General features: G+C 34.5%; 7 protein-coding genes and 3 long non-coding RNA genes across 15 annotated transcripts; 6 read left to right on the plus strand and 4 right to left on the minus strand.

Moving 5' to 3' along the window:
* Positions 1-17,342: 17,342 nt before the first annotated feature.
* Positions 17,343-23,332, minus strand: LOC112787954 (uncharacterized). Of its 4 annotated transcripts, XR_011880693.1 has the most exons (3): positions 22,851-23,245; positions 17,798-19,913; positions 17,343-17,581 (listed from the first exon to the last, which is right to left on the minus strand). XR_011880693.1 is itself a non-coding variant. In XM_025830414.3 (2 exons), exon 2 carries the CDS (start codon positions 19,594-19,596, stop codon positions 18,217-18,219), a length of 1,380 nt encoding a protein of 459 aa, XP_025686199.1. In that variant the 5' UTR covers positions 19,597-19,913; positions 22,851-23,332; the 3' UTR covers positions 17,343-18,216. The 4 variants fall into 4 exon arrangements, 3 of the variants coding, with proteins under 3 accessions (XP_025686199.1, XP_025686193.1, XP_072090640.1); XM_025830414.3 differs by having other exon boundaries at positions 17,343-19,913; positions 22,851-23,332; XM_025830408.3 differs by having other exon boundaries at positions 17,343-19,888; positions 22,851-23,260.
* Positions 23,333-27,967: 4,635 nt separating this feature from the next.
* Positions 27,968-34,332, minus strand: LOC112788273 (extra-large guanine nucleotide-binding protein 1). The gene is made up of 8 exons (XM_025830429.3): positions 32,857-34,332; positions 32,618-32,755; positions 32,393-32,497; positions 32,091-32,276; positions 31,603-31,783; positions 30,601-30,836; positions 29,399-29,562; positions 27,968-28,843 (listed from the first exon to the last, which is right to left on the minus strand). Exons 1-8 carry the CDS (start codon positions 33,808-33,810, stop codon positions 28,243-28,245), a joined length of 2,565 nt encoding a protein of 854 aa, XP_025686214.1. The 5' UTR covers positions 33,811-34,332; the 3' UTR covers positions 27,968-28,242.
* Positions 34,333-42,162: 7,830 nt separating this feature from the next.
* Positions 42,163-44,764, plus strand: LOC140184230 (uncharacterized). The gene is made up of 4 exons (XR_011880694.1): positions 42,163-42,356; positions 42,450-42,505; positions 42,584-42,715; positions 44,499-44,764. It is a non-coding gene; the product is annotated as an uncharacterized lncRNA (long non-coding RNA).
* Positions 44,765-50,182: 5,418 nt separating this feature from the next.
* Positions 50,183-54,352, plus strand: LOC112788429 (uncharacterized). The gene is made up of 6 exons (XR_003195893.3): positions 50,183-50,945; positions 51,107-51,228; positions 51,624-51,780; positions 53,112-53,192; positions 53,359-53,449; positions 53,969-54,352. It is a non-coding gene; the product is annotated as an uncharacterized lncRNA (long non-coding RNA).
* A 1,665-nt stretch (positions 54,353-56,017) lies between these two features.
* LOC112788692 (uncharacterized) lies at positions 56,018-83,953 on the plus strand. Its single transcript, XM_029293709.2, is given in 37 exon segments — positions 56,018-56,759; positions 56,896-56,992; positions 57,389-59,580; positions 64,047-64,161; positions 65,270-66,109; positions 66,301-66,574; positions 66,646-67,067; positions 67,215-67,338; positions 67,415-67,539; positions 67,783-68,441; positions 68,601-68,718; positions 68,810-68,926; positions 69,179-69,270; positions 69,698-69,849; positions 70,806-70,861; positions 71,568-71,781; positions 73,859-74,278; positions 74,353-74,630; positions 74,762-74,847; positions 74,924-75,010; positions 75,141-75,399; positions 75,479-75,886; positions 75,986-76,082; positions 77,541-77,836; positions 78,706-78,822; positions 78,982-79,149; positions 79,352-79,474; positions 79,562-79,651; positions 79,754-79,860; positions 79,927-80,075; positions 81,505-81,587; positions 81,674-81,769; positions 81,867-81,989; positions 82,344-82,427; positions 82,628-82,771; positions 83,461-83,659; positions 83,662-83,953. Coding segments are annotated over 37 exon segments (9,333 nt in total). The 5' UTR covers positions 56,018-56,478; the 3' UTR covers positions 83,703-83,953.
* An 18,217-nt stretch (positions 83,954-102,170) lies between these two features.
* Positions 102,171-108,926, plus strand: LOC112788834 (wall-associated receptor kinase-like 14). Of its 2 annotated transcripts, none has more exons than XM_025830479.3 (4): positions 102,171-102,522; positions 102,844-103,644; positions 105,471-105,545; positions 106,554-107,964. In XM_025830479.3, the coding sequence occupies exons 2-4, from the start codon at positions 102,900-102,902 to the stop codon at positions 107,807-107,809; spliced, it is 2,076 nt and encodes a 691-aa protein (XP_025686264.1). In that variant the 5' UTR covers positions 102,171-102,522; positions 102,844-102,899; the 3' UTR covers positions 107,810-107,964. The 2 variants fall into 2 exon arrangements, with proteins under 2 accessions (XP_025686264.1, XP_025686255.1); XM_025830470.3 differs by having other exon boundaries at positions 102,178-102,522; positions 102,841-103,644; positions 106,554-108,926.
* LOC112788847 (thioredoxin-like protein HCF164, chloroplastic) lies at positions 108,403-112,723 on the minus strand. Of its 2 annotated transcripts, none has more exons than XM_025830491.3 (5): positions 111,614-112,723; positions 110,560-110,834; positions 109,790-110,038; positions 109,069-109,172; positions 108,403-108,926 (listed from the first exon to the last, which is right to left on the minus strand). In XM_025830491.3, exons 2-5 carry the CDS (start codon positions 110,728-110,730, stop codon positions 108,644-108,646), a joined length of 807 nt encoding a protein of 268 aa, XP_025686276.1. In that variant the 5' UTR covers positions 110,731-110,834; positions 111,614-112,723; the 3' UTR covers positions 108,403-108,643. The 2 variants fall into 2 exon arrangements, with proteins under 2 accessions (XP_025686276.1, XP_025686285.1); XM_025830500.3 differs by having other exon boundaries at positions 110,560-110,831; positions 111,614-112,152.
* Positions 112,724-114,740: 2,017 nt separating this feature from the next.
* LOC112788859 (uncharacterized) lies at positions 114,741-115,822 on the plus strand. Its single transcript, XM_025830545.3, has one exon. It carries the CDS (start codon positions 114,741-114,743, stop codon positions 115,698-115,700), a length of 960 nt encoding a protein of 319 aa, XP_025686330.1. The 3' UTR covers positions 115,701-115,822.
* An 8,452-nt stretch (positions 115,823-124,274) lies between these two features.
* On the minus strand, positions 124,275-124,794 carry LOC112788910 (uncharacterized). Its single transcript, XR_003196132.3, has 2 exons — positions 124,578-124,794; positions 124,275-124,442 (listed from the first exon to the last, which is right to left on the minus strand). It is a non-coding gene; the product is annotated as an uncharacterized lncRNA (long non-coding RNA).
* LOC112788900 (BTB/POZ domain-containing protein At5g66560) lies at positions 124,366-126,989 on the plus strand. The gene is made up of 4 exons (XM_025830581.3): positions 124,366-124,502; positions 124,590-124,659; positions 124,744-126,036; positions 126,197-126,989. Exons 1-4 carry the CDS (start codon positions 124,462-124,464, stop codon positions 126,803-126,805), a joined length of 2,013 nt encoding a protein of 670 aa, XP_025686366.1. The 5' UTR covers positions 124,366-124,461; the 3' UTR covers positions 126,806-126,989.
* The last annotated feature ends 17,190 nt before the right edge of the window (positions 126,990-144,179 follow it).

Here is a 144,179-nt window from a genome sequence, read left to right on the forward strand (position 1 = left end):
TCCTTTCTGAGTAACAGTTAGTTTATTTATTTTATTATTTTCTTAAAATTATTGGCACTCTGTAAGTTTGTATTTAATTTAATTGGGCACCTTAACGCTCAACCAATGTGAGTAACCGAAGCTTCAAGAATGCATCTTTTGGCTTTTTCTGTAATTGATGCACCTTTTAATCTTTTGCTCTTGGTCATAGTAATTTCATTTTTCTCAAGAAAAAACACTCTAACTACGTTTCTTGTTCCCGCATGATGTGTTTTTTTCTGCTTTTTATGTAGTTTATGTATCATTGTCAAAATAGTTTATATATTTTGTGGAGCTTTTTTTTTTATTTCTTATGAGTGAAAGTTATCATCATGGTTGGGCCTCACCTACTAAGTATTGTTTCATAAAGGCCAATTGTCAACACCAAAAAAGAGAAATACACAGACAGATAAAGGACTATTGTCAAAGATTACATTATGCATTTATGCTGTTTTTCCAACCAGCAATTGACAAATCATTGAGCCTACTCTTCAATTGGAATGAACAAATTGTTGGGTTTGGCATCAACTGCATTTGGCATCGAAGCCAACTCATGAGACGTGACGTGACATGTGTGAAAAAAAATAAAAGGAAGGAACGTGGAGAAAAAGAAAGGCCTTTGGCATCATCACTCGAGTGTTCCACTGTCCAATAATGGTCGTGTTATCAAAATTTCGACATTTGCCGTTACAGTAAATTCAATTTTCACTCGGTAGATGATATATGCGAGACATTAGAAGGTTTGATTATTTGAAAATAATTCGTATTTAACTATAGTTTCCGCTCTATGATTATCATGATATTGGGCATGGTGATGTGTGTTAAGTTAGAAATAATTTTTTATTTATTGTGATGCACATATATTTGGTTAGGTTAATTAAAGTTGGCTCCAATTTGTGTTATAACTAATTGTACAATTAAGAGTTTTAGGATTAGTAATTGGTTTCAATATTGATTTGGTTATGTTCATATCCTGCCCCAACAGTAAAGGCCCAGATCCAAATAAAAGGCCTAAATCCCACGGATTGAGTCTCACCCAATACCAACCTTCATCCTATGAAGTCGGTTCTCACCACGACTTGCTCTAAAGAAGTCGGGTACGAGGGTTAGCTGGCAGATAAACACTCATTCAAATGAGTAACTGCCCCTAGAATCTCTCTAACCACTTCCAAGAGTCATATCCTAACCTCCCTAAGATAATGGGACGGTTAACACCCTAAAAAGGTGGCACTACTCCAACGGTGGTTATTGGTTCACCACTATAAATACACTGACACCCCTCAGGTATCACTAAGTCCAATACTCTCTAGACCTGCTTGCACTCTTGCTAACTTAGGCATCGGAGTGTCTTTGCAGGTACCACCCCCATCTCCTCGCACGAACAAGTCGGACAGAGACCCCCGAGTTGCAGACCCATTCGGAATCCTCCTCCTTCACACATTTGGGCCAATCAACGCCGTTTAGCCCATCAATCTCCAGTTACCCACCGTAACATTGGCGCCGTTGCCGGGGACCCGAGAGATCAACCAGTGATGGCAGACAGATCCCCCGAAGAAGGTCATGTGGAGACAGATTCTGAGCAAGAGAATCTGGACACAGGCAATAATGATGCAGACTTGACCCTCCACCAGGGAACCAATGATCAACACAGGAAAGGTACTTCCGGAGTAAAAAACCCGAAGGTAAACTCTTCAGAAGGGCGCGAATCAGAGAAAGAGGGACCATCCCATGTAACTGAACTCATGGGATTAGTCCACAGTCGCCTGGAACAGTTAGAACAAGAACGGGAGCGACAAAAGGAAACTGAAAAGAACCTAAAAGAGGAGATGGAACGACGAAAAGAGTTGGAAAGAAAACTCTTAAAGTTAGAATCCTCCCTCAAAGGCCACAACTCCCGTGATGAAAGAGAAGAGCCGCCCCTAGGAGGGGAGGATCCTTTCAGCGAGGACATAATGAGGGCAAAAGTTTCGAGGAACTTCAAAAGCCCTGATATGGACCTCTATAACGGAACCACGGATCCAAAGCATCACCTGAGCAACTTCAAAAGTCGGATGTACCTAGCTGATGCTTCCGACGTTATGCGATGCAAAGCTTTCCCGACTACTCCATCAAAAGCAACGATGAAGTGGTTCGACAGCCTCCCCCCGAGGTCAGTAACCAGTTTTGAAGACCTCTCAAGGAAGTTTTTGATGAGGTTCTCTATCCAGAAAGACAAAGTGAAACATGCACCGAGCCTCCTGGGAATAAAACAGGGGGTCGGAGAATCCTTACGAGCCTATATGGAAAGGTTCAATAAAGCATGTTTAGAGATTCAAGACCTGCCCACCGAGGCAGTAATAATGGGGTTAGTCAATGGGCTTAGAGAAGGTCCCTTCTCACAGTCTATATCCAAAAGACACCCCATCTCCTTAAGTGATGTGAAAGAAAGAGCTGAAAAGTACATCAACATGGAGGAAAATGCTAAGCTGAGAGACCTGAGTTGGCGACCTGGACACCCTCCCTCAACAAAAGAGAGGGAGAGGGAAACCAAGAAGAAGGAAGAACTCGGTCTCGATAGACCAAGAAAATACCACTCTTATACTCCTCTGAAAGTTTCTATAGTGGATGTATATAGAGAGATTTGTAATACCGAAAGGCTGCCGCCCCCTAGACCCATTAAAAATAAAAAAGGGGGGGAGCCGCAGCGACTACTGTGAGTACCATAAAATATATGGTCACTCCACAAATGACTGCTATGACCTTAAAAATGTGATAGAAAAGCTGGCTAGAGAAGGTCGGCTTGACAGGTATCTCATAGAAAGGTCGGATAGTCATGGAAAGAGAAAGCGAGATGATATGGATAGAAGAGACCCACCCCCGCAGACTCCGGAGAGACATATCCATATGATCTCAGGAGGGTTCGTGGGAGGATGACTCACCAAATCCTCTCGCAAAAGACATCTCAAAAGAGTCTACCAGGTCGGAGAGGAGTCATCCGACCTCCCTACCATTTCATTCACAAAAGAAGATGGGCAAGGAATAATCCCTGGACACGATGATCCAGTAGTAATAACTATGATCCTGGCAAATGCCCATCTCCACAGAACCCTAGTAGACCAAGGAAGCTCAGCGGACATCCTTTTTAAGCCCGCTTTTGACAAACTACGGTTGGATGAGAAAGAATTAAGAGCCTACCCCGACACCTTATACGGATTAGGGGACACGCCAATAAAACCACTGGGATTTTTGCCCCTCCACACCACTTTTGGAAAGGGGGAAAAATCAAAGACTCTGAGTATAGACTTCATAGTCATCGATGTGGGGTCAGCATATAACGCTTTAATCAGCAGAGCTACTCTAAATCGACTCGGAGCAGTGGTATCGACACCCCACCTTTGCATGAAATTCCCGACTTCAGCGGGGATAGCAACGGTAAGGGGGATCAAAAATTGGCAAGGAAGTGCTACAATGAAAGCCTAAATCTGAGAGGAAAGGGCAGAGAAGTTCACACAATAGAGCTCGGTGGTGCAAGGGCCAGAGAAGAGCTGCGACTACAACCGGGAGGAAAAACGGAGGAGATACAGGTCGGCAAAGAGGAAGGAAAAAATACTCACATAGGAGCCAACCTAGGGGAAACCCTAAAACAAGGGTTGACTAAGCTCCTAAGAGATAACTCCGATCTCTTCGCCTGGAAGGCCTCCGACATGCCTGGGATAGACCCCGAGCTCATGTCCTATAAGCTCTCGGTCTATCCGGGATCCCGACCTATACAATAAAAAAGACGTAAGCTCGGCCCAGAACAAGCCCTAGTAGTGGTGGAGCAAGTACAGGCGCTCCTGGAAGCCGGCTTCATAAGAGAAGTCAAGTACCCAACATGGCTAGCCAATGTAGTGCTGGTCAAAAAACAAAATGGCAAATGGAGAATGTGTGTGGACTATACCGACCTAAACAAGGCATGTCCCAATGACCCTTATCCACTGCCAAGCATCGATACCCTAGTAGACTCCAGCTCGGGGTATCAATACTTGTCGTTCATGGATGCCTACTCGGGGTATAACCAAATCCCGATGTACGAGCCAGACCAGGAGAAGACATCATTCATCACACCCAGAGCTAATTTCTGTTACGTGGTTATGCCATTTGGATTGAAAAATGTAGGGGCCACATACCAGAGGTTGATGAATAAGGTGTTTGCTTCTCACCTTGGGAGCCTAATGGAAGTATACGTCGACGACATGCTGGTAAAGACCAAGAAAGAAGTCGACCTCTTGTCGAACCTCTCACAAGTCTTTGACACCAAAAGGCTGCACAGGATGAGACTAAATCCCGCAAAGTGCGCCTTCGCGGTGGAGGCAGGGGAATTTCTAGGATTCATGCTAACACAAAGAGGGATCGAAGCCAATCCCGATAAGTGTAGAGCCATCCTGGAGATGAAAAGCCCGACTTGTTTAAGAGAGGTCCAGCAGCTGAATGGCCGACTTGCAGCCCTCTCCAGATTTTTGGCAGGATCAGCACTAAAATCCCTTCCACTGTTCTCCTTATTGAGAAAGGGACGTCAGTTTGAATGGACCCTTGAATGCGAGGAGGCGTTCCAGGAGTTCAAAATATTCCTAAGCCAACCTCCTATTCTGACCCGACCCGTAGTTGGAAAAGACCTCGTCCTATACTTATCTGTAGCAGACAAGGCTGTCTCATCAGCCCTGATAAGAGAAGACGAGGTCAGCCAACATCCAGTATATTTCATCAGTAAAGTTCTATAAGGCCCTGAGCTAAGGTACCACAAACTAGAGAAGTTTGCCTACTCTTTAGTAGTAGCCTCACGAAGGCTACGGCCTTACTTTCAAGCTCACACAATAAGAGTTTGTACGAACCAACCCATGAAGCAAATCCTCCAAAAGACGGATGTTGCAGGGAGAATGGTTCAATGGGCAATAGAGCTCTCCGAGTTTGACCTGAAATATGAAACTCGGACGGCGATTAAAGCCCAATGCCTCGCCGACTTCGTTGCGGAATACGCAGGGGATCAGGAGGAAAAACCAACTACATGGGAACTCTATGTAGATGGATCCTCCAACAAAATAGGAAGCGGTGCAGGCATAATATTGGTAGATGAAAGAGGAACCCAGATAGAGGTTTCTCTAAAATTTGAATTCCCAGCTTCAAATAATCAGGCAGAGTATGAAGCCTTGATTGCTGGATTGAAGCTTGCAGAAGAAGTCGGTGCTACAAAGGTGATGATATACAGCGACTCACAAGTGGTGACCTCCCAAATAAGTGGAGAATATCAGGCAAAGGACCCAAATATGAAGAGGTACTTGGAAAAAACTCTGGAACACCTTGGGCGCTTTGCAGAAACCGAGGTCAAGCACATAACTCGGGATCTGAATAACAGAGCAGACGCCCTATCCAAATTAGCAAGTACCAAGCCAGGAGGAAATAACAGAAGTCTGATCCAAGAAACTCTCCAGGAACCCTCAGTGGTAAAAATAGAAGACAAACAAGAAATCTTTGAAGTGGTCGGATTAAACCTCGGATGGATGAACCCCTTGGTCGAATACATGAAATTCGACACCCTCCCCAAGGAGGAGAAAGAGGCTAAGAAGATCCGAAGGGAAGCACAACACTACACCTTGGTGAGAAATATTCTCTACAGAAGGGGGATATCAACACCATTGTTAAAGTGCGTACCGACCTCAAAAACCACCGAGGTGTTAGAGGAAGTCCACAGTGAAATCTGCGGAAATCATCTCGGAGCAAGGTCACTTGCCAGAAAAGTAATCCGAGCAGGATTCTACTGGCCGACCTTGCAGAAAGATGCCACAGAATTTGTGAAAAAGTGCCAACCATGTCAGATGCATGCAAATTTCTACGTGGCTCCCCCAGAGGAGCTCATCAGTATCACTTCTCCATGGCCCTTTGAAAAATGGGGAATGGATTTGTTAGGTCCTTTTCCCCAAGCGTCAAGACAAGTCAAATACCTGATCGTGGGAATAGATTACTTCACAAAGTGGATAGAAGCAGAACCATTGGCCACCATCACCGCACAAAGAAGTCGGAGGTTCCTCTACAAAAATATCATTATAAGAGCATTCACCCCAAGTGACTTGGTCTTGATCAGAAACGACATTGGAGTCATGATACCAATAGAAGTCAATGAACAAAGCCCAAGAGCGATTCTCCATGACGAGATCAAAAATATACAGGGGCACAAAGAGGAGCTCGACTTACTCCCAGAAGTCCGAGAAGAAACCCAGATAAGAGAAGCGGCGTTGAAGCAAAGGATGACTACAAGATACAACAAAAAAGTCATTCGAAGAGCATTCACCCCAAGCGACTTGGTCTTGATCAGAAACGACATTGGAGTCAACAAATCAGGGAAAGGAAAGCTCGCTGCAAATTGGAAGGGACCATACAAAGTCAATGAGGTCTTAGGAAAAGGTTATTACAAAGTGACCGACCTGAACGGCACTGAGTTCTCAAGGTCGTGGCATGCTTGTAATATGAAAAGGTACTACAGTTAAAAAGTGAACTCTACTCCCTGATGTACTCTTTTCGCAACTTCATGATTTTTTCCCAAAATCAAAGGGTTTTTTCTGGAGAAGGATTTTTAACGAGGCACCATAGTAGAGGCTAAGGGAAAAAAAGGCTATTAAAAACCCTTAGTAGCAAGAAGGTACCTCCCCAATCAATAAAGATCTTTTTTCATTTACAATATCTCTTATAAACTCCTTTCTATTTTTCTAAGTCTTTCTACGAAACGCGCCGACTTAAACTCGACAAAACGTGAAAATCCCATGAACCGATCTAGATGGTCGTCAGGATAAAACGACGAGGTACAAGTCGGTGTAATGAGGTTATAAAAGTTGATCGTAAAAAACTCGGAAACATCCCGACTCATAAGTCGAAAGGAAAAAACCGAGTAGAAAAGAAAACGAATCGCAAAAATAACTTAAGTCATAAGAACTCAATAAAACAAAGTTGAGTATAAGGGATAACAAAAAGAGATTGAAGTTCAAAGGCTGTCAAAAAGTCCTTACACAAAAGGGTTCAGAAAAACAGACAAGCCAAAGGGAAAGGTTTTCAGAAAAAGATCAAGGAGACTTCGAAAAATCAAAAAAGCATACACGCATAAGGTAACTTAAACCCTTATCCAAAAAAGGGTATTTATTTTGTTAATTTAAAACCCTTATTAAAAAGGGTACTTTTCAAATATTTTGTTTACAGCCTTAAAAGGCCAAAAGAAATTGTCTAAACACCACCAACAAACAACATATAAAGAGTTTAAAAAAGGGGGACTCACAGGCCGAGCCCCCATATAGCCATAAAAAAGTTATTTCTACAGAAGAGTAGACAGATCACCACCACCAGAGTCAGGAAGAGCGCCACCAGGATCAGGAAGAGAGGCAACCACGGGAGATGAAGAGGAAGTCGGAGGAACAACAGAAGAACTCGAAGCGTCCTTGGAACGAGGAGGGGACTCAATAATCCTCTGCCCCCGAGTCTTTAATTATGACTCGGAAACGATTACGGGGGCAGGAGGATCCACAATAGCACCATCAATGACGACTTTGTCCGGATCTAAAGGAGAAAGGTCCAGGTCAGGGGCAATGACTCCGACCTGCTCCTTGAAAATCCTCCAAGCCTCCTCGGCGCCATCAGCAATAGAGTCCTCCAACTCAGCATATGCACTCCGAGAGTTCAACAAGTCCTTCCTCACAGACACAAGATCTTGAAATAAACTCTGGTAACTCTCTTGTGCTGCCTTCTTCAAACCCGCCTCCATGTTGCATTGGGCCTACAACTTACTCTCCTTCTCCTGAAGGGTATCTCTCTCCTCCTTCAACTTAGCGACCTCCTCCTTCAACTCCCTCTCATGCTCTTGATAAGCAAGAAGCCGTCCTTCCAGCTCCTCAACCTTCGAGGTTAACCCCAAAGAGCTGAGAGGAGTCTTCTCAAAAATATCCAAGAGCTTGCCACAAACACCTGCCGCCCTAAAACTCTCCTCAGCCAGAGTGGTAAGGTGGTTCCGAACAGAAACATCATCCACACTTATATGAGGATAGATGTTCTTTCGAACAAATGCAAGAGCATCCGCCTTAACCCCACCATCAAAAGAAGAGCCAGACTCTAAAGTCTTGCACTTCTTCTTTTCTGGCTCAGAAAAAAGTCGAGCGGAGGGGAGTGGCCGAGACAAAGCTGAAGAAGAAATCACAATGGGCTGGGAAGAAGCCCCCACGTTCTGAGGAGGAGGAGGAGGAGGAGAGACGATCGCCCTGGTTCCACCAGTCCTAGCCCGAGATCTTGCCTTAGCCTTCTGAACTCTTTGGTAAGATTCCTGAGCATTCTTCCTTGCCATATCTGCAAAAGAAACAATTAGCAAAAATTACAAGTCGGCAAACCTCAAGTCGGCAGATACAAGTCGAAAATAAGAAATGTATATACATATATAAAAACTACCTAGTTGCGACCAAACAAAGGTCGGCGACCCCTGGAGGAATTTCCTAGTATCCAAGTATGGGGCCCTCCCCCACACTTCTCAGAAAAACCCCACAATGGCCGCCTCCACCTCATCCAGGTCGTCCAGACCGTACTTCTCACAGGGGGAGGCCTCCAACCAATAGAGGGGAAAGCGAGGGGAAGAATTCTCATCCAAGAAAAAAGGGTGGTGACCCTCTACAGCTTGCACTTTGAAAAAATAATTTTTGAAGTCGTGGAAGAATTCGTCAAAAAAGGTGAAAATTCTCCGACCTTGTATGGCCCGAAAAGACACCCATTACTGCTTGTTATTTAACCCACTGAAGGGCTTAGTCATGTGGAAAAGATAGAAGAAAATCGTCAAAGAAGTCGGAAAGTCCAAAGCGTGACTTATAAATTGATAATTTTTCAAAAAACCCCAAGAGTTGGGGTGAAGTTGGGTAGGGACAACACGACAGTGGCGCAAAATAGACATTTCAAATTCAGAAAACAGAAGAAAAACACCCAAACGGGTAATCATGCTCTCATACATATAGAAAAAATGAGGGACCTCCTCGGAATCCCTCCCAAAACAAACCCGGTCTTCTGGACCCGGGACTACCAACTCGTACTTCGGCTCGTCCTCCTCAGAAGTACAAATTCTGTGGCGAGTACGAAGGTGGGTGATAAATTCAGTATCGACCAAGGGTTCCTCCCCTAGGACCGTGACATCAACCCACTGAGAAAGATCTACGGAAGCCATTTCTTTTTCTTAAAAAGGTAACAAAACCCTACAAAGGAAAAAGAAAAGAAAAATAAAAAACACGGTCTCTAAGGGGAAGGGAATACGGAACTAAAGTCTACAAACCAACCTATCTACAAAATAAAGGCATGCAAATAGAAAAGCATGTTACAGAAAGAGCTAACCTTTATCTGAAAATGAGGGTTGGAGGAAGAAAAAGCCTTCGAAAACACAAGAATGCAGCACGAACGAATGAAGGGAAAATTTGAAAAATCGCAGAAACGAAACAATGAAAGAGAGGGAAAGTATTTATAAGTACGTGGGGGGCACAATGGTAAAAACGGGGCAGTCATTAATGAGAATGCACCGTTACCAAGACCATCAATCCCTACGCACATCCCTAAACGGACACGACGCTTGATTAGATGTAACTGTCAGAACCAAAAGGCTACAAAAAGTCACGTCGGTTTCCGACCATCACGTCGGTCCTCCTACAAGTCGGCTACGACCCCGAGTAGAATACTCGAACCCAAACCTTGAAAAGAAAATTGGGCTCGAGTAGGGGCACTGTTCATACCCTGGCCCAACAGTAAAGGCCCAGGTCAAAATAAAAGGCCTAAATCCCACGGATTGAGTCTCACCCAATACCAACCTTCATCCTATGAAGTCGGTTCTCACCACGACTTGCTCTAAAGAAGTCGGGTACGAGGGTTAGCTGGCAGATAAACACTCATTCAAATGAGTAACTGCCCCTAGAATCTCTCTAACCACTTCCAAGAGCCATATCCTAACCTCCCTAAGATAATGGGACGGTTAACACCCTAAAAAGGTGGCACTACTCCAACGGTGGTTATTGGTTCACCACTATAAATACACTGACACCCCTCAGGTATCTCTAAGTCCAATACTCTCTAGACCTGCTTACACTCTTGCTAACTTAGGCATCGGAGTGTCTTTGCAGGTACCACCCCCATCTCCTCGCACGAACAAGTCGGACGGAGAACCCCGAGTTGCAGACCCATTTGGAATCCTCCTCCTTCACACATTTGGGCCAATCAACGCCGTTTAGCCCATCAATCTCCGATTACCCACCGTAACAGGTTATAATTAGAAAAAATCAATCATCAAGAGCATAATACGAAGAGAATTTGGAAAAGATTGTTGCTGCTAATAAAAAAAAATTATCATGACAATAATGAAGAGTGATTGACAGCAATGGCTAGTAAGAATGATAAGCTACGGTTTTACTATAAGAAGATCAATTATTAAGAAGCGGCAAGGAGAACGTTCAGAATACACAGCCTGCACATTTGAGTGTTATTATATTTTTCATTGTGTTTCAATTTGACATATTTAATTTTATTTTTGGAAGTTTTATGTTAAAAGGAAAAGGATTATATTTCTATGAGAGATTATTTTGAAAAAGCCTATGAAAGTAAAAACATGAGCTAGAAAGAAATGCCAAAATAATTGTAGGGGTTAATAGTCAAATTAGTTTTTGGGAGAGAAGATATTCTTCAAATTCATTCTCAAAAGATTTTTTCAATCAAATTGGTCCTTCAAAGATTGTAAATTAATCATATTTGTTCTCCAGTCTCTCCATTAGCAATTTTCTTCAAAGATTGATGTTGTAAAACGTTAATTGATAACATATATAATACCTGATATGTCTAATTGGATATTGACAAAATATGTTTATGAAAATTTATTAATTTAGTCATTTTTTTCAATTACAAAAATTCTATTCTTAATATGACCTAGTAACAAAATTTATAGATTTTCATAAACATATTTAGTCAACATCTAATTGAACATATTACGTGTCATGTATGCTATCAGTTAACATTTCACATCATCAATCGTTGACGAAAATTGTGAGTGGAGTAACTGAAGGACAAATATGATTAATTCGTAATCTTTGAAAGACCAATTTGATTGAAAAAATCTTTCAGAGACAAATTTGAAGAATGTCTTATTTTTCACGGACTAATTTGACTATTAACTCATAATTTTAGCTTAAGTTTGAATCTTTGTCATTAATTTTGTTTGGTCTTGGCGTTTTGGTTTGTCTTGATTTGTGAAACTCGGAATTATGGCTTCATTAGTCTTGAGGCAAAACATGTTTGGTTCATTTGTTATTGGTCTTGGCCCTTGAATTGGTGCTTGTAATCTTGGTGGTTGATATAGTAAAATTCTATCATTATTATGGTGGAGACTAGACGTAAATCTAATTGCATTTCAAGATTAAATCAGGATACATACTAGTGTCACTTTCTCTATTCTTTCATCTTTGATCTTTTGTTATTTTAAGAGACTAAGCAAAAAATTTCTACTAATTCAATAACACGTTTCAAGTTTGAAAAGAGTACCTTGATTCAAATCATTTTCTCAAGGCCTATAAAATCTATAATTGCCATCAGAGCTCAGGCTATGGGAATCAAGGTTAATAGCTTAGAGAAAAATTCATGATGATCAATTCAGTCTCTTTCAACCTAATCAAAGGACAATCCTATCATCGTCTATCTTATTTTAATGGAACCAACTACTTTTACTAAAAGGAGAGAATGAGAATCTTCATTCAAGCAACAGATTATAATTTCTAGAAGATTATCATGAATGGACTTAATATTCCAACAAAACTAACACCTAAAGGACAAATAGTTTTCAAGGAAGACAGAAAATGGATAGAAGATGAGAAGAAAAAGTCTGATTCAAATGTTAAGGCAGAAAATATAATGCATTGCACCATAAATTTTGAAGAATACAGAAGAGTCTCTCGATGTAAAATGGCAAAGAAAATATGAGAGAAACTTCAATTAACTCGTGAAGGAACAAACAAAATGAGAGAAGCTAGAACCGATATGCTAATGAAACAATATGAATTATTCTGCATAAAAGAGAAAGAATCCATAGACGAGATATTTGTGAGATTCTCAATCATAATCAATAGTCTCGATGCAATGGAAAAATAATTCACTGAAAAAGAGCTAATTAGAAAAATTATGAGAAGTCTCACCAAGACAAAAAGCTACTACGTACAGAAAGAAAATAATCTTAACAAAATTTCTTATGATGAGTTAAAAGGGATATAATAGAATACGAGACTACTCATTTGAAGATAAACAAATAAAAAAAAGGTGTGACTCTAAAGTCAAAGATTGAAGCTGAATCTGATGATGATCTACCCAGTGACGATGAGATCGTATTCTTTGCAAAAAAGTTGAAAGGGATCTCGAGACACATGAAAAAAAAAGATTTTTCATCATCCAAAGAGGACAAGAAAGAAAACGACAAATTCAATTATCACCACTACAAATAACTAGAACACTTCAAATTCGAATGCCCTTTGCTAAATGAAAAGAAGAAACAAAAGGGAAAAAAAGACAATTCTGATGGCCTCTTGGAAAAACTTAAAAAATTACTCATCTGAAGATTAAGAGGAACAACAAAAAGCACATATTGTCTCATGGCTAGGGACAAAGAACCCATTGAAGAGGTTTTTCTAGCATCTAAAAGAAAGAAAGACATGTTGTATATGGACAGCGAATATTCACGGTACATGACAAAAAACTCTGCATTCTTCATCAAATTTAATGAATATAACGGTTGCTTTATTACTTTTGGTGATGATGGTAAGGCTAACATAATTGCTATCGAAAAAGTTGGTAAAAATTTTTCAACTTTGATAGACAATGTTCTTTTAGTTGATGATCTAAAGCACAATTTAATAAGTATTAGTCAATTACGTGATCTTGGCTATTTAGTTCTTTTAATCATTTTGAATGCAATGTTGTAAATGAAAAAACTAAATCTGTTTTATTTACAGTCAAAAAGTGTGATAATGTGTATAATCTCAACCTAGATGATTTGGAAAAACAAAATGTACAATATTTCACTTCTTTTTATTCTAAAAAATAGATTTGACATAAAATATTGGGATATGCCAGCATGTTTCAAATTTCGAAACTAATCAAGAAAAATTTAGTTAGAGGTCTTTTTAACATCAAGTTTGACGAAGACATTATTTGTGATACTTGTCAAATGAGTAAACAAATAAAAATCTCTTTTAAAGTTAAGGAAGATGTATCAAATAAAAACATTTTAGATAGAGACAATCATAATTGTAAAAATCGGATCGGATCAACGGTTCGACTGAAAAATCGGTGAACTAAATTCCGAACTAGTCTGGTCCAATCTCAGGACTGTTTAAGAACGAAAACCGATAAGAACCGGTCAAAGCCAATGAAAACCGGTCAATATTGATAGAAATCGATGAAAAACCGATCTAATCGAATCGCTCGAGAAAAAATTCGAAAATTGATGAAGATATGGTTTAAACCTAGGTCCTCCTTGTTATTCCTTGTTATTCTATATGCTAATTATTAATTATATAGTAAAAATGCAAAATAATTTTTTAGATATTATTTTAGTTTTATACTCACTTTTATTTAAATTAATTATATTTTTATTATTCATAATTATTAATATAAATTTTGTTAAACATGTATAAATAAAAAATATCAAATATTTTTATTAATTATAATATAATTATCTTTTTATGATTATATGATATTTATTAATATTATTTTTTAATAAATACATATTATATATAACAATATAATAAATATAAATTAATTAGTTAGTTGTTAAAATAAAAAATAGTTACTTTAATATAAAAATAAAATTAAAAATTTTTTATTATGATAAAATACTAGAAGTTATATACTTATTTAATAATAATCAGATTATAATTTGTTGATATTTGATTGTTTTTAGAATATTAGTGAAAATATGTATTTTAAATTTTAATTTTAGATTTTTGATTATTTTATATATATTTTTTAGATAGGACTGGTTCTACCGGTTTAACCAATAATTCATCGATTAAATCAATAAACCAGTAAATTAGTAGTCTAACTGGTTCAACCACGATTCGATTTGACAACTATGGAGACAATTATATCTTTAAATTATTTTCTCATTTATTTCTTTCTGATAAACATATTTCCTCTTTAATTACCTTCCATATTCAAATTCTTATTGATAATATACCTTCATCTATAATAAAAAAAATTTGTTGCTGGAGATCTTTAATTCAGTGTGATGGATGCCTCTGTTATTTACCATCTCCTATTCTTTTCTAGTGCCACCAAACTATTTGTAAATGATAGATAGCATTTGAAAGATTCATGAAGAGAGGGTGGGCTTCCATTCCACAATGCTTATGGAAAGACTTCCTTTAAATTCCTACGTGCAAATCCAAGGTTCAATAGCACTTTACCATCATGATGCACAATACTCTTAACAATTACTTTGACTTTGAGAATCTCTAATCTCTCGTTGATGGTGGTGGTGATACCGACGTTGTTGTTAACATAATTCAGTTCAAGTATCTCATTAAGGCCATTCATTTTGACTTATCCCATGTCATTGAGGAAGCTCTCTCTATGTTGTTTAAGACATGTTTATTAGAAGACTTACTGATGGTGGATGCATGAATAGGTTGCAGCAATCTTTTTTTTTTTTGGATTATAGATAAGGGTCACTCTCCGATACAGATCAAAGTTGATATAAATATACAGAGACTCGTTATTTGGTTGACGTGTGTACTGTCTTTGCAAAATGGAGCAGGCTTTTACCAGCAATTGTCTCCCTAATCCACGGCTTGATGGTGAAGCCAAATGTGACTCACCCTCTGTGTGTTGGTCTCTATAAGGCTGCATTTGTTTCTAAGAACAGGACAAGACAAGACACTATGGACAAAGACACAAGATTTTGTGTTCTTATATTTTGTTTGGTGATAAACTAGAACAAATTATGAAAATTCAATTTATTCTCATTTTTTTCATTAAAAAAATGAGATGAAAAATATAACAATAAAAAATATAATTATAAAAAATTAACAAGAATAATAATAATAAAAATTTATGTCCCTTACTAGTGTCTCTGCACGAATTGGTAAGTTGGTGAGTTTGGGTTATGGGTCTCTTTGTTCGTTCGTTTTTGGGCCATGGGGATAGTCTGAAAAAAGGTGTTGGGTTGGGGAGGAGAATAATTGATGAAGTCACTGTCTGTGGATTAAGCAGAACCGCCAGCATCGTCGTCGTTCTCTGCAGGAACTCTTCTTCTCCCTCCTACATGGATACGCACCAGAGCTTTCTGTGTTGGAGGAGACCATACCGACTTGGAGCATCATCGAAAGACTCATCTTTTGTCATGTTCAACTTTGGCATTTCTGGCCTCGCCGCGCAGAAGGTGAGAACATTTAGCAAATGCGGAACAGATTTGGTGGTAATGGAAACTAAATCAGAGCTGCTCCTTCCAATTGTTTTTCCTTTTTTTTATGTCAAACAAATTTTTACATTCCGTGTTCTTCCAATTAGGGCCACGTATATAGGAGCCCAATATTATCTTTTATTGGAATCATACAAAATAGTTGTCTCATTAATTCATGCAGCCCATCTATTATTTTCCTTAAGCAACCCCAATAACAACTAATTATATTTATACATCTTTCATTATACGGAAAATGAGAATCAAAAAAACCAAAAAGACTTGTCAATCCTCAGCGCCATTCCCTCAACACCGCTTCTACACATTTCAATACGCTTGCTGCCCTTATGCTTACACGACTTGTAAGCATACCATGCTGACAAAGGGAATCAGCACCACAGAATTTCCTACAATTTTTACCTTTTGAAGCGTTTGAAGTGGCCTTAATAATTTTATGTGACGTGTTTTCCAACTAATGACAATGTGATTCTTTACAGTTCGTAGTATTTACACAAAAAGGCCGGAGGATAATTCATGAATCAAGTATTTAAAAGGTGGTGACTGCATCTACACATCATGTTACTTTGAGAAAACAGAAATATATTCAATTATTTAGATTGATGCCCAAATTGAGATTATGTGATTTTTGGAGTTCATTTTTAATAAAAATATAAAACCAAAAAGCATGAGAAATTCAAGTACACGGAACTAAATAGGTTTTCCCTCTTTCCTACTAATTTTATAACTAAAATATATCATATGTCATTCTCTCATTTTAAATAAAAATAAATCTTTTCTTCCAAAATTAAAGAGTTCTTCCTTCCTCTCTCTTTTTTTATCTATCCATTTCATTTTTTCAACCACTCTATCTCTTTTATATATAGTTATCAATGACTAATTACAAATTTGACAATCAAAATGTGCAACATAACATTCTTTATTAAAATTAAAATTGGAATATTAAAATTGAAATTGAAATATAACTATATTATATATTATATTATATTATATATTACTATCTAATTTAATAACAAAATATGTCACATGACATTCTTATTAAACTTAGGAGAAAATATTTTCCTCTAAAATTAATAAATTCTCTTTTTAAATTCTCTCATTTACCTCTCTCCCTTTTTTATTTCTCTCTACTCTTCTCACTCTATATATAATTTATTATATATTTATATATTATCGTCTAATTTAATAACCAAATGTGTCACATGACATTTTCTTATTAAAATTAAGAAAAAATATTTTTCTCCAAAATTAATAAACCCCCTTCTTAAATTCTCTCTTCTATCTCTCTCCCTTTTTTTACTTCTCTCTATCCATCCTACTCTATATATAATTTATATTTTATATTTTATATTAGTAATTTAAGAAATCAAAATTTGTCACCCAATATTTTTTTAATTATAATTAAAATAAATTTTTTTCTTTCAAAATTAACAAACTTCCTCTTTGTTCATTTTATTCGAAGCTAGTTCATTTTATTGTCTCTGTTCTTCTTGGTCTTAGCTTGGACAAGTGTTGCTGATACTAAAGTTCGATCTGCCTGAGTGCTCCCACTCCCAGGGGGAGATGCACGTCTTCGGCTGAACTCGAGGGTAGTTCATTTGATTGTCTCTATTCTTCTTGTTCTTAGATAGGACAAGTGTTGCTGATACTACCAAGTTCAAGGGAGATGCACGTCTTCGGGTGGACTCGAAGGTAGTTCATTTTATCGTCTCTGTTCTTCTTGTTCTTAGCTTGGACGAGTGTTGCTGATTTTGTAATCATGTGCGGGATTGTTTAAAGAATATATGAAGTTTTGTCTCTAACGGTAAATACAAAAAATAAGTTGGGACAATTCTGTAAATATTTAAGGCATCAAATGTAACTCTCAAAAATATGCATCAAATACTTTGTCCTCGTAAGTATATAACATTGGTGATAAATGAGGAAGGAAAAGAAAAAGAATAACTACTGACCTCTACTAAGTAGTTAGGTTTATAAAGTTGGTCCATCTCCTCTGGCTCTTTCTTATGCATCATTTCCAACTTCCCTGAACTTCAAAACATGTATTCGATCAACCTGAATCCCTGGCATTCCAAATGCTGGTCCGTTCTTCCATTCCTGAGGAATTGAAGTTGCCGTGAGATCTGACATCCAAATTCCAAATAGCCCATAAATTGTTTTCAATAACAAAAACAATTGGCAATTTCCATGAAGCTTCCATGTTAAGGCATTTTTAGAACTGTCATTATTACAAATTCTAGCTCCGGCAAACACCAATGTCACAAGAGCAGAATCTGCCTATTTCAGCCACTAGCCAACTACCTCTATACTTACAGGAGAATGCTGCACGGCTTCTCCAGTAGTCCAGTATCCACAGGAACACCTTCACTGATGCAAGTAGGCCCATCAATCAAATTACGCTAGTCAAGAAGACAAGACCATCTGCCTTGAGCCACATTGTCCTCTGCAGCACCTTGTGGCCTTTCCAAAGTGCTCACTCTTCATGTTGCATGTTGGGGCACCCTTACTGAGGACAGCTTGTCCTAAGACGTCCAAATGTCTCCCTCTCATGATTCTGAAATTGCCTTTGCTGAGCTGAAGGCCATCAAGCTGACTACATTTTGTTCTGCATTATAATGAGTTCATGCATCTTTGCAATTAAATTATAAGCGTGTCTGCACTCCACAGATAGAGTTTAAACCCATTTTCAACTAAAAATGAAGCTGATCCAACATAGGGGACAAAAACATGCATTAAGATGCTCTTGGATTGGCTCGTATCTTCCTAATTAAGTAATTCTCCAAACCAATGCCAGCATCCACTATTCTAGTATGACTTGTTATTTCAATCTTGAGAACTTGCTCCAAAACATCTCTGCTCCTCACACCATCGTCCACTTCACATATTAAAGGTATTATGGTCACCCAGGTATCCATATGAGGAGCTTCCCCATGCTCAAGCGATTTGGTTAGAACTCCACAAGCTTCCTCAATCTTACCAACATTGCAGAAACCCTTTACTAGGCCATGAATAACAGCAAAATGCGGAGAAAAACCTTTAGACAGCATCTCCTTCATGTAGTTATTTGCCTCATCAAGCATTCCTTTGTCACATAACCCACCAACCAAAGTTCGATATGACACAACATTAGGCAAGCACCCATTGTTCTGCATATCAGCAATAACTTTACAGGCATCATGGGCGCGCCCTTCCCTGCAGAACCCCAATATAACAGTATTATAATGAACTATGTCAGGATTGCACCCTTTGATCTTCATCCTACAAAGAAGCTTGTAAGCTTCTCTAAGCTTCTTCTTCCTACACAAACTGTTCAACAAAGTGGTGTAAGTCAAAGAATCAGGAACAAACCCTTTGTTCAACATATCCTCCAACAAATCCACAGCTCCATTCACTTGACTCTTCCTACACATTGCCTGCATCAGAATCCGGTAACACTCGATATCAGGAACAATATCTCTCTTAAACATTTTGTTGAACAGGTGGTAGGCAATGCTAATATCTCCATTCAAACAGAAAGCCCGCATGAGAATTTTGTAGGACTGAGTATTGGGTGACACACCGTGCCTATGAGAATCCCTGAAGAGATCGAATGCAGGTCGAACAAAGTTGCGGTGGGATACAAGAATCTCAAGAATGCGGTTGAGGTGTTTGGGCAAAGGTTTGAAACCGTATTGAAGCATAGTGTAGAAGGTTTTGAGGGCCTTATCGGGTAAATCAGCTTCACCATAGACTCTGATCAAGTAGGAGAACAGGGTAGGAGTGATTGGGTAGGATTCGGATTTGAGGCGGCGAACAAGGTCATCGACAAGGGAGAATTGCCTTGAGCGGCCCAATTTGAGGATAAGAATGAGGTAGGTAGAGTAAGAATGGCGAAAGTTGGGATGGCGAGAGGCGCATTCAAAAATTTCTTTGGCAAGAAGAGGGTCCGACTGGGAAGCTATGAGCTTCTGGACTTTAGATGGAGACCCAATTGGGCAATTGGAGCGAGAAGAATAAAAAGATGGTTGGTTTGGGTTTTGTGAAAAATTGAAGGAGATGATGCGACGGGAAGACAGGGTGATTAGGATCTTGGTAGAGCGGAGAAATGATCTGTGTAGACTCAGTGAGGTCATGGTGGTGGCTCAAGAAGGTGAGCAGGCGAGGGCAAGTCAATGCTAATTGTGGGTGTATATTCGTGGTTAGTGTCCTTTGTTTCTGTTGAGGAGATATGGACACTGTGGGTGTTCGCAATGCGATTTGCTTTGGTGTTTAGGAAAAAAAAAACATCCGATCCAATTGTAAAAAAAATAATTGGTTTGGTTTGGTTTGGTTTGATTTTTTTCGAGGCCAACCAAACTGAATTGAAATTGATTGATTTGATTCGATTTTTCGGTTTTTCACCATGACCTTCATCAACTCCACCTTCTGTTTCACCAATGCTATCACTTTACTATTATCAAATTGCAGAAATATCACAAAAAAATATAATAAGAACAATAGAACAGAGAACACTAAACTAAAATTAGAACTGCACAAACTAAAATTAGAACAACACTAAAATTAAAACAGCATAATTTGAAATCTCAAACCACGAATTAAAATTAAATAATTGAAAAACAACAACCACAAAAGTTAAGTTAAATGAGAGAACGTTAATAGGGTCGAAATAGTGTTTCTTCGACCTTGTTTAATAGAAGACCTTAACATTCAACAAAGCATGATTTGCTTTAATTAGTGTCACTAACAAATAACAACGTACTAACACAATCACAATTAAAAACATAGTTATCAAAACCAAACCGGTAATCGATCGAGTTAGAGTACTTGGTTAATGGGTTACTGATTCAACCGTTAGATAACTGGTTAACCCGAACATAATTAAATAATTATATATGATTTATTTTTTTCTCATAATAAGTTATTCTTATTTTATTGCTTTTAACATTGAATGCCACTGAACTACTTTAGATGTCTACCTGGTCAACAAAGTATAAACTAAAGAGTGCATATAAATGTTAACAAGATTTTTAAATCAATATTTTAGGGCCATACAAAAAATACAACAGAGATCAGTTCAAGAGATAAAACACAAAACTCCAATGCACATCTTTAAGTATTTATTACTAAAAGGTTGTGAGAATCGAATCGGTCAAGTGACGGATTCAATGATTCAATAGTACAACCGAGATCGAATCATAGTTGAATCAATCTATTCTTAATATATAAAAGTAAATGCATAAGTTTACTTACATTACTTTTAAGATATGTTTCTCCTCTTACTAATGACATGTCAGCAACGTTACTTATTTGGTAAAATTTTAGAATCAACCACTCAATTTTTGCCAAATCATTTATTATTTCCAAATCAGCAAAAAAAAATAAAATATACAAAAAAAAATCATTCATATATTTATTATATCTTACCGTTATAAACAATACAATAAATTTATAATCCCCAATAATTAATTTCTATAAATAACTCATTAAATGTAATAAATATCCATATTACAAATGTCATAATAATATTATTAATCATAATAAATTTTATATTACAAATATTCAAATTCCATATTATTTGTCCTATTTATATAAGTCTCTTATCACTATTCCTTCAAATTTAGCACAAAAAAATTATTTTCGAATTACACAAAATCTCAAATTTACTCAATGGAGCATCATTCTTTGGATGATATTACCAAACAAATAGACAATTGGTTTATCAAAATTTATGTGGTTCATCTATGAAAAACATTAACAACCACAAATGAAAAGAACCTCTGCTTAAAAATGATTATATTAGATGAAAATGAGACGACTACATTTGTGGCACATAAGGTAACTTTATATACTTTTTATAATTTCATATATCAAATTATTAGTTACTAATCTAATACTTATTTCAGATCAAAGTGCCACAACAATTTTTGTACTATTTGATGGCAAAGAAAAAAAAATTGTTGAGCAGTGGTGTTCCAAATCTAATGACACTCCAGAAAAGAATGACATTGAAGTCCTACCCCAATTGAAAATTTTGTGCAATCTTATACTTATATTTAAAGTCAAAGTAAATGATTTTAATCTCAAAAAGGTTGTCAACAATACACTGTTATCAAGACATTTGCTCCAACAAAAAATAATGAACCTCAACACCTACTACAACAAATAAAACAAGTAATACTCCAAAACAAATCACTTATTCAAGACATCATTTTTATTTCTAATTTAAATTATTCATTAATCATAGGAACCAACTTCGCCAACACTAATATCATCAGACGAAGATCACATACCCATCAAGAGATTAAGGAGAAAGAAAATCATACAAATTCAAGACATATCTTCGGAAGAAGAAGATACATCAAAGATGGAACAAACAACATAACAGAAAGTGCATACAACTCAACAATTTATAAAGAATATTGTCTTTCCAAGAACTTACAACAGAAAGAAAAAAGCAACAACTCTAACAACAACCAATAAAAAAAATAAGACGAGCGCCACATAAAAAAACTAAGTCCATCAACTAAAACGAATGCACGAATCAACCCACTAAATAAAAATTTCACTTTGTACAACTCTAATATCTAAATTTTTTGTACTACAAATTATTTTAAATAAAATATCCTTTAAATTTAACTTTAATTTACACATATTTAATTTAATTCTATAAAATATAATAATTTTTAATATTTATTATATACTATTATTAATTTACCGTCCCGTATCTCACGCATGATGCAGGTCTCATCCTAGTTTAATTAAATATACAATCAAATTATTAAAAATTTAATATATAAGTTCAAATATCCAAATTCTATTATTTCTAAACTAATAAAATTTAAAATTTTGTACTTTGACATAATATCTTATACATATTTTATCATTAAAATTTCACAAAATAAAACATTTCTAAATAATTTCTAAGTTCTAAATAAGTAATCAGCAACAATACTTATCAATCAACAACAAAAATTTAGAATAAAAAAATTTCAACAATAAAAAATATAAACTTACACAAAAACTCAAAACATCAGCAACTAAACTCACAAAAAAATTCAACAGACTTCTAATAAGTATTCAACAGAAAAAAAAAACTGAGAATCCAAAAACAGAAAACTCAGCCTCCAAAGCCAGAAAATCAGAAAAATTAAGCAAAAAATCTAAACCAAGCATCCAAACTAAATTCAGAATAACATTAGTAACAACCCCAATTCAGAATACAAAATTAACAACCACCATTCAAATCAACCATCAACCCCAATTCAGAACCTCAACAAGGTTAACTCAGACAAATTAATTCAGCAAAAAAATTCAACAGAGTCATTCAAATCAACCATCAACCATTATTTCTGAAAATCAGTAACAACAAAAATTGAAGCGTGCTTACCGGCGACGAAGGAGGAAGGAAAGTGAGCTCGGACAGAAAGAGGGGGGCTCGAAGACAGAGGCTTGATGACGAGGACAGAGAAGACGAGTTCAGGGCCGACAACGGAGACTGGCTTGACGACGACGATGGAGACTGCGACGCCAACAACTCCGAGCAGACCTTCTGGCGACGTCGAGGAGAGAGGATCCAGGAGGCGAGGGCCGATCAGACCTTCGAGAGGCGACGACGGCAACCGCTGTCTGTCACCGCCGGCGGCGAAAGTGGTGGCGTTCTGATAGGGTTTAGCATGGGCAGGTGAATTGTGAGAGAGGGATAAGGGGGGTTTTCGTTGGTGAATTGTGACTTATGAGAGAGAGAAGGCGTGTTCTGTTTTTTTTTTAGTAATTCAGAAAATCGAAAATCTTTAGTTTGGAATACCTTTGAATAGAATTCTCAAAGAAAATAATTTTTTAGTTTGGAATACGTGTTATTATTTTTGTTGTGATAAAGATGCATACGCTTTGTTTGAATATAGAAAAAAAAGGAGGAAAGAAAATGAGAGAAAATAAAATAGAAGAAAAAATAGAGTTATTTGTATGTTGTTTGGATGAAGAGAAAATGAATGAAAAGAAAATAGAAAAAAAATTGTTTGGATAAAAAAAATAAAAAAATTATAATAATATAAAATTATATTAATATCATTATCTATATTATATGTAAATTATAATTTATTAATGATAAGGGGTAAATATGTAATTTTATTCATGTTTGCTACATTTTTCTCATTTTCATCTCATTTGTGGAGAGAAAATATTTTAGTGGACTCCACACTATTTTTTTTTCTTTCTACTCTATTTTTTCTTTTCATCCAAATAACAAAAAATTTACTTTTTATCTATTTTTTTTCTCCCATTTTTTTTTCCCTTCAAATTCCCTCGATCCAAACATAATGCTCATTAACACTATGTTTGATTGTTGATGAAAATGAGAGAAAAAAATGAATGGAAAAAAAATGAGAAAAAAAATGAGAGAAAAAGTGAATTTCTTTATATGTTGTTTGGATGAAGAGAAAATGAAAAGAAAAAAAATAAGAAAAAAATTCTTTTGTTTGGATATAAAGAAAAATAAGAAAAAAGAAAATTATTATGAAGTAAAATTATTTTATTACCCTTACATATATTAATTTCACATAGAGATTGAGTTAGGAATTTTACTTTTTGTTGTTAGAACTGTAAATATAGAATTTTAACATTCTTTGGCCTTCTTTCTTCAGTTTTCTTAACAATGAAAATGGGCTTTTCCACCCATTTTCTTCTCTTTTATTTTCCTTCCTTTCAAAATCATTTAAATCAAACAATGTGTAATACTTGGACAGTTAATTTTTTCAAGTAAAAAGTTCGGACTATTAAAGAAAACTAAAATTAATTACATTTGAAATTTTAATTTTTGTATCTATAAATAAAGAGTCTGATATGAAGTATAACACACAATAATAAAATAATTTCCTCCCTCTTTTATATTGGCAAAACATATTTTTCTTTCTTTTATATACTTTACTATATATATATATATGATTGTGGTGAATATTACTACTAGAGTTATTTAAATATACTTCTTTATTTTATATTGATTACCTCTTTTTTATTTATTTATCTATTTATTTTACAATACGTTATTGGTACGAAATTCTGATCAAATTTTAGAAATACTCAGGTAATAAATTTTTATTATGTTAAAACTCTCTCATCTTGAATTTAATGCTCTTGATATATCTGGAAACAAATATTTATCATGGATACTAGATGCTGAAATTCATCTTGATTCAATGGATTTTGAAGATACCATTAAGACTGAAAATAATACATCCCAGAAGGATAAAGTCAAAGCCATGATCTTCCTTCGTCGTCATCTTGACAAAGGATTGAAAAATGAATATCTCACATTAAAAGATCTTATAGATCTGTGGAAAGACCTTGAAAAAAGTATAATCATAAAAAGACAGTGATACTTCCTCAAACCCGATATAAATTGGCGCACTTGCGTCTATAGGATTTTAAATCTATAAATGAATATAATTTAACAATGTTTCGAATCACCTCACGAATGAAATTATGTGAGAAAAATATAACTGATAATGACATGCATGTTGGAGAAAACTTTCTCGACCTTCCATGCCTCGAATATGCTCTTGCAGCAGCAGTATCAAAAAAAAGAATTTAAAAAATATTCTGAGTTAATTTCTTGTCTTCTTGTTGCAGAATGCAACAATGAGTTGCTTTTAAAAAATCATAAAATGCGTGCTGCTGGCACCGTTCCATTTTCTGAAGCAAATGCGGCAAATCATTACCTCAGAAGAGGTAAATGGCAAGGTTTTAGTAACAAGAAAAATTATGGAAGAAAGAAGAATTATGTTCACAAGAAATGATCTCACCAAAAGTGCGATAAAGAAAAAAATACTAGGTAACAGAGAATAAATGTTTCCGTTGTGGTGGAAAGGGTCATTGGTCACGTACATGTCGTACCCCAAGGCACCTAGTCGATCTTTATCAAGTATCTTTGAAAAATGACAACAAAGGAAAGGAGACGAATTTCGTTTCAAATGATGCTGAAAATTCCACCACTCATTATGATGTATCTGATTTTTTGGAAGGTCTTGAATGAAATATTAGTCATTTGATCAATGATGGAATAGTTTAATATGTGGGATTGTTAAGTATTCATGTAAATAAATAATGTAAGAAACTTATTGTTAAATTTTATTTTCTATGCATCTGAATTTCAAGTATGATGTATAATAAAATATTTATGAATTTCAAAATTATTGAATGTGCCAAGATAATAATGATAAAATTTTTAGTATATACTATATTTCTTAAAAAAATATTTTCAATCAAGAAATAATTTTACTGCGCAAATATTTCTACTCATTTTATTATTATTTGTCTTTGAAAAAGATGGCAATGATATATAGCGAAGATGTATGCTTGCGAATAGTGCAAGTTCGCACACCATTCTTAAACGTAATATATAGTTTACTCATCTTATGCCAAAAGAAAAATATATTAATACTATTATTAGCTCGGACAATGTGATAGAAAGCTCCGGAAGAGCTATAATTTTATTTTTCAGAGAAATAAAATTCATAATAAATAATGCAACTATTGTCTACCAAGTTTCTAAAAAACTTGTTGAGTTTTAAAGATCTTTGCCAAAATGGATATCATATTGAAACAATGAACGAGAAAAATCATGAGTACTTATGTATCACAACTCATGATTCAAATAAAAAGGTTATATTAAAAAAGTTACACTCACCTTCATCTGGGTTGTATTATAGTAGAATTAGTGCAATTGAATCACATGCCATAGTAAACTCGAAGTTTACAAGCACAAATAAATTCATAACTTGGCATGATCGATTGGGTCATGCGAGAACAACCATGATGTGGAGAATTATTGAAAATTCCTATGAATATTCACTAAAGAACTAGAAGATTCTTAAATCTAGTGAATTTTGTTATGCTGTATGTTCTCAAAGAAAGCTAATTTTAAGGCCATCACCAGTAAAGATTGGATTTGAGTCCCCTAAATTCCTAGAAAAGGATTTAAGGCGATATATGTAGACTTATTCATCCACCATGTGAATTTTTTAGATATTTTATAGTCCTAATAGACGCATTTTCGAGATAGTCACATATGTGCTTATTATCTTTTTGCAACCTGGTGTTTGCGAGATTACTTGCTCAAATTATTCAATTAAAAGCACGATTTTCAAAAAAAATCAAATTAAAGCAATTCATCTTGATAATGCTGGTGAATTTACTTCCCAAGCTTTTAATGCTTATTGTTTGGCTAACGGAATAAGTGTTAAACATCTAGTAGCTCATGTTCACACACAAAATGGGATCGAAATAAGACAATTGTCAATGAAATATTTACATATAATATGACATTAAATATCATGCATGAAAGTAAGGATCTTGAACCAAGAATAGTCGAAAAATGTCGACAAATGAATGATTGGCCAAAATAGAAAGAAACTATGATGGCTGAGCTAGACTCACTTGCAAAACGTGAAGTCTTTGGACCTATAGTCCGTACACCAGAAAATGTAAAACCTGTTGGATATAGATAGGTACTTGTGAGAAAACAGAAATGAGAGAAATAAAGTTGTACGCTATAAAACTTGATTTGTGGCATAAGGTTTTTCACAAAGGCTCGGTATAGATTATGAAGAAACATATTCCCTTATGGTGGAGGCAATAACATTGCGTTATTTGATCAGTTTATCTACATACCATAAACTACATATGCATTTAATGGATGTGGTAATAATCTACTTATATGGATCCTTAGATCGTGATATCTATATGAAAATCTCTGAAGGACTAAAGATATCTAAACCATCCAATGAATATTCACAAGGGTTATACTCAGTCAAATTGCAAATATCTTTATATGGTTTAAAACAATCTGGACGAATGTGGTGTAATTGTCTTACTGAGTATCTGACCAAAAACGGATTTAAGAATAATAATATCTGCCCATGTGTTTTCATAAAGAAATATGCATCTAGATTCATTATAATTGCTGTATATGTTGATGATTTAAATATTATTGGAACTCTTGAAGAGATTCCAAATTTTCAACAATTATAAAAACTCTAAAAAAAAGTTTGAGATGAAAGATCTTGAAAAGACTAAATTTTGTCTCGGCCTGCAGATCGAATATACAAAAAATGGGATATTTATTCATCAAACAACATACACAGAAAAGATCTTGAAAAGATTTTATATGGATAAATCACATCCATTAAGTACCTCAATTATCGTAAGATCTTTGGATGTGAAAAATGATCAATTCCATCCTAAGGAAGAAAATGAAGATATCTTTGATCCTGAAGTACTATATCTTAGTGCCATTGAAGCACTAATGTATCTTGCAAATAATACACGACCCAATATGTCATTTGCAATGAATTTACTAGTAAAGTATAGTTTTTCTCCAACCAGAAAACATTTGAATGAAATTAAATAAATCTTCGATATCTTCATGGAACGGTTGATATGAGATTGTTTTATTCCTATGGATCCAAGTCACACTAATTGACTATGCAAATACAGGATACTTATCTGATCTACATAAAAAGATATCTCAAACAAGATACCTGTTTACATATTTATATATCATATAAAAATGAATTTGAACACTACACCTTGATATGTGGTGGCATGTTTTAACACAACATATACTCTTAACAGATATCTAGTGTATATTACAACAGAGTAGCCTGTAGAAGGAATGTGCTTCCACGTCATTGGCACTGCTCCCTTGTAAACATTTATATGTACAGACAGAATGCAAGTCATACATGAGTTATGTATGGAGTATGGACTAACCACCATGAACTGAACTAACATTCAGTGAAAGAGAATGAACTGTCCTCAGTGCTATACATAGAGTTATCACTTAAACTAAAGTTTAGTCTCTCTTGATTCCATTTTACAATCTCTCTAGCATATTTAAGTGCTGCATCGACACTATCTGGCTCCAAGCCTTTCACCAGAGATACATACAACTTTCTACCTGTAATAGATGAATAAAGCCTCTTGAACTTAACTGCTATGTGATGGGACGCTAGCTGAGCAAGAGAAGAGTTATTATTAATGCTGTTTTTGTTGTTGCCGGAACATTGACGACTAATTACAGGGTGAAAATCAGCGAACCATTCGCACCGAGTCGGTGGAACTTGTTTTATTTTCTCCTCAAACTGATCTAGTTTGTTTAGTATCAGCAGGAAGTCCATTTTCTCAAAAGTTGGATGAGTAACAATGGTTTCAAAAAGCTTCCTGCTTGATAACATCTTGTTAGTGATGCAACCATTTCCTTCGGCAGAAAATTGATCGTAGTCACTCAAGGCAACAGAGAAGACGACCATGCCAACATCCTCTAACATCTCTAGCCACTTGCAATTTTCTCCTATTCCTCTTGCATGCGCTGTAATTAGTTGATACCTGTAAACCAAACAATGAGTGAAAAGCACACTACAGATCAGAAAGCTTTCACATCCGCTCTGCACATGTCATTCTTTCCACTAAAAAACCTTTCATTTATGAGGGCATATTTAAGTTCATAAAAGTAACATTTTTCAGATGTTTAAAGGTAGTTTTCCAAACATTTGAATGCATCATTCTTGGAAACATGGGTCAACTTTTACACAATAAACCTGACTGTTGCATTTTGATAGCATGCCTCTGTGATCTAAGCATCAATGAAGTAAAAGAAAAAACCGTTCACCAGATGTCATTTGACTATAAATACATTCATGTTGGTAGAAAGAACCTCCATTTTGTTTGATAAACATAATAACAGCAATAGCAGAGAACCAGAGCATAACACAATCACTTTCCGATGCATTTATGATGGGGATAAACTTTCCATCAACTTCATAGACACCCTACTCCTACAGTAGGTACGCTGTATTATGCTAAAACATGATAACAGCAATAACAGAACATTTCTCACATATCATAATTGGCAACTAGTTAGGCACAAAACTTTTGGCTTACCTAGCAAAAGAATCATGTAAACCGATGGTATCAACAGTTTCCTCAGGAGCTGATGGGGGAAATGAGAACTCCACACAAGCCAGTCCATTGGATGAAGTAACTCCTTCAGCATAGAGAATATCTAAATCTGATGGCTCATAATCAGCCCTCAATATCTCAACAACCTTAACAAAGATTTTACATGTCATAAACATTGTCCTTGGGCAGCACAAGATTCTCAAGCCACTCATCAAACAATAATTTTCAAAAGAAAAGTAAAGAAATATATGCAATAATTATAAGAATAGATAGAAATATGGTGCAAGAACTTCATAGACACTCCTGATGAAAAAATATTCGCTTAAAAGAAGAATAAGTTTATTGGTTTGGCATCATATAGATTATTTAGCTAGCATAACTAAAAGCATAAAAGAAAAGGGTTGAGGACCAGCCAAATAATTGACCTGAGAAAGTATAAAGCATATGCTAGGCTCATATAAACTCCCTGTATGGAACTTAATGCTTTCTTTAGCACAACCATCACTTCCTTTGATTAAGGTTCTCTATAATAGAATGTTCTGAATGCAGTAACCAAAACCTTTGACTAGAATTAACCTAAGCAACAAGTAAAAATCATTGTCCCTACCCTCCATCAGTTTGCTCATTTTTTATTTGCACAGGGTCCTAATTGATCAAAGATAAATCTGTTTGATATAATAGATAGAATTTCCTAAACTACCAGAATCAGACAACATATTTATATATTCAAATAAATAATAATTACTCTTTGGAACAAAATAAACATTACAAAAAAGATTATGTTGTGAAAAGTCATTGACATTTTGAGATTTCTTATACCCAGAATTTTAACACAATATCATCCATAAGAAATTCTTGCCTAAGCACAAATTTACCAGCCTGGAGTTCTTAAAGAGTGCCTTAATTAGCTGTTCCCTTTCATTCATATCATAGAGTTAAATATTTATTTATCCTACTCAATAGAGGACTCCAGTATCTAGTCACAAAATCCACCTGTCTTTCTTAAAGTTCTCTCACCGCCACCAACTCAAAAGACATCCTGCTCTTAGCATTTTCATCCATAAGCAAGCAATTATATAAATATGTAAATGTCAGCCATACGATCATATGCAATCAAAGTGTCAAGAGCACATGTACACACTAAATATGTTAATTAAAAAAAATACAAAAAAATGAGCTCATACCCGCTCTAAGAAATAACTAGCAACACTTGGTAGCATTTCTATTTCTCTTCTTCTTTTGTAGGTAGCCTTAATGGCTGCACTACTCCACATCTCCTCAATCAATGGTGCATATTCACGAGTAGCCGCAGGAAAGATGGCATCAAGTTTGCCTGAAGCCATAGTTCTCAGCAGCCAATCAGAGAAAGCTTTTAGCCTTGTGCCAATGGAATAGATTGTCTTGTTGTTTGAACTGACTCCTGTTGTTAACCACAATGGAATCATCCAATCTTTAGTACAAATGGACAAGCAAAATTTGATATTTCTCTGGTTGATATACAGTATTTCCTTTTTACAATTTTAAATTTAATTCGAGCAGCATCCCATAGTAATAAAGTCCTATGTGTGTGTGTGTGTGTGTGTGTGTGACAATTTTCAATGTTCAGTCTACAGTTGTCACTTTGGATGGAACAAGGTAAGATATAACTATTTCATTTTAGTACACACTAAAAGTTGTGACCCATAATGGCACTTAAAGACATTTTAGACACTAATAATAAACACCAATTCTGCACATATACAAGCTTGCTGCAAACCATTTTAATAGGGCTGAAGAAGGATTGAGTTGAAGCAAAACAGAAAGAATGTGAAATTGAGATAATTGACAGAATTGAAGATTTTGTATATTAAATTGAATATGGGTTTTCAGCATATGACCTAGTAAATTATGATGAGTTTATATACAATTAGAGGTTACACACTTCACACGCATATAGTCTTGCATAACTGAAGTAACTACCAATTGCTCAAAACAGAATTGATAACAGATTGAAAACAGAATTATGGAATTGGTAAGCCTCAGTTGCTTGTCTGTGAAGGAAGTCTCTAAGCTTCATTACATTTGGATGACCAACTAGATGGTGACCATTTGATGCATATTAAACCATGTCTATGGTGCTTTAGAAGGAAGAAAGCTAGGTCAAGTAGTCAATTTAGTAGAAGAAAAAGGAGAAATTGAACTCATACCTGTAGAAGAATCAAGTACATCAGATTGTCTTTTCTTCATATTCCACAGACTTTCTTCCTCAAAACGCTCACGACCTTCAAGTAGTAAGCCAATATAGGAATATACGTTCGTTTGAATGGTCAACTTTATACTTTCACGTTCTTCTTTCGAGAAAGGGATGTCTTTGTAAAGTATCTTGGCCTGCCATAACCATTTACATTCTCTAACTATATTTATTTCTTAGCTTTTAGCAACAGATATCTTATTCACGAAAGAATCAGTACAAAGTAGGAAACTGTTGCCCAATCAACTACACTACAACATATCACAAAAAGAATTATGACTAACTAAGTTTGTATTTATGTTTAAACTTTAGACTACTACTCCCAAAAGAATTTCACATGTCAGTTTTATAAGTTACATGAATTATCATTTTGTTGAGCACACTTACCACCCACATTTGTCCAACATAATCTTCCCAACTAGTAACTAACAAATGAAAAATCACCTGCTTAAAAATAGTACTTGTTCCAGATCCACCATAGCCAACTAAGAGGAGCTTCTGAACTATTCCATGCTCAAGGTAATCAGGAACTCTTTTGCTAACTGGACTGGAGGTTCGTTCCCCACACAAAATTGAACATTTAGAAGGAACTGGCAGGGACAGTAAAGCACATACAAGCTTCGTTCCAGACTATACAAGCATCAGAATAGTGGGTTATAATGGAAGAAAACAAACAAAATAAGACAAATAGTCCTCACAAAACAAAAAATAAATAAAGAAATAAGAAAAAAAAAAAGGAACATCACCTTTCCCCATATATTCCCTCTTATATTTTTCTGTCCCTCTTCTTGGTATGAACCATCCTCATTAACCCAAAAATGTGGGTTACCAGCGCATTGAACTCCTGCCAACTGCCAAACAACAGCAATTTTGTTTAACAAGGAACAAGTTATTAAGAGTTTAAGGCACATCCTTCTAAATTCCTTCAAAAAATATTTTCCTATCATATAATTATGGAATATAATTTCAACCTGCAACATTCGGAGCTCGACTTTTGTTATTTCCCTGCCATTGATGTAAACCTGCGTGTTCCCATTGCTAGCATCCGGCTTGATTGGACCCCCAACATTCAGATGGGGACTGATAATTCTGCAAGGCTTCTGTCCTTCCTGTGAAATTCACAGAAAACAATCATGATCCACAACAAATCACAAGCAGTTAACCAATAATCAATGATACAAATGCATATAAAAAAACAGAACAAACATACCTCTCCCCAAAGACCAGATACTTTATCATACCAATAACTCCCCGGCTTAAGCTTCTTCGGAGGAGCAGCGCAGTTCTGCAACGTAACCAGTTCCTCAAACGAAAGTGGCCTCCCATTGACACAAATATACTCCGGAGGAAGTTGATTCACCTCACAAAACCTCTCAGCCTTCATTATCTGCCGAACCTCCAACTCATTAAGCAACCTCCTGAAAATCCTAGAGCACTTCCCTAAACTCTCTCTTTTAGACTCATCAATTGGATACCCAATACAATCAACACACTTTCTTCCTTCAGGCATTGAACCCATAGCATCAAGCACGCAATTCCCACAATACTTTGCAGAACAAACCAGACACACCTCTTTCTCCGTGAACCTGCTACCCTTGAAACACCGGTAGCACAAACCTTTGTTTCCTTTAGTCACAGGAGCCGGCTTAACCGGTTCACATTCATCGACCAAAGCTTCATTACGATTACCATCACCATCAACATCATCATTATCTGAATCATTATTAACGGTGAAAGTATGAATAGGTGCACGTTTAACATCACACGCATATTCACGTTCGTCGTTAAAATCTGCGTTCTTTGCAGATGATTGACTAGACGATTCGAAATCCAAACTCAATAAGGAATCGGTGAACGCCCAATTTGAATCGTTGAAATCTGAACTCTCCTTCACGCCATGCAAGTTTCTCAATTCGTGCGAGTGTTCCTCGCTGCTGAACTCGCCCGCGTCGTTGCTTCGACCGGCGCCGTCTTCGAAGGCGATCACAGAGGTCGGAGACACGGTGGTATTGCCGTCGCCGGAACCGGCGTTGCTGCTTCGGTTGAAAGCTCTCATGGAAGCAGGAGAAGACGCTGGTTCTGTGCCGAGCGGTTTGAGCTCCTTGGAGAATCTCGTGCTGCAGTTCGCCGGCGACGGCATCGGATGCGCCATTGGAATAGACATAATGTCGGAGAAACGGAGCCGATGGAGCGCAACCGCCACCGGAATCTTGTCGACGCTTAGCGACACAGCCCGGGGAATATCGAGCCACGATTGATGAACGTAACGGAACCGTCAACATGGAAAATAAAAAATGAAGCTCTTCAAGCACATCTAAGGTTCGAACCAAAACCACACATTAACATTTCAAAATAAAGGGAAAAAGTGTGAGTTTTCTTTCTCTCTTTCTTTCTTTCTTTCTTTATTTCTAAACCAAAAAAAAAAAAGTCGCCTAGGAGTTTGGAATCTGATGTAAACAAAGAAAAATAACACCGACTGTCGAGTAAGAAGAAAGGTGATGAGTGAAAGTGAGAATGAGATTTTCTCGAAAACGCGGAGCAGCAGTGTAAAGTATGTTTGTATATGGCATCATATATATACACGCTGGGTGTGAAGCGGTGAAGGCTAAGGTGACTAGGTGAGGCTCGAGGATTTGGGGTCAGCCATGAACCTGGCTCCTTTTGACTTGCTACTGCAAGTGGTGACAAAGTTTTTAGCACTTGTATATCTACTTTGACCACACAAGAAAATTAAAAATAAGGAAAACACTATTGAATCAAAAGTCAATATTGTTTTAGGATAAATTATCATTTTAAAGGCTCTGATTTGGATGGTCCAAAACATATCAGACTTTTATTGGTCTGGTTACAAAATTTTTTTTTTATTATTTATTATTCATTATTCAAAATTTCAAATTTTCCCTCCATTAGTGTATCAATTTACGCTATTAAAGGTGTTCATAGGTCGGGTAAAATGCAGCAATCCATTGACCAGCGGCAAACCCTTAAATGGAGCTCAGTACCGCGACGGATTAGTCCTTGACCTGTCGGGTTGGGGGATACCGTGGGAAACCAAAAAAAAAAAAAATTGGGTTTGATGTGACTCATATTTGATCCGAAATATATACTAGGCATATTTGTTAGACCCGAATTCGATTCTAAATCCGATAAAATCTACACACTTTCGGGTCACAATTATACCGGATGAAAACTGGGTCGTTAATATTACTTTCTTGTAACCTAGCATGTGAAAATATCCAAATTTTTACGACTCCCACCATTATTTGACATGGTAAAATTCACTTAGAAAAATATAACAAGAACGAACCCTTCTCTAAAATTAAAGTATAACCACAATTAATACTAATATTGTCTAATAACACTAAATATTTAAATCAATACAAATAACACAATATTATGCATTAGCCTAAAGTCTTATGCATTTTAAACATAAAACATTAACTTATATTCTTATAATGACTAATAACACAAAATATTAAGGTTTACAATAGTTAAATTCCACATAAGAATAGTCATCATCTATCACTAATAACACAAAATATTAATTATGTATGATGACCGGGCCATCGGGTTGAGTTCGGGTGACCCGACCTATGGCCTGGACCCAATTCAAAATAATGACCAGATCTATTTTTGAGATTCTTACCCGATCCTAAACCCAATAAAATCACACCAAATTAACCCCTAAAAAATTCAGAATCGGACCGAATCATGAACAGCCTGCTTGCTATATCATTGATTAGTTTAACATGAATTTATGAAAGTCTTTTTTTTTCATTGCATCATTGTAATGGACATGGCCAATTCTATAGTGTCTATTAATTGTTGTCTAATTTTTGCCTAATTTATCTTTTGTGGTAAATTTTAAATTTTTAAAAATAATTTATTTTTATATCTTTTTAAATTAAATATTAATTTTTAACTTTTTTTAGTAAATAAACACTACTTTTTAGTCACCATAGTATTCACCCATTGTAATACCAAATCATTATCTTTGTGATAAAGGTTATTTCAGGATAATAATATAAGAAATATAGGACCAACATTTTTAGTGGATAAAAATGAGAAATCGACTGGTATTGATTCATAAATATATAAATAAAAAAAATAAACTCTATGGTATAGAAATAATCTTTTTTTACACATGAAAAAGTTAATGTGACATGGATTTAAAAGTGATATTTATCTTTTACTATTATTGCTTTGTTAAGATCTGGCAGACAAATGTATAAAAACCTAGATTTTGTCTTTTTTAATTAAACACATTAATCCTAACAAAACATTAATTATAGATATATTTTTGTTGTATTGGGCCAAAAAAAAAATAATTTTTAGATTGTAATAGATTGCTATTAAAAGAACATATTTTATTGTGTTTACATTATCAATAAAATTAATCAATTTTTATTAAATATTCTAAGTATACAATAAATAATGTAAAATATTACAAACAATAAATATTAAAAAAATAAACATTTTAATTCAAAATTTAGTCTCTAAATTATTGTGTATAACACTTAACTTTTCTTACATTTTGCATAAGAAACTAATAGGTATTATTTTTATTTTGTGAGAGTAACTTTAAAAATTTTTGTCATTTGATTTATGAATGGCTGATTTTTTTTTTATATAGAATTATTGTTGTATTATTTTCAATTATAGAGAAGTGGTATGTTTTAATTTAGTATAGAGGTAATCATAAATTAGAGAGTCCCTTTTTGTATTTTAAAAATTTTAAAAAATTAAAATTTACATATCAGAGAGTCAGATTTGTGTAAGTTCAGGAGTAGGAGAATCGGTTTTATGTAAGTTCACAAATTAGAGAATTAGATTTGTATACGTTCACAAATCGGAGGGTCAATTTTGTGTTTTTAAAAATTAAACTTCACAAATGAAAAGGTCAGATGTGTAATCTTCATATGAAAAAAATACACCAAATTTTATACGTTATTAAAAAAATACTACTATGAATTCAATATCAAAATTAAAAATGTTTTACCAATTAGTTAAAAAAATCTTTAGTCCATGAATTATTTATTTTTTAAATTAATTTATAATATTTTGATTTATAGTATGAATGATAATTTATTTATAATTACAAATATAACAACAAAGTTAAATTTAAAAAAATAAGAAAAAAAACTTAAAAAACAAAGCTAAAGTTTGGAACATAACTAAAATTATTTGGTGCATATGAGTATTTTAAAAATGTTCAATATTTAAAATTATTTGGTGCCTATAATATTTATTTATGTTCCAGTTTTGCGTATGAATATTTTTTTCATTTTTTCAAATTTAACTTTGATGTTATATTTACAATTTTAAATAAATTATCATTCTTATTATAAATTAATTTAAAAAAATAAATAATTCATGGACTAAAGAATTTTTTTAACCTATTCATAAAAAATGATAAAAAAATTTTAAGCTACTCTCCCAAAATAAAAACAACACTTATTAATTTTTTATACAAAATATAAAAAAATTGGTATTATACACAATAATTTAGAGACTAAATTTTGAATTGGAATGTTTGTTTTTTAATATTTATAGTTTGTAGTATTTAACATTATTCATCTAATGCTTAGAATATTTAATAGAAACTAATTAATTTTATTGATAAAGTAAATACAATAAAATATATTTTTTAATAGCAATCCATTACAGCTAAAAAATTATTGTTTTTGCTCGGCCTAATACAGCAGAAATATATGTAATTAACGTTTCATTAGAATCAATATTTAATTGAAAAAGACAAAATCTAAACTTTTATGCATTTGTTTTGACAAATCTGAATAAAGCAATAATTGTAAATTCCATAAAATTAGTGAATAATTAATCAATTTATTTTTAATTAAAAAAATTAGGAATACTATTTTTATAAGTTTAATAATATAGAACTAATTAAAAAAAGAATCTTGACACTAATTTTAAAAAATTTGGCCCAAAATTCAATCAAACGAACCAAATCGAACAAACTGAGTCCAAAATAGGCCCAAGGCCCAATTCAACCCAGCCACTTAAGCAAACACAACTGCCCTTTTACCCCGTTCATCCTCATTTACGTTGGAAACATTTTGGAAAAGGGGGAGGAACGTGTGACAACTCCAAACCCTTGTCCTCAATTCAATTTGCTCTATCTTTCAATCTGGAGCTCAAATTGATGAGCTGTTTGTGGTCATGCGTTTGTCTCAAAGTCCTCTTCAATTCTATTCGAACAAAGTGGTAAGTCTTTCTCAAATTCATGTCCAGTTCTCTGTGCCCCTTTTATGTACAAAATTGGTTTGAGTTTTGAGTGAGTTTGATGATTTTGGTGGTTTAGGTGCAATCTAACATTGAATAATTGTTGGATTATACTCCAATCATCAATGGGTAAGATAAGAAAATTCTAAACCCTTGTGATTTGCCAAATTTTGTGTACACTAGTGCTAATTTAGTGAATTGTGTAAATTAGATTGAATTTATGTTAATTTGGAGTTTGAGTTGGTGAATTGGAGCTCTTGGAACAATCCTTGGTGGCTGGATTTTGGAAGTGGAACTTGTGAGCTTGCCTTGTGGGGTTGTCTTGGGTTGTACGAGAAAATTGGTCAAGGTATGGTTTAGGGTTCTCGTATTTAATATGTAAGGTTTCGTGAAAACTTAGGTTAGATGACCATAGGCTAGGTGTGAATGTTTGAATGTGTTAAATGTTTAGTACTTTGATAACACTTGTTGATTTTCGGTTGATTTTTAGCTTGATAACTGATGTTGGTGATGGAATATAATGTTATACGGTGAATTAGTGATAATTGGCAAGATATTAAGAAATGAACATATATATGTGATGAAGGATGATGATTTTGTTGTTTAGTTGAGTAATTTGTATATGGAATTGTGCATATAAGAGTAAAATTGATTAAGCTAGGATGTAGAGGTTTTGGCATTTTAAAGTGGTATGTTGTTGTGCTGGATACATGTATAGGAAGTGGGAATTAAGTTTGGTTTTAATGAAAATTGAGGTTTGAGGTTTTTGTGAAAAACTTATTTTTAGCCGAACTTTGGCGAGCCATAACTTGATTTTCGGACCCCCAAATTAGTTTAAACTTATTTCAAATGAAAATTGGATCCGTGAAGTTTACGTCGTTTGAAGAACGGATGAAAAATATTTTAAAACGAAAACATTATACACGTCGAAAGTTCGGAGGGCAAAATTGAAAATCCTGCATCATTCAGCATTTTGCTAATTCTGCACAGCTTGCGTAGGCGACCACTACACGCGACGCGACCAAACTCTTCGGGTTTGGCTGATTGCGTACGCGAATACTAATTTTAAGGGGTTGCATACGCGACCACCTGCACGTGACGCGACCAACCCTTTCGGGTTGGGATTCTCACGTACGCGAGCAGGGTGCTTGCGCACGCGAGCAAGGATTTTCGCACACCCACACGTACGCGTGGCCCACGCATACGTGTGACCCCTGTTTCAATAAAAATGGAGTTTTGTGTTTTAAAGTTTAATTTCAAATATTTAAACCTCTATTTTCATTCCTTTGATCCTAGATTTTGTTAGTAAGCCTAGTAATGAGTTGAAGCTAGGAATAGGTGGTAACTTGGGGATGAAGAAAGTTTGAGAGGTGATGATTTAGGTATTTAGGACCCCTTCTTTGTTCCTCCTGATATTGTAAAATCGCCCCCAGCGAAATGGTGGGAGGTTAGGATCCCCTCCTTTGTTCCTCCTGGACACATGAGAACGTACTTCCTGGGTAGACGCAAGGGTTGTGGTTTCGCCCTACTTGCTCCAGGTTGGTTAGCATAGAGGCTCCCCGGGTAAACGCAAGGGTTGTGGTTTCGCTCCACTTGCTCCGAGTTATGATAAACTATGTATAAAGATGCAAATATATGATGTATAAAGTGATTTTACAGCCATAATGAATGATTATAAAACGATAATGAATGAATATGAAATGATTATCTGAGATACGAGTTTCCCTGGGTAAAGTACCATGGCTTGCCACCACGTGTACCTGGTTGAGACTCGATACTCTGTTGACCCTACAATGTAAGTGTGACCGGACACTTATAAATTCCCAGGGATGTTGACCCCCATTGAGCAAGTTTATATATTTGAGAAAAAGCTATGCATAGACTCTTGGGGATGCGCGTCGAGGGACAGTCCAGGGTTTAGCAAATCGGGCTTGTCGGGTTGGCTTGATAACCGACAGATGAGTCTCATAAGCCATATGATAGGCATAGATCATGTGCATTTTGTTTGTTTTGTTTGCTATGCATTATTTGGGAGTGCATAACTGAATATATTATGTTAATTGCTATATTTGCTACTTGCACTACTTGTCTCCCACCCGTGCTTGCAATTGTCTATTTGTCTATCTTTGCAAACTCACTGGAAATAGAGAAACGGAGGAAAGGTGGACTGGTTTAGTATTAAGATTAAGTTTAAGCTAGGTTTAGAATTCCCTAGATAACCACCCTTTTATGGTTTCTGTTTAGTACTTTAAGGTTTATAATCTGAGTGTCGGCATTTTAGGATTGCCTCTGGCATTCCCAGGACCTTATATCTTATGTGCGTGGCACCTTTACCATGCTGAGAAACTCCGGTTCTCATTCCATACAATGTTATGTTTTTCAGATGCAGGTCGAGAGGTACCACGGTAGGCGTCTGGAGCTTCTGTAAGTATTCTCCGGCTAGCCTTAGCTTCGCAGGCTGAGTTAGGAGCTTGTTATTTCGTATTCTTAATCCTCTATTCCTATTTTCTGTTTATTTATGCCTTTGAACCTTAGTTTCTTCACACGCAAGTAATCTTGGTTCCGGAGCGTTGCGCTTTTTATTTTACGATTCTATTTTATCCGTTTTTTAAAGCTCCTCGTATACTGTATCTTCTTCAATATTATTATATATTTTTTTTATTTTAGAGGTCGTAATACCACACCACCTCTATTTTACATCCTAGGTGTAAAACTCTGTGTGATAGGGTGTTACAATAATAGCAAGAGATAGGTATCACTCATAAACCCATGCCACGTTAATTTTCTCATGTGTAGGAAAAATTTTATTTCTACACCATAGAATTCACCTAAAAAAATGATTACTTAGAGAAAAGACTTATATATCATTAGTTTTTGTGTTAAATTCGATTCTTACACTTATGAATGAAAAATATATGGCCATCCATATATGGAAGAGAGTATATTATTTTGTTTATTAATGGTCTTTCATTTTGTAAGCTACTTGCCTGCATGTATCACAATAAAATATGTGTCTCATTTTATGGATGTTCTTTTTTTCTTTAGTTTTGTGAGGTATCAGAAACTGAGATGATAAAGAAATGATGAATAAAAAAACAAAGGAAGAGAGAGAAATGAAGAAGAGAAAGAGCTATTGTATTGAGTGGTTTTGAATCTGTATTTTTTAACTAAATTTTAGTTTATAAATTTGTACTATATATAGAATTACTTAACGGATTCTAATTAATTGTGCTGAGTTGGACATACAAGCAGACTTGCTAATTAACTTTTTGGTTGCTGCACATGCTTCTCACTCTCACTACTTCTATCACCAACATCTACCCGACTACTTGGACTTCTAACATTGTTGTTGACACTTCTATTACTAACTTCAGCCCTACTATTGAGACTTCTATCATTAACTCTGTCTGAATTTTCTATGCTCTTTTCACCAGTTTTACTCCTTGGGATCTTCACACTTCTTCCATAATTCTAAACTTTGATATGAAATTGCTTGACAGTGATTTTGTTAGTATGTCTGCAATATGGTCTTGTGAGGAAATGTGTGAAATGTTTACCTTCTTTTGTATTACATAATATCGAACAAAGTACAAATTATCCATGGTCAACAACCACAACACCACGCCAATCACTAGAGCTCAAACAAGCCCACTCAGTCAGAATGCCTTCGTTGCGTTCTCGGCCATAAAACTTCACGATAGCAATTTCAAAGCGTAGAAGAAGCAAGCGTTAGCATGCATCAAAGTTAACAAACTACGGAAATCACCTAGATCCAATAAACATCCCAGTCAAGTTCACCTCAGAAGCATATCAAAGTCATGGAATAGAGACTTCAAAATACACAGAATGGGAGATCCAGACCAATGGCTTGTAGCGTGTGTAAGAACCGCAACGAATCAACCGGTTAATTAAGTGAATTAATTGCCCAAATTAGATTCCGAAAGGTTAGAGAGAGAATTTGAGGATTTAAAGGTGATTTTTGGACTCAGTGGGTCTTTCTGAGTCAGAAAATGTGCTTTCTACGAAAAACCGTGAAAAATTGCGAACCGGCAATTGAACCGGTTGAATCGGTTCAAGTCTGCCTGGTACCGCATGAGAAAAGTGAAAACCATCAAAAACCTTAGAAAAACATTAGAAATGGAAAACCGGGCTTTAATTTTAAAGATTTGGCCCGAAGTTAGGCCAAACGGGCTAAAAATGCTAACGGGTTGGACCGGACCCAAGTTGGGTCCAAGCCCAACATATAAATACACTTAAATGAACCCATTTCAGCCACTTTCACCCTCATAACCTAAACACAACAGCATCTGAAGTGAGGAGAGAGGTGAGAGCTTTCCACCATTGTTACTATTCACTTCAAACTTCCCAAGCTCATATCTTGAGCTACGGAGCTCCGATCGCTGCACCGTTTGCGGCTACGCGTTCCTTGTGAAGAGCTCTACAAAACCCACCCAAGAAACCCTCAAGGTAATCACGAAATCCTTCCAGTTCTGCTCTTCAAAATTTCGGGTTTTATTAGAGTTTTGGGTTAAATGGATTTTTGTGATTTTGGATGTTTAGGTTTGCTCTAATCCTTTCTTAGCTTTGGATTTGTGTTATCAAATCTGTTGGGAAAGGTAAAAGCTCTTAAACCCTTGTGAGATTATGCTTATGTTGAACCTTAGGTTGATTTGTGGTGATTTATATGTATATAGTTTGATTATTGTGGCTTTGGGAGCTTTTGGAACTTATTTGTGCTTGTTGGAGTGGATTTGAAAGCTTGGATTGTGGTTGGAAGCTTGTTGGTACTCATTTTGAGCTTGGGTGCATAAAGGGAATCGGCCAAGGTATGGTTTCGGTTTCCTCTATGTAGTATATAATATTCATGGACACATAGGCTAGTGACCAATAGGATAGGTTGAACTAAAATGATGGTTGGTGTGCTAAATATTGATGAATTGATGAATGTTGAGTTGATTGTGATGAATTATAATGATATGATGATGTTGAATGATTGTATGGATTGGGAGTTGGTTCTTATGATGATTGTAGTGTTATGATTAAGAAATGGTGGGTTTGATGGTGATTTTGATCATATGTGTTATATAGTTAATGTTGGAATTGAGAATAATGAAATGAGGAGGAAAATGTGGTGAGGTTGATGTATTATGCTATAACAGGTACATTTTGATGAAAAATGGAGCTTTGGATGGTTTGGTATGATTTGGTATGGGTATGGTGAGATAGGGTGGTAATTGCGAAGTTGGAAAAATTGATTTTTTGGTGAACTTTGTTCGATCATAACTTTTGCCTCGGTTTTCGAAATTGATTGAAAATTGTTTAGAATTAAAGATCTTTAAAAACTCTTTGAATCAGTATAAAGATTGTGAAAATTGGAATTTTGTAGAGGAAGTTACGATCATTCAAAGTTGGTGTTAAAAATCTAAAATTTTGCAAAGTTGTAGAGTTTCATGATTTCTGAATTGTGCGGGTGCACACGTCTTGTTTCTCAAAAATTTATTTGTTTTCAACTATTTTGCCTTTTTAACAAGGTTGTAAGCTTCTATAACACTATTTTAAGACATTTGGGCCTAGTTTTGAGTATTAGAACATGGGATATAAATTAAGGGCTCTAGTACATGATTTTAAGGTAAATTAGAAAACGGAGGCCTAGGTTTCTGGCGTGCTGATAATGGTTTGACGTTAGGTGAAGGATGATTGGTATATGAGATGAGAAATGATAGACTTTTGGTATTTGGAAACTGAGTTATAAAGGGACAGTGGTTGAGATGAGTCGGAGACTCGGATTTAAGTGATGGATATATGTATGCTGAAAATACTTTTGAAAACCACTGAAATAATATTTTTACATGATATTTTGAGACGCTATGCACCTGGCGGGGACGGTGGTTAATCCCGCCTGTCGAGGTAGCGGCGGCGGCGTAAGGACGGTGGTTAATCCCGCTTACGTTGAGATGTGAGGTCTGAGGCAAGAATATCCCGCTCGCATCCCTTCGGATCTATAGGGCGAGCAGGCGCCGGTACCTGGACAGTGATCCGGGCACTATATCTCGGGGGTTCCCATATAAGAAATCCGAAGGGCGACGTCTCCATGGAGATGTGTCGGGTTGGCAGTTGAACCGACAATGTGATATCACAGCCAGTAGGGCAGGCATTCATCATATGCATTTCCTATTTGCTTGTATGCTTTGTCTACTTGTAATGGTTTGCCTAATTGAATAACATGCTTACTTGCTATCTGAATTATTTGCCATATATGCTACTACTTGTGCTTTACTTGCTTTGAACATTATCTGTGTTTTCTGCTGGGATTGAGGAGGTTCGGAAGGCGGTGGCGATGGAATCGCATAGAGGATCGGTTGGTGAAGGCTGTGGGACAACGGTGTTTGGTTAGAATAGAAATTCCTTAAGATAGATAACCTGGTTTATTTAAGTCAAGTTGGTATATTATGCTTAAATGTTTTATAATGCTTTAAGTTGAATCTTGTGATGGATATGAAGCTTAGGATTGCCTTTGGCGTCCCGGGGTCTTATATCCTATATCACTGAGAACTGTTACCATACTGAGAACCTCCGGTTCTCATACCATATTGTTGTTGTATTTTTCAGATGCAGGTCGCAACCCATCTCGGTGAGTTGCTTTGGTTGGTGACAGGAGCGGAGAATCTTGGGTCATTTTGAGTTCTTTTTGGTTTATTTTGTTTATACATCTCTCCTTTTGTATTTTGTTTTGCCTAGAGGCATGTATTTGAGAGAACAAAACTTGTATAAGCTGTTTTCACTGTATGGTTTTGTATATTAGTATATGGCTAGCCGGCTTAAACTCCGCGAGTCGTGACTAGTTCCCTATGATATTATATACTTATCTTTTGTTATATCTTCTCTGTTTCTTATGCCTTAAGCTAGTAGCTCCGTTAGTACGTTTGTGCTTCGAAATTCTGTTTTTGAGCTATATCTTTTATCGGGCTTCTAGATTATACTATTCTTTCTCTCTCTATATATATATATATATATATATATATATATATATATATATATATATATATATATATTATGTTTGAGTTTAGAACTGTCGTAATCTCTGATTAACCTTGGCTTTACGACGCGAGGTAAGGCTTAGGCTAATTAGGGTGTTACAGCGTGGCTCATAGCATCCATGGAGTCAAACTTCATCATTCGAGTAGTGGAGTATAAATAAGCATATCAGATCTGGAATGTTCTTGAAGAGTACTTTGAAGCTCAAGTCAAATCGAAAATTAAACAACTGAAAATGTAGTTGAAATCATTCAATAAGCAAGGTTCAACATTCAGTGAGTATATGGCCAAAATCAACCAAGTAGCAAACGCACTGAATGCACTAGGAGCACCACTTTCCAGTGAAAAGTACATTGAAGCTGCAATAGGAGGACTCAATGAATAATATAGTGCCTTCATCAGAATGGCAAACGGCAAAATTGACCAAATGTCTGAAAAGCGAGTTTGAATCACAACTGCTAACACAAGAAGAATTGCTAGACAGATTCAAAAGAATAAATATTGGGCCGGTTCAAGCAAAGGTAACACAAAGAGATGATAGTCAAGAAAGACCATAAGAAAGAAACTACAACAACTACAACAACTATAGCAGTAGAAGAGGATTTTAAGGTACTAGAGGCAGAGGCGTCTTGGTGGCAAGGCAACATGCCTCAATGCCAGCTTTTTGGAAAGGTTGGCCATATGGTAATGCAATGCTTTCACCGATTTGATCAGGAATTCATGAATCCAAAAAAGCAACCACTAAACATGACACAACCACCATTAATGGTGTTCCACAATGGCTCAATCTCATAAAGAACTCAACAAAATTACCCAGGAATAAGGCCACAAATGCAGAATTCGAGAGCATCATCTCCCATTCCACAAGCATTCCTTGCGCTGCTTTCGACAGTTCCAGATACGGTGTGGTACCCTAACTCTAGGGCCTCCCACCATGCACATCACGTTTGACCAAAAAAATCTCACAAGGGGATTTGATTATGAAGGTGCAGAGAAAGTCTATGGAGGTAATGACCAAGGTATGAAAATTGAACATGTTGAAAGTTCATTAATACATGCATCATTGTCAGATAGACCTTTTAAGCTGAAAAACTTTCTACATGTTCCTACTATTTCCAAGAACCTAGTTTGTGTAGCTAAATTTGCCTAAACAATTGTATGTTCTTCGAATTCTAACCTTACTTGTGCAATGTAAAATGCCAGATAACCAAGAAGATTCTTCTTTAAGGACTACTTAAAGAAGGATTGTACAAGTTTGAAGGAGTCCATATAATTTCCAAAAATATCAAAACCAAAGAAACCTTTCTTGATAAACCAACTTGTCACAATATAAATGTTGAAGATAGGAGGATGATGCTGCAGAAGTTTGCTTAAGTTCACAAGCAAATAAAGCTGCCAATTCAGAGTCTGATGCTTACACAAGCAAAATGAATAACAGAGTCTATTTGAGTGAAGTTGCTAAGCCTAAGCCTAATGGTAATGGAATTGTACACATAGAGTCCAAGAACACATAACAAATTAACAATTCAATTATTAAAGTTACTAGTTCAAACACTGTTGTTGAGTCTGTTAATAATGTGCTTTGTCCAGTTATTAGCATTGTTGCACATCTTAACTGTAAAAATGTAAGTCCTATAGCTCAATTATGGCATAGAAAATTAGGTCATCCATTAGAAAATGTGACTAAACTTGTAATAAAACAATGTAATATTTCTGATTCAATGAATAGAGAAAGCCTTGATCCATCTCTATGCAACACTTGCTGCATAAGCAAAATCCATCAATTACCTCACCTCAATTCACATACAACATATGATCCTTTAGAATTAATTTTTTCTAATATTTGGGGGCCAACACTTGTTTACAACAGAGCAGGTTTTAGGTTTTACATCTGCTTCACTGATGCTAGAACCAGGTATACAAGCACGTATCTGTTACAAGCAAAGTCCAAAGTCTTTAATGCATTTTAGCAATAAAAAACAGCCATGGAGCTGAAGACATGTGTGAAAATCAAGGCTCTACAAACAGACAATGGTGGTGAACATTTGTCTTCAAGCTTTAAATAATTTCTGGCAGCAAATGGAATATAACATAGGTTCACATGTCCCTACACTCATCAACAAAACGGCATAGTTGAAAGAAGACACAGACACATTACTGAAACCACTTTAACCTTACTAGTCCAAGCCAACCTTCCTCTAACATTCTGGGATGAAGCTACCCTCATAGCCACATATCTAATAAACACACTACTAACCTCAACTCATAACAACCTATCACCACTTGAAGCCATCACCAAAACCAAACCTGACTTCAACCTACTCAAACCATTTGGATGCACATGCTACCCACTTCTTAAACCCTATAATACCCACAAATTTGACCATAGATCTCAAAAATGTATCTTTATAGGCTATGCCATAGATTACAAAGGCTACAAGTGTCTTTCATCTAATGAAAATGAGTTTATCTCAAGAAATGTCATATTCAATGAGCATGAATTTCCATACAACCAGTTGTTCAACATTCAACCACAACAAGTATTAGCAACACCCCAAACCCAACACAAACATCCAACACTCCATCCACTCCCAGACCTCACCAACTTTATTATCTCAAACCCCCAACTTTATCAAGAACCTCAACCCCCAGTAACTAGACCTTCTACTCAACCAACACTAACCTAACTGCAAACAGTCCAACAACATCTTCACCCACCCAACTCACCTTACTCATCTCACAATGCATTACTTTCATTACATGAAACTTCTAATGATGCTAATCACATATGTGCACCATTATCTGTCATAACTAACTCTGATACCATGTGAGGTATCAGAAATTGAGATGATGAAGAGCCTGGGGTTTGGTCCAAGGCTTGGGTTGATGGATGGGCTTTCTTATGGGCTTATGTGTGGGTTGAGGTGTGGGCTGAGAGTTGTTCCTTTTTGGCTGAGGAGATTTTTTTGTGGTCTTACAATCTGGTTGAGACATTGCTTCATTGTGGTCCTTATTCAATTTTTCTGGAGGATCAAGGATAGCCTGCTGCATAAATTTAGGGATGGTTGGCAACTGTAGTACATCATCATCCTCGCTCATGCAGTCAACCATGTGTGGCTTAGAAACTACATGCTCAAAATAGATGTTTATCAGATGATGATTCCTCCTATAGTCCTTAACCAATGCCAACAAATCAGCATCATTTTCTAGCTCCTCAAGCCATCATCCAGACGTGTTCCAGGAACCTTCCACAAGCAATTGTTCATCTCAGCATATCCTAACTCCTTATAATATCCCTTCACAAAAAACACATCTAAAGTGTCTTCTTCTACACCCATTAATACTTCAGTATTATCTGGTTCATAAAACAGATATCCTGATTCATCTGTTTTAAACTTTTCACCATGGTGAAATACAAAGGTCATAGTGGGGCCTTCCATCTGCAACCAAAATAGCAACACACTGAACTATTGATTTTTTTTTCAAAATCAAGCAAAGCAAAGTCATCATCAACGACAAAAATAAAAATAAAACACACACATGCAGCTATATAGAGCACAAATATTGTTCTCAAATATCGAAAAAAGAGTCATTCATGGGTCACCACGCAAGCCTTAAACCTAAACATATTTTTCAAACCCTAACATTACAAACAGTAACAATGGATTTCCAACGATCATAGAAACACGTTAACGAGGAGACAAGATGACAATCCCTCTCAGAAAATAACGAAAAAAAGGCAACTTATCTCTCCGCAAGGCAATGGTGTGCCCTCTTCGCTTGACCAATGTTGTCGCAAAACTGTCACCTTCAACTCCAACACAATGTCGTCGTCGGTTTACGCTGACGATCGCCGTTCAATGCTTTGTCTTTGTGGAGGTGAGAACCAAAGACGAAGGATGGAATTAGAGAGATGTTTTGTTTTGAGAAGAAGGATGGAATGGATTATAATGAAACATGGTTAGAAAATGAAGCGTTGTAAGGGGTGACAAAAAAAAACGACGCCGTTGAAGCTTTTGCTGACATGTCACACTAATGGCTAGATAAGCAAATGGTAACGTCATTAGTCAAATAATAGACAGAAGAACTAACGTGTCCATTTTTAAATCTTTTAGGAACAATTACGAGTAATTTAATCTTTCGGAACCAATTTGACACTTTTTATTTTTATTATTGTAATTATGCTGGTGTTTTTAAATAATGTGGAGAGTTGGTGTGTTTTTTTTTTTGTATGGATGATCACAAATCTGACCCTCAGATTTGTGGTTTAAAATTTTTTTTTGTAAAATTTACAAATCTGACCCTCAGATTTGTGCTTTAACATTAAAAATTTTTTGAAACATGTAAATCGGACCTTCCGATTTGGGGTATTTTAACTTTTTTTGTTTTTTTTACTCAAAACTTATCTTCGGTTTTCTATCTCTATCCAAAACTGAGGCTCGGTTTTCTACTCCTACCCAAATCTGAGCCTCTGATTTATAGTTTTTAATTTAAAAAAAAATAATTATCTTTATATCTATAAAAAATACACCAACTCTCCATAACCATGCATAACACACCTCTCCAATTCATTACCAAAATAATTAGCCCCAACTTGAAAATCAGGAAATTTTTTATGGATCAATTTAATTATTTATTAATTATCTTTTAATAGAAAAAGTAAAAGAATGCTTTTGCAAAGCAATTAAAACCAAATAAAAAACGATTTATCAAATTGCCTAAAACTAAATGTGCATGTGATCCTATAACATCCCTTAAAAAGAGGGTTCTTAGATAGTGGAATTCCAACGTGGCATCCACCACATTAATTCTCACAAGTTCTTTCTAAGGTGCATTCTAATATATGTAGTTCACATGGTCCATTCCTACATAAGTCTGAGTGTCTGACTCAGGGCCAGTTTGGCTAAACTTTTTAAATAAGTTCTTTTGAAAAATGAGCTTAAAATATAAGGACTTTTATTAATATTAACTTTTAAATAAGTTATTTTGAGTTTGGAAAATTATTATAGAAGTCCTTATTTTAAAGTTGTGCATTAAATAGGAGTGATAAAATAGCTTTTGAAAATAGGAGAAGTCACATTTTTTAACTTCTTCAAAAGCTCTTAAATAACTTTTTGAAAAGTTAAAAGTTTATCTAAAAAATTGTACCAAACACATTAATATAACTTTCTATAAGTCAAAAGTTAAAAAAAAGTAGCTTTTTGGTGTTTCCCAAACGGACCCTCATTCTTATGCATTTCCTTTTGTCCATTTCCCTTGCCATCCAATCATGTCTATTGTTGCCTAATTTCAAAATTTCAAATTTCAAATTTTAAAATTTTCAAAGTTTCATAATATGCAATGTCCAGATGATTATTTATTCAATTTTTTCTTCTTCACACTCTAGCTCTCCCTTTTCTTAATATGAAAAACTCATTCAAATGCCTCCATTAACCATAATACCCCGGCTAATAAATTCAATTTTCCTCACTTCTCACGCTTTGTGTCGTCGATGCTCTCCGTCGTCGATTTAGTCAGCTGTGGTTGCAGATGCTTTCGAACCGCCTTCATGTCGCCGCTGATGTGCGTTGATCCCAAACCTGCAATCGCGCTGCCGCCTGGGTTCTCGCCGCCTCGGTGATAGGTGGACTCCTCTGTCTAGGTTCTGAAGCTGCTTGTCCCCTCCCAAGTAGTGACCGCTCTGCCCCCGTATCCATTGGTTTGGTCTAGAGTACCGCCCCCAAATTTGGCAGATCGCCGGCAGATTCGGTGGAGCACGTAAAGTTTTTTGAGAATCCCTGACGATGATGACATCCCCTTTATCAACCTTGGCACCCTTCTCCCTCAACCTAGCGCTTCTCCGTTGTTGCCATAACAAGACCGACGCTACTTGGAGAAATAACCAGAGAGCGCTATTTGAAAAGTATTGAGTGTCGGGGCCACATAGAGCACATACAGCGAGACTATGAAAGCAGAGATCATAGCAACTGCGACCAGAACAGAGCGGGAAGATCTAACCGACGGCCAGAGCAGATTTTCATGGTTGTTATTTTTTGTGTTTTAATTAATAAATTAGATAAATTATGTGTATGATTATTATTTGTTTAATCTGCAAATTCTAATTTTTCAAAATTTAAATTTTGAATTGAGAATTGATTTTAAAAAAATTCATTTGTATATATTCATTTTCATCATCCTCACAGATCATGTTTTCCAATTCGTGGGCACCCGGCAAGAAGGTTCAGCTCTTGGAGTCCACGATCCAGAGACATTTTCTTGCCACGGCCAAATTTATGGGATCTCCAAGCTCCCATTTAGATTTGTGGTACTCTAACTTCTTGCAATCCCTGACTCTACTGCTTTTTTTCTTAATAACAAGTGAATATGTACAATTTTGTGCATCTCTTACTGTACTGCTTTCTTTGTTGCAATCCCTTTTGTTTCGGTCTTCTTCCTTTTTGTTTTTAAGTCGGCACTTGATTGATGGATTATTGCGCTTATTTTTTATTTTAATTTTTTCTAATACTGGTTTTATATTGTTTTAATTTGAGAGTGACATTACTATTATGTTCTTCAATATGTTTTTTAAGCATATTTTAAAATTTTGATTTTCATTTCATATAACTTCTCTAGAATCTTATTTTTCCAATGCATTATTGACTAAGATTCTTAATATTCCTCCTTTTGAACACCATTTTTCTTTTGTTATCTTTTTCTTAGGCTTTAGTATGAGATTGGGGTCTATTCTGATATGAAGAATTTTGAGCACAAGGCGCTTGATAGTAAATTTGATTATGTTGAGAAGTTCCTTTCTGCATTCACAAGGGTTGATGAGAATGAACATTCAACCTATATCTACATTAATTTGAATAAACAAGTAAGTTTCCATAAGATTTTTTAGCGGTGTAACTTTGTGTATGTTCTATTATGTCAGTCATTAATTATTCATTTCAATTATCCCTGTCTAAATATTTTATATCTGATTTGATTAGTAACTATGGTGCCAAGACTTTAAATGTCCTCATGAAAGAACTGTGGATCGTTCTAGATTATCAAGTGACAAAAATAAAAATTGCTTTCTTTAGTGTGCATGCAGAAAATTTTTTATATCTCATTCAAAGCAAGATTCTACTTTTTAAAGAGGACAAGAAAACAGAACGAAGAACAAATAAAACACAGAATTTGACAGTCTTTAGTTTCTTTTTCCTCACTTGAGGGTAGATGAATGAAACAGGATATGACTGAACTTATTAATAAAATTAACAGATCCTCCATTACCATTCAGTTTATTAATAAGATTTGAAGAATTACAAATGGGGCCACTATTTTATTTGTGGGTGAGTTTGTTCTGGTTTGTTTCCTTCTAGATTAATGGTATATATCAATTGCTTTACAACATTAGTATTTGATATTCTTTTTTCAGTGGTTATGTTTTAGTTCGATGAGGTGGATCTGGCTGGTGCAAAATTTGAATATTTATGGTTTGAAGTGAATATTTTTTCACGAAACTTTTTATCAAAGCCATTGCTTTTTTACTGCTTTAACTTTCTTTAGCTTTCATTATTGTATATTCATGCTCTAACTACACATGCTATATTTTTTCAGCTAATTTTTGTTTTCTTATGATGAATTTGTCTCTTTATCTTGAAAAATTTATGTGTGGCAAATATATGCATTTAAACCATTTTTTCAATTTTTCTTTACAAAGCCTCTGTTCCTATAGAATTAAGATAGTTCTTTCTTAGACTCTTTCATTTTGAGAACCTATTATTCTACATAATGAGAGTTTAGAGATCAACCATTTTGCATTGTGTGCATTGTGCATCCTGTTTACTAGAAAAATAACTAAAGTTCTCAAAACACTTGCTTACGTGACTGATAAATCTGATAGGAGAGCCCTTGAGCAATTAAGTGAGTAAGAAGATTCAGTACTTTGTTGTACTTAATGTTCTATGCTCTTTTTTCTTTTTCATTTCTGTTGAAGTCATATGCCTTCTCTTGCTTATTTGCTTTTCATAGAGTTGTGTGTTGATTTGCCTATATATTATGACTTAATTTTTTTCATTTGATGGATATAATTTTGTTTTATTGTTATTGTTATTGTTATTGTTATTGCAGCTTACTACTAATATTGGTTGAGAAAGCCTAGGATGGATCTATCTTAAGATTCACTTCTTTTAGTTTTATATAATGTGTTTAAAATTCCAGCGACATGGATTGAAGACCAAATGCAACAGATGAATCTGAAATTTTAACAAGGGTGTACTATGTTTGAAGCTTGCTAATGAGGTAAACTATTGATAATTTATTATCTATTTTACAGGTATTTTATCGTTGTCATTGTAAGGTTTATGGGTCACGCTTCCAGTTTGGCTTATTACTTAAAGCCTCACCAATTGATTGGGTTTGTAGTTGATGATAATTTTCTTGGTGCGACTTGATTTTGATTTGTCAGAGAACCTCACTGATTGTATGGATGTTCAGATAAAGAGATGAGCTGCAGGAAAACAAAAAACCAATATGCAGTACTATCATCATTATAAGATGTATGCTCTTTGACATAAATTTTGTATTGCTCATATACCATTTCTCTTTAGGATTTTGGAATGCACCTTTACTACCCTATGTTCTGAAGATTGTCAAGAATGAAATTATTGTCAAGAAAGAAATTATAGGCAAGAATGATCACTGAAGATTGTAAATTAGAAAGAATGCACCATATATGTAAATGAATGTTGTTATTTTTTATTAAATTATTAACCATGTGGCATGTATCATATTATGCTATGTGTCTTTCTACTATTATCATGCAACCAATCATTATATAATTTAACATGTTATTTATAATGTTAATACTGCTTTGATACTGTTCAAGCACATTTAGTGAGATAAACTTAGTTATATTGTTTATTTAGCTCCATTTGCCCGATCCTTAAGTGTTGCATCCAATTGCACAATCTTTCCTCATGTATGCAATTGTTAAATTTTGGATTCTGTCACGAATTCTATCATTTTTTCCTGTTTTAGTTAGTAATTTTCTTTCTTTGAATAATGGTTAATTTCAGGGATTTGTTTGCCATGGTAATGGATGCAAGAAGTTAAGAAATCTGATATTAAGTGACTGTTATTTATTAAGTCACAAGGGTTTGGAAGTAATTGCTACCGGATGCAAGGAACTTACACATCTTGAAATCAATGGATGTCACAACATTTGAGCTTTGGGCCTAGAATCTGTTAGAAGATTTTTTTGTTTATTCTTTGTTATTGTTTGCTGTGTTTGTTTCTCTGTGTATTGCTAATATACCATTTCATTGCTTTTTGTTTCCTGTATAGCATATTATTTTTTTAATTTGTTCTCAATCTGGCTTATGTGTTTGTTACATATCTTTGGTTGCTACAAACATTAGCTAAATATATGTGATTCAGGCAATCGTCTATTTATTTTTTAATCTTTTGCTTTTTTTGGATTTATTGCAAGTTGAATAGAACTTTATATCATTGTTGGTTCTAACTTTTTTCTTTTTCTCTTTTCAGGTTGTTTTTTTTTCAGATTTTTTTTTTATTATATGATTCATTGACTAAAATATTTGAGATTGCTTAGTGCTCGAGTTTTCAGACAGATTTAAACTATAAATATAGCTAAGTTTGAGTATAGTTTTGATAATTTAGGATTAGGTATATTTTGAATTGTACTCAAAAAATAAAAATAAGATTAATTTCGAGTAGTGCACCTTTATCTTATCATAATTGTTTTATTTTGTTTTAATTTTTCATATTAGTAGAATGATTGGTTTTATGCTTTGTTCAACTAAAAGATCACTTGAAATAAAAAAGATCATGTTAATGAAGATAAGTAGTCTAAAGTAAAAGGTAAAGTGGTGTACAGAATAGAAAAAAACAGTATAAGAAAAAGCTAATGGAGATATATTGCTAATTGATTAGTAAATATTATACAATTCGTTATAGAAAAAGTAGATGTCAAAGATGAGGATTTAAAAGTGGTATTAGATAACAAGGAAAACTCAAAAGTCAAAGAACATGTAATTCGGAATTTGGATTCTTGAAGGACAAGACTACAAAATAATTAACCTCAAACATATAAACTCAAAAGCCAACTTAAAAAAAAAAGACTGAACTGGTTCTATTCTGAAAGAAAAATGAATGAGTTAGATGTTACGAGAATATATGATTTGCTAAGGAAAATGACATAATGTCGATCAAAACAGAATGTTTAATGTTAATGATTTTAGAGGCAAAATGATGAGATATGCATGAAGGGCATGAACATTAGGAGACTATTTTGGAACTGAATCCGTTCTAAAAGTAGAGTGATGTTGTTGGATTTTTTTTCTTAGTTGATTTGATTACTACACCCTATCTAATAGTTGGAAGAATTATTCTTCTAACACATTTTTGATATATATATTAATCACTTTACTGTTAAAAATTTTAGGGTGAAACGATAGTTTATATCAGTATAGAATTTATCCTTTTTGTATTTAATAATAGAATTTAAATTATACAAATTTTAAAACTAAATGCTTAAAACTTAAATCAAGAACAAATTAGTTGAGGACAATATAAGCTTATGTTTAAAAAGAACATAAGATTTTAGTTTTTTTTAATAGTCTATCTACTATTATAAAATTACGTAAATTAAATTATTATAAAAAATATTTTGTATTCTAAAAATTTATTATTATTAGCTATTAGTTATTTCATTATGTAAGTTAATTAAATACTACTTCTATGTATTACTATTTCAATTAACATATATAATATATTTAACGATTTTTTTATTATTTTTATGTCATGCCCGTGCAACGCACGGGTCATGCACTAGTAATTATTTAAATGTAAGCTATAGAATCTGAACGACGAAATGAGATTCCCATTGAGAAGAAAGCGAAAATCAACTAAAGGAATCAGAAAAATTAAATGGAAAAAAAGTTTGAATTGAAGAGTGATTAGGTGTCAGTTCAAGGGAATGAATGGTGAAAGAAGGCACTTTCTAAGGGAAGTGGACAAAGTTTACCTACATATGATTAGTAATTAGGTTAAATGATTAAGAAATTGGTTCCAGCTATGTCAATAGGCAAGAAATCATTTGAATTGATAAAATGATTAGCTTTAAAATTTGAATTTTGTGTGTACATGCAGCAATTCATTGAAAGAAGATTGCAGACGCTTCCAAGCGGTAAGGATGCTGGAGAACTCCCCTTTTCTTTGCATAAATAACGGCAGATTGAGCATCAGACGTGTCGATCACGAGGAATGCATTGTCGTGACATTGTACTGTTAACTGCCAAATGCACGGTCTAGCATAAACTCGAGTCTTGACTCTTGACACAGCTGAACAGGCGATTGCCAAATTGACACGCGTTCCACTGGGTTGAGTCTCTGACAAAAAGATGTGGAGCCCACTCTTTCCCGCCGATTCATACCCCAGTGTTCCCGTTTCCATTTTTCTCCCTAACTGAATTTCGATAACCTTTCTTCGTGCACAAACCCACCTTCATGCATATATCGAATCAACTAACCGTACGCACTCTATGATATCACTATCACACTCATTATGCCATTGAAAAGCTTCATCCGACGGAAACTACTCTCCCTGCTTCAGCCATGGTTGAGAGAAGAGCCCGAACTCGACATCCAGTTAGGGTTCCGTCGCTCCCTCGCCGTCGCCGAGAACATTCGTTTTGACGTCTCTGTTCTCAACCGGCTGTTCGACTCCCCTTCTTGCCTCTTTATCAAGGAGCTCACAATCGAACACCTCACTCTCAGATTCTCGCCCTGGCACTCCGCAGCCTTCGACATCGAAGTTCGCGGCGTTCGCGTTGTGCTAGCTTTCGAGTGTGTAGCTCCAGTTGAACAGTTTTCTGTTATTTGGCGGTTTCAATTTTTTTTTTTTATCTTTCTTGTTTTATTTCTGTTTTTGTGATGCACGTACTTTTGTTAACTGGCGTGACTGTTTGGTTTGTTCTTGAAGGATGCCGGATGAGGAGGTAAGCGCCAGGAGGTTGCGTTTGTCGAAATTTGATTATACGGATTATCTTAGAAAGCGCCTTGAGATTCTTGATCCTGAGGTAATGGATGAATTCCACTGGAAGTTAGAGTTTAGGATACTATTCAATTTGTTTGAATTGGTGAAACTTCTTAGTTTTCAGTCTAATATTATAGGTACATGGAATATGAGTTTAATTTGCATGCTCGTGGCAATACTATTGGAATATATAAAGCATAATGAAAAATAGTACTGAAACTACCTAACGCGGAGAACTGTATAGTAGTGCGTGTTTCAACTTTCAAGCCATCGTCTTGACCGTTTATAGTTATATGTTGATGCTATAATGGTCATTTAGGTTTGATATATCATTTATGCTCTTTGGATTATGAGGGAGAAAGATGTCTTAGCCGCAAACTTTTGTTATGAGAAATTAATTTGTTAATTATAATGTCATTATTTTTTTGTTTGGATTTAGGGATGTTCTTTGCATCATGTTTTGGAGAGCATAGTTTTTGCTGACCCTGAAAGGAAAGATCTTACATCATCTTTCTTGAATCTTATTATGAAGTCGTCTCACCTAGAGGCACATGACATCAACATGGAGATTCAGTTTCCTATCTTTAATGCCGAGTTTATGTGTTTTGGGGAAGTAAAGAATTTTAGTGCAAGATCTGATAATCTTGATCAGAAATGTCTTTTTAGAGGTTTCCTTACTACAATTTTGATTCCAGTGAGAGAGGGCTCATATATGTTAAATTGCACTGGATTGAGAGTCGGATTTATTGGTAAAAATCAGCCTGACCGTGCTTTGCTTTCATCTGATGTGCACATTTTCATTACATTAAGGGATCTTCAGCTGGTTGATTGCACTCTCTCTTTCCCAGAACTAGGCTTTTCATTTACTCCAAAAGATGTTTCTGTATTTCTAGTTATTCACAAATTGCTATCTGATAAGCACAATGAAGCTAGAAGTGCTAGAGAATTATGGAGAATAGCTGCAAATAAAATTGGCCATATGACTATAATTCCTATGTTATCATTGCAAAGATTAGTTGGTATTATAGGTCAATGGAAACATTATGTTGATGCTTATGAGAATCTCTTGCTGCTAGTTGGATATTCTACTGGCCCAATGTGGAAAATGTCCATTTCTAAAATGTTTCAGAGAAAACAGGTTTTCAGTTCTGCTAGAAACAACTGGAAGGTTATATCTAACATTGAGAAGAAGTTACCCGTTGAAGGCATATCACTAGCGAGGCGAATAGCTCGTCATAGAGCAGCATTGGAAGTTCCCTCTGATTGTCATGAGGAATGTTTGGCCACGAGTAAATTTGTTTGCCCTTTTCTTTCTGTTTTGATGCTTATTTGGAAAGTGATCTCAAAGATAATCTGTTGTTTCTTAAACATATTTGGGGAAAAGATAGTGGAAGATTCAGATATTGACGGATGTTTGCGAAGCTCTAGTAAAGATCTTTATCAAAGGTGTTGTTTTGTGCTAAACTTTGGGAAAATCATAGTAAGATTGTCCCAAATTAATGAAATCCAACCTTCTGCATATGAAAAGTTGCATGCACATACTGGAATAGCATACTCAGATTTCCTTCCAATATGTTTCTGTATTGATCAATTTTTACTAGTAACCATTAAAGATAATTTTGGACAGAGAGTCTTTGTGTCATGTGGGCAAATGAAGGTTGAACCTGCACCTTTGACAGTGTTTCCAGAAGCAAGTCCAATGAATAAGCTTAATACAGATGAAGAAAATGGAGAGGAAGGCACCCAGGGATCAATTCTGTGGTGTGAACCTGCAAAATCATTTGTCCTGTCAGAATCTAATGTAGCCCAGGCTGAAGATACTTGTGATTCTCATGTTCATAGCTTTATGGGAAAATTGTCTGCTAGTTGGAAGGGAATTTGTAGTAGTTTTAGTGAAAGTGAGATTGAGTATTCTGAAAATCCATGCCTTCTCTGTAAGTTTGAGACATCTTCCGCATATCAAGACAATAAGAATCCCTGTTTTGGGTTTTGTGAATTTGGTTTTATGCTTGGAAAGATAAATTTATTTTTGACTCACTTTTCAGTATCATCTGTGTCTCTACTTGTTAGTCAGATACAACATGTTTGCACGGCGGACAGGAAGGAAGCATCCGATGCTCCAAACTTAGTGCATAAAGCAGAAAATGTCTGGGTCGACACATATGAGTATTATGCCAAACAAATGATTATTTACTTGCTTCAAAAACTACCACAGAATCATTTCCATTTTGGAGCATTTGTTGATGGTCCATTTGTAAGATTTTCACTCAAAAGAGAGGCTGGTCTTGATGGCCAAGACATTGATGACATTGCCAGCCATGATAACTTTGACATCAATTTTGATTTTCATGATATTGAAGTGGCTGTTGGTTCACCTTCATTATTAGATATGTCACCATTGACAGATCCGTTTGGGCTTGATGATGCCAAAGCAGAGTATATTACATTGGAACCTTGTGTGGTTGATATTCCAAAACCCGATAATGATAAGTACGTATCTTCAGGAAAGATATCAATTGGTTCCTATATTCATCAAAATGGCTTAAATGTTTATTTGGAGGAGTTAGAAGACAAACATCAGATTCAACTTTTAGTGGTAAAACCAATCATTGTACAGATATTATCAGTCAGGTAGATGTTTTATTTTGATTATCCATTTTCCTCAATTTATGATGATGTCCCTGCAAGCATTCTTATATCTTGATGAGTTCTCTCTTTCTTTAATACCCCCCCCCCCCTTTCTATTCTCTTGTTTATCTGCTTTCTGCGATATTATTTGTGGACTATTGTTTATTTGGAACTTAAATAATTTTGCATGTGCACATATCTTGACATTGGCATTGGCTGATTCTTGTCTTCATGTATGTTCTTCTTTTAGGCACATCTCTATTTAATTTCTTCTAATGAAAATGGGAATATCTTGAATTTTGAGGTAGCTTGGCATTTGCCATTTCTGGAATAGTTTGTTTGGTCCATTAGACAAGAATTGGATGTGTTATGTACCTTCCATGTCTTATATTCCCCTTTTTTTCAAAGAATTTGAGGGTACAGTTGGGTTTCTTTTTTCTTTTTAAGATGGGGCAGGAAGTGAGTCAAATTGGCTCGGAAGTTAGTTTGAGCTCAACTTATTGATAGCTTGGTAAGCTGTGCTCATGAGCGTGTGAACTGAACTTGAGAATGGATTTGAGCTAATATATTTAATGAGTCTAGTTTGAGTTTAAATAAGGTCTGGTCGTGTGTGTGTGTGTGTATATATATATATATATATAGGCACCATAGCATGTACGCTGGAGTTTATGATGCCTATGGTTATGATGACTATGGTGGCTATATAAGTTTGGCAACACTTAAAGTCACACTTTTTTAAACATTTTAGTAACACTTTTTCCTTTTATTTTTTTTAAATTTAAAAGCTTTGTTAAATAGTAAAAAAGTGTTACTTTAATTTTAGCAACACTTTCTAAATGTTGCTAAAGTTGTATAGGCACCGTAGCCACCATAACCATAGGCACCATAGCATGTACATATATTAGTTATTTTATACTTTGAATTTTTATATATGACATTCATGTTTGTTAAATATATGATGGCAAATTATCTTTTATTTCTGCCATTTTAAAATCATAATAATTTTGTCTATTTTATTGTAAGTTAAATGCTTCATGTATGATAATATAAATAATCTAACTAGATTGTTTATGATATATGAGTGAAACATGATTATATTAATGTTTTGATATAAAATTTATAGTTATCATTATAATTCAATAAACAATATTTTCTGAATATGCATGCTGCATGCAACTGTAGTTAGGAAACAAGGGATCATTTGAGAATTGAGATCCAGTAGAGAGCCTAAAGTTACACTCGAGCCTCATAGTGGTCCCTCAAATTAATAGTATTTATCCTTGAAGTTGCACTCAGGACTCAGAGTCGTCCTTTAAGCAATTTCCGTCAATGAAACGCCATTGGAAAGTTGATGTAGACAGGATTCCGACACACTGGCAAGCCTAAACGACGTAGTATTTGGTTTGGTGCCTAAATTTTGCCAGACGACGTTGTTTCATTTGCGTAAGTACATTAACCCTTCCCTAATTCAACATTTTCTCTTCCTCACAAAACACAAACAGAGACCTCCTGCAAATATCATAGATGGCTTCATTGTCCAAGAGCACAGCGACATCAGTGTGCTCGAGGAGAGAATGACTGGAAACAACACTGTTGTATGGCGTCCAAACCTGAAATCAGAAATTAGAAAGGGGAAAACAACACTGTTAATTTCAAGCAAAGCAAACCCCAAAGTAGTGATTAGGGAATAAGAACACGTGAGTTAAATTCTTGAACAATAAATCTTCAAGTTATACCTGACGGGAAGGATAGATGGTGAAGCCGAGCTTGGACTTCTTGCGGTAATCGACGGAGAGGCACTCAAGGAGGAGGGAACCAAGGTCAGAGCTAGTACCGCCACCGATGGTGTTGAAAACGAGGAAGCCCTGGAGGCTGGTGTAGTTGTTGGCGAGCTTGCAAACGTGATCAAGGCAGAGGTCGACGATCTCCTTGCTGACGGTGTAGTGTCCCTTGGCAAAGTTGTTTGCGGCGTCCTCCTTGTCGGAGATAAGCTGCTCTGGGTGGAAGAGCTGGCGGTAGGTGCCAGCTCTGACCTCGTCGCTGACGGTTGACTCCAAATCGATGAAGACGGCATGAGGAACGTGCTCGCCGGATCTTGTCTCGCTGAATTAAGAATGCATCGTGCGCCACCCCAAAGGAAGTGTTACTGGCATTTACAGAAATTAGATTGAAGAATTGATGAATCGAAAAGCGGAATTGGAATTGAAATTGAAATTGAAACCTAGTTAGTTAGTTACCTAGGCATCGTACCATCAGGCTGGATGCCATTGATAGAGGAAGGCTTCGTCATCGTCATCATTCTTTCTCCTAGTGAAGAACAACTAAGAAGAGAAGGTCTGAAGCAAATTTGGGGATTAGGGTTTTTAAAATTGGTCCAGGGACTAAATTGCCATAGAAAAGTTTCGTCCTCTACATCAGCATCAGCTAGTTGTTATCTTGCCAACATGTCAAAAACGAGTCCACATCAGCTTTCTGATGATGCTTGTTGACGGAAATTACTTGAAGGACGACTTTGGGTTCCGCAGGGCAACTTCAAGGCTGAATATGAGTAATTATTAACTTGAAGGACCTCTACAAGGCTCGAATGTAACTTCAGGGACTACTTTGAGGCTTACCTCGATTCAATAATCTGTATGGCATTCTTGCTGCATTTTGGGTTTGTCCTTCAACCATGGAGTAGTGCCTCAAACTTCATAGCAGTTTTGAATCTATTATTTGGTATGGAATACATTTTTAAGGGAAAATAGTGGCAGTTTGATTGTTTAGGATATCATTTGTGTTTATAACATCTTTTTGGGGGTTTTTTTGAGTTCTCGTCCATGAGGCTGTGTTTGGTTAGTATGATAGTGTCCTCCAGCCATAAGGACATGGAGACACATAGACACAGAGATATGGTCACAAAAATACACAAAATTTTGAACATATTTGGTGATGATACACAAGACACAGCAGTCAAATAAAAATGCAAATTTCACCCATGCCATAACCACCATTTCACCACCACCATTGGTTTTTAATCTCATCCCAAATCAAGTCAATCACAAGATCAGTCTAGAAATTCAGATTTAACCCAAAAAAAAAAAAACAGAAAATTGAAACAAAGGAGGGAGGTAGCAATGGTTGAGGCAGCGGAGGTAGAGCACCCAAGGTTGAAGCAGTGGAGGCAAAGCCAGAGGCAGAGGTGGCGAAGGTGGAGGTGGCATGGATCTGGGAAGAGCGATGATGTGGGATATGCAGACGAAAATGAAGACAGGGCTGCGGGAGGGAGGAAGGAAAAGTGGCGGAGGCAGATAGGTGGTGAACAGAGGGAGGATGAGAGGTGGCGGCGGTTTGGGGGAGGGAGAGAGGAGGGTGAGAGGAAGGAATGGGAGAAAAGAGGTGTGTATTAGGGTTAAATGTGAAGGGCAATGTTAGGGACTTGGGTATTATGGGGTGCCCAAAGTCCCACGTCGAGTAGTATGGGATGCTTGATATTGTATTTAAGGAGAATGATTCTTCCCTCTTAACAACTAGCTTTTAAAGTGTGGTTTTCCACTTTCTTTAGATACTTAACAATGGTATCAGCTTGGTTGTTGGCGCCATGGAAGGGCTACCTATAGGCTGGATTAAGGTGAATACCGAATACTGGTAGCCGACCGTTGGATCAGTGTCGATAGGTGAAGCCGCCAAAAGAGTAATGCTACACATCCAAGTCTTTTTATTAACCAAAAAGCAAAATTTGAAATAGGAAAAGAGGTTAAGGGTAAAAGTGTCAAAATCTGTCTCGTGTCAAAATCTGTCTTGTCCAAAGTCTGTTAGCTTGAAGGAGAGACGCTGAAAATGTGCACTTGTATGGCACTGTGTCCATGAAAACTTTGTCCCAGCAAATGAACAATGGACATGTATCACCATGTCTATGTTTTCCATGGACATGGACACTAACCAACACAGCCTTAGTTACAGAGACAATGGAGAGTTTTGTTACTTGTCTGAGCTAGCTAGGCACACTGTTAAGGGATGGCAAAAAAAACCCACCAAAACGGGTATCTGCGGGGATTACCCTCAAATTAAATGGGGACCTGTGACGGGATGGAGCGGGAATGGGGAGCATTTTCTTAAACGGGGATGGGGAACGGGGGAGGGTTACCCGCCTCCCATGAGTACCCATTGCCATCCCACTGTTTTCGTTTTGTTTATCCTTTTTGAATAATATCTTATCTCCTTCCTCTGTTGTCCTCTGTCATCATTCCCCACTTCTCTATCCAAATTCTCTTCTATGATCTAGTTCTACAACTGAAACTTCTATACATGTCTTTTCTTTTTACACAGGAGTTGTATTACTATTAACATAATTGAGATTATTTTCCCTTAAGTTTTCACTGCATGATACCTTGCTTATATAAGTTGTGTTCTCGTGAGGCAGAATTATTTTATGGTAAACAATATCTGGCTGTGACTGGGATAGTGATTTGATTGTTAATTTACTGCAGGAATTACATTTACTCGTTGTGCACAACAATGTCTGCCTTTTCAGCTTCTTGGGACATAACGGCTGGAGGGTTCACTGTTTTCTCATTTTTAGATGAGGTGTATATGATTTGTAAGGTAATAAATTTTGATTTTCCCTGCTTATGTCAAATGATATTTATTGTTTTCTTATGTATTATGCGGGAATGAATTATTGCACATAAGTGTTAGGTATGATTAATGTAGGCTCTAGTACTGCAATTTGTATATGTTATGGACCATCTCTACCAATCGTATAAGCAATAGTCATATCAATAAATGATTATTTATTAGGGCACCCTCACGCAAGAACCCTTTGGTCTTGAAATATGGATAGCGTATGAGTCCACCATACCTTATATTGGAACTTGACTATAATTTAGAAGTGTGAGGAAAACAAGAATTTAACTCTTGACCATTTAGTAATAGAAGCTTTGACACCATGTTATGATCTATTTCTCTCAAAAGCTTAGGATGTTTGATTGATGCACATGAATAGGGGATAAGTAGGGGAGGAGAGAGTTTAGGAAGGTGCAGGTGTGGTTGTGTAAGGTGTGGTGGATATGAGTTGGTTATGATGCTGGCAGTGTATGTGTTATTGATATGTGTTATTGATATGCAAAGAGAATTGGAAAAGAAACCGAATGTATGTGTTATTGATATGCAAGCACTCCGGCCAGAGAATATATATTGGGATAGGAACCGCCTGCTGAGCAAGCTACAACAGGGGTAGAATGGCCTTTTCATATCCTAATGCAGTTACAGGTAGGTTAGTAGCTGCTGTCACTAACAATCACTGCTAGAGGCAGTTACCTACTGCCATGAGAGTAAATATACCTACACTGGTATGCTGGGGCTGTGATAACACTTTCCGAACTCTCTTGCTTTTCCTCTTAATTTAGAATAGCCTAACTATTTCACGCATATGCTAGTCGTTTGATGATCTTTATTCTTTCATATTCATGCTAGCATGGTGTTCCTTGTATCCTTGGTGTCATAGCTTTAGAGGTGCTTTTGAGAATGGCTTTATGTAGAAGGACAATGCTCTATTCAAAAACTGAGGTGGCACTAGAGATAATTTTTAACAACCAGTTATTGTTGCTTTTTTTTTTTTGTGTGCACAAAGAAGTATTTAATAAATGCAGTTCTATGGAAATTTGTATATGTTTTACCAAGTTATCATAAAGGGTCTTTTTCCTTATTACAGGCTGTTGCACACTTGTCATCTGTGGTATCTTATATGTTTAGTAGCTCTGAAGATGTTGATTGCTGGCATCCTGAAATCTTGAAGCAAGAAGCAATGTTTCCAGAACCTGATAGCTGCGAGCCAACCATAGAAGGAGCTTTACCGACAAATAATATCTGTTCATTTTTTATTAATGGAACCTGCAGATTTGAGTCTATGGATATCATTCTTCATAATTCTAGAAGTTATAACGGAGATGGTCGTACTCCAGTGGTTAACTTTTTGACTGGAAACAAACTGGCTGTGCAGAAGTTGCCCGACTGTGGAATTTGGATTTCCATTCAGCAGACCTCTGTTGTAGTTTCTGGTGAAGAAGAGAAGATGGACATCTTCACTGATTTAGCAGAAATCATATCTTTTCTTTTCACATACCAGAACTCTATTGGAAACAACAATGATCGAATTGTAGCTGAAAAATTGCTATTGCAATCTGTTGACTGCTTACATGAAGTATCTCTCTCTGGTTGCACATTTACTTTGTGCTTGGGTCTTTTTCAAAATACCTCAGTTGGTAGCTCAGATGCTAATGGTCATACTGACTTGGTGCAAGGAAACAATTTGACAGCCTCTGAAAGGTTAATCACTGAATCCCCTCATTCAATTACAGTGATGGGCTCTCCTACAATTTTCGGGACGACAGCTTCAGCAAGGCACTGTTTTCTAGTAAATGCTTCAGTAACTAATGTTGTCATAGGAAGATGCTCAACGAAAAGGGTTCTGGTTGAAGCACATCAATCGAATAAGTTTATGTGTATGCTTTCTGTTGGTGGAGAGTTTCAGATGGTTTCCTGGGAGATCCAGGTAATATTTGAGGAGCTAAAGATGGCATAATATTCTCAGGCATGTACCTGTGTCGTTGTTTTGAGCCATCTATTGCACATTGAATATCAAGTATATGTCTTTTAATTATGAAGCTCCTTTATGTTAATGCAAACATCTCAAGATCCAGAACTTACAACATTTTGTACTAAACTTTAAATGTTATTGTTCAGGGTGGACTTATTGCTCTTGAAACATCATCTTTGGCAATGGCGATTGATAATTATACTTCCTATCTGAAACATATCAGAAATCTTACATCTGATGTGATGCAACATAATAAAGCCATCAATCAGGCAGGGCATGGCGAAGAGAGCTGTGATGTTAATGATGAGATTCATCAAGAGATTGTTTGCACATCTCAACGGACTGAGAGTGAATCTCCCAATTCGTTTGACTTATCATTGTCTCACTTTGCTCTTGTTTTTGCACATGAAAATGATTCCGGTAATTAATCTCTTCGTACTTCTGTCCTGCAGCTGGGAATAAAAGTTTAACTTTGCAATCAATTACTGCAGGTGGGATTAGAGAAATCATACTAGAGGTTGACATCCATTTGAAATTTGAATCAGCAACTACTGGGAAGAAACTAAAAGCTGAGCTTTCTCATTTGTCTATCCTTTCCCAAATTACTCACGAGAATTTGGAACATGAAACTACAATTCCTCATTTTTCCTCTGTTAGAATGAAAGATTTTCCATCTCAGCTTGCCTTTTCAGAGTTTCAGAACTCTGTTGAATGTCATGCTGTTAGCGAGGGAAGTAGTTCAAGAGGCCCTGTTCCATTTCACCTGAGTCATCAGAATCAAATTCTGAAAGATTTAAGAGCTTCCATGTCACTAGAGAGGCCAGCTGATGGCTCATTGCATTTATGTCGATGTTGGTTTGGCATTGGTTCTATTTCAGGTTTTGACATGACACTTTCTATATCCGAAATTCAGGTAAGTTCCTATCATTATTGGTTTACTATAATTTTGCTGTTCCATACGTAACTCTTCTACGGTCTTGTATTCTTCTTATTTTTGTTAGATTTTAATGTGTAGAAATGCTAAAACTCTATTGCGTTTCATCAAACTTTATTGTTGCAGACAATTTTGTCAATGGCCTCTTCAGTTTCTCTGCTATCACTTCAAAATACAAGAGCATCAGAAAGAAACCATTGGTCTACTAGCCATAATGCTGACAATAGTTTGGAAGCAATGATTCCAGATGGTACCAAGAGTCAAGCTTTAAGTTAGCTGTTTATAGTCATTTGATTACATTTGTAATTAGCTTTGATATTTTGTAGGGGCTGTTGTTGCTATTCAGGATATCAACCAGCACATGTATTTTACAGTTGAAGGTGAAGAAAATTCTTTCAGTATAGGTGGCGTCATTCATTACTCTCTTGTAGGAGAAAGAGCTCTTTTCAGGGTATGAAATAAGTTCAGCATATCTTCTCTAGTGTTTTCTAAATTTGTATATCAATTGCGGCAAATTTTGCATGTTTCTTTGGCATAATAAATCCTTGAAGTTGTCTTCAAACTTAAGCTTATTTACTTAAGCAAATACAAAGATTTTCATGTAATCTGGATTCTCTCTTGATGGGAAAAATTGATTGTTCATTTTCCTTGTGTCATCTGTAGTAGCAATTTAATACTTAGAGCTATGCTTCAGGTGAAACACCTAATCCAAAGGAGATGGAAGTCTACAATTATGTGGTTTTCCTTGATATCATTGTTTGCAAAGAACGACATGGGTGTGCCTTTGAGATTGAATTCTAGTCCAGGATCATGTTTTGTTGACATCTCGTGTCCCAATGATGGAAGTTGTGCACTTTGGAGAGTTTTCCCTCCTGAGGGTGGAAGTTATGAAGGAGTTACTGACTGGGGGGAGGCTTGCAATCAACCAATAAAGAGAAGCTGCTGCCTTGTAAACAAAAAGAATAACTGTGCTATTGCTTTTGTTGATGGTGCTCCAGAGTTTGTCATGAAGCCTGGAAATCCAATCAAGTTCAAAATTTTTCATGATCTTTCAGTCGGTTATGATGCTTCAGATACAGTTAGGTACCCTAGAATGGCTCCACAAAGTCGTCCACAGACTGATGAAGAAAGTATTTTGTTGCAAGGAGGAAAACTTCCTCGTATCGATATTAATATTGAGAAAATTACTCTGCATATTGTTCATGAACTTTCAGATACAAAAGATCTTTTCCCACTTATATGCTTGTTTATCAACAATACACAACTTATTGTACAAAACTTAGCCACAAAATCCCGGGTCATAGGCACCTCAACTGCGGGTGTTCAGTATTATGATGCTCTGAGAAATCTATGGTTAGTCTTAAGTCTAAGTGCAAATTAGAATTGAAAACAACCCTTTTGTCACTCTTTTCTCATTTTTCCTCATGCCCTGGTGATCCTACCACTCACATTTTAAAAAAATATTGTGTTTTTCTTAAAAAATGATCCCTTTTTTTTGTGTTTGAATTGTAGGGGAGAACTTCTTCATCCTGTTGGAATCTGTATTTTTTACCGATCTAATATTCAAACTACGCTTCCTGAATATGCATCTCATACAGTTCCTGCACATTTCTTCTGTCGGGCCAAAGAGGTTGTTAAGAATTATATCTGATATGATGGTTCTTTGTTTTCATTCGAAAGTTATATCGTTATTTTCTGAAATTTCTCGATCATCTGGCCAGTTGGACATATCCCTAAGTGAGAATTCATTGGATGTTTTGCTCTTCATGATTGGGAAACTAAATCTGTCTGGTCCATATATGCTGCAAAGCTCCATTATTCTGGCTAACTGCTGCAAGGTGACCTCTATTTATTTTTAACTTGAAACAAATCGACTTAGTTTATTTTCTTTCTATCAGTTTGCATTATTAAGCTTAACCACAGTTTTTGGTTTGAGACTATCTTCATCTATTATGTCAAATATGTTAGTTTATCTTCTTTATCATAATTTCTTATTTGTTATGCAAATATGTTAGTTTCTTAAGCACAGCCAAAGTATTTGTTTCGATGGTTGTCAATTTGATTAACCCTTATATATTGCTATTTGGCAGGTGGAGAATCAGTCAGGATTAAATCTTCTTTTTCACTTCAAGAAGGAAACAGCAACAATACCTAGAAAACAGTCTGCCTCAATTTCATTGAGGTATGTAGTTGTTCTCTCTCTCTCTCTCTCTCTATATATATATATATATATATATATATATATATATATAACAGCAAACATTTGAGCATGACTTGAGCCATATAAGTTTCTTTTCATGGATATCTGTTTCTACTATATATAATGAGGATTGGGAGGGGTTGGGCACAATTTTTTCTCCTAAAATGTCCTTGTGTATATATATATATATATATGGAAGGACTTGAACTGAAGACTTCTTAATTATAGTTTGAAGTATATACTATCTTGATTAATCCCATATTTATTATTTCCACACACATAATAGATCAAAAGGTGGATTAAAAGACACTTTCCTATTAATACACTAGTCAGCATAGTCAACATCATATTTTTAGTGGGCAGTGAAACCTTTAATGATAATTATGAATTGGCCAATGTTATGTCACAGGAGGCATTCTGATATCAGAAGTGAGGACTCCGATGCTGCAACTTCTGTTTCTATTCAACTTGCTGATTTTGGTTCATTTGCAACTTCTTCAATTCCCCTCTTACTTTCACAAACACAGATAGCTTGGAGAACACGGATTAGATCAGCTGAAGGTCTTTTCACTCAGCTGGCCTCATTGCCCTATGTGAATTGAAATTATGATGAGTATCTAATAATGTGCTCTATAACTGTTAGATATAAAAATGAGTAACGATTCTTGTTCCTATTTTATATCCTCCAGTGTATCAACTATTAGAATCATTAAATGATAAATGACTTGCAATATCAGAGTCTAATCATTAACAACTTGCAATGTTAGGTTTAAATCATTCATGATGCTGCATCATCTTTGATCATTAATGACATAACAATATATCATATCATATCATGAAGGAGAATGTGTTAAAACCAGTAATTTTTTTCTGTGCAGTTCCACATAGCTAGAAATTGGGTGGTTTGGGATGTTGAATAGGGGCGGCAACACTACCCGAACCCGCGGGTACCCACCCCGCTCGGGGCGGGTAATTACCCGCCCCCGCACCGGGGCGGGTTTTAACGGGACGGGTTCTTGGGCGGGGCGGGGCGGGGTCGGGTTTAGGTTGAACCCGCCCCTACCCGCCCCGGTATATATAATATATATGTAAATATATATATTTTTAATATATAATATATGTAACATATATAAAATAATTAGTAAAATGACTAATAATATTATATCATATATAAATTTTTATTTTAATTTATATTATGTATGTAAATGGTGGTTATATAATTTTTAAAATTTAATTTTATTTGTTGGATTTAATAATTATAGGGACGGGTAGGGGCGGGGTGGGTACCCGCAGGGGCGGGTTAGGGTTTAACATTTTACAACCCGCGGGTAGGGCGGGGCGGGTTTGATGCGGGTTTTTTGTAGGGCGGGGCGGGGTCGGGTAGAGCAAAAACCCGCCCCTACCCGCCCCGTTGCCACCCCTAATGTTGAACGTCCTGTATATTTGTAGTTGAATTATTGAAGGTATATATATGACCATAGTAAGCTGTCTTCATTCTCTGATAAATTTTTGAACAGGTTCACGAACTTTCCCTGGGCCAATGATTGTGATTAAGATTTCTAGAAATGCAGAGGTATGCTCAGTCCATTGTTTTTCTGGTTAAAACTTATTTTTTTCAAATTTGAATTTTGGCTAACATGAACTTTTAAAATAATATACAAAATTAATTATAACATCTAAATCTTGTCCTAATTGGTGGGGTCAGCTATGGACCAAACACTATATTATCTATTAGTGACCAAAGTAGGACTTTCCTCCGTCTAATCTACTCCCCTAACTAGGTCCATAGTGTTATAATCTAAACCTTATCCATGCTTATACCGTTTATTAGTGATTTCCCCCTATAGTTTTCTGAATTCTCCTACTACCTTTAGTTGTATGATTAACCTCTATTTGTTCCACTTTCTTTAGTGGGTCCTTCTGGCAGCACAATTTATATATAGTTGTCTTTGTCTGTAGGCTTTGGACACTATGCTAGTATGCTTAGATAAAGATAAATAACAGAAAGGCTTTCAAATCTCGTCTTAACTACACAGCAAGCCTGGATTAACATCAAACCGAGTAAAAACTACAAAGATAACTATATACAAGAATATACAATTTGCCTATATACATGATTTGACATTCTGGTTATCTTAAGAACAAGTTCTAACAGATTTTATGATTAACAGCCAAGATTTACTCTTTGTCTCTTACTGATTGACACAATTTATTTCGTTCAGGCGATCACTGTTATTTACATCTATGAACATTAACCGTGTCTGTTTATATTTTGATAGGTTGGTTTGTCAGTTGTGGTTTCCCCTTTGATTAGAATACACAATGAAACTGGATTTCCTCTGGAACTTCAGTTCCAACGAGCTGAACCACAGGGAGATGAGGTTGCATCTGTGGTATTAGAACCAGGGGATTATATTGATGATTCTATGGCAATGTTCGATGCCATAAACTTCTCTGGTGGAGTAAAGAGGGCTTTAATGTCTTTAAGTATTGGTATGCACTTTTATCCACAGTACATTATTTATCTTCTCTCCCATTATGTACTAGCCATGTGAAACCATCATACTTAGAAGTTCTAGTCTTACCTCAGATATTGTTCTATCACTACTTTTATAAATTGCCTTTTGCTATGCAACATATGAATATGATTTTGTTAGTACTCCTTATGTTTATGGATCTTGTTTGTTGATAATATTTCATTTTCTCTCTCTATTTTTTATACTTTTGTCAGTTATCTCAGTTAGCATGTTGGTTTATAGACATTTAGTTGGACTAGAACTCACTATGAAGTCTTGGATTAAGTTCCTTGACAAATGAAGGCATTGAAGCTAGAAAGATAAGAAAGAAAAAAAAGAGTGATAGTGTATGATAGGTTCCCTTCGGAGGATCTAGCTCTCTCAACTTGCTGTGTTTACCATTGTAACTGCCTAAGGATAGGTTTGTCTTTCTACATCTTTATAGCATGCTCATCAAGCTAATCAAGCCCAGCTCTATATATACTGTATTTTAAGGCCCTTATTGGTAAAATGGCTCTGTTCTAGGATAAAGTTTGCCCAATTTTCCGTCCACTCAATAACAAGGGACAATAGAGATAGGGACAAAGATATAAGTTTTCTCTGTTTTTGTATTTCTAAAATTCTCTCTAAGAATCTCTCCATGAATATAAAGTTTAATTCATGCAATCATATATGGAGTTTAGTTAATCAAAATAGATATAAGTTTGTAACACCAGACTCTCCCCAAAGTTTAAATGATTAGGTTACGACACCTAAATGACTTCATTATTTGTCTAAATGCAAGAACCTGTTGGTCTTTAAGATTAACCAATGCATATAGACCAATTCTTGTGAAAGTTTAAGATATTAGATAAATTAAAATATCATTAATGGTGTTATATGTGTCATATTCCTTGATGCCAGCATTTGGTGGACAATATTCTAAGATATGGTTACAATATTACTATATTGCTAGGTTACATATATTCTAGTACTCCCCTACCTTCACTCCCTATCAACTTCTCGTATGTTTTCATTGTTCATGCTTGATTGCCTCTCTCACTATTCCTTCATTAAGCTCCTTAGCATGGATGTTCCAATTAGCTTCACATTGCTTAGTCACAGTCTATTTCTGATTTATATGGCCATATGGGGCCTCCTGTAGTTATGCAAAGTTCATGCTATAGATGGCTAGTTATGGCATGTGGGGGTGAGTTTGGTCTTATGTTGCTCAAGGGTATGCTCAAAATAACTGTGATTGAAGCTTAGGATTTTCTCTTTTTTTCTATCTTCGTATCATGCACACTAGTTATAGGGGGTCTATTTATGCTAATGTTGGAAAGAAGGAAGAATTGCATGAAATAGAAACAACCTGCAAATGAAGAACATGATGAAAAGGTTTGGGTAGCATTTTTAAATTAAAGGCACATTTGAGTGGCAACGAAGAATTAAAGTCTTGTTTTAAGATGAGAAATTGAAATAAGCGTGTTAGAAAAGAGAAAGAATGCAAGGAATGTATGAGTTCATTTGATGGGGAATCCTTGACAATATGTCAAGAATCTTAAGTATATGCTTCCAGATTTAACCTCTCTTTCTAAGAGAGAATTGTAGAACCTCAGTCTCTCCACATTTTATTGCAATACGATAAATACGTCGCCTTAATCCGTACTCTCTCCCTGTTTACATCACCGCCTTATTGCCAGCTCCCTCACAACTTTTCCCACCTAAACCAGTAAGTTCCCTGAACAGAGTTAGTTGCTGCCGGCCAAGCTTGGCCTACGGGCTCTCCTTTTTGGGCTTTCTTCCTTTTCCTGTTATAACCACAGTAAGGGGGAAATAGGGTTAAAGGTCATTTTCTTGGCTTTTTTAGATATTATGTTTACAAACCATTTGTATGCCTCAGTCCAATAGCTTAAACTTTTGGAATAAATGGTTCTTGACATGGTATCAGAGCCTTTATGATCAAAGGTCTAGAATTTGATTCTTCTTGTCCCATTTTTCCAAACAAAATCTGAATTTCAGCTCAAGGTGGGCCTCTCCTCATGAGTTGATGTGGTTTAATCATTAATTTTCAGGTAACTTCTTATTGTCATTTAGACCCCGAATGACCGAGGAACTCAAAAAATTTGAACGATCTCTTTCTTTGGAATGGTCAACTTATGTTAAAGGTGGAAAAGCTGTTCGTTTATCTGGAATATTTGAAAAGTTAAACTACAGAGTTCGCAAGGCATTATTTTCAAAATCAGACAAGTGTTCCTTCAGCACAGCACATTGCATCCTTATGTCTGAAGGTGAAAGAGTTGCCAATATGCATTTTCTCATCCAGACAATTTCAAGAGATATTCCTGTTGCATCACCTGAAAAGTCTGCAGCTCTGTTAAAGAAAGAGAGTTTGCCAGTTTCATTGCAAGAACAGAAGGAAATATATCTCCTTCCTACTGTACGAATGACCAACTTATTGCACTCTGAAATAGATGTTATTTTAAGTGAAACAGGTAAAGAAATGCATGCTTTTGGAGGTTTTATTTCATTTAACCTCAATTAACTTTCAATTTTTGTTGTGCTGAAGATCAGTTAAGTACTGTTGGCTATGACAGTATTGGAAAGCAGGCGACAATAGCATATGGTTCAACAGCTGTCTTTTATGCCAATCCAGATGTTATATACTTCACAGTGACTTTAACTGGTTCCAATTCAAGTTCCAAGCTGCTAAATACTGGGGAATGTGTAAAGAAGTTACTAAAGAAGAACAGAGATGTCCAACATGTAGATCTGAATTTGGACTTCGATGGAGGAAAGTTTTGTGCAACCTTGAGACTATACCGTGGGAGCACGGGCATGCTGGAGGTTATCATTCTAGCATTTGTTCATTAACATTGAGTAGAAGTAATATTTGATATGGTGTAGGTTAATAGTGATGTTCTATTTTACATGTTTGCACAGTTAATCTTATTGTGCATCTGTGGAGGTTGTTGTAGGTTGTAGTTTTCACATCCTATTCCATGAAGAATAATACAGACTTAGAAATTTATGTTCTTGCTACCAAAAGGTGGCCTCTATCAAGGTGAGTTCTACATTTTTAGACTACTATTAAGCAAATGCGTACATTCTTGACATAATGGTTTGCTCTCCATATGCAGAATTGAATTAGACAATTTAAAATCTCACATTCCTTCAGAGTTAGGCTTATGCTTGCCTCCAAGAACAACTAGATCCTGGTTCTTAAAGTAAGATGGGTTATTATCCGTCACACTTTCATTTTAATATCTGAATTTTATCTTTTCCTGAAATCCTATCTAGATTTTTTTGTTAGTTTTCTTTATTTTTATAGTGACTTATATTTCTCTGGTTGTACAGACCCAAAAGCGTTCAGCTTAAATTGCTGGAGGACAACACAGCTGAGGCACTGCTAGACTTGGATTCATTATCAGGCCTTACGGAAATAAGCTTTAAGAAAGAAGAAGGATCTGGTGTCAAATCTGTAACAAAACTTGGCATGTCTATAGGTCCTTCAGGAGAATTTTGTGTTCCATCACAAATGGTGACAATTGTTCCACGATATGTTATTTGTAATGAATCAGAAGCATCTATCACTGTTCGTCAATGCTATTTTCAGGTATGCTCTCAGTTCATTCCTGATAAAGAGATCATCTTTTTCTTCAGTAATATGTTATAACAATTTAGCTGCTGTGAAGGATGAGATGGCGGGTGTAATCTCCATTGGAAGCAAACAGCGAATGCCACTACAGCTGAAAGAAGGATTTAGCAAGACAAGAGAGTTCAGTGTATTTGAGCATTTTATCAGAAAGCACCGATCCCCTAGTGACAATTCTTTGTTATATATTCAGTTTGAAACCGATGAGCCTGGATTGGGATGGTCAGGTCCAGTGTGTATAGCCTCACTAGGACATTTTTTCCTGAAATTCAGAAAACAAACAAAGGAAATTGGAATATCAGATAGCAAAATGACAGAATTTGCAGCTGTTCATGTTGTTGAAGAAAGTTCTACTCTTATTTTGAGTTTCTATAAGCCCCCCAATATAAGTCTGCCTTACCGAATTGAGAATTCTCTGCATAATCTATCAATAACTTACTACCAAAAGGTTGAGGAATAATTCTATATTTCTATTAATTTTTCACTTTTAGTTGATTTTTCACTGATTTTCTACTTGCTTCCCTCATATCACTGGATAAATTTCCAGGGTTTATTAGAGCCAGAGGTTCTTGGACCAGGATCAAATGCAGATTATGCCTGGGATGATCTGACTCTTCCACATAGGCTGGTTGTTCGCATCAATGGTGCTCATTTGATCTTCTTTACCCCTTCCTACAATTTTTTTTTCAATATCCATAATGCCTGAGCAGTGCTATTGCTGTGAATCTAAGCAAAAGATTAGCAATTTAATAAAAATGGTTGCTGACGGGGTTAAGTGAATTGAATAAACTAATCACTATAAGCATTACTAGTCATTCAATAGTTTAATGTTCCTAAGTTGAATTGTTCTCAGACACTCAGACTTAACTAATTCATGATTCTTCTTTGGTGTTTTTCTATTTACCTAATATTAAACTTATTACTCTAGTTTTGAATTTCTTGTGATACTTTAATAGAGCTAAGAAGAACACTAAATAACATAAACATACTTGAATGGAATAGTTTTATTAAATTCGTCTTTGTTTACAAAAACCAAGGAGGGACAAAAAGAAAGTAAATGACTGAAAATATATTGCTGGAATCGGTAAAAACCCATAACACTGAGTAAAAATGGTATTGGGGGAAACCTGGTCCCACACTCCTTTCCTAAATGAGAAAAAAAAGTAAATGATCATCGTATAAGGGTACCTAGACCTCCCCCCTCTGCCCTTGGGTGACAAGACAACACCTTTCTGGGGCCATTACTTGATTCTGGGTATGTACCTTCTCTCATCCGTCAGCACTTCCTCCTCTTATAAACCTTGGTATATCCTAATAGAATACACTTAGCTAGCCTAAATGAGAATGTATACTAGTATCATAGGGCAAGGCAAACCATAGAGGATAGAATCTCCTCATGACAGTAGTGCCAACTGTGACCGTAACTGCCTAATGTCAAATGGCCAGTATACTTGTAGCTTGCTCAGCAAGCCAAGATCTTCCTCTAAATATTCTGTGGTGTAATAGTTTGCTATCATAATCAGAATATCATTTCCTAACAGAAAGCTGTTTTCTCTCTCACTCAATTCATCAGATCCCTTCATTACCCCATCATGTAGGATTTTATCACGATTTAGATGCTAAACAGTACATTTATAAAGCTTCTGCGACCCCATTTTTATACTTGAGTCACTTTTGTGGTTTCAATGGCACTCTATGGATGATGGGTTTCTTATTTTAATACATGCTTATGTGGTCTTACAAATAAGAAGAAAGAAATATAAACACAATATGATTTCAATGTTAAGTATTTAGGGTTGAATTGGATCCTCTAAAGTGAGGAAGTTAGTAAAGTGGTAAAGTGAAGGGTTAATCACCATTGATTTTGTAATTTTTATGAATGTGTGTCCCACTATCTTAATTTAAGGGTGATTAACTCCTCACTTTACCACTTTACCAACTTCCTCACTTTAAAGGATCTTGATCCATTTAGTATTAGATGTTTGGACCCTCCCTTATTTTAGTGTGTAGGTGAATCTGAAGTTCAAAGTAGGTTAGTAGTACTGCAGTGACCATTGTATATTAAATCTAATAGCATACTTGAATGTTGATTTTTCCTGTAGGTAGCCTACAATTACAGGAGATTAAATTGGACAAGGTGCGAGCATGGAAACCATTTTACAAACTTGGTAAACAAAGAGCTTTGTCTACACATTTGGTTTTAGACAAAAGGCCAGGCGATCATGCCATGGAGATGGAAAAAGTGGGGTATGAAATTTATGCAGAAGGGCCAACCAGAGTTTTGCGAATTTGTGAGATCTCTAATAGTTTCAGGGGAGATAATGTTCTCAATTTATGTGCAAAAGTTCAAGTTAGAGTTTCTCAGTTTGCAGTTCACCTGCTTGAACATGTGAAACAGGTATTCTTGCTTTTGTGGAGTGGTTGTATTCATCAATGTTTGATACCCATACATTTTGCTGAGGCTTCATCTTTATAATTTAAGGATGCTTAAATGAGTCTCTTGTGAAATCTAATAAAAACTACTTCAGTTTCGTAACTGATACATAGATTGTTACCTGTTGATCATTTTTGTGTTTCACACATTTGGAATGGCTTCAAAGTCTGTCCATTTGAAATAGAAATTGAATAGGGAATTTGACATGTATCTATAATTAAGGGTTTGACATGGATAATTTGTAAGCAACTCAATTTCAAACAGTGTCAATATTACTAGGTGGAAACTTGCATGCAGTTGTCTTTATGTGAAGTTGATCATTGATAACCTTTAGATGATAATTTAGTCAAATCTGTCAAATCATCTACCGGTTTTTGGCTATCAACTTTGCATGAAGACAATTGCATGTGAATTTTCACCATATTACTATATTAATGGTTTGGAAGCTTTATTGTCCTTAATTGTGTTGCTCTAGGGAGAGGCATAAGTTATAGAATCAGTTCATGACTAGGCATGGTAAACGTGGCATTCCTCTGTTTTATTTTTTTATTTTTCTCTAAAGGAAAGTTTTAAGCTCCAATTTTCTATGTGAACTTTTAGGTAAAGGTATAAGCATAGTTTTTATATGTAGCACAGAGTTCCATGCAAGTGCCCAAGTGTGGACAATGCTTAGACTCACCTTACCTTTATTAAAATTAACTTTCATCTAGAAATAAAGGGGGCAATAGGGATTGAACTGTAGGTCACTAGTACCATATAATAAATTGCGTAGAACTTGTTTATGTCTAACAACGTGCTAGTTGCTATTGATATATTTAAGTTGCTCTTGCTAGGAGGGTGATGAGAATGAGCTGCAAGATTTTACACCATTTTCAGTAGTGAAGCTTGGGAATCTGCACATGTTTATGGTTTCTAATAATGATCAGGTGTATAATCAGTTCACTGTACAGGTATTATGATTCATTATATTTTACTCGACTGCATGTCTGATTTATACTCTTTATTGCACAAAATTCACGTTTTCTTTTTCTTCCCTGTTCTTCACACACCAAGTCTCTGGAAAATTTTTAAGAACTATGTTGATCATATCTTGTAATTGATTGGCCCAGGACGTGAATTTTGAGCTTAAGTGGAATGGAGCTCCTTTCGCATCAATGCTCCGCAGACATCAGTTAGATTACAGTGGCTCAAGTGATAGTGTGCTGAAGATTGTTTTTATTCTACTTAACTCTAGTTCCAATCTTAAGCAATTTAGGTATTCATCAATTTTTCTTCAGGTAAAAGTTGGAATGGCCCTATCTCCTTTGGTTCATATTTATCTGGGTTAACCTAGTAGAATCCCTCATCTAGTGGAATGCTTAACTCTTGTTTTTATTGGAATAGAAGAGAAAGCTATTCAATAATGGAGAATGAATTTAGCTTCTAAAGTTCATATGTTAATTGATCATACTCATCAATTTGACATTTTGGATTGTGTAGCCAATTGATTTGAATCTTGATGAAGAGACATTAATGAAAATTGCATCATTTTGGAGAACTTCTCTTAGTGACTCAGAGAGTCAAAGGTTTTACTTTGATCATTTTGAAATCCATCCAATAAAGGTTTCCTTCTTCAGTAACATCTTTCGTTCAGTTTGAATACTTTCCCTTAATTACTACTCAATGTCTATCCTATATTTTGTGTTGTAGATCATTGCAAACTTTATTCCCGGGGAATTGAATTCGAGTTATAGCTCTACACAGGAGGCTTTGCGGTCCTTAATTCATAGTGTTGTTAAGGTTTGTTTAACATGCTCCTGCAATAATTGTTTTTTTCCCTTGGAAACCGTGATGTATACTCAATTGATTAGTAATGTTAACCATTTACTTTTCTCCTTTCAGGTGCCTCCCATAAAAAATATGGTTGTAGAACTAAATGGAGTCCTTATTACCCATGCTTTGATAACAGTGCGTGAATTATTTTTTAAATGCGCACAACATTACTCATGGTATGTCTTTGGTATAATTCTATAACAATTGTGTGATTTATGGCTAAAAATTAAGGGCTTTTCCAGGTACGCAATGAGGGCTATATATCTCGCTAAAGGAAGCCCCTTACTTCCGCCTGATTTTGTTTCTATTTTTGATGACCTAGCTTCATCATCTCTTGATGTCTTCTTTGATCCGTCCCGCGGTTTCGCAAATCTTCCCGCATTCACTTCAGGTATCAGTGTCATCAATCATTCAATCATATTTTTGTGACTTATATTTTATAAAATGATTTAATTAAAAATCTAAATGAAGAAATATATTTTTATCTTTTTCTACTTCATTATACTCTTAACTTCTCATAATTTCCAATTTATTTTGAAAATACATTAAGGATAAACTGGAAATAAAATTGTGATAAAATGGAAGTTAAATTGTCTTATCCCCCTTTATATTGGAGTTGACATTGTGGATTTATATATTCTTTACCTTTATCTTAAATGCAATTGTTTAATATATTTCTTTTCTTAAGTATTTTTAAATCATTTGAGGTGAGCTTTGGAGCATCGATTAAGTTGTCTCCATGTGACCTTAAGGTCACAGGTTCGAGCTGTGGAATCAGCCATGGATGCATTTATCAAGTTAGGCAGTCCTGCTTAACCCAATCACACAGGATGCTTGTGCAGCGAGCTGCCCTTTTTTGTTTAAATCATTTGATAAAACCCAAACTGTTTCTAACAAAAAACTAAACAGGCAGTTGTAAGCCTCTGGTTATGATTAGAGTGAAACCTACAATTGGCCCTGACAATTCCTATATCATAGACAAAATTAACTTCAGACAAAAAAAGTTGACAAATTAGTCCCTAAAAAAATAAATGGACAAACTAGTCTCTTATCTTTTAAAATGTAAGACAGTTTAATCTTTCAATCACATTATTTTTTATAAAAAAAAAGGACTAATTTGACACTTTTTTCAGAACTCTTCATGCATTTTAAATGATAATGTTTCAGACAACCAAGTTTTATGGGATGAGATAGACTTCTGGCATCTTTTTTATGTAAAGTTCACGGTCTTTCTAGAGGAGTTTCCTTTTCTGAAATGTTAATAGACTTTCCTCGATAGCTTTCTCTTTTCTTATGTTTGTTTTCTTCTCTTGTAAGGAGACTATTATTATTCTCCTACCTAATAGCATTCTTCTTTTAGGGCCACAGACATATTAATGAATGAGTGCAAAAGGTTGTCCTAGATTTCAGTGAGTTTAAATTGAATCCTGAAAGTTAACTCATGGGGGAAGGGTTGCTCAACCTTTGAAACCAGCTCATGGAGGGAGGATTTCCCAAACATTTATAGAGGATATCATAGCTATATCCGTTAGTGGAACTCCTAACAAGTTTGTAACTTCTAATAGAGTTAAAGAGAAATGTCACACCATGTAGTTTTTTTAATTGACTCACATTCTAATAAAAATACTCAAAATTAATTAAAAAATATAACAGAAAAATAGACTTCAGTAAAGTAAAAGGAAAGCCAAAAGAAGCTAGTACATAACTAAATGTGCTGAATATGTTCTTTGGTTTTATATGACATTAAGGCAAGTTACTTTTTGTTGTTTCTTGTTTCTTCTGCTTATTTGTATATTTTTACCCTGTTTTATGTGGATCAGGTACTTTCAAATTAATAAGTAAATGTATCAAAGGTGAAGGATTTTCAGGGACAAAACGATACTTTGGTGATCTAGGGAAAACTGTAAGTCTGTAAAAATTTCCCCCTTTCGTTGACTAGCATGTGATTGTGCTGTATCAGTATATTAATCAAATTATGCCGGCTCGCAGTTAAGATCAGCAGGTTCAAATATAGCCTTTGCAGCTGTAGCTGAGATATCAGACTCTGTTCTGAAAGGTGCAGAAGCAAATGGTTTCAATGGATTGGTACAGAATTATTACCTTATGTTCCTTCATTTTGCTACTTGAATTTTAGCAGTCCTCTGTATCATTATGCTTTATATATATAAATTCAATTTTGCAGGTGAGTGGCTTTCACCAAGGAATTCTAAAATTGGCTATGGAGCCATCAGTTCTTGGAACAGCATTGATGGAAGGTGGACCAGATAGAACTATATTACTTGATAGAAGTCCAGGAGTCGATGAGGTATTGCAAAATATATTGCTGCATCAATTGTAGACAAGTAAATTCAATCACATTGATACTCTGTCATTCCCTTTGGTTCATCACTATACCATAGTAAAAAATCTTGGTTGTAAATTGGTTGTTGGTATTTTGATTGTCTGGAAAAATACAATGGTTGTGGTCAGGTGCAAGCTCTTTTTCACCGTGTCAAATAGATCCTCTCCTTGCTTATTGACTATAATGTTACTGCCTTCTTTTATTGTTGTGCTTTTATCCATAACAAAAGAAATATTCATCCTTTCAGTTCTCTCGTGGTGTTTTTTGAGAATATTGATTCTTTTGATAGTGACTAACTAGATATGTGGGCTGCTGCAGTTATACATTGAAGGATATATCCAAGCCATGCTGGATACGGTTTATAGACAAGAATACCTGAGAGTTCGAGTTATTGACAATCAGGTAATCATTGAGTGAAATATAAACTTCGGAGAACCAAGAAGGACTAAAAATTGTCTTGCAAGCTTGGCTTTGTTTGAAAGAATTGCTTGAGTGTGTTTTACTTTAATAATATAAGAATACACACAGCGAAATAATTGAACAAGATATCTGAAAGTATGCTCTTCTCTCTATGGTTGTGATGTTGTCCTGTACATATTTAGGTTATCCTGAAAAATCTCCCACCGAATCATACTCTTATATGTGAGATCATGGATCGTGTTAAGGAGTTTCTGGTGAGTAAAGCATTGCTAAAAGGAGATCCCTCAAGTATGGGTCTCCCTTTACGCCGCCTTCGAGGAGAAAGTGTAAGTTCTATTCTTGTGAGCATACTTATATTTAATTAATTAGAATGCATAGTGGCATGTGAACTTGACTTGAAGCCTGGTCGATACTCTCAACACATCTGTTGAGTCATAGCTTGTTATATGACATAAGTTTATTCAAAAGGTTATTCGATAGTATAGGTCATGCCTAAATATTATCAAGTAAGCCTTGATTATTATACTCTCCAGCTTTAAATAGACAACATTAATAATTTTTTTCCACTGAATGGAAATAGTTACAAGAATGAGAGAGCAGAGTTAATAAGTGTAATATTTAAGCCAAAGGAATGGTCTAGTGGAGAAGTGTTTGGGTAGTGTGCAAGAGGTTTGCCAGCAATGTACCGAAACAAAACTGAGAGGAGGGGGAATCAAAATGTTTCTAATCAATTCCTTAATATGCATGTTTATAACTATACACATACTTGGACAATTTTTTATAACTATAATGCTTGGAGGTCCTCCAAATGTCACATGATATTACTGTGTTATGCATAATTCATATTGGGTGCTTTTTTTACTTCTAAGAGTGAAAAATACTTCTTGATGAATAATTCATATTTTAAGTGTGAATAATTCTTTATACTTCTTGATATGCAATCACTAGTTGCATAATCCTCAAGTACCCTTCCAAGTTGTACCTGAATTTACTGATTCCGGTATATCTGTGGCAGGAATGGAGAATTGGACCGACAGTTCTGACATTGTGCGAACATCTTTTTGTTAGCTTTGCTATACGTATGCTACGGAAGCAAGCAAACAAATTTGTAATCAAGATAAAGTGGGGAAAGCAATCGGAGGTCGACAGTCATAAGGATGCTCCTGCTGAGTCTAATAAAATGGGGCAGAAATTGGGTTTCATTCGAAAATGGGGCATTGCCAAATTTGTCTTGTCTGCCCTGTTGGCATATGTTGATGGACGTCTATGTCGTAGTATTCCCAATCCTGTTGCCCGTAGAGTAGTTAGTGGCTTTTTGTTGAGTTATATTGACAAAGATGATGATGAATAAAATCTGTAGTAGTTGTTCCTTCCATTTAAGAGAAACAGGTAGTGGCGCCGTGGCGGGTGAAATGCTGTTTGTGCCTCAGCATTTGGACTCAGCATCTTATGTTTCCGTATGAAGCTCATATTATATGATTTGTATATATTTTTGCATTCAGATCCAACCAAGCGGTATGTTTTACGTGCATGTAGATGGCTTTTGAGCCCCGTGTGGTCTGTGGTGTGTATTATACATCTGGACTTTGTGAGAAAACCAGAAGGGTGACGCAGTGCACTCCAAGGCTTGGTTGAATTGTTTGTGTGCCACCGTGGCTCTGTAGGTATTGCTAAGATGATAACTTGGGAGTTATAGCACTTTGTTCCTATACTTCTGGTCTTCAAAGTCTTGTATATATGTTCATGGTAGCATTTTAAAGAGTCGTTCAAAACCTTTTCTTTTTGCTGTCTCTTTAATTTGTTCTTCGATATGGCTATAAAAGACGCTTGCCATTTGAGTTGAAAATGATTTTCCTGTTTTGTTTTGTGTAGAGCAAAGGAGAGAAGCTCTTCAATAGCATTGGAGTCAAAATACACCGTTTACATGAGTTGACATATTTCAGATTAGCATTTTAGTGGGAACGTGACTTTGGTTCACTTCGGTTCATTTTTTACGCTCGGCAATCTGCTTTTGAGGTGGCCAGAGTATTTTAGAGTCGCATTTGAGGTTATACAATCATTACATGATCCATTCCAATTTTAGTTCTACCTAATTTGTTTTGGATTACTTAAGGAAAAATATTCTTTAATATGTTTGGACATTTGAGAAAATGTTAGATGAAATACATGAAAATTTTAAATTATATTTGTGCTTTTTAATCATCAAAATTCATTGAGATATATGCAGAGCTATCATAAGAAACGTTGAAACTAAAAATGATCAACATTTTCAAGAAGAAAAGGGAACATATAATGAATTAAATTTTAGTTCCCTTGTTTCTGATTTAAAGAGTAATATTCAAAAAGTGTTTGGGTAATCTATTAATTAAATAAGGACAATTATAGGGTACAGATGTATATATACAGATATTCTCTTTAGTTGAATACAAAAGTGACATGTGGATCTATGCTAATAATTAGGGGGACAACTTGATCATCTTTCTGAGCAGTTTGCAGTGTTTGCAGGGCTCGTTTATATAGTTCCATATTGAAGCTAAGCTGGTGGAAAGAAATATCATGGATGGGCTTATCATTGTTGGGCTATTATTTTGTTATTGAAATATTGTGTGGGTTTCATCACTTAAATCAAAATGTTGTTGGACATCACTTATTTTTGGATCATATTAACTGATGCTATGCATATCACTTTTTTTTAATTTTTTTTTTTGCCATATGTATTTATATTTATGAATGTAAAAATTATATTTTGTATAAATATAAATTCTAATTTATTATGATATTTTATTGAATAAGTACTTATGTAATAACAATTATGTTATATTATAATTTTTTTATAATAATAATATAAATTTTAAATTTATTGTAGAGTCAAAATATAAAGTGTATATTACATTGTAACATTTAAATTAATATAAAATATTGAAAAAAGATTTATTAGGTTGTTTGAATCAACAAAATAAAATAAACATAACAGCAATACAATTGTTTTAAGAGACTTGTGTAAAAAACTAATATTAATATGCATTTACAGATAAAGAAATTCTAAATGAGTTTAACTCTCTTTAATTCTAGAAAAATTATGCTTCGAGTTAAAAAATTATGGCCTATAAATGAAGCGGACTTAAACAGATCAACCCATTTAATTCGCTCAGTTAATTTAATTTTCTTCACTTAACTTAAAATTTTGAATTATAAAATTTTTAATTTGAAATTTAAATAGATATAATTTACATGAATGATTAAATTCAAGGTTTAATTATTCTGTTGGTCTCTATAGTTTCATAAAATTTTTAATTAAGTCCCTATACTTTTTTTTTCTTTTTAATTGGGTTCTTGTACCAATTTTTTTTTTCAATTAGGTCCCTCTTAGTAGTAATTTCCTTAATTGTATAGGGACTCATCTAAAAAAAATTGGTACAGGAACTCAAATAAAAGGAAAAAAATGTTGTAGAGACTCAATTGAAAAAAAATTAGTGCAAAGACCCAATTAAAAGAAAAAAAAAGTATAGGGACCTAATCGAAAATTTCGCAAAATTATAGGGACCAACAGAGTAATTAAACCTAAGTTTAATTGAGTTAATAGTCAAATTAGTCCCCGAAAGGCGAGACATTCTTTAAATTCTGTAGAGACTCAATTGAAAAAAAAAATTAGTGCAGAGACCCAATTAAAAAGAAAAAAAAAGTATATGGACCTAATTGAAAATTTCGCAAAATTATAGGACCAACAGAGTAATTAAACCTAAGTTTAATTGAGTTAATAGTCAAATTAGTCCCTAAAAGGCGGGACATTCTTTAAATTCATCCCTAAAAAATTTTTTTCCATCAAATTGATCCTTTAAAGATTACAAATTAATCATATTTGCCCTTCAATGATTTCATTAACAATTTTCGTCAACAATTAATAATAAAAATATTAATTAACAACATACATAATACTTGACATAAATAATTAGATTTTAACTAGATATATTTATCAAATTCTATTAATTTAGTTCATTTTTTCAATTACATAAACTATATTTTCAATATAACTTAATAACTAAATTGATAAATTTTCATAAACATGTTTGATCAGTATTTAAATAAAAATTGTTAATGAAGTTACCGAATGACAAATTTATCTATCTATTCTATTATATAAAAATCGGATTTTTACACTTAATAATAAAGTTGACGTGGCATGCTTCTAAAAGTATTTTTTGATTTATTTCTTTTAACACATTAAATATAATTTATTATAATAGATTAATTATATCAATTAATTGATTTAATTAGATATTTAAATATTATATAATTTAATATTATGTATATCAATTAATTGAATATAATTATTAGAGTATAATTAAGATAATTATTATTATTATTATTATTATTATTTCCCTTCCCTATTGCTTATATAATTATATGTTAGTTTAATATAGCTTTCTTTTCGGACACCGTATTAGTATCAGTATTATATTTAGACATTTAGTTAATGTTGGAAATTGGAATGTTTTATTGGTTTGTTGGGGAATAGGATCACATATATGCTTCGGCTCTTTTTTTTTTAAAAAAATAAAATTTATTAAAATTAACTAAAAAATAATAATTAAAAACTTAAATATAAATAAAAAATAATTAAATTATAATATAATTTTTTATTATTTTTTAAAATTTTTAATTTTAATAAAATTATTTAAAATAATATTTGCCAACAGAATCATCTTTATTTTAAAAAATAAGTCACATAATTTGAGCATATATACGAAATTGTAAAATAAAATAAATAAAGTTAATAATTAAAAGAACAATAAAAACAAAAAATAAAAAATGTTTAAAAATTCTATAATTATTAATTTTATAATAATAATCACTCTATTATTTAATTAAAAAAATAAAAATAAAAAGTTTTCGGCTCCACGGACCGGCCCGTCCCGTCCCGCAAAAATCCGCCACTTTGGCGGTACGGGTTTGGCGGATTTTTTTAATTTGGCGGGCTCTAAATCCTAGCCCGACCCACCCTTTTTAGCGGGTTTAGCGGATCGGCCCGACATACTCGATTCGTTTTGCCACCCTTACTTTTGTCACAAGAAAGACACCTTGCGTGGATACAAGTTTAATTTCGATCTAGTGTGGATACATATATTAGTATTTTTATTTTTTATTGATATAAATGATCATTTATTCAATAAAAGACTAATAAAACTATTTTAAAAAAATTAACACAATTAAGTTTCTTGCTATCTCATTAATCTCATACAAGTATTAGGATTATGTCTACAAACTTAATATCTTAATGTAGTAGATCTAAAAATATAGATCATTGCAAAGTTATATATAAACTTTATATTAATTTTTCTATTCTTGTGTTTCAATCTTTAAATTTTTTACAATTTAAATTAAATGTGATATAAATTTTGCTATTTTAAAATGAATTTTTTAAATCATTTCGATTTCTCGAGATAAAAATAAATGGTTCTAAATCAGATAAATATTAAAAGAATTAAAAAGTATTAAAAAAATAAATTAACATGAAGGCAGCATAAATTTCCATTTGAGGCTCTATTATTACTGCTGATTGCTAAACATGGGCTGCTTTCTCTTTTTTTTTTTTTCTATTAACAAAATCCAAACATTTGAGGTCCAATTCATTATTTAGAACATCTAATCCAATGCTGTCACAACTCAATCCAGAAATTCACCAACTAACACTAGCAATGGATAGGCTTGGCTCAGCCACAGTCACCATCATCCAGACAAGTCCTGACACTAATTTCTATCTGTTGATCTAATAGTGAACCAAAAAGAATATCTGTATATCTGTACCAACTTGCATCTGTACCGTAGAACGACCCAATAAATAATCTACTGAAACACATTATATTTAAAATTAGATTATTTTAAAATTCACTTCAAATATGATTATTAATGATCGCAGTTACAAAAAATTTCGTGGAGATCTTATAGTGAAATATTTAAAGTGTACTTTTGAACAAAATTTTTATATAAGATTAAATATATAAGATCAAATATTTAAAATATCGGGGGTTCGAATCCTGCCTTGTGCATGTAGCAATTCATTGACCAACAGTAAACTTTTAAATGAAACTCAGTACTGCGATGGATTAGTCATTGGTCTGTCGGACTAAAGGATACCGTGGAAAATAAAACCACCGTCCTTTCCGTGGGCGGGATGAACCACCATCCCCACAACATCAAAATATTTCATTTAAAAAAATTCTTATCGAAAAATTACTCAATTTAATCTGTTACAGTCACACCCAATTGTTAATCCAATCTACAAAAGCTGCACAAGCCCTTTTATCATAGTCACTCCACTATTTCTTTTTTAAAGCATCCTTAATTTCATTAAAATCGTCAGTTATCATCCAAGCTTCATTAATGTTGGCCACTAGTGATAAAACTTTTGGCCAGAATAATCTTCTAGTTTGGGGTTGAAGATTGACATAAATGGCTGTGAAATACTATTCCTCATTACTATCAATCGTGATTTTCGTGTGTATGAATTAAGGGAGACTGTGATGTCGTTTACTTGCAGAGACAACTGTGTTCTAAAATTGTGGCAATGTGATTTGGCAATGATAGAATTTCTTTAGCGGTAGTGTGAGGCATGACTGAGAGCTCACAGTGGTATGAGGTATCCACTAAGATGTATTTGCGATAGCTACATGAAGATGTTTTGGAAGAGGTGGTTGCAACTGTCCTTTTTATGGAAAGCAACAACTCTGGCTTTATAGGATTGTAGAAGGAGTGCAGTTTTATTTGTTCAAGTTGATTTACTTGAGGATGATGGTGGACTCGTTTCTTGGCATGTATTTAAAATTTAAAATTGAACAATTTTTTGTAGTGACTACCATGGATGGTGTTGACCAAAACAATTTGAGCTTGACTTTTAGTATTGTATGTTCTCCGAACTTTTTTCTACTTTTATTGGCATTAATGGCAAAATATTAGTAGTTAGTCATAGGGAAAAAAAAAAGCGATCCTTGAATGGTGATGTTCTTGGTAATCAAATAGGGTACAACTAACAACAGCAATAGAGGCGCATCCGTGGTTAGTAACACCGAGGTACTGGGCAATGATATATGTTCCACTATTGTTCGATGAGCAGTATCAAAAAATTGAGTTGCCATGAATTTTGGAATTGAATAATTAGAATAGTTGAAACTTTAGGTATCTCCATAAGGATTTGTGATGTTGTCAGTTGTTATCATAAGTAAGTGGTAAAAATTAACTCGAAAAAGAGAATTACAACAAGCAATTATGTTCTCAACAACCGCGCCAATGTTTCAAAAGTGGATTTAGGATTACAACTTGTAGTCATAGAACATAAATTTGTAGAATAAGGACAAAATTATGATAAATCTCCTTGTTCTGGGTTGTATCTCTGTGTTGACATTTTCACATGGGTGGGTACTTGCAAAGGAATTTTCACGTTTAAGTCACAAGAATCTTTGAGGTGAAATAATGGTAATATGAATTATGTGGGTGTGAGAACCGTACCTGAAAGGATTATTATTGTTTGTATCTTAGATTCTATTTGGTTTTGAGAATAAAATAAGGCATCACATTAAAAATAAGATACAAAGGATAGATATACTAAAATTAATGTTCTTATATTTTATTTAGTGATAAATTAAATATAAAAAAATAAATTATAAAAATTTAATTTATTCTAATTTTTTATATAAAAGATTTAAAAAGAAAAATATAGATAAAAAATAAAATTATGAAAAATTAATAAGAATAATTAAAAAAAATAATTTATGTTTTTTTTAATTTTTTTGTATCTTTTCTATTAAGAAAAATATAAAATATATTAATTGATATAATGTGTACGTTCATTCATGTCTTGTTTTTTAAATATAATTTTGTATTTATATATTTTTATTTCAGTATTTCGTTTTTATAAACAAATACAATTTTAGTGTAGGTGATGAATTTAATTATTTTTTTCTTATGTTTGTAAGAAAGTTTAGATAAGATACGTAAATATAAAAATATTATTTCATATCATTTGAATTATAAAAATCGTTAGTAGTTGTTATTCAAGATCTTACAAATCATATCTAGTTTGTACTATGAATTAAGTGATTTTATTGGTTCAAAAGAAATGTCTGAAACACTTATAAATTTGTTTGGTTCTACCACTGCTCTCAATAATCATTATATAGTAAATGAAGCTTATTAATACATTGGGACTCATCAGTCTCTGCCTACAAGCCACGAGATTAGTGTCGTGATCAATCGTGAATAACTGATTACGAACTAAAGAATTAATTAGTTTGTACATATTTTTATCTTTATAAATTTAATTGCATATATTCTCACATTAGCGAATAAGGACGCTAGGAACAATATTTAATTTTATGCTTTTGAAATTTATAAATTATAATCGTTTCCTTTTATGTGCTTTTGGTGCAACTGTTTGGCCATAACGGTGAATTTAATTAATTAATTAAAGCTTTTTCATTTTTGGTAGTGAATTTGATACATGATTAGATAGAATGATAGTGGAGTTGAAAGATGACAAGTCCAATAGCGAATTTCCATTGCCTCAGCCAACCGGTCCCAAAGACCAAACTAAAACGCGTCAGTGTTAATGTCCTGCTCCTTTCTTTTTATTTCACTTTCATATAATTAAAGAAGACTAGAAAGGTGAGGTAGTTAAGTCATTGGTAATTAAATTTAATCAAATTTTGTAATACTGTGCTTTTTAATAGAATTACGGTTTTTTTCTTATTTTTTTCCTCCTCTGCGTTGCCTTTTTTTTAATATTCTTTATTATATTTTGTGACTTTTTTTTCTTTTTTTGTCCTTTTTTTTCTTCTTTAACATCTTCTTTCTTATTATATGTTGTGTTCAGTCATCCATTAGACTGATGGTGAAAAGATCGTTAGAGACAGTGACAGATCCAAAAAATTTTGGTAGTGGGAATAAAATTTATATACCATGATAATAATTTTTATAATAAAAATAGTATGTATATATAAAAAATTAAATATTAAATTATCTATTAACCATTATATATCTATATATAAATACATGTATTGTTTAACTTATTTTAAATGTGTATTTTATATTTTAATATATATTTTATACAGATAATTATTTTTTATATACATATAACATGATTATTGTTATGATTATATTTTGTTATTATAAAATATGACTAGCCTTCAAAATATCTAATATGCAAATTAAAACACTAACATAATAATTTAAATAATAATATATAATTTAAAATTCTATTTTTTTAGGTTTTATATTTTTAAAAAATTAAGTAATTTTTCTCTTAACACTACCATTAAAATTTTTCTCTTTCCATATATATTATTAAACAATTATTTAAAAATTTACTTCCCAATACAATTAGAAGCAGACTCTTATTGATATTTATAGTTAAAATAGTTTTTTTCAATTAATATAGTTGTTACGCAAAAATTAAAGCTAATTTGAAAAGAAGATAAATAATATTCTTTTGAGTTGATTTTTATAAAAAAACATTAATTTCGTTTAAATTTGAGAATTGATCATTCTAACGAATATCTAATATAAAATTTTTAAATTGACGATTAAGTATCAAAAGTTGAATAAAAAATTATTATGGGATCAAATTTAATAATCTAATGAGAGCAAATAAATATTATTATCATATACTACTCAAATAAATATTATTAAGTAATTCTTATTGGAATGATTTTGAATAATAAATTAATGGTTCAACTTAATTAAATTTAGTTACTAAAATCACTTGGTTATATATAAGTATCTTTTAGAATAGTTCAAATTTTATTGCCAAATTCAACTGTACTTATAGGGTTTCCATTATCCATTCACGTTATTGCATCACAATTATATTATTAGAGTTGGTCTTCGGAGTAAATGACAACATAAATTAGACAGTTAATGATTAGCATGCAATATGATAGAGTTTTTTTGTGTAGTTTTTTCTTTTTATTTATTTATGGGTTATACTAAGTAATTAATATTTTTTTAAACAATATAAACAATCATTAATCAAATAAAAATATATTATACTTTTAAATTATTTACCTAAATCTTAATATTAGAATAATTATCGCCATAGTAAAATAAACATCCCATAGAAAAATGGCACACAAATATAGAAAGAATCAAACTACTAACAACGGAACAAATAATAGACTAATAGAGCCTTGTATCTTATTGGTACTATTATAAATTATGCTTGCATTAAATTCATTTATACTTAAATATTTATTGATGAGTTCACTCGTAATCTTCTTAGATTTTTCCTTATTTTTTATGTATCTTAGTCATTGGATTATCTTTCTTTTGGTTCAACTTTTCAACTGTATACTTTTCTAGCATTATTTTCCTAATAAAAATAATCTTAACAGTCACTTTTTTTGTGATGTGGGAATTTAAATATCTTGATGTGATATTATTTTGGGAGGAGAATATAATATTAACCAGTTTAGAAGGCGTTGATATATATATATAACTTCTTTACAAGCTGAGGTTGGACATGTTTACCCTTCATCTTACAATGAAGTTTTAGAGAAAATTATGATACTTACTGGTTTGTTACTCGAGTTTCATTAGCGTATAGTATGATCCTTACAAGCGAACACAGGTTCAGAAACCCTAACACATTTTCAAAAATCTTATTTGCCATTTGGATCTTATATATTGTTAATCGAAATTTGAATCTTCTAAATTTTAAATTATTATTTTAAAAAATAAAATAAGATTTTTTATTCTTGAATATTTTTTTTTTAATATTTTTTTTGATCTTATTTATGAAATAAATAATAATAAATTATATTTTACTCTCTAAAATGAAATTCAAAATTTAGAAGATTCAAATCCTGTCTTAAAAGGGTTGAGTAATTATTAGCTTTACATATTTCAATTTATAATGGTTAGAATAAAATAAAAATTAAATGATTGTAGATATTTAGAAAATATGTATTAAATTTACATTAAATATATTTTAAAAGTATTTAATAATTCTCTCAAATAATTGCTTGTTTAAATTTTGACATGGGCCAAACACTAACTAATAAGATACTTTCAATTATTTAGTATTCTATGTACTTATCTAAGTACCCCCTCGGTTTTAAATTAATTGTCTCTTTTTAGTTGCTCATAAGTATTAAAACAATCATTAAATTTTATTAAAAATATAAACAATAAAAAAGACCAAAGTATCCTTAATACTATTTTTTCTCTTAATTTTTAGTCTTTTAACTTTCACTTTTTATTTAATAATAAAGGGCATAATAGATAAATTAATTAATAACTTCTTAAAATTATAAAGCGATATTTAATTTACAATAAAAACAAAAATGAAAAAAGATACTTATATGAAACAGATGAAGTATAATTAGACAATAATTATATGTCATATGAGAAAGAGAAGTGATGACTTTTTATTTAATAAAAATAATTTTTTATTTGTGTAATTTTTTAAGGATTTACCCTTTTATACTTTCTTTCTGTATTTTACTTATGCGTTAAAATTTAGCCTGTAAAATATGAGAGAATTAGTTGCACAGCTTATTGATATCTTTTTTATGTGAGTTAAAAAAATGATTTAATTATTCTGTTGGCCTTTATAATTTTGTAAAATTTTCAATTAAGTTTCTATACTTTTTTTTTAATTGGGTTCCTGCACCAATTTTTTTTTTCAATTAGGTCCCTCTTCACAGTAATTAGTTTAATTGTATAAAGACCCAATTAAAAAAATGGTGTAAGGACCCAAATAAAAAGAAAAAAAATATAGAAATCCAATTAAAAATAAAATTTGGTGCAAAGACTCAATTAAAAGAAAAAAAATATAAAAACCTAATTAAAAATTTCGCAAAATTATAGGAATAATTAAACCTAAAAAATTTTTAGGTTTGAATTGTTATACCATTTTAACAGACTAATTAGATATATTTTTTAAAATAAAAAATTCCAATATAATTCTTAGATGCTCAATAAATCAAAAGTCCCATTAATCTTAAGTATTGCACGACTTCCGCTTGGCTCGCTAGCTCATTGTGATCACACTTTATTCTCTAAAATAAAATTCAAATTTTAAAAAATCCAAATCCTTATCCATTATTTTATATATTATAAATATGAAAAGATATAGTACATTTTATAATTAAATACAATATATAAATACAAATTAAATTAATTTCGGTTTAAATAGTTCAATCCATGATATATTGGTTGTTCTATTGATCCAATGATACAGTAATGGTTGATGCTCGACTTGATTTTGATAACTCAGGTCTCAGGATATGCCTTTGTAAGAATTTGTTCAACATATTAGACTAACTATATGGAACCCAACTAAACTGTGTCCACTTAAAAGAAACAACTTGAATTGATTTTGGGAAGATTTTTTTTTGGAAACTTTGTAATGTTATTAAATGGATTATTTAGAAACTTATTGATCCCAAACGTGATGGTTGACCCGCATTTTTTTTTTGAATTAAAAAGTACTCAATACAATAAGGTAGAACAAACAGAGACAAGAAACATAAGAAGAACTTAAATACAAAGCCAACAACTCCTCGTCATCTTTGCCATTGCTATTAACAACTAAAGAGAGTATCACCAAGTCACTCGTCGGATAGCGAAAAGGACCTGTTAATGATTTCCAACACTCATGAGCCATGATTATTGAAGACACGATCATTCCTTTCTAGCCAAATTGTCCAGATTACAGCAAAGAATCCAATCAACCACCTCTTTCTCTCAATCTTTCTCTGTGAAGCGTGCGTCCAGCTCTCAAAGTGTTGCTTCAGTGTTCCTGGTATGGCCCAGGACCTTCCAAGGGCGAATAACCATGCACACCACACCTGCCAAGTGAGCTCACAGCCAAGAAACAGATGAACAGCCGACTCAACAACCTTGCAACATAAAGCACACATATTATCGAGCTGGCCAATAACACCTAGCCTAGAGAGTCTTTCTTTAGTATTCATCCTCTCAATAAAGACAAACCAAGAGAACAGTTCAACCATTTGCGGGACGAAGCCCCTCCAAATAACACTAGTGAAGTTATAGCTAGTTATTTTTTCTGGGAGGACTGCTTCCTGCAACCCCTTCACAAAGGAGTTAGTTGAAAAAATACCAGTTCTATCAAATTTGTAAACCACCTTATCATCTCTCTTCGTTGTTAGCTTAACCGAATGTAGTATCTCGTGGAGGTGGTTCAAAAGTTCCAGCTCCCACCGAAACAACTGTCTACTCCACTGGAAGCTCCATATCCACTCCAACCCATCCCAAAACCCGCAGTCCCCTACAACAAATCCTTTAAGGTTCGAGACCGAGAAAAGTCTTGGAAAGAGATCTTTCAAGACCCCATCAGGGAGCCATACGTCCTTCCAGAACCGGGTTATTCTGCCATTCCCAACCTCCATTGATAGGCCTCTGATCATCGTCTCTCTAACTTGCGGCTCTCTTATTTGAAGCTGACAAATATCCTTCCAAGGACCCCCTCTTGGGGGAACAGGTTGCCCATGCACCATCTCAAAAGGATTCATGCTATTATAAGAACACACCACTTTCTTCCAAAGGGAGTACTCCTCTTTCGAAAACCGCTACCACCACTTAAACAGAAGAGCTGTATTCCGAAGCACTGCATCTCCTACTCCCAAACCACCTACCTTTTTAGGAGCCATCACTACCTCCTACCTCACTAGTGGCATCCCTATCCTCCCATCCTCTTTACTCCACAAGAACCGTCGTTGTAAGAAAATCAACTTCTCTGCTACTGCCTTTGGCATCTTGTACAAGCTCAGATAGTATATAGGCAAGCTATTAAGGACAGATTTTATGAGCACCATCTTACCCGCTTTATTGAGTATATTTGCTTTCCACAGGCTCAGCTTGTCTTCCACCTTATCAATCACTGGTTGCCACGTTTTCACAAGCCTTGGATTCGCTCCCAATGAGATGCCCAGGTACCAAACAGGGAGGGCTGCCTCCTTACAATCAAGCAAGCAACACATCTTCCGCGTCCATCGCTGGTCACAGTTAACTGGAATGAAACTTGACTTCTCAAAATTAATACTCAACCCAGACATCAGCTCAAAGCACCGCAGTAGACGCTTGTAATTCTGTATGGTCTCTTCCTTTGGAGGGCAAAAAAGAATAGTCTCGTCTACAAACTGTAAGTGTGACAACTCAATGTTATCCCGTCCAACCAAGAGCGGAGATATGCGGCCATTCCTCACCGCCTCTCCGATTATTCTATGAAGAACATCAATAACTAGCACAAATAGAAAGGGAGATAAAAGGTCTCCTTGTCGTAGCCCCCTTTCCATTTTGAAGGGCTTAGTAGGAACTCCATTGATAAGAACTGACATGGACGCAGAACCTACACACTCCTTGATCCACCCCCGCCACCAATGTCCAAAGCCCATCTTCTGCAGAACGATGTCGACGAAGCTCCATTTGACCCGATCATACGCCTTCTGAAAATCCAGTTTAATAATTGCTGAGCTTCTTCTGGACTTTAACCAACGCACAGTTTCACACGCTATCAAAGTCCCGTCGTGGATTTTCCTGCCCTGCACAAAAGCACTATGGGTCTCGCCTACTAAACCTGGCATCACATGCCGCATCGTTCGAACCAACACCTTAGATATGACCTTATAAACGCACCCCACCATACTAATCGGATGAAGATCTTTTATCTCTGTAGCTCTGATGAACTTCGGTGCCAGTGCCACCCAAGTGACGTTCGAGCCCCTAGGTAGCATAGCTGATTGGAAGGACCCCAACACTGCTTCCGTGAATTCTCTCCCAACCTCTGCCCAACACTTCTTAATGAAATTCATGTTATAGCCATCACTTCCAGGAGCTTTTGAAGACTCACAATCCCACACTACAGCCTTTATTTCTTCAGCACATGGCATCAACTCCAGCTCTGTTGCCTCCTTCCCAGTTATTCGCCTAACCAGCCCATCCCGGATCCTTATATTAGGTGAAGTTTCCTGGTGATACAACTCTTTATAGAAATCTCTTATAGCTACCTTGATTCGTGCTTGATTCCTTACTAATCTCCCATGGATCCGTAAGGCGTCAATCCGATTGTTCCTCCTACGAGCCGAAGCGAGATTGTGGAAGTATCTAGTATTTTTATCCATCTCCTTAGCATGCCTAGACCGTGACATCTACTTCCAATGGATTTCCTTCCTGATATACCATTTCTTACAAGAGCTCACAAGCGTCTTCCTTCTCGCCTCTATTGTTCCATCATATACTCTATGACTCACCATATCATCTACCTTCCTGATCTCCTCCTCAAACTTGTTAATCCTTATGTCCATATCACCAAACTGCTCTCTATGCCATCTCCCCAGCGGGATCGTCATAGCCTTCAACTTATCCATGAACTAAATCTTCCCGAGGCTCCTCCATTCCTTGCTTACCATCCTCAAAAATTCATCGTGAGTAAACCATGAATCCAGGCTCCGAAACAGTCTCGGCTCCCCTCCCAACCTAGTTACGTTCATAATCATTGGACAATGATCTGACAACCGTCTTGGACCTCCTCGTAACCTTGTTTCAGGAAATTCTTCTAACCACTCCAAACTAACCATGACCCTATCAATACGACTACATGATTGGCCCGCATTATTAATAAGAAATTAACGGTATTATTATGTGTTATTTTGTATTCCTTCATGATATAATTATAGATAAGATTAATGTATTTTCATTTCGATCATTTTCATTTAAAGGAGAAAAGATATGATATGACACTTAAAATTGACATGAGTAAAAAAGGTATATAATAGAATAGAATGCAATTTTATTTCATTTATAATAAAAAATTAAATTTCTGTAATGAATAAATAGGATGGATAAAGGACTGTGTAACTATAATTTCTTATTTTATTATTGTAAAAAAATCTCTACTAATTTTTAGGCCAAAAAAGTGGCTCCAACAAAAAGATTCTCTTTTTTCTCTATTTTTTTTTCATTTGTGTAAATTTTTTTTTTCACAAAAAAAAAAGAGAATAACTTATTACAAGAATTTCGATTGAATAATAGATGTTCTTTCATTAATTAGCTACCTATTATTCGTAGATGATTCTATTCTTTTTGGAAGAGCTAACAGACAAGCATGTGACAATCTCCTGGACATTTTATAGAAGTACAGTGAGTTGAGCGGCCAACTTGTTAATTTAGACAAGTTGGTTATTTTTTTCAATAAGAATACACCACAAGAAATCAAGGCTGAGGTAGCTAATTCAATTGGGATTCCTAATATTATTGCACAAAATTGTTATTTGAGAATTCCATCAATTATCAGTAGATCTAAAAGAAAAATCTTTTCTGTTATTAAAGACAAGGTAAGAAAGAAGCTGTAGCACTGAAAAAGAATAATGTTCTCAGCGAGCAGAAGAAAGATTTTAATGAAAACGATTGGATCAGTGATTCCAATCTATTCTCTAAGTCGTTCCAAGCTTTTAGATACTCTTTTAGATGAATTCCATAAAATGATGATGCAATTTTGGTGGAGATAAAAATAAAAAGAGAATAAAATGTATTGGATATGTTGGGATGCAATCAGCAGAGATAAAAATTTAGGAAGTTTGGAATTTAAAGATTTCAAAGTTTTTAATTTATCTATGCTAGCCAAATAGAAATGGAGACTCCTAACAAAAACACACTTATTGGTATATAAAATTTACAAAAATAAATATTTTTGATATACTTCGTTTTTGAAAGCAAAAATTGGAAATAAGTCCTCTTAGGCTTGGCAAAGTCTCCTTGAGAGTAGAAAGATCTTGAAAAAAAAATCAAATTCAAAATCACCATCCATAGCTCCACCATAATAAGAGAGGATACATGGTATAAAAATCATCCACCATTTCAGTTTTCTACAGTAGAAGGCCAAATTTTGAAGATGTATTGAGTTAGACAATTGTTGAATTAAGATATTAACTAACATAATTGATTATAACAAATATTAATTTTATTAGGCTAACCATCCAATTTATTTTTATTATTTTGTTTTAAGTGATGCATGCCAAAATTCAATAATGCAGCCGCCCAAATAAATGGAACAAAAATCTAAAAGTTACATAATGTGCAACACTTACAAATAAAGCCCAATCGAATTATAACAAAGAAATAAAACGGGCCAAATGAATCATAGCCAACCCAAGCCCAAATTGATCTCACTCAAAGCTGATCCCTGCAAAGTACTTTCACCAAAGCCAACGTTCCTTTTCCATTTCTGTCAGAACTCAGAAAAGAGAGAGAGAAAGAGCTTCATTCTTAAGTCAGTCACCAAAGAAGAAAGAAAGAGAAGGGTTAAGTAAAAAAGGTTGAAGTTTAATCACCCACATCAAACCATATCAAGCTAAATCAGAAGCTAAAGGTGATTCATTTCTTTCTGCATGCAATTTTACTTTTTTCTCTTCTTCCATGAGTCTCTGCCAATCCAATTTGAAAAATATGAAAAAAGTGATCTCTGATAAATACTGTTGTGAATCAAAGGCCAAAATTATTTCTTGGGGACAAAGTTATAGCTCAAGTGTTTAGATCTGGGTTTACCATTGAAAATATTTTTCTTTGCTGTTCTGATGCATTCGGTCAAGCAAAAAGGATTTGTTCCAGAATTCCTGAATTGAAGATTAATGAAAGAAAGTGAAAAGTTAAGTTGGTAGTACACAGTTTAAGGAGTTGACTTGGAAGAGAGCAACTTAGCAACATGCACGGAGATACAAAAGAAGATTTTTCATCCTTCTAAGGTAAGGAGAGAGAACCAGGGTTTGAAGTTTTTGTTCTGAGAAGTTTTCTCTGAAGAGTTCATCAACTTGGACAGTACTCTCTAGTTAAAGAAGCATTCCGCCAGAATGAGAAACTCAAACAAAGTTAAGTAAATTCGGTTCAACACATAGTAACAGAGTTTGTTGAAGCATCAAACAGAGTTTGTAATTTTCATTTTAATGTATATCTTTGTGTAATTTTTTGAGTGGTAAAAGGCTGAAAGAGAGAGCTTATGAAAAAGCCAAAAAGTGATAAAAGGATGAATGATACACTTGAGTGAAAAGGCTAAAGTAGTTCAGATTTCTTTAGGTTGTTTCTTTTATCTTGTATCTTGTACTAGTGAAGTATACATTTCTTAGTTGGGTACGCACTAAAAGTGAAGAGTTAGATATTAATATAGCCAAGTCAAGTTAGGTGAGAACTTGAGAGGTAAAAGATTGTGTCAATCCTGAAGAATTGGTGTATGTAATACCTTAACTATAGTGAAAATTCCACTATTGTTGTGGTGAAGACTGGATGTAGGTTGCATTGCACAAAACAACTGAACCAAGATACATGATGGTGTCAGCTTCTCTCTTTCCTTCTCTGTTCTATTTTCTGATATTCACGAGACATCAAATGCTGTTCAAGCTTTTTCAAAACCCTTCTGCTCATCACTATTTAATTTGTTGAACATTAATAATTTTCCTCATAAACCGTGGCAGCTTACGGAGGGTTTATGAGTTTAAAAAACTCTTCATAAATATAAGATTTTCTGGGTATATTTCTGCATTGCTATACCGTTGTGACCTACCACGATTTATGTTCAACGCCATTGCATGCTACGGTTTACATGTAAATAGGAAAGCGTGGTTAGCTCCCACTAATTACATAATAACAAAAAAGGACGTGCAGGTAAGGAAATTCTAATTGTTGCAATCACGTAAAGTTTTCTCTTCTTTTATTTATTTGAGTACATTGCCCTAAAAATTTAGTCAAATTATTTAATGGCTCTCAATTATAAATTTTACGTAAAATTGATTGCACTGAGTTTCACCTAACTTGTTTTAGTTGTGTTTTTTATTTCGTAGCGAGATAGTTTTTTTTTCTTAATTTTGCTATTAGAGTGTGCGGAATTAACTAGAAAAGTTTGTATTATTTATTTTGCTCTCCTTGACTGTGCAATTGAGATTTAAGAATTGGTATTGCTTTTTTTGTAGCCTATAATTGTAAAGTAGTTTTACGAGACAATTTTAGACAATTTTGCTGTCATAACCAACGAAAATAAGACTGAGCAAAATTGTCGTAAACTACACAAAACCTTAAATACTTGTAATTTTGTATTTCATCTAAACTGAAAAATAAATATTTTTTATTTATTAAAAAAAAGCCTTGCACTCCTTCTATACAATTTTACACGGGAAATTACCCATCTGAAACTTTTAATTTGATCAGTTCGTTCCCATACCTTACGTTAAGCCAATTTGGCTTGAGGGGGTGGGCCATTTTTCTGTGCGAAATAAATTAAAATATAATAAAATAAAATAAGACTATACTTAGCGGTGTTTAAATCTAAACCGATTCAAATTAAACCGCTGATTCAATTCAATTCAAATCGAAAATCGATTAAAACCGCATTAATTCGGATTTGATTGGATTTTATTTTTTGCAAATCGTTGGATCGGATCGGATTTCGGATCTAATTTTTATAACCGATCCAATCCAATTTAAACCGCACAATGTACTATAATATTATTATTTTATTATTATATTTACAATTATACTTATAATATGTTCAATTTTTTATTAGTGTTCAATTTTTTTATAATATATCCAATCCAAACCACATTGCAAATAAAATTGGTATTCGAATCGAATAAATTTTTGACTCAAAACCGATCCAAACAGCTAGGAAACACCTAGCTATACCTATACTACTTGTCATTAAATTAAGAAAAGAAAAAAGTGAAAGGAGGACATGTATTTTACGTTCCAGTTAACAGGTCAACCCCCTTGACGCCACAGAACATAGAGCATGAATTTAAACTTTGAAAGAACCTTCTCAGAACAACACCTCAATTTGCTCTGCTCGCCATGCTTCTCTTATGCAACAATTTCGTTTTATTATTTTCTTGTTAATTTCACTTTTAGCTAAACAACTCTCTCTTCTTCTTTCTCTATATGAATATTCGAAACTCTATTTACAATATATATCCATATCACCAACCTGGATCTTCAAGTTTTTCGGTGAATTACTACTACTTATCATCCCACTTATAGCGTCATTAATGTCAACGTTGAAGCTATGCACATGTTGTTATTGGTATGGTTACCTTTACAAGTTACAAACCATATGTTCAAATTTTCATTTTCTTTTTTTTTTTATGGAACAAACTTAAGGCTTTTATAGCTTTTTTCACCTGGCTTGTTGGGCATTTATTGAGATAGATGGCTCCCCAACTGCATCAATTACAAGCCTTTAATTTCTCAATTAATCCTTCAACCTCATGCTCAGAAACATACTTATATTGTTTTCTTTCTAATTTCTTAAAAGAAGCTCAAAGCTTTCTACCTATGAGGATGTACAATTGTGCAGGGTATGAATCTATCTATCTATCTAACCATTTTTTTTTATTTGCAGAAGGGTGATATTATTGATTAAAGATTCCCACATACCCCAATTTGAAGTTTCATAAAGAAATGTTTCATTCCCATACAAACCTTTCTATTCTCCTCCTTCTCACAACAATCTTGGTGTTGTTCAACACAACAAGAGGCAAGAACCACAATAACTGCAACCGTAGTTGCGGAGAATATTCCTTGCCGTACCCTTTTGGTTTCTCCGATGATTGTGAAATCAAACTTAACTGCACCACCACCAACAGAAACAAGAGAGTCCAAATTGGAAATCTGCAAGTCCAGAACGTAACATCTGAAAGCATATTCATCACTCTCCCGGCCGAATGCAACCGGGGAAAGGATTTTATAGAACCCCTCTTCGGAGAAAACTATGGTCCAACATGGAACAACAGCTTCCTCGTACAAGGCTGTGAACACGAGCTTGGAGGCTGCAATATCCCAATAGCTAGTTTCATTGGGAGCCAGAGTGAGATTAAAGGGTGTGATAGAAGAAGTGAAAACATTAGTTGCTTCACAAAACCGCGGAATCAAAAGGAACGTGCCGATGTTGTGAGCGTTACGGATTGGCGAGGAATTGGGTGCAGGTCGTTGTTTTCTGCTTTTGCTTTTGATAAGAGTAAAGAGGTATCGCTGCAGTTTCAGGTGGTTGAGTTGGGGTGGTGGCTTGAAGGGTCGTGTGGGATTTGTTCTGAGAATGCGAATTGTGATAAGGTCAATGTTGGAGCAAGTAAGAACGGGTTCAGGTGCCACTGCCATGACGGTTTCAGAGGAGATGGCTTCAACAACGGTATCGGTTGCCAGAAAGGTTAGTCCACTCAATTTGTTTTTTAATGAAATTTTTTTTTGTGGAAACTCAGATGCAGTCGACTTTACGTAAAATTGATATTTGAGAACCGTTAGATAATTTAACTGATTTGACTAAATTTTAATCTAACGACTTTCAGATATCAATTTCACGTGAAGTCGACTTCACGTGAGTTTTCACCAATTTTTTTTTATAATTGTAAATAGAGGAGTGTTAGTGGCAGCAAATTTTGTAATTTATAGTCATTAATTAGTTATTATAAGTGTTTTTAACAATATGAGATTACATCCAATGATATGAGATTACTTATTTTTTTTTATCGTTAAATACTAGTCAAATTTTAATAAAAGTGTTGGCTTTTAAAATTTTTTTTGTAAATATTCAAAAATTACTATGCAAATATTTTTATTAATTAATAGTTAATAGTTAATAATTTAATTAAATTATTATTAACTATTAATTTTATATAAAGATAATTACAGTTTTGATTAAAATAAATTAAAGTAATAAACATTATTCATTATGCTAAAAATTAGATTTTGCGACGCACATCCTGATAAATTGTTTTATGGAAATTCTGGCCTTTTAATAATAATAATAATAATAATAATAATAATAATAATAATAACGACGACGATTAATGGATTTCAATGATGAAGTGGTTTTTGGCAACTGGATGGTGCTTTATCCTCTGGCCTACCAAGCAGGAACACTTCAATTTTGAATTTTTCTTTTTTAAATTTTTTTCTTAACTTTTAGTTTTGGTTGGGGAATAAAAATTAGTGTGTGCTTTATATGCTCCATAATGGCGAGCTTTAAATTTTTTTTTCCCTGAAAGGAAGAGAGGGGTGGGACGTTTGATATATTAAAAAAAAAACTTAAGCATAAGATTCAATTGTTTTTTTATTTTTAATTTTTCGGTGGAATGGAACCACCGAATAATCATGGCTCCTTTCTGTGTGCCAGTGCGGCGATTATTTATTTAGAAACAAATTGAAGCTAATTAGGGTCTTACCCTGGATTTTGCAGAGATTATGGAACCAAAAGCAACTGTTTGTTTCTTCTTTGTTTAATATGATCCTTCTTTTGAATGGTAACTTGCCAAAGAAAGACTTCTTCAAAAGTCAACATGTATTTTGTTCCTCTCCATTATTTATAGATCACTATTAGGTATAGCACATGTCTTGTTGGATGGATTTGATCTTTTTCCTTTAACTTTCATTTTATTATTAGTAGTCAGACTCAAAAGTGGAGAAATTATTGATAAACTACATTCACCAAAACTAGTTATCTTTATATGTGATTTAGTTTTATACATACACTTAATCTTTAATTAAAGGATAAACCTTCGTTTTATTATGAGTAGTTATTATAAGGGGGAGAAGTTAGGGATAAACTAGTTCACCATATCACCGACACATTTTATCATTTTATTTAATTATTTATTATTGTTGACAAATTGACTGTGGCATGAGTTATTCGAAAACAAAAAATCAAGTAAAAAATATGCTTTGACTCAATCAACAAAGAACATTGAAGATACTGCAGATCCAGTTGCACATAGGGTGGCAGATGTGGGATATGAACTCCCTGACTTTTTTGTTCAGATGTGAATAAAATATAATGATAGATAATGATTAATATGTACACATTTTTTAATGTGCGTTGAATACAAAACTATAAGACGTGTAAAACTCAGCCGCATCATATAGTGACCTATGCTATATTGCTATGTTCTAACTACTTGATTTACTTGAATAAGTGAACTCTAGGTTTTAAAATATGTTTGTTCACATTTCTAATTCTGTGTATTGTTTTCTCATCAGTTTCTTATTGCAAGGGCTCAAGATTGAAGTTTGGCAGATGCGGGGAAGGAATCAAAATTGGTGTCCTTATTGGAGGTAGAATCTCACTAGCCTTCTGCTATATATAATGTTGAACATACCTAAGCAACAGTAAATAGACAAAAATGCACATAAAATAATTTAAAATGAATAAAAATACACACTATTTGTTCATCCATTCTAACTTGTTCATGTTGAGTTAAATCTCAATTTGGCCCCTGAAACTTAGTCTGATACTCAAAATGACTCTCACAATTTCGTTGACCCTATTTAGAATCCTAAATTTGCAATTGTGGCTCCAACTTGCCCCTGCGACCATCTCCGTCACCAGAATGCTGATTTGATGCAATTGTATGACACGGTGGACACTACTTAAACGACGACGCATTAGTTTCGCGCTGAAACCCGTTAGAAATCACGTCGTTTCAGTTCTTTCTTTCCACTACCAGGATCATAAGTTGCCAAACATTAAAAAAACCATTACACTAGGTGGTTTCCAAAGGATCTGCACGCGAAACCAATGCGCCATCGTTTAAGTAGTGTCCACCATGACATGCAATTGCGCTAGATCAGCATTCCGGTAGCGGAGATAATCGCAGGGACAAGCTAGAGCCACAATTATAAATTTAGAAGTTCTAATTGAGGCCAACGAAATTGTGGGATCATTCTGAATATCAAACCAAATTTTAGGGGCCAAATTGAGATTTAACTCTGTTCATGTTATTTTTATTCATTTACAGTCTAAAGTACACTTAGACCGGGTGTAAGTGAATTACATAATTGCGATCTTGACTTGGATTCATATAACTACATGCCAATTTGAGTTTCTAAACAATTATGTACAAAGAACCATTCTAAAGTTGGATTTGGATTTTCTACCATCACTGCATCAACATAGGAACTGAAAAAAAAAGGAGAAGGAATCACTAATAATTGGAAGTCATAGTGGATTGCAATTTTCTCCTGACCTTGTTTACAAAGTCACACTCTTTCTCTCTCTTTCGAAAAAGATTTTCATTATCAAATATTTTAACCAATTCTGCATGATTCTTTCTGTGATCACAGTTGGTGCCTTCCTGGTTGCAGCTGTGTCTCTGGTATGTTACTTCACCAGGCGGCGCGCCAATTGGCTGCGAAAACAAGTTCGAGCAAAGCATATATTACAAGAAGCTGCAGGCAACAACAGTGTCCCTTTCTACCCTTACAAGGAAATAGAAAGAGCCACAGATTTTTTCTCTGAGAAAAACAGGTTGGGAACTGGGGCTTTTGGTACAGTTTATGCTGGAAACCTTCACAATGATGAGTGGGTTGCTATAAAAAAGATCAAATACAGGGACACCAATAGTATTGACCAAGTAATGAATGAGATCAAGTTACTATCTTCGGTGAGTCATCCGAATTTAGTCCGCCTCCTCGGCTGCTGCGTAGAGGAAGGAGAACAGATACTTGTTTACGAGTTCATGCCGAATGGAACTCTATCACAACATTTGCAGAGGGAGAGAGGTGGAGTACTTTCTTGGACAGTAAGGCTCACAATTGCAACTGAAACCGCCAACGCCATTGCATATCTCCACTCTGCAATAGATCCTCCAATTTATCACAGAGACATAAAATCCAGTAACATACTCTTGGACTATAACTTCCAATCAAAAGTTGCAGACTTTGGCCTTTCCAGGATTGGCATGACAGAAACCTCTCATATCTCGACGGCGCCGCAGGGGACACCTGGCTATGTTGACCCTCAATACCATCAGAATTTCCATCTTTCTGATAAAAGCGATGTGTATAGCTTTGGAGTGGTTCTTGTTGAGATAATAACTGCCATGAAAGTGGTTGATTTCGCAAGGGCTCGTAGCGAGATTAATTTGGCTGCACTTGCTGTTGATAGGATTAGGCGTGGATTGGTAGATGAGATCATTGATCCCTACCTTGAACCACATAGAGATGCTTGGACTCTCTACTCTGTTCACAAAGTAGCCGAGCTTGCGTTTCGATGCCTGGCTTTTCATAGCGACATGAGGCCAACCATGATGGAAGTTGCCGAGGAGCTAGAACATATCAGACGAAGCGGTTGGACGACTATGGAAGAAACCATCTACATGGCTTCACCGGCCGTGTCTGCCTGTTCGTCGCCTCGAAACAGAAGCCAGAAGTCAATGAATAGTGTCCATTTTGAGAGAGCGGGACAAGAGAGTGAGGCATTTAGTGTTGTTCCATTGGAAGAGGTAAGGGAGAGTTCCCCAGTTTCTGTGCATGTTGCTTGGTTAAGTGGACCTAGCTCACCCTCAACTAATAGCTTGTTGGGAAATGTAGTTCAGTGAAAGTAGTTAATAGTTGTGTTCTCTTTGCAGTTGTGGGATATAGCCCATTTTTGTGTGTGTGATTTCAGTTAGGATCTTGGTTTCCTTTCCTCTCTGAATTGTGCTAACGATATCCAATGAAATTCTTCAATTTTCGGATAAGCAAACTTTGAATAGTTGTTGTGTGCAATCCTTATTAGAAAATAGAAATATCCAAATCCAAGCCGCCTTTGATCTTTCTTTGTATTTTCTTTGCTCTTGAATAGAAAATTGTTAGATAAGATAGTCGGTTTTGCTATATTGTTGGTTTGAACACTTGTCTGATGTCTTAATGACGTGTCACTTGCTTCTAAGGTATTGAATTAAAAACTTCACATCTTCTAAGGTGGGTTGATCATTGTCTTTTTTAATCGTTGTCTTTTAATTTGAACTTTTAACTTGCGGATCATAAGACAAATAGAATTAATTTATTATAAAAATAACAGATTAAGTCAATATTAGTATGAATTTTTACATCAATATTATTTTTTAAAAGTTTGTACCTTTTAAGTAATATAAAGAATAGCAAAATTTGTTCTCATAAATCATAAGACTAACTATAATAGACTAACTACTAAACATAACATGTAAGCATATAATTAAGACTGAGATATCATGTATATACATATCTAGTCTAGATGGTTTTCTTGGATACAAACATTTGCCCCAACAATTCGGCATTTCGGTTGAGGAAATTATGTTCAAGATACAGTAAACTTGTGATGAACATGAATGCCAGCATACAAGAGAAATGAACTGCCTCTTCAGAAGCAGTTTCTTAGTAACAATTAACAGAATGTATTTTACCAGGGAAATTTAGCCATGACTTCTAGGATCAACAACTTGGTGCACCTTTCTTGCTTCAGCACTCGAATATTGTCCCATAACACGAGCATGTGGCACTGAATTTTCGCCACGAGCAAGCGCGTCAACATTTTCGAGCAGGTACTTCCTTGGGAGCCTCCCTACCACATTCCCCTCCTCATTTCCATCTTTGTCAAGGAAGGCAAAATGTGGAATACCCTCAACACCAAACTCATCAAGCTCTTGCTCCCACTTGGTATTATCCACATTCAACATAACAAAATTCACTTGATCCCTGATGCCAAGGTTCTAAGTCAATAATAGGTATACATGAAAAATTACGAGCTGAACAATTTTATGAAATTACGCAATGTATCTATTTTTACTGACGAACTAGCAAAACAATAAAAGTGCTCAACATCAATAGAACTTATTACTTGTATTGCTGCTCTACTTTGTACACATCTGGAGCTAATTCCCGGCATACTTCACACCAATCTGCATAAAACTCCACTACAGTGGGCTTTCCATTGGACAGTGCCTGATACCCAACAAAGTATAAATAATACAAGAAAATTTGTTTGTATATATACGAGTACAGAAAGTTCATTGGCAGCTGCAAACTTTTACAAAGTTGCTAATTTATCTTGTTATGTATTCTTGAGAAAATTACTATTTTGGTTTCTAAAAGACAGTTAAATAGGTGACTTCAGTCTATACTCTATAATATATCCATGTTCTGTTCAAAACAAGTAAAAATTTATGTGAATCCCCATGTGCACATTTGGAACGAGTTAAAATAAAAAATTAATTGAATTATAAATCAAGCTTAGTGTTAATCATGTAAATGAAAAGGGAAGTGAATTGATCTCTAAATCCATGGCATTTAGCCATTTAAGTGTTTTCAAATTCAAATAATTTTTTCCCCACACTTAAACACTCCCTATTATTGAGAGACTAAATTGGCCTTCTTCACTGTAATTAGAAATTAAAATTATGATCATTTTTTTTCAAGGAATAACTCAAACAAGATTGGTGTCACATTGTTAGTAGTCATTACCCATCTCTCAAGAAATAAATTGATGTCAATTAAACTTTAACTTTTATTCTTTTTATTGCTGGAATTAGAAGACAAATAGTCTATAATGGAGATCAAACCTCTTCATAGGGCAATGCAAGGGCAGTGAGATCCTTCAAGGAAACACCAAAATCCAACCTTGAAGACAAGAAAAGACCCCAAGCAGCTAAAATAGAAACAATTGCTATCTTCCTGTTAGTATCTTTGTTCGGTAATTCAGGAAGGCCAGGAGGGGAAGAAGAAGAAGAAGAAGAAGAAGAAGAAGGAGCAGCAGCATCTTGGGGGGAACTCGTTCCCTTACTATTGCTTGGCTCAACAACCAACCTTTCCTAACAACAAAAATTTAAAGGGCATTCTATTATTTTCTTTTTGATAAATAGCAAGTTTCAACAGCAAGCCTTAAATTGGTCCCTAGACCTTAGTATTGGTCGCGGACATTAAAATAGTCAAATCTCAATTATATCAGTTATGTTTCTGAGATTGACAAAACTGCTTCATGTTAGTACCATAGTAACATGAATTCATCAACTAGGTAGCATACTGCGTACCAATTCGTGCGTACACTAATTCATATGCACACCGGAACATCATATGTATAAAATATTTTACATATGGTCCATGTAACTATGGTTAGTACTTCAGCCCAAGTGATTCATTTAGCTGTTAGGATTAACATACTGCACGTAATTGGTACGATTAGAATATTGAATGCTATTTTAATGCACGTGACCAATCTCAAAGATCACTGTGGGTATTTAACTCAACAAACAAAGTTGCGCAGGGAGTACCTAGTGTACTGAAGTTCATAATAATAAATAGATAAACAAATAATAGTAAAAATAATGAATACCTTTGTAGAGGTGTCGTCGAGGTTTGGATTTGTTTGGCAAGCTAAGGTTATGAATTTCCGGGTTCTCTTGACACGTTGCTGAGGATTTGCAATGATTCGAGGAGGTTGAGGGATTTGAGGGGATGGTCCAAACCTGTTGAGGCTGATGGGCCTTGGGCAGAAGCAAGCCATTGAGGGAGAAAGACAAAATAAATCCTCTTGTTGCTTTTGGCAGGTTACTAGGCTCCAAGGAAGCAGGGAAGCACAAGGTAGAGACCACCTGCAAGCAACTACTACTGGTGGTAGTAGCGTAAAAGGAAGGTGAATTTGACTGAAATCTATTTCTACCAAGGTTGAGAGAACCGAACCAGTCAATGAATCGATCAAGTGACTGGTTCAATAGTTTAATGGTCCAACAGGATCAAACTGTAGTTAAACCAGTTTAATTAAATATAAATAAAATTATTTAAAATGCAATATATAATTTCAAATATTTAAATTCAGTGGTTTCTATACTAATAAAATTTCATACTTCACAATTTCATCTAATAACTTATCTAAAATTTATAATTAGAAGTTCATAAAAAGTTCAAACATAATGACAAACACACTAACTCAGAAAACAGAAAACACACTAAACTAGCCCATGAATCATGATGCATATGATCTTTTTGTTTTTGGAAAACAAACATTGAAAAGTCATCCTAATCTTAATTGTGTTTGACTTCTGTTCCTATAACTACGCATAAACTTAAATCCAATGTCAAATTTCAAATTTTGAAAAAAAAAATGAATCTGAAGAAAAATAAACAGATACTTGGTGAAGCATCACTCCCCAAGAATCATGATGCGTGTAATCTTAAGCCAGCCCTGAGAACAATTTCAAGGAAGGATTTAAACCCCCTGTTAACTCAGAAAACACACTAAACTCAGAAAAATTAACAACAATGAACAATAATTAGTTCAGAAAACAATAACTCAGAAAAAATCAACAATCAATATTACATCAGAAAATTAACATTAACTCAGAAGTCAGAACAAAATTAACATTAACTAAGAAGCAGTAAAGGCTTACCAATGGTGAGAGAGAGTGAGCTCGGATGGAGAGAACTTGAAGAGAGAGAGACGCGGAGGAGAGAACGAAGGTGACGGCGAGGAGAAGACGGCTGGGCGCAAGCAGAGACGTTCGCGGTGAGAGAGAGTGAGCTCGGAGAGAGAGAGCGCTTGAAGACAGAGAGATTCCGAGGAGAGAACGAACCACCGCTACGCTGAGAAGAGGACTGGGACGGAGAAACGAAGAGCGCCGGCGGGAAAATGGATGACAGGAGCGATGTGAGGAACGGGAGAAAACAAAGGACCCGTGGGTTCTGTGCACGTGAGCGACGCCGAGAGGAGAAGGTGGAGGCTCGGTTGAGGCTAGGCCGACGGAGACGACACCCTCCCGCAGATAGAGAGTAGCTCGGCGATGAAGAAGGTGGGGGCGTGGGGTTGAGTGGTACGGTTTAGGTCTCTAGTCTCTGGTGTGTGGGAGATAGGTGAGAGACTGAGAAGTGAGAACTGAGAATGAATGGGTGAGAGACTGAGCAGCGTGGAACCGTGGGATTTTAAATTTTCATTTTTGCTAATAAAACGACGCTGTTTTGGCATGGTAGAAACCAGGTGCAATCGGTTTATCGTGAAGTTGATAACGGAGAGTCGTTAGATAATTTAATTGATTTGACTAAATTTTTCATCTAACGGCTTTTAGCCATCAACTTTACGTGAAGTCAACTGTACCTGAATTTTCATTTTTTAGCATATACCGGACAATCCGAAAACGAACTAGTTTACACGTCTAATTTATGATTGTTTGTTTAAAAAACCAAAACAATATAAAAAAATCGAAAACACATAATAGTGTAAAATACTTCTCTTCTCACACCATCTTGCTATACACGTCTCTCTCTTCCACGCGAAAAAGAATTTGTATCCCAGTGTATTAAAATGAGGTGAATGATATGGTAAAGATGTAAGTTTATAGATTTTTTCTTTAATAGAATGAAAGAGAGATTAATAAAGATAGGACCACATTTTAAATAATAATAAAATAATAAAAAATAACTATAAAAAAATTATATTCTTTTTCTATACCACTCTAATCTATAGTACCCTTAAAATTAAATTGTTTCCTTGGAACGAAAACATACTTTCGCCAAACCCAACTTCCCCTTCCCCAACCCAAAAAAAAAAAATAGTTGGGTTTTGTATAACCCCAAAATAAGCACAAAAATTCCTCAAGAGGAAGGGATTAGAGGCAGGTATTGTCGTCGCCGATGAGGTTGCTGCCGCCGCTGTTGTTGTAGAAGTTGTGTTCTCCACCGCGCAACACTCTCAGCTTCACCACCACCGTCCACCCGGAGCAACCCCTTTTTGTACTTTATTCAAACAGCAGTGAAGCCCTTGGGTCGCCGAGTCGCCGCTATTACTTTACAACAATCACATTGTAATTCTTTCCTCTCTAATGTTTGTCTTCCTCGCCATATATAATTGACAGAACTTTCGTTCGTGTTTATGTGTTATTAGGAGTTGATTTGGCTGTGTTTGTTTTCCATTTTGAGTCTATTTGTTTCTGTGATTATTGTGTTTGTTTTGTGTGCCTTGATAAATTTGCTCAAAGATCAATACTGGATACATCTAATCCAATTGAATTGTCTTTCTTACCTTTTTGTTATGTTCTGTAACGCTTTCTAATCCAACTGCATTGCAAGTAAATATTATATTATCATGATCCAGTGCTAGTTAGGGCCTGATGTTACTGATTCAAGTAAATATTCATGTTCTATTGCTGCTTTTCTTAGGAAAAATTGGTTCCTAGTTTGCTTTGTTATCTTTTCTTCAACCCTGAAGAGAACTACTGCATAAGATTGCTCTCTTCTTGAGTTTCTTAAAAGTTGGTACCAAACACTGTAAGTGGTTAGAGACCTTTTTAATTTGAGATGTTACAATTTGTTTTTTCATTAATTCCCCTTCTTGATGTTCTATTTAGAAGTTATAATGCTACTCTTGTGGAATTACTTTCTTTCTTTCTTCTTTTTTAAAGCAATTTAACATTCACTTTGTATGTTTCTCTGTTTTCTAGCACTTTTCCTTCTATAAAAATTAAGTTTCGGATTCTTTGTGTTGCAAAAAAGGAAAAAAAGAGCAAGATCCACATCAGAGAAGCCACTGGATGCAAAGGTTTATTATATAGTAATATAACAGAAAAACAATGTTAGTGGTACAAAAATGTTTATATTCCAAAGTCTCTTTTTTTTTAATTTGAAAATTTGAATATTTCCTATCATCCCCTTAATCATTTGCAACATTATTGTGTTCTCTTTTACCCTGTGGCAACTATTTGTGATCTTAACGCTACAGAATTGTGTTTAATGTCAAAATTCTTAGACAAAATCACATTCATCCTTGGTTACAAACTCAAGTATATGATTGAAGAGAGGGACTTATAGCACAGGTACTAATGATGATGCAATCATGCAAAACAAAGACTCTTTAAAAAAAAAGGATGATTTTGCAAGTAGAAACTTCTTTCTCATCTTTCAATTCTTTAACCTTAGAAACAAGGCCGCATTTTATTGGGTGCAACAAGCTTTGTTAACTCCCACATCCATGCCTCTTCAATAGCAGACCTTTATTTTTATCACCACTAAAAAGTTTTCTGTTATTTGTTGAGAGCTTTCTTTTCTGTTTTCAAACGAATGTTGGAATGCAAATAGTATGGTGTACCTTAAACCTGTGATATTATAAACAAATGGGAATGATTAGGAACAGGGAGGAATAACAAATGAGAAATGATTAGGAATAGTGAGGAATAAGAGTAGTATGGCGTACCTTAAACCTGCAACCATTGCTCTCCGCATCTCTCTATATTTTGTTTGTCCATCACTTTTATTGGCTATTGGCATATTACATTCAATGTCATTGGTCTTTTGTTTTACATTGTTGATAGGTTAATTGCATATATACCAAACTACAAACATTCCATGCATTGTGAAAATATAATATTTGTATAGAAATGATTAATTTTGATGTGTAATAACTTCTATTATGTAGCAGGAGGAAAGGAGCTTCTGTGCAGATATTTGGTACCAGGAATAAATCCTAAACCCTCGCTTTTGTATAGGGTTCTCTATTCCTTATTGCTTTGCTCTCTTTATTAGTTCCTCATGAAGCCTGTGCAAAGCAGCAACACTGCAAAAAGCAAATTAAAACTATCCCAAAGGGCTAAAAGCAAACTGAAGAGAGATCTAAAAGAAAAAGATGTTGTATTAGCGGAGACCCCATCTCAGTTCTCATTTGCTATAGCCAGAACTGCAGTTGCTCAGATCTGTCAGTCAGTTGGATATAAAAAATCTACACAGGGTACTCTTGAAAACTTCACCAATGTTGCTATTAAGTATCTCGAAGCAACAGCAAGAACAGCTGCCTCTTTCGCCAACACTTCCAATCGGACTGAAGCTAATCTATTTGACCTCATCAATGGCATTCATGATCTGTACTCTGTTCAAGGGTTTCCCAGTGGCTCAGAGATGCACAAGAATGACTTACTAAGGTCTGGAGCTTTGAAAGAGATTATGAACTTTGTAAAGTACTCTAATGAAGTACCTTTTTCCAAACCAATTCTACCCAAAAATGTCTCAGGAATTCCAAAGTTAGAATCAATCACTGATTCTAGCTCCTCATGTTCTAATAAAACAAAAGGTCAAGATTTTCATATTCCAAGATGGCTCCCAGATTTTCCCGAGGAAAGGTTGTACAAGAATTGTCATAAGGTTTCGGTTAAGGAGAGGAAATTCGGTGAGAAACTCTGGGAACATTCGCTTGGAGCAGAACATTTCAGTGGTAATTTGGAAGAAAATAAAAGCGAATCACAAATCAATGGGATTAATGGGAAAGAAGAGAAAGATACCAGGATTGGTTTGGCACAGGGAAGAGGAAAAGTGAAGTTTAGGATGGGTGGATTGGGTGGGGAGGAAGAGAAGCGTGTTGATTTAGGTGTGAATATGATGAATCGTGTCTGCAAAGGAAGGAAACGAGTTTCTTGGAATCTTGATAAATTAAATAACTGTATGGCTGTGGAAAATGAAGATGAGATGAGTGCATGCAAGAGAACGAAGATTGCATAGCTTTTATGGTGATGCTGAAGGGTGTGGCTGGGCAATGAGTGATAAAATTTTGATAGTAATTAGAATGTAATGTAGATAGCATTTACATATAATAGATTTTGATATATAGATTTTCCTCTGTCGCCTACTCAAGGAGTAGAACTCGTTTCATTGTGCAAAAGGGATTTTGTGTAGCCACTAGGGCGGGTAAGGAGCGTCGTGTTTTGCATGAAGCCAAAATATCAAAAACAGATATGCAAGTTGGTTTTAGAACCCATTGATGTTAGAAAACGGAGCGTGCGAGCGGAAGTGCAAAATTTGCGCAATTGATGCAAAAGGAATATTAAGTGTTTTACTAAAAAAATATGATATAACAAAGTTACAAAATGAGTTTAGTACTCTGCATTAACTAAATCATCATTAACGAGATATAAAGTGATAATTTGTAATGCTTCATCCAAAATATTTTGAGTGAAGTTGTGTCAATTATGGCACCAGTAAAAAGAAATATAATTTTATTTTAATAACATAAATTAATTGTTATAATTTACTGTTAATAACTAGTTTTTTTTAATTTACTATTTTATTAAACCATTCAACAAGTTGAGTTGTCAAGTTGATTCTTGACAACTCGTTTTTTTTGTTGTTGGTTTTTTGTTGGAATCAACTATGAAGAATTATTTATTTTTTAATTAATAATAATGTTTAAAATTTAAAATTTTTAGGTTAATCTAATTTTTATATTTTTAAAAGAGGTGAACAAATTTTAGTTGAAAAAATTTAGTTAAAAAATATAATTTTTTAATTATTTAAAAGTTTGTGAATGGCCTATAGAAGAGGGGTTGAATTTATGGCCTCCTTTCTTCAATTCTTTTAGTTTTTTGCTTTTGACTGGAATTAAAACTTAGTTGTTGATGCATCTGTAAAATAAAATTCATGAGACAATTTTATTTTGTCTCTTTACAAAGCGTTCAGAAACAGAGCAACAAGTTACTTTCGAATAGTTGTGACTTCTGAGAAATATGCAATGTAAGAGACACTTTTATTTTATCTCTTAGTGAAGTGAAATAGAAGAAGAGTAGAGAAGAGAAAATCATATATCCATATATCCTGGTTTAGTCATCATGTGTAATGTGACCTATATCCAATTTTTTTCACAACTATGGAGAAATTTTCATTATCTTTTACAAAGATTATAAACACCATTTTTTTTAGGATTAAACACAATCTTATCTGGAACAAACCTAGCTTCTACACAAGTTAGATTCGACTAGGTTCATTTCCTAAATTTTCAACCACTAATTGCTCACCCAACTTAGCAAAGAAATCCCTTCATGATTATGTGTACAAAACAGAAAAACATACAAAAAAGTTTTGACATAATTTTCTAGCTTTTTCTTATATTTATCTTTGCCTTTTCTCCCAATGACTTTTACTGATTCCTCACTTAATGCCTTTTTTCATTGAGAATAAACAAAGAAAAGATGAACATCGAAAAACAGAAAATTCAATGTAAAACTCTGAAGGAGAAAAAAGGGATAGCTTGTAAGTTATGAGAATCCAAACAGTGTGCTCACTTGAATCAATTTTTGGTTGTTTACCCGTTTAATAGAGGAGTAAAGTTTCTAAAGCTTGAAATTTGATGAAAACTTTTGACTTCCTTCTTTCCCAAATATTACAGCAACAGCACTAGCACAGAAGACAGTAGCAGTGATTAAAGCCAACATGCAAACAAACCTTGCTGCTTCTCTCTTATCCTTTTTCGATCTTCTTTAAGGATCTCAGCCGTATATCAAAACTTTGACTCTAAATTTGATTGTTGATCGTTGATATATAGAAGAGCTTCATAGCCTCCACTTTCTTCAATTTTTTAATTCGATACTTGAGGGAGAATAGCATTCAATAAGTTATCAATGAAGTACCAAGTTAAAAAAGATTTTTCGATTTACCTCTTGAATTGATCTTAGCTTTCTCAACCCTAAATTTTGACTTGCTTGAATTTAGAAATTCCTTTTTTTTTATTTGAACCCTAATTGGAATTTTTTTTATTACTTTCCTTTTGGAGTGTTTCATGTCCATGTGAATGAGAGAAGAGAGAGGAGAGAGAATGAGTTCGGTCACAAGTTTACTTTAGATGGGAATGTGTTGCTTCTTTTCTTTTTGGATAGTAATATTCAACAATTCCTTGGGCCATTAGTTGGTAAATGAGTGTTTATGGGCCTGAATCATTTTAGGACTTTGTTAGTTTGTTATTGGCCTTATTTAATTCCAATAATCTTCTACACAATAAACAAACTAATCACATACATAATTGAGTTTTTAATCTAATAATAATATTTAGTCATCATCACTTAATTTATTATTTTTCTAAACTCAATAATCTTCCCTTAATAACAAACATTATAAAATAAATTTGTAAATAAAAGAAATAAGAAGAATTTAATGAACTTCCCTTTGATGTTTTAATCTTCAAATTGAACTCCCCCTTTCTTTTATTTTGAAAGCTCTCCTGAATGTGAGCTTTTTCTTAACTTGTGATAATTATTTAAGTAATTTTCATGCAAAAAATAAACTCACAGATAAAGTTAATTATCCAAAACAATTCAACTAGCCATCTTTTTTGAATCAGCCCAATAGCTTGTTTGTCAGAAAATGTTACAAATTTTTTAGTTCTAAAAAATAATCATTTAGCATCAACCAATCATAAAGTAAATATCAATTAGAATAATAATCAAAAGTATTTTAATTAAATTTTACAATTAGATCATTAAATTTCACAATCAGAGCTGCAATAATTCAATATTTTCAAAACAGCAACCTCAACCAATTAGTACCAAATAATTCACAAATAATTCATGCTAAAAATAACAGTACTAATTGTTCATTAATTAAACATCCTAACAATTTATTTTACTCACTCCCCCTTTTATTATTAAGGAGGAGTAGTATTTCTGTACAAAAGTTTTGTTAGGCATAAAAAAGGTATATAAATTCAAGTTAAAAACCTACAAATAACTACTATAGTTATTCAAAACAAACAAAAAAGTATGAAAGTAACATAATGGAAACTTCAGTCAATAGTTTTTTAGAATTAACATCATCAGCAGCATTTAACAAGGATTTAGAGATTAGATTTCTCATCCTCCGTTTTCAATATATCTTCTTTTTTCTCAGACATCATTTGGTCATCTTCCAATGATTCAACGTATTTGAGAAGTACTTCAACTCTACTTTGAGACTTTTTTAAAGAGTTTTTATTTTGAATTGTAAATCTCCTAATTTGTTGGCTAGAGTTAATCACATGCTTGGTCAAGTTCACAAACTCCTGTAGTAGAACATGTTTCACAATTCCATTGACCAAGTATTTATTAGAAGTTGATGTACCAGCAGCAAATTGAGGAGGGATACTTTTATCTTCTTCTTCTTCCGTAACCATATCTCTGGCAATCTTAGTCTCTGTTTTCTTTGTCTGTTTGATTAGCTAGCAATTTGCCCAAGTTTTCAAAACTTTGAGCAAATTCAGCTATGTCTTAATTTAAACCTCTAATCACTTTGTGCAACCTCTCATCTTCATCAATTTGGTCCCGTAAATTAATAACTGAATGCTTTCCTTTAAGTTTTTCAATTTCAGTTTTAAGCCTCTTATTTTCTTCAAGTAAATCTACTGCATTTTTGGCTTTACTTAATTTTTCTTTGAGGTATGTATTTTCAATTTTTAAAGGCTCAATATTAGCTTCAAGGTCATGACTCCATTTCTAATGTGTCCAGTTAATTCATCAATCATTTGACATATTTCATCATTAGTTAGGATAGGATGATCTACCTCATCAGTTAGTTCTTGGTCAGTCATGAAGTAAGCATGAGCTTCATGTTTAGATTCTTCTTCTTTTTCAGAATCGTTCTCCAAGTCCTTCCAAGATGCCATCAGAACATTTTTCTTGTCCTTCCTAGTTCTGTCTTCTTTCTTGAACTTGGGACCGTCATACTTGTAATGGACGGTCTCCTTGCAGTGATGACATATTATTTTGCTGAGGTCTCTCATTTGTTCTTTTGAGCTCGATCCTTTACTTCTTCTCTTGCTTCTCATAAGTCTCCTTAGCCTCCTATCAAAAAATACAATTTCGTCATTTAATAAATCATCATTGAAATTATCTTCTAATGATTCAACAGTAAATTTCAAAGTCACTCCTTTCTCTTTTTTTCATCATAGTTTAGGTGTGTGATTTCATATGCAAGGAGTTTTTTACTCAAGTCATGATAAGACATTTGTTTTAATTTACCACTATCAGTAATGACTGTAACTTTAGTTTTTCATTCTTTTGTAAGGCTTCTTAATATTTTTCTCACTAGCACATATTCGGTGTGACTCATCCCCATAGTATCTAAATTATTGATGATGATTGAGAATCTCTTGAATATTTCATCAATGATTTCTCTTTTCTTTATAGCAAACATCTCATATTCTTTTTTCAGCATGTCGATCCTTGTTTTCTTCACTTGTTCAATGCTCTCATAAGTGACTTAGATTTTATCCCAAATCTCTTTTACTGTTTTGCACCTTGATACCTTCTGGTACTCCTTAAAACTAATTGAGTAGTGGATCATGTTGATTGCTTTGACATTTAACTCCACCTTGTTCTTGTCTTTATCAGTCTATTCAACTTCTTCTTTTTTTAGGTGTCACCACTTCTTCTGCACTTATTTTTGTTGGAATATGTGGATCGTTCATGATGATATTCTAGATATTATAGTCAACAGATTGGATAAATATCCGCATTCTTTCCTTCTAGGAGTTGTAGTTTTTGCCGTTGAAGAAGAGAGGTCTGTTGTTAGACTGACTTTCAGTGAGTGTGTAAGCCACGGGATTAGAACTTATGTTATTGGCCATTCGGATCTTTTTTCTAAGCTGTGAAGCTTGATCTCATGAGACTAAACTCTGATACCAATTGAAGGTTTGTGAATAATTTAGAGAAGGGGGTTGAATCTATGGCCTCCTTTTTTTAATCCTTTTAGCTTTTTACTTCTGACTGAAATTGGAACTTAATTGCTTATGTGTCTGTTAAGATGAAATTCAGGAGACAATTTTATTTTGTCTCTTCATGAAGCGTTTAAAAATAGAGCAACAAGTTACTTTCAGATAGCTGTGACTTCTAAGAAATATACAGTGTAGGAGACACTTTTATTTTGTCTCTTAACGAAGTGAAATAGAAAAAGAGTACAAAAGAGAAAATCACATATCCATGTATCCTAATTCAGCCATCATGTGCAATGTGACCTATATCCAGGCTCTCTTACAACTATAGAGAAATTTTCACTATCTTTCACAAAGATTACAAAACACCAATTTTTCTAGAATTCAACCTAATCCTATCTGGAACAAACCCAATTTCTACCCAAACTAGATTTGACTAGGTTCACTCCCTAGACTTTCAACTACTAAGTGCTCACCCAACTTAGTAACGAAATCCCCTCAAGATCATGTGTACAAAACAGAAAAACACACAAAAGGGCTTTTACATAATTTTTTTTATTTTTTTTATATCTCTCTTTGTCTTTTCTCTCAATAATTTTTACTAATTCCTCACTTAATGTCTTTTTTTTTTCATTGAAAAGAAACAAGAAAAAAAAAAGATGAATATTGAAGAACAGAAAATTCAATGTAAAACTCTAAAGGAGAAGAAAGGGATAGCTTATAAGTTATGAGAACCTAAACAGTGTGCTCACTCCTTAAATCAATCTCTAGCTGTTTACCCATTTAATAGAGGAGTAAAGCTTCCAAAACTTGAAACTTGGCTAGAACTTTTGACTTTCTTTTTTCCTAAATATCACAACAACAACAGCATTGTAGAAGACAACAACAGTAATTAAAGCCAACATGCAAACAGACCTTGCTACTTCTCTTTTATTCTTTTTCAATATTCTTCAAGAATCTTAATCGTATATCAAAATTTTGACTCCAAATTTGATTCTTGACCCTTGATATGTAGCAAAATTTCATAGCCTACGCTTTTTTCAATTTTTTGGTTTGGTGCTTGAGAGAGAATAGCATATTCAACAAGTTAGTAATGAAGCACCAAGTTGAAAAAGGTTTTCTAATTTACCTCTTAATTTAATCTTAGCTTTCTAAACTCTAGATTTTGACTTGTTTGAATTTGGTAAACCCTTTTTTTCTTCTTTAATTTGAATCCTAATCAAACTTTCTCTTTCTTGCTTTCCTTTTGGAGCGTTTCAAGTGGACAAGAGAAAAGAAGAGAGAGAATGAGTTCGGTCACAAGCTTGGTTCATATGGGAATGTGTTGCTTCTTTCCTTCTTGGATAGTAACATGCAACAAGTTTTTGGGCCATTAGTTGGTGAATGAGTGCTTATGGATCTGAACCATTTTAGGGCTTTGTTAGTTTGTTATTGGGCCTTATTTGATTCTAATAATCTTTTGCACAATTAACAAACTAATCACACAAATAATTAAATTTTTAACCCAAAAATAATGTTTATTCATCATCACTTCATTTATTATTTTTTTAAACTCAACATTATTCATATAATTTAATAAATAAATATATTTATCATTTAAATACGATGTTATATTAATAAAGAATAAAGTTGTCTATTATAAAATTTTAATTCATTTGATAAATATTCTAAACACTAGGATTCAATTCAATTATATAATTTTACTAATTTATTCCAAACGCTAAAATTCAATTCAATTTTGATTGAAATTCAATTCTTGGTAGAATTTAATTTAATTCTATACCATTAAAAGTTTTTAAACCCTCTATAAAATAAATAATTTAGTGAGTAGATTTGAAGATTTTACAATGAAGGAAGAAGAAAGTATAAATGACATTTTAACTAGGTTTATGAGTATAATAAACTCATTAATGTGTTATTTTAGTGTGAAATCAATAATTTTTTTTTTGGAATTATTGAACAAATATTCCTCAGTCAAATTATCCATGATTGTATTATCCAGCCTAACTTTTCTATTATAAAAGCTGCATTAAATAAGTTATCCAAATTATTGTTGTCTTGATAAGTGTTTTTAGTCATTTGTCGAAATTCATTTTTGAGTAGTCATAATGTCATATAGTGATGTAACACAATTTCTTTCTATACTAAATTAATGACCAGGTCTTATTTGCCATGGCCTTTTAAGATTTTCATTTTCTCTCACTTTCCAAGGGTGTAGAGATTACGGTCTCTGTTCTTGGACTGTTATCATGACAACTTGACATGTTTTATTTTCATTTTTCAAACGTCCCAAATTTTAAATCTTGAATTATACCCTTCATTCACTTTTAACTCGTGATTGGTATTATAATGTACCTTAGAACGGCTGTCTACACATTACAGGCAGCAATAAATTCTAAGAGAGGATGAATTGAGGGGGTAGATATGCTAACATAAATGAAGGCATGGTCACTACATTTTAAAATTTTCCTCTTGTCCAAAGTCACGATTCTCACGAACCAATCAAGGACCAGAGCTTGAAAGCTTCAGAAGATTGAAAATTAATAAAAGATCTCAACAAATTATGATTACCATCAACGTTCATATCAAGCAACTTGCTTTAAATGATGTGTACTACACGTTTGTATATATATGGCCACTTGATAAAGGAGCAATTTTTTGAACCAAAGCTACATGAAAGATTAATGAGCTGTTGGTGTTTGGTAGTGGTCACCGAATCAAATTTCCTATACCCAATGAGTCACTTTTTAACCTCTAAAAATAGATGTGTGCTGTGTTAGGTTTCCCAATATTGTAACAATCTTACTATGATCAATTCTTAGTTGACAGTTAAAAAGTGAACAGATCTTACTACTTACCAATTACAAGGGATTTAATATGTATAGTTGCATACTAGTACCTCAATTTTGTGATCTTGAAAAGGCTATTATCTATCATTAATAATTAATAATCACTACATTGATTAACAGAGACAGTTATCTCACCCGTTCAGCTTAATATAACGCTAGTGATTTATTAAATTACATAAACTGGGTCAACAAGTCAGCAAATGAGGATTCCACATATAAAATATAAGATAGGATTATTTACTTAAGTGCAAGAACATTGTTGGCAAGCAATGAGATATGGGGTAATGGAGGATTATTGTCGGATTTCAAGAAAAAAATAATTCAAACTCTTTAGTGACTAGACACATCGGAGCAGTAGGTGAGACCAAGATTCTGATGTGTTTCATTCAAATAAAAGAGATAACAAGAAAGGGCAGAAGGTTTGGTAAAGGAAAGTTTTAAAAAATAAATAAAGGATCCAATATATAATCCCCTTTTGAGGAATTTGCTCAAGGTCCATTTGTCTGCTTTGAGTTTGTGGATTCCATTGATCTATTCTGTTTCGCGTCCTTTATTTAATTATTTATTTTCTTTTCTAAAAGTTTATCCGTTGTTTTCTCTCATAAAAACCTCAACGAAAAAGCACAAACAAACAATTTCTCTCATTCTCATTTTTATTGTTTTTCCAACTGGTAGTGCAAGTCAAGTCCACTTCATCCTCAGCAAAACGCACCAATTCTGGGTGTTCCCAAAATCCAGTCCCCACTTTCATGTTTCTTTTTTTTTTTTAAATAATTCCACACACCCATACTCCAGTAATTTCTTAAGCAATGAAACTTGCCAGTGTTTTCAAACTCCTGTCCCAAACCGAAAAATCATGTGCCCCCTTCGCATGTTCATGGATCTGAGTTTCCAGTAACCAAGCCTAAGAGACTCCCAGAGATAGAATCATCGGATAAACAACTAACAGAAAAGAAAAAAAATGTTATCAGCAGAAAAGGGCAGCACAAAAGGACAAGCATGGTTAGAATTATAATACCTTTCTTTCTTCCTATTTTGTTTCGTAAATTCATTCTCTTAGTAGATTTTCTCATATACCTTACTTTACAGGTTCTGCACCACTGGATTGCCAAGCGACATTGTAGTAGAAGTGGATGACATGACCTTCCATCTTCACAAGGTAATCTTCTCATGTGCATACACTAACAACATTGTAGTTAAACTCTTTCTTTACTTTATTTTTTTTTTTCAATACCAATTTCAGTTCCCTTTGATGTCAAAAAGTCGAAAGCTACACCAACTTATAACCCAGCAAGAAGCAACTCATTCCTCTGTCGCCAGAACCCAAACAAAAGATGAAGACGACTACGATGAAGACGAAATAGTGGAAGAACAATGTCACGTGACTTTCACGGGGTTTCCTGGTGGCTCAGAGGCGTTCGAGACGGCGGCAAAATTCTGTTATGGCGTGAAGATCGACCTGTCCCCTTCCAATGTGGCTTCACTCCGTTGCGCTGGCGAGTTTCTCGAGATGACGGAGGATTACTCGGAGGATAACCTGGTGTCCAAGACGGAGAGGTTTCTCTCTCAGCAGGTGCTCAAGAGCCTCAAGGACTCCGTCAAAACCCTAAAATCATGCGAGAGAATCGTACCTATGGCGGAAAACCTCGGCATCACGCAGCGCTGCATCGACGCCGTGGTTTCAAGAGCATCATCTTCGGATCCCACGCTGTTTGGATGGCCAGTAAGCGACGGAGTTGGCGAAGCCGCTCGTGGATCCGTGTCCAAACAGGTTCCACGGAACGGAATCGATGCTGTAGCTGGTGGGAGAAGGAAAGGCGGTTCTGGTGGAGGTGGTGCGGATTCGTGGTTCGAGGATCTCGCGGTTCTTTGTTTGCCGTTGTTCAAGCGGTTGATTGTTGCGATGAGAAGCGCGAATCTGACTCCTGAGATTATTGAGAGCTGTGTTATGTTCTATGCGAAGAGACACATTCCCGGCGTTTCGAGATCGAACCGGAAGCCGGTGCCATCATCGTTGACGGAGGCGGAGCAGAAGGAGCTTCTGGAAACGGTGGTTTCGTACCTTCCTTTGAAGAGGAGTTCGAGATTGCCGTCGGCGACGGCGACGAGGTTCCTGTTCAGGTTGCTCCGAACGGCAAACATACTGAACGCTTCGGAGGCTTGCAGAGACATGTTGGAGAAGAAGATAGGATTGCAGTTCGAAGAGGCCACACTCGATGACCTTCTCATACCGAGTTATTCGTACCTCAATGAAACGCTTTATGATGTGGAATGCGTAGAGAGGATCTTGAGTCACTTCTTGGATGGCTTGGAAGCGAGAATCGAAGCTGGAGAAATCGATGGTGGTGGTGAAGGCAGTGCCGCGAGGTCACCCGCGCTTATGCTTGTAGGAAAACTCTTCGACGGTTACCTTTCCGAGATAGCTTCGGACGCGAATCTCAATGCTGAGAAATTCTACAACTTCGCGATCTCACTTCCGGATCAGGCCAGGCTATTGGACGACGGTCTCTACCGTGCCATTGATGTGTACCTCAAGGTATTGAACTTGGCATTCTGCTATAAAATTCAGTTTCAGATTTAGTGTCACTCAATTTTTAGGGGAAGGATTCGGTTTGATATTTCTATTTCTTCATTTGCTTATTCGGATTCGGATTCAGCTAAGGATAACGAAATTCGATTACTGTTTTGATTTTTAGGCACATCCATGGCTATCAGAATCGGCGAGGGAGAAGATTTGTGGATTGTTGGATTGCCAGAAACTCACAGTCGAGGCGTGCACGCACGCGGCGCAGAACGAGAGACTCCCACTGCGAGCAATGGTTCAGGTGCTGTTCTTCGAGCAGCTTCAGCTACGGCACGCCGTCGCCGGAACACTGATAGCGGCGGAAGCGGCGACGGTGGAGCCAGGGAGGCTCTCCGCGGCGGCGCTGGAGAGAGAAGGGGAAGAGGAAGAGGGAGTGGAAACGTTAGACTTAGAAGATGGGGGCTCACAGGTGCAGGAGGAGAGGAGTACGTGGCGGGCTGCTGTGAGGGAGAATCAGGTGCTGCGCCTCGACATGGATAGCATGAGGACGCGGGTGAATCAGCTAGAACGCGAGTGCTCCTCTATGAAGAGAGTGATCGAGAATATAGACAAGGCGGGCCCAAATGGAGGCGGAAATGGTGGTGGTTGGAGGGCGGCGCTGGGAAGGAAGTTCGGTTGCAAGTTCAAAACGCAGGTTTGCGATTCGCATGAGTCGACGGTGGTTGATGCACGCAAGGGACGCCACCAACAGCAGCAACAGCATCATCCCCATCATGAATAGGCAGCACGCTAAACTTGCTGTTTGGCTCGTCACGTGAGGATCTTATTGTTGGAGTAAATTTGATTTGATGGGATCCCTCCTGTAATTTTGATTAATTAATATAAATAAACTTATCATATATTTGTTCCATTCTGTATAGTACACAGTTATGAGAATCGAATATATGGAGGTAAGTTTTAAAGTAGTCACTAAACTTGCACTCGAATCTTAAAATGATCCATAAAATTAATAATTTTTTAAATTTGTCCGAAAAATTACACTTATTTTTCATTCATTCGAATCTTAAAAGAACGTCGTTTTGAAAAAAAAAAAAAAAAGACGTAACATAGACCCCCAATTCGAACGAAAAAATAAAAAAAGTGTAGCGTAGAAACCCCTCCCCCCTCCCTCCCAATTCCTTTCTGTTCCATTCCCATTCTCATCCCAACCTTCTTCTTTCCCTTCTCCTTCTTCTTCTCCTTCTCCTTTTCCATCCCTATTCTCTTTTCTTTCTCCTTCTCTTTCTCCATCTCCTTCTCCTTCCCTTAGCGTAGAACCACTCTCTTCCCAATTCCTAATTTGTTCCATTCCCAACCTTTTTCTTTTCTTTCCCCTTCTCCATCCCCAACCCCTTCTCTTTTCTCTTCTCTTTCTACTTTTCCAACCTTCTCCTTTTCCTTTCATATAATCATATATATCTTTTGGTTGTTGTTGTTAACGCTGCTAGATGAGAAGGTGAAGATGAAAGAAGAGGAAGAATTAGAGGCCGGTGGTTGTTGGTACTGCGCGGCAAAGGTTAAGCGACGGACAATGTGAGAGTGGGAAGAGTAGTGTTCAAGATTTTATTGATTTCAAAAATTTTGTTAATAAATTTGCCATTTTTTTTTTGTTTGCAGTGATGGTTGTTGATAGTAAAAAATTTTAAAAGAATTTTCGGTCTGAGATTCTAGATGGCGAAAGTACAGTAGCCGAAAGCATCACTAGTTTACGCTCTGACATGAGTAGCATGGGGCACGTAAAATTCCAGATGAGTTGAATATTTTGAAATAAAGTTAGTTGCATGACCCGTTTAATTAGAAGAGGAAGGGGAATGGAAAGGAGAAGGAGATGGGGAAGGGGAATGGGAAGGGGAAGGGGAAGGTTGGGGATAGGGATGAAACAGATTAAGAATTGAAAGAGAAGGAGAAGGAGATGGAGAAGGAGATGGGGATGGGGATGGAAAAGGGGAACGGGAAGGGAAAGAGAAAGGGAAAGGGGTAGGTTGGGGATGGGGATGAAACAGATTGGGAATTGGGAATTGGGAGGGCAAGGGGCTGGTTCTACGCTACACTTTCTTTTTTTTTTTGTTCAAATTGGGGTCTACCTTACGCTTTTTTTGTTCAAAACGACGTCGTTTTAAGGTTCTGATGAACAGAAAATGTCTCAAGCACTACTATGAGTTTCGGAGTACAATTTCGAGGACGAATTTAAGAAATTATTAATTTCATGGATCACTTTGAGACTTGAGTGCAAGTTCAAAGACTACTTTAATGCTTAACTCGAATCTACGATCAAACTATCAGATTATTAGGTGATCAAACTATTAGATTATTAGATCGCTGAATCATTAATTCAATTAAAATTTGGGTCATTAGTTGATTCGATTTTATATAAATAAAATATATAAAATAATAAAATTTAAAATATATATTTTTATTAATATTTTAATTAAAATTAAATTTTAAATTTTAAAAATAACTAATAATATTGATAATCTAATCGGTACACATTTTTACTAATATTAATACATCACTTAATTAATACAAAGTGTATCATCTAACCATAATATCTGTGATTTTAATACTAATATCAAAATAGATAATCTTAATCACAACACTAGCATTAAAATAAATCAAATAAATTAATAAATTTTTAATAAACTTTATATTTCTATTAATAATGATACATTATTAAAAATAGGGTTTAACTAATATGTGCCTTAAGATGGTTAAAAGTACAATAATAAGCTTATTACTAGTGAAAAATTTTAAATGTTTGTATTTAATGAATATGAAATAAATGCATTAAAAACTTAAATTGTTTATGTTTTTAATCAAAAAATTATTTTGTAATATTAATATATGTTCTTAGGACACATAATAAATCCTTAAAAATACAATTAATTTAAAAAATAGAGAATATAAAATTAAAATTAAATTAGATATCTATAAAATTATTTAATTCAAGGTTTACTAAATTAAATTAGCTTATTATTAGCGATCTTACTTAATCTTAACTAAATTTTGTGCTGTTATACTCTAATTTACTCCTTTTTCTAGAACTTTTTTACTTTCTAAAAACTCTGCTAAATTCATGAGAGTTTGTTATCTGCTTTTGCTTCTAAGAATAATGAGTACCTAAAGTACTTATTTTTATGGATTTTGTAAAAGAGTGTGTGAGTGCTTGTGAGAAGCTCTCAATCCTGTTTGTCTAGTATTGCCAAGTTGAAAGTTTTGAGATCTTTGAAGCTCAATTCTTATTTTTTTTTTTATCTCGGCTCATGATATTTCAGCTTACCCAGTGTATTTTCTTTTTATTAGTTTTTTTGTTGAATAAATCCCCAAAATGGTCCTCGAGATTGGGTTCGTGCACCAATGTTGCCCCTCAGTTTCTAAATACTCTAAATGCACCCTCCAATTTGAGCTCCGTGCGAAATCCTGGTCCTTCCACTCAATTCCGGCATGACTCAGCAGCTGGAGCGCTGAGCTGGCGGTTCCACCACCTCCACGTAGGCTTCATCACCCTCCACGATCACCATTATTCCTCCAATTCTCCCAACGGAGCCATTACCCTTCTCTTTTCTTCCAATCTTCCTTTCTCTTTCTCCCTTCCTCAAGCATTGTAGCCCTTTCCATTGGCCTAAGGCTGAACCACCACCGCGAGCCACCATAGCCTCCATCATTTGCGACCACTGCGTCCAACCTCCTCCCTCTATCCTCTCCTTCCCCATCATGTCCAGAGTCGTCGAGCTTTCTTCCTGGCGAACCACTTCCGCCGGGCCCGAGTTTACTGTCGCCGCCAATCTGCCATCTTCATCACCCTCTTCCACGCACCGAACCCTAGTCCTATCGCAGCTTCCAGCATCTCCATCGCCACCACCATCACCTCCGGCCTTTACCCAACACCGCCACATCTTCCTCCCCCATTTCCTCTTCTCAGCTAAAGAGTCGAGTACCTTCATCTTTGTTCCTCATCACCGAACTACTGCTACCGCAATAGCCGCTGCAACCACTACTCTGCCAGTGTCATCCCCTCATCTGCTTCTCCTTGTCATTTCCATCACCCATGATGACTAACCCTCCTCTCCTTTCTCACGTTTCAGTTTGCCTTCTTTTCCTGTCTGACCACCTCCAACTTCTGCTATTAGTTTAGGTTTATTTAGAATTTAGTTTTAATTTTCACCAGTTTTAGGCTTAGTTTAGTTTAATTATATGTTTTAATTGATTTTAGGTGGTTATGATAGGTTAATTTAGTTTGTTGGATTCTGATTGTTGCTGAAAGTATATGGAAATATTCTCCAAACTTGAGGAAGAAGAGAAAAGAATAGAGGAAGAAGAAAAGAGAAAGGGTTGCGGCGGTAGTTCTGAGGTAGTGATCTGAAGGTTGGTGAACTGAGAAAAGGAAAGGACTGGAATGCTTGAGGAAGGGAGAAAGAAAAGGAGGATTGGAAGAAGAGAGAAGGGTAGTGGCTCAGTTGGGAGGAGAGGAGGAACGATGGTGATGGTGGAGGGTGATGAAGCCCATGTGGAGGTGGTGGAACCACCAGCTCAGCGCTTAGGCTGCTGAGTCATGCCCGAATTGGGTGGAAGGACCAGGATTTCGCACGGAGCTCAAATTGGAGGTGCATTTAGAGCATTTAAAAACTGAGGGGCAACATTGGTGCACGGGTCCAATCTGGAGAACCATTTTGGGGATTTACTCGTTTTTTGTTCCCACAAAAATTGCATATCATCCTATGTAATTTTTTCAATAGTGAATCGGATAATTTGAAGCAACTTAAAGTATATTCTAAAATTACCGATCCTACTGCCTTTACAAATTTATAAGTTGAATAGTTGATCATTTAACATAACATGATTCTCATTAAAAATGACAATGGTAACTACTTTTAGTGTTACTGCAACGTTAAAATATATAATTTTCTACTTTTTAAACATATTAATTAATTTACTAAATTAGAGGAATGGATACTCTTAATTGTTAAAAAGAAAATTGAAAGAGTAAATGTAATTTCTAATCTTTTATTGTTCTTTCTCTCATATTTTTTCTTAGTTCCACTTATAAAATTAATGGTGAGAAATTACACTTTATTTCTTCAATTGTTAAAAAAATTTGAAAAGATTTATTCCCCTAAATTAGAAAAAAATAGTTCAACACAAAACAGTTGTGTTTTGGAAGAGGCTTGGGAGTGGTTTACCTTGAACTGTTTAGTCGCTGAAATCGCTTTTTAATTGCAAAGGCTAATTGTTGAAATTGCATTTTAATTAGTTTTTAAAAGAGAAATATTAGGCGATTAATGGTTTACGTTGTTTGCTTTACATTTAAACATTAGCTGACTCTCATTTTTTATTTTTTACACTAAAAATATTGATCCCTTGGTATTTTTCTTTTTAAAAAACTATGCATTATTTTAATTTTATAATATTATTGTTTATACTCTGACCCATGATTCAACCAAACCCAAATTGAATAAAGTCCAATCTGCAGATGTTATTTGGATCAATATTTATCCGATCTCATAAAAATCAGTCATAACGACATGAGTTTAGCCCTACTTATCTAAATAAGTAACTGATTTCTAGTATCTCTCTCATTAATTTAGAAGGGAGATCTCAACAAATTCTCTACCAAAAACGAATAATCAATCCACCTTCAAAGGTGTAACTACTCAAAAGGTGGTTATTGACTCTATGTCTACACTTATAAATATCTTAACAACTTCAGGTATAATTCGAACTCTAATCTACAAAAAATCTGCCTAAAATCCTTGCTAACTTAAATATCAGAGTCCATTGCAGGTACCATCCCTACCTCCTCACGAGGAACTCGAACGACAGCACCTCAACACCAGAAGACATCGAACGCTACCACAAAAGAAGTCTAGACCTCACGTTCAAGCCCAAACTCATCTGTTTCAGGTGACCTTCGGAACATTGGCTCCGTTACTGGGGACCTGGTATTCAACATTGCACGATGGCAGACAACATTTCGAAAGATGGATACACGACTTCCGATTCTGAAGCCCAAGAAGAAAAGTAATATAACGATGAGCGAGCATTAGTCATACCTCCCTGAGTCGATAAAGAAAAATGTGTTGCCAAAGACGCACATTCGTCAAACCCAGAAGGAAACAGGATAAGCTCAAAAGTTCATCGACCTGAAGGGTCTGGGTCAAGAGATCTCACAAAAATATGGGACTCATCTACGAACATCAAAGTCGGATGGAACAAATCGAACAGGAGCTAGAGAGACAACGAGAATCTGAAAGATCCCTGAGAAGGGAGGTACAACGGCGAAGGAAATTAGAAGAAAACTCTTGAAAATAGAATCCGACTTAAAGAATAGGAAAACCCGAGCTGACCGAGAAGAAATGCCTCTAGCAGGGGAAGATCCGTTCATAGAATAAATCATGCAAGCCAAAGTTCCTCGAAACTTTAAAAGCCCAGACATAGACCTCTATGACGAAACGACCGATCTAAGACATCATTTGAGTAATTTCAAAAGTCGTATATATTTGACAGACGGGTCGGATGCAACTCGCTGCAAAGCTTTTCCAGCTACGTTAACCAAGGTAGCAATGAAATGGTTCGATAGTCTACCACCCAAATTGGTAGACTTGAAGGTATCACACCTATACTTCGCTATAAGTTTTCCTTGTTGACATCTATCGAAAGATTCGTCACACAAAAGATTCTACATCCTAAACCAATCAAAAACAAGAAAGGCAGAAGTCGGTCAGAATACTACAAATATCATAAAATCTATGACCATTCTACCAATGATTGCTATTATTTAAAAAGTGTGATCAACAAATTGACTAGAGAAGGTGAGTTGGATAGATATTTAGCAGAAATGTATATTTTTTCTATTTAAAAAATGTGGCCAACAAAGAGAAAAAATATTTATTCGTAAATAGAAATTGCAAATATTACCCCCACTTTCTCATAGGAAACTTGAACAGTGACACCTTGATACTAAATAATGTCAAACACTACCTTAAAAGAAGTTTGGACCTCATGTTTAAATCCAAACTCATTTGTTTAAGATAACCTTAAAAACAATTATTTATTTAAATGTTGTTAAAATATCTCATTTTTCTTATGTTATTGGTCTTAAAAAAACCACTTAAGTAAATATGCTCTCTTTTCATTTTCTTTATAAAATAAAGACTAAAGATATAGAATCGTTAACATTTTCTTTAAAAAACTATTGGTCACTTAAATTTTATATTATAGAATTATAAAAGATTTAAAATCAATTATATTGCACTTTAATTAGGAGGTTTTTTTCGTTGAATTTTTTTTAGAAGTGAAAAATAAAATAAAATTTAGTTAAAATACAAAAGACAAAATAAAACGTCAAAATATTTGATTTAAAAATAATCCTAATTAACTTTTTTTCCACACAATACAGTTAATACTTCTCTTCATGCCAATTCCTTTAAATGAATAACCTAAGTTTTGAAATCCGAATAAGTTATCCAACCACTCTAATCGCTAGTTCACTAATTCAGTCGTGAACTCGTGATTCAACTAAAATAACATATAAAATTATAAATATACACAAAAATATAAATATATTTGATTATAAATTCTAAAAATATACTATTAAAAATATAGTACCAAACAACCAACTAAAATTTTATAATCTTATATAAGTAAAAGAGTCAAATACAAAAGAAAACAATTAAATATTAAAGATCAACATCAAAATTTATATCTGTATAAAATTTATGATACTATATATTATATGTTATTGAATAACAAACAATAAGTACCACACACAAAAAAATAATCAGTATAATTATATCTTATTCCAAGGTTTTTTTATTTAAAAAATATATTTTACATCTTTTACTTTTTAATATATATATATATATATATGTATTTTTAAATTAGATGTATTATATTGATAATATCTTAAAGATAGATGCAATTTGTCACAAAAAAATAAATATTAACAACAAATCTTGTGAATAATAATAAAAGCTTTGTTTGTAGGCCAAAGCTCAAATGCCAATGAATTATAACCATATTTTTAATAAACCATAATTATCAAAATCAGCTCGATTTGGTTGGTTCAATCAAAATCCTAATCATCCAATTATTTGGTTGGATCGAGTCATTTGTTGGATCGTCTAAGTATTAAACCCGTAGAAAACTAGGTCGATTCAATCAGTTTTTAGCTAAATTGGTGACCTGATCAATTTATATTTACCCAAACCAAAGCATGCTTAAATTTTGTTTAAAAAAATTTGAAAATGGTGTCGTTTCTAGGTAAATCCCCAACTCCCTAATGCCCTAATCTAATGCTGATCACCCACAACCCTTAACGTCTCTCTTCTCTCTCGTCTCTTTCTCGTCACTCTCTCCCTTAAGCTCAAGTTCTGTCACAGTCTCATCTCTCTCACTATGGCTCTCACACTCAAGCTCTCGGGTTTCTGGTCTCTCTCAGTACTTCGGTTTCGCACCTGATCGTCGTTGTCACTCTCTACGTCGTCACTGTCTCGCACTCAGTCACATGCATTTCCCGCAATCGTCATCGCTGTTGGCAGAAGCAGCAAGTCTCGAGGATGATCGTCATCACTCTTTTCCTCATTGTTATCTCCCATTCAGACGCGCGCATTCCCAGCGCTAGTCGTCATCGATAGCAGAAGTAGCGAGTCCCAGTGCTGGTTGTTGTTATCATCTTCTTGTTTTAAGTCTCGCTATCAACTTCCACCTCCTCGTTACCTTTCTTCATGTAACCAAAAGCTGGTATTTGATTTGGTGAGTTTTAACAAATTTTTTTGTTCTTTCAGTTTCAATTTTGTTGCTGAAAGTTGAATTTGCTGCTAAAAGTTAAATGTGTTGCTGAAATTTGTTACTGATTATCATAATTGAACCTTAAATTTATTGCTATCTTTCTGAAATAATCCCTTAGCTTATAATTTTTGTTGCTAAAAATCATCACTAGCTAAATTTGTTACTGATTGAACTTTGAATTTGTTGTTATCTTGCTAACTAATTACTTAGTTAAATTTTTTTGGCTACAAATCAACACCGAGTCGAATATGTTGTTGATTATTATCAGTTATCACTGAACTTTGAATTTGTTGCTGTCTTGTTAAAATAATTACTTAACTAAATTTTTTTGTTGCTAAAAATTATCATAGTTGAATTTGTTGCTGTACGAATATATTCGAATTTGGTTTCTAGTTAGTTTGTTAATCATGAGCAAAATGTTGGTCAAACTCCAAATTTATCCTATGAAGATGTAGACGCCGACTTTGATATTACCCCTTGGTAGGGATGGCAAACGGGTCGAAATCCGCCGACTCAGCCCACATAACCCGCCATAAAATATAGATTGGGTTGGAAATTTGAAACCATCAAACTTAAAAAGCTCATCTAACCCGCACCGCCTAATCAGCGGGGCAAGTGGACTTTCTGGATGGGCTAGGCATTTTTTTTTTCATGGCCATTTTTTTACAAATTTTTATGATGTTATTGATCTATAAGAAAATGAAGATGATAATTGAAGATGTTTTAAGTTATATTTTGGATTATGTTTTATGTTTGATTGATTATAAACTTGAATATGTTTAATTATATGTTTTGGACAATGTTTGTTTTGCTTTGTACAATGTTGGTTTTATTATTTTGTTTCAAAAAACTTAGTTTATGATTATATCGGTTACATATTTATAATTATAAAGACTTTAATGTTTGTGAATTTAGAAATTATAATTTTTTTATATCTTTAGAAATTATATATATTGTTTAATATTTAATAGTTTATAAAAAAAAGAGAGAAATTCAAGACCACCTCACTAGGCGGGCCAGCCCAGCCCGCCAGATGACGGGTTTTTGGCCGAACGGGACAGACTTTTTCGTTTGTCACCCCTATTCCTTAGAAGTACTTTATACTAGTGACTAGTTTTTTTTTGTATTATTAGTTATGTCTAAAAATTGATACTTAATTGTTATTAATATTGTTAGAATATAATTAGGATAAGTTAGAATCAATTAGTATTATTTAGTATATCTGAATATTTATTATAGGAGATTATGTCTTTATTATTACGATTTTCTTAGTACCTATAAATACCCTTTATATTGTATCATTCCAGACAACTTGAATAGACAACTTGAATAGACTCAATAATACACAAATGCTTTCTCCAATTTAGTCTCTTGTTTCTAACAAATATGTTTATAAAGATATGCGTTTAATTTAATTATATTTTTATATTTTTGTTTAATTATAATTGAATTAAGAGAATAAACCAATAATCTATCGATTAAACTAGTAATTCAGTGACTCAATCATATAAGTGGGTCACTTACCAATTCGATTCTGATATCTATGTAATAAACCTTTTCTTCCGCATTAGCCGCCACACTCATTTCAAGATATTTGCATCATTTCATTGATGTTTCCATCAACTCTTACCTCTCATTGCTACCCACAAACAACGGAAACAAAATAAAAGAAAACTTTTTCTTCCGTATTTGGCTCATTCTCTCATTACTCATCGATTTTCTCACGCACATCGTTCCGCCACTGTCCTCACCTTCCTTATAATTTCGGTCTTATTTCTTTTGCTACTCACTCTGCCGTTGTCTGCCTTGACTCTTTCTTTTCACCGTCTCTAACTTCGTGACTAATACTATTTTGCCTTTTTCCTTTTCTTGCATTTGATTATCTATATCTGTAGATCTGTCTCTCAGTTTCTCGCGTTGATTCTTTTCTTTTTCTTTTTTTCACCAACAAAAAGCATCATTTTGTTAAAACTGTCCGATTTTCAATTCGATCCAATTTACCAATTTTCGGATGATTTTTTGGTTTACCACCGATTCAAAAATTAGATGATTCTAGTGACGAATCGAACCAGATTAAATATTGATTTCTAATTGAACTAGTTTGATCGGCTAGTTCGCACGGTTTCAAAACCTTTTCAATAACTAGTAGTCTATCTACATTTTTTTTCTTTTTTATATATGGTATATATTATAAAATGATAATCATTATTAAATTAGTCAAAATTTTAAGAATAAAAAAGAATATATTTGTTGCGTCCCGGCCCAGCTGATCTCATAGCCGATCCGGCCCAACACATGATCTGACCCGACCCGAGCGGACAGTCAGCGGGACACCACACTCCCGGACCCTGACCCAAACACCTCTCCTCTAGGGAGCCAGCTACTTGACAGCTAGGGTTAGAAAAGTTCCAGGAAGGTGGGTCTGCCCTCGTAGGACCCACCCCAATGGGGAGAGCCCTACCCCTCCCCCAAGGTACGTCACTACCACCACTACTCACTGCCATATGTAATATTTTCTGACTTGAGCGTCAGAGTGTCATTACAAGTGGCTTCCCCCATACTTCACGAAGAGCTCGGGAGATCGTCTACCCACACGTCTCGTACAAAGGCCAAGATCCAAGCTAGTATCCACCTCCTTACTTGGAGCATCTCCTCAACCCGTCCGGAGTACTGAAGAACCGAACAATATTCAACATGTTTATGAATACTTTTTGATATTTCTAATTTTTTTAATTGTATATTTCAAGAATAATATTAGTTGACCGATATTATTTTCTTATTTTTTGTCATACATTTAAACCAGCATCAGCCAACTCTTTTTTTTTTGTTTTTTACACTAAAAATATTAGCCTCGGCATTTTTCTTTTAACCTGTGGTTCTATCTCCATATATCGATATATAATATTTGTACGTGTAGCTCTTATTAGAAAATCCAAGACAATAAATTATATAGGAAAAACAAACAAAACAAAAGATGAAACATGAATTAAATACCCAAAAAACTTTGTTAGCCTATATAACATAACAAGCATATATTAATGTTCGTCATCGCACAATACTCTATAATTCTCACATAACACATACACTACTAATCTGTCTCTCGTTTTGAAAAAGGTTGACGGCGGTGAAAAGATCAATAAAACCAAAGTAAAACAAAAAAGAAAGAAACACTAAAATTGATACTAAAAATTACGAATTTACTTTTGTAAAGAGGAAATGCTGTATTATGAAAAAGGCAAATGAAATAAAAGTTTTATGTGATACTAAGATATGCAGAATTTCATTAGCAAAGATGGCACCACCAACGAGTGCAAATCTGTAATGATCAATATTGACATCACATAAAGTTCTTATTTCATTTGCCTTCTTCATGTATAACTTGTTTTCTTTGCAAAAACGAGTTAAAATTTTTTTTTAGTATCAATCTTCTTCATCTCTCTCTTTTGTTTTTCTTTGATTTTCATGATCTTTTCACCACCACCCTTCATTTTCAAAACAAGAAGTAGATTTGTAGTGTATGTATTATGTGAGAAGTATGGAGTGTTGTGTAATAATGAAGATTAATGTGTTTTGTTAGGTTTATATAGGCTCATAAAATTTGGGTATTTAATTCATGTTCTATTTTTTTGTTGTATTTGTTTCTCTCACATAATTCATTATTTTGGATTTTCCAAAAAAAAAAAACTATACACGCAGATATTAAATACCAATATATGGAGATAAAATTATGGATTAAAAAGAAAATGTTGTGTAGCCAATATTTTTAGCGTAAAAAAAGAGAAAAGTTGACTAATGTTGGTTTAAATATAAAATAAAAATTGTTATATTAATATATTTGTGTATAAATATACGTGTGGTTTAATATATTTTCAATATATATTTATATTTTAATATGTATTTTATATTGGTGGCTAATTTCAGTAGCTGATTTTAGTATACATATAGCTATCAATAAAAAAATATATGTCACCTACTATTTTTCTTTAAAAATATAGTTTAAAAAATTATTACAAATATCTTAAAAGTATTTATAATAATGTTGAATATATTCTTTTTTATATATGATATATATTATAAAATGGTAATTAATATGAAATCATTCATAATTTTAGGAATGAAAAATCAAAAGCATTAATTAGAAGAAACTATTGATTTCTATCGTGAAAAAAAAATTAACTAGAATTACTTTTAAAGTAAAATAATTTGAGATTTTATTTTGCCCTTTTTGTATTTTGACTAAATTTTAAAATTGTTTCAATTCTAAAGAAAACCAAGCAAAAAATACCTCTTATTTCTGTGTGGAAGTGAACTCTGAGTTATAGCTTGTTTTGCTAGTCATTGAACTTGCTTTCCTTGGTAGTGAGAGGAAGGAACATCGTCTTTTTATAAGGACGACGGGCACCTGCAAAGGACTCCAATGCTCAAGCTAGTAAGAATAGAAGATAAATATGAGTGCCTATCTGGGTTGGCTGATTTTATAGGATAAATCCGTTAGGAGAGTAAAACATGTACTCTCCACGTACTCCTGATACAGTACGTATGTATTTCATTTTAACCGGATTTCGATTTATAGTTTTACCTGAGTCGAATTATAGCCAACGGACGGATCACCTCCTAATTAAAGTGTTGTTTTTGTTCCAATGTCTGGGAAAAGTCCTAAAGTTGTACCTAACGTTTCATTCATTCTATTTTTGTCCCCAACGTTCCAAAATTGATTCAATGTTACCCCACTGTTAATTTCACTGACGGAACACTAATGGAGTTGCCTACGTGGACGCGTTTGTCCACTTTGGCAAACTTTGCCCTTGTTGACCGTTACTGAGAATTTGAAAAAAAAAATTAATTTAAAAGGCTGATGAAACCCTAATTTCATGGTGCCCCTGGTGTAGCTTCTTCTTCTCACCATCGCCGTCTCTGTTGCAGTTGGTGGCTGACTCCATGGCGTCGCAAGGCTCCCAGGCGGCGCGTAGTAGCAGCGCTTCAGGTAGAAACAGCAGCCAAGGTCATCGACGGAGAACAACTTGTTACTGTGGTGAGAAGCCAGTGCTTGCAACTTCGTCAACGGCAGAGAATTCGGGGCGGAGGTTCTGGGGCTGTGTTAACTATGGGGTAAGTAGAAAAATGAATCATTGGGTATGACTGTTATTTGGTTTTCTGATTGGAATTTTGCTTTGGTTTTTGCCTAGATTGGAGAAGAGTGTGGGTACTTTGTGTGGGCAGAGTTAGAGCAAGATCCACAAGTTGCTCGATTGAAAAGAAAAATCACAGGCTTAAAGGATAAAGTGACAAAGTTGAGAAGATGTTGACAATGGCAGTAGCAGTTGGTCTGGTTGGATGGACATGTGCTATAATATTACTGTGTGAAAAATTTTCATCAACAAGAAATGGGAGGTTCTTTTTGCAATAAGGCTACAAAACATAGTGGCTAGTGTAATGTGTTGGCAATATGTTGTCTGTATTTTGGGGTGTAATGTAACCTGTTGATTGAATGATGTTGAATGAAAATTTATTGTTATCCACTTTTCTGTGTTCAATTTACATTCTCATGGTACAAACAGTGAGGTAACTATCAGCAGAAATGATTAAATGAAACATTCACCCAGATCAAACATAAATCATTAACCTCAACCATATGGCATAGATAGGCAATAGTCAGCAACTTAACCAACATACATTCCAAAGTAGATGTCATAGAACTGGAAATATAAATAAACCTAGATGCTAAAATGTGTTTTTGTTATAGCAGCAACAAAACCAAATTTAAAAAAGTTAAACCAACAACTATAGTTTTTAGGCTGATACAAAATGCAAAATACAAAAGTTGTAACAAGTTAAAGAAAGTCATTCCACATTCTTCCATGCTCTTGGTGGAGTCTTGGCCATAAATCTGAGCTGGGATTGGGTCACCCTCTTCATTGGGCTTGGCAGAACTGTTTGAGTTGTTGGGGCTGGTATAGAAGCAATCAATGAATGAACCACCTTGGTCCTTTTCGAAGCAGCTTGTGATTGTTGGGAGCTCACAGCTGGCTTCCTCTTTGGGTGTGAAGGTGGTATGTTCTTGTTGTCCTTTTGCTTCCTACTTCCACTCTCAGTACCCTTACCAGAAGCTGTCTTGGCAGATAGTCTGGAGCTTTTTCTGACCCCTTACCGAGACTTCCCCTTTGAAGTAGAAGTAGCAGCATTCTTAACCTGGGCACAAAACAGATGGGCAGATAATTCAATGACCACAACAACCAAACACACAACTAAAGAGAAGAATAAATAAGTAATGATATATTGTTACAGTTGGGTTTGGAGTGACTTTGCGCTTCTTTGGACAACTCCTTTTGTTATGACCAGAGCACAAACAATAAGAACACCTCTGTTGTTGCCCTTCCCGAGATAGTCCAGTCCTAGTAGCTTGCTCATCAGCACCTCGTGCCCTCTTCTTCTTTGGCCTCCCAATGGGTTTTCTATAAATTGGAGGCAACACATCCTCGAATTGAGTTCTCTCCCAAAGGTTGGGCCCATTAACAGGAAAGACAACATGCTGGTAGCAGGAGATGTATGCAGTCTTTTTGTAGTAGTCAGCCACATAGATATCCACAATGAAGCACATTTTTCTTATACATGTCATTGCATGTGCACAAGAAATTCTAGACAGTTGAAACATTCTACATGAGCACTCATGATGCCTAAGATTAACCACAAATTTTTTCTTACCCCCCTGGATGCTAACAACCTCATATCTATCATGTCCAGCATACACACTCACCCAATTCGCACTTAGTTCTGCCTGTTTTTCTACTTTAATTCTAATTCGGGGTAAGACATCTCTGTTATAAGGCACTATTCTGTCCCTATTGTCAGCACAACGTTTCATTATGTAAATCTTAACACTAAAATAACTCATCTCTTCCGCTACTTTTCCTATTACAAACACCATAGAAAAACGGTAATCAATGTGCATGGCAGAAATTGTAAATCAAAAAATTCTACTTACATCAACAACCCCAAAGCCTAACAACAATAACATTGCAATCGCAGAAACCCTATGCATTAACATCTTTACTTGCATGAACTATTCCAGTCAAACGAAAATCAAACATACATTGTACATACCTTTTCGCTCTGTGTCGTTTCAAAGTTTTCAGTACCACCAAGACGGGGCAAAGCTCTCGTGTGTAGGTAACACCAAAGTACGAACTCGCTTCAATCCGTCTTCTTCCTTCGTAATCGAGCGCGAAAAAAACAGGATGAATAATCGATAGGATTCAGGGAGTGTGGGTGGAATGTCAAGTGTTTCGTTTTCCTTCCTCTCCTCTGAATGCAAGCATTTTGTATGGGGAAAGAAAACATTACGCGCGAAGTGAACCCAGGGTCATCACACATGTTTGGGATTACTAACATCTCGCGTCCACGTAGGCAGCTCTGTTAGTGTTCCGTCAGTGAAATTAACGGTGGGGTAACATTGAATCAATTTTGGAACGTTGGGGACAAAATAGGACAAATGAAACGTTAGGGACAACTATAGGACTTACTCCCAAATGTTGGAGACAAAAATAACACTTTACTCTAATTTATTTCAACCTCAAAATTACATCAATATCCTGTTTTATGATTCTATATAAGTCAAAATAACTGAACTTAATTTACACTCCTTCAATGTAAATCGAATCAATTGATGTCAATTTAGAAATATACCTGATAAATCAAATGAATTGGATTCAATTTAGTGTAGAAGCAATCCGTATTTAATGTAAATCGATACAACTAGATTTAATTTATTACAACATAAATATCAATAAAAAAAATACTCCCATTTGAATTCAAATAAAATATCAGAAAATCAAAATGAATTAGAATAAAAATCCAACTTTTGTATTTTAGTTCAAATTCCTGAATGTCTACATTTTATAAAATTATAAATTTCAAATGGAATAATAAATAATTTTTAAAAATTTATTAAAAAATATCTTTTGAATAATTAGTATCTAAAGAATCATTACCGGGACTTTTGGTGTTAAAAAAATTAATATAAAGTATAGCCCTCCAAAATGGCATAGGAGTTAAAATTTGAATTTTTTTCAAATTCAGAAATACATATAGTTATACATTATAAAATGGCCAACTATATTTATATAATATATACTTTGAGAAATAATTAAAATACTATCTTAATTAAATTATTATTTAATTTATGAAATTAAGCTAAATATAAAACTTATCCTGTGAAAAATTTAAATTTAAATTAGAAGTAATGTCATTTACTACAAAATTATTGTTTGACTTAATAGTATATTTTATTTATGATAATTTTAAATAATATAACAAAAATTCCCACTATTATAATACTCTTTCAAAATGAAACAATTTCAAAATTTAGTCAAAATACAAAAATTGAAAAAAAATCTCAAAATATTTGACTTAAATGTAATCCTAATTAATGTTTTGATTTTTTTTTTCACGATATAGTTAATGCTTTTCTCTAATTAATGGTTTTGATTTTTTCATTCCTAAAATGTTAACTAATTAGTAATTTCATAAAAATCATCCTTTTATAAATATTTTTAGATTTTCTAATTATTTTTCTAACTATATTTTTTAAAGAGAAATGTTACGTGACATAAAATGTTTTCCTTTTTTACCTTATATTTAAACCAACACTAGCCAACCCCCTTTTTTGCACTAAAAATAATATTGGTTGCACGGTATTTTTCTTTTAGGGAATTATTAGAATAAAGATGTTCAAAACATTTTTTTTAAAATGTTTTTTAGTAATTAAAATTTAATATATATAATCGATTAAATTGTATCATTTTTTATTAAAATTAGGCCAAACAAATTAATTTGACCGAAAAAATAGTAAATTAAATCTTGAACTGGTATAAATTAATATTTTTTTTAGAAAATTAGTACAGTATAATTATTATAAAAAATGACTAAAATGTTCCTATTTTATATATATATATATATATATTAATTTTGAAAATCCTAAATTCTAATCCTTTATTTTTATGCTGTCATAGAGTTAGAATTTAGAATTTTTAAAATTAATATATATATATATATATATAATAATAATAATAATAATAAGAATATTTTAGTCATTTTCTATAATAAAGATATTGTAATCATTTTTTATAAAAAATAATATTAATTTAGACCGATTCAAAATTTGATTCAGTATTTTTCGGTTAAATTAATTTGTTTGACCTAATTTTGTCAAAAATAACACAATTTAATTAATTTGTATTAAATTTTAATTACTAAAAAAGTTTTTAAAAAAATATTTTAGACATCTTTATCTAAATGACTCCTTTTTTTTTACCTATGATTTTATCTTCTTATAT

This window comes from Arachis hypogaea, chromosome 1, assembly GCF_003086295.3.
Source record: "Arachis hypogaea cultivar Tifrunner chromosome 1, arahy.Tifrunner.gnm2.J5K5, whole genome shotgun sequence".
In the NCBI taxonomy this organism is placed as follows: Eukaryota; Viridiplantae; Streptophyta; class Magnoliopsida; order Fabales; family Fabaceae; genus Arachis; species Arachis hypogaea.

Excerpts from the sequence above, each read along its gene's own strand:
- LOC112788859 (XM_025830545.3), top strand. The coding sequence starts at position 114,741 with ATGAAGCCTGTGCAAAGCAGCAACACTGCAAAAAGCAAATTAAAACTA.
- LOC112788847 (XM_025830491.3), bottom strand. The coding sequence starts at position 110,730 with ATGGCTTGCTTCTGCCCAAGGCCCATCAGCCTCAACAGGTTTGGACCA. Across the intron at positions 109,173-109,789 it reads TTGCATTGCCCTATGAAGAG|GCACTGTCCAATGGAAAGCC; the intron begins GTTTGATCTCCA and ends GTTGGGTATCAG. Across the intron at positions 108,927-109,068 it reads AAAGTAGAGCAGCAATACAA|GGATCAAGTGAATTTTGTTA; the intron begins GTAATAAGTTCT and ends CCTTGGCATCAG.
- LOC112787954 (XM_025830414.3), bottom strand. The coding sequence starts at position 19,596 with ATGACCTCACTGAGTCTACACAGATCATTTCTCCGCTCTACCAAGATC.
- LOC112788900 (XM_025830581.3), top strand. The coding sequence starts at position 124,462 with ATGTTATCAGCAGAAAAGGGCAGCACAAAAGGACAAGCATG. Across the intron at positions 124,660-124,743 it reads TGACCTTCCATCTTCACAAG|TTCCCTTTGATGTCAAAAAG; the intron begins GTAATCTTCTCA and ends TACCAATTTCAG. Across the intron at positions 126,037-126,196 it reads CCATTGATGTGTACCTCAAG|GCACATCCATGGCTATCAGA; the intron begins GTATTGAACTTG and ends TTTGATTTTTAG.
- LOC112788834 (XM_025830479.3), top strand. The coding sequence starts at position 102,900 with ATGTTTCATTCCCATACAAACCTTTCTATTCTCCTCCTTCTCACAACA. Across the intron at positions 103,645-105,470 it reads CGGTATCGGTTGCCAGAAAG|TTTCTTATTGCAAGGGCTCA; the intron begins GTTAGTCCACTC and ends TTTTCTCATCAG. Across the intron at positions 105,546-106,553 it reads AATTGGTGTCCTTATTGGAG|TTGGTGCCTTCCTGGTTGCA; the intron begins GTAGAATCTCAC and ends CTGTGATCACAG.
- LOC112788273 (XM_025830429.3), bottom strand. The coding sequence starts at position 33,810 with ATGTCTATTCCAATGGCGCATCCGATGCCGTCGCCGGCGAACTGCAGC. Across the intron at positions 32,756-32,856 it reads TATCTGGTCTTTGGGGAGAG|GAAGGACAGAAGCCTTGCAG; the intron begins GTATGTTTGTTC and ends TGAATTTCACAG. Across the intron at positions 28,844-29,398 it reads TTACATGATTCTTTTGCTAG|GTATCAACTAATTACAGCGC; the intron begins GTAAGCCAAAAG and ends TTTGGTTTACAG.